The following is a 134,773-nucleotide window of genomic DNA, read 5'->3' on the forward strand; positions in this document are numbered from 1 at the left end:
GCTGACTGCAGAGGAAAATTTGCTCCACATTTGCTTATAATTGCTTTACTACTTAAATGTGAGTTGTATTCCTGTTCATATTTTTAACGCAAAAACTAAGCTAGAGTGTGAGTTTCCCTTCCAAGAACAGGACCACCAAGTCAGTGATCAAATTTTGTCCATGTTAGATTAAATATTAGATACATTGGATCTATTTTAGAATTTTTCTTTTGTCCAGAATGGCAAATATGACTGCTCATTTATTGTATATACTGTACTTTTGTGAATGTATTTGTTACTAAGCTTTTTTATGCTATGGAAAACCAATCGCAGTTGACTCAGAATTCTTGCCCTCTGTTCCTGTTTTCAACATTACAAACAGGAATCTCATTAGGATAGAGAGACTTCCTTCTTTCCGGTAGGTTTAGATTATTGGAAAATATGTTTAAGGTGTAGTGAAAATAGTAAAGGCTGCCAAGAGAAACTCACTTCCACACTCCTTGATTGGCTATAAAGGAATCATGAAGCTGAAATATTCTTATATGTTAGTATTAAGTTTATTTCCTTTGTGACATTGTGACATTATACCACTGTTGCAATTGGTCTGTATAATGATTCCCTATCTGTCCATTGGATGAAACACATAAAGGGTGAACTGCTGTCTTCTATGCACATATATGTTTTTTAAATCTAGTGGTGTTTGTGCCTATTGCATTTTGCTCCAATCAAAAAAGCATTGATTTCATATTAGCTGAGCAAAAGCTCTCAATAACACTTTGATCTCTGTGCCTCTGAATGTTTGGTGAGGTTAATTGACCATCAGCCACTGCCTGGACTTTAACTGGGTCCATCTGCAGCCTATTTTCAGAGATTAGATAACCATTAAAGGAAGAACTTATACTAGAGGTGGGAGCGTTTTCCATTTTAAAAGGTGGTTCTTTAAAAATCTCTCTTACACTTGAACACAGTCTTTTCCCCAATTTATTTATCTGTTCTAAAGCACATAAAAATGTCAGCAAGGTATACAATCACAAAAGAAAGCATGTCCTAGAAACATGTTTGACTTGAACCTGGGGTGATAAATGCAGCCTTAGATTTGCCCATCTTCCCAATTTAGACGAAATGGTAAATTTTGCAAAGGTCTGAATGAATAAAAATGAATAATCTTTACACCCTGAAGGAGATCAAATCAAAGGAAGGTGGGGTACCTGTGTTTCACCGTGATGTTATCTAAAGCACGACAGTTAAGACAGAGGTTCAGCGGTGCTGTCGCATACAAAGAAGAATTCAGAGAAAGAATGACGAATAAGCCCTTGTGTAGAGGGAGAGCTGAGGGGAGCTCCTGTCTCTGGAGGTGAAAGTATACAATCTCCCCTCAGGATGGAGAAGTCCATGGAACGGCCCAATTATATGGATGACAGTTTAATTAAATCACATTTTATTCATATACTGTCAACAAGAATTCATTTTCTTACATCTTTACAGAACACAAAGTCCTTTCCTGTACCTGTTGCGTTGGTAGCGCTACACAGAGATAAGTGCATGTCCAAGCTCCCTGTTCTCATCTCTCTAGCAGGGTGGATATTCTGATTTATGAGATTTAGCTAAGCTGGTGGCCACAGGGGTCTGGAATAATGAGAGCAGTCCAGCATGCTGTGGTGACACAGTATGTGGCACTTGAAAAATCTATGAAAGAGTCTGGATAAAGTGACAACCCGAAGACCCTCTATGTCAGACCACAGTTCCCCAGGCTTGGTATGTTTTCTGCCATTACGGCTCTATAACGTGAGGTGGAGGCAGCTTGAAAAGTAAAGTGTAATTCACATTGTGGCGAGAACAGGTGAGGATTCGCAGACTCAAGAAGTGCTTTAGGAAGAAAAACTGGATGTGAAACAATGCAACAAATGTCACCATTTTACATGGATACACAGTTTGAATTGAGCAGAATTATATGTATTTTTTAAATTATATGTATATTTCCTTATTATATCTGCTTCTAAGAATGAATTCACTGGGCTGCAGAGCAAGATGTGCATCCAAGGTTTCTTCCTGTTAGAGGGGAGTTTTTCCTTGCCACTGTTGCTTGTTGGGGGTCAGGCCCTGGGATTCTGGAAAGTGCCTAGAGACAATTTGGATTGTAACAAACGCTATATTAATAAAGATTGATTGATTGATTGATTGATTGATCCATGTTGGTCTAGATTGTCCAGCTGTGATCTCAACAAATCTTTACTTCCAAGAAACTGATCCAAATGAAAAAGGTCCAGAAATAGATTCATTCAGTCCAGGTTGAAGCAGAGTAACCAGAGTTTCCACAGTTCCAAATTAAACCAGTGCCAGCTACAAGTCATGATTCAATTATAAAAAATTAAGTTAAAAGGTTGTTTTTTGCCTCAGTAAGCTAATTTTAATATTTTGTTTCTGTTATTATCGCTTTAAAGCTTTTTCACAAGAGGTGGGATCACATATTCCAGATCATCGTCCACAGATCAGTATTTTTTTTTGGTTTCCAGGCCTACAACATATGTTCCAGACCTACATACCTACTACAGATGTTATATCTTGACATGATGACAGCAACGTATTTGTACTTCCCTGATGCCTGTGGCACAATTTCAAGTCAGTTCCTCAAAATTATCACATTAAAAAAGGAGCCTTAACAGTCATAATTGAACAATCAACCCTGAGTTAAAAAAAACAAACAAAACACTTCAATGATCACGGCTGCGCGTATTCAGCGTTCACAGAAATAGATTACAGAGGAATACTAAGTCGCGGGGAGTTGCTTTTACCTGAACACAGGCTTTTAATGGGATTCACTCATTCACAAATTGATAGCACATTTGCATGCATATGTTAACAGATGGGCCCGTACAAAGTCTGTGATTACACTGTAGCTGTAAGCTTCAGTACCTTTTTTTCTGTGGCACTTTCAATAGAGCGGTGTTTGATAATTAGTAGGCCTGCTAGCATCTGCTTCCATTGGCTGTGTACTAGCGGTCACGCTGTATTTAAATGTTACAACAGTAGGAATCTTTGAGTTAAAAAAAAAACAAGCAAACAAATATCCAGAATAAACCTTTATAATTAGAATGCTCTTGACATTTACAGAAATAAAGACATATTAATCATGTTCCCATTATACATTTTGCCCTAATTTGTATTCAGACCCATCCCCAGTAGCCACCAGATGGCTATCTGGCTACTTTCACTCACCCTGGGGCCAGTGCAGGTGTTTGTGGTTGGCATTCAACAGTGTTAATGATTGTGCTTGCCAACACGTTCAGGATGGATTCAACAGCCACCCAGTGCTTTGGGGTGCCAGTTTGTTCCATTTTAATTCCATCTCATATACTGTACAGCTGACTATAAACCGCTGGATAGCAAAAGGCAGGAACTCTCTATTTAATGCCTGACAGACACAATGGCTAATTTAAGCCCCTGCAGTGACATTGAGTTGTAAAACACGTTTTCTATACGTTATCTACTTCTCAACTTATTTAAAGCAGGACTATCTATGATTGACAGGCCATCCCCACAGTCTTAGCCCCAAAGGTGCTAATGCATGCATTGAATGATTATGTGTATCATGTGGATTAGTATTCAGGTCCAGATGTGACCGAAAGAGCCACGTGGATCACCTGGCGATCTCAAAATCCTGTTCCTGGTTCCACACTTCATATAAATTGGTTTCTCTGGGAAAACACCCTGTGATTTGACCCTTTGATTTGATCAATACTGGGCGACTCACACAACATTGCTAATGGATCAATTTTAGTCTTGAAAACAGATACTATTTTCACGCGCGATAACATTAATTGTTCCGGTATTGTGAATAACAAGGGAGTGCAGATGCCATCATCTTGTTAGTCCCTTAGGTTTTACTGTGTTTTCCAGATTAGGCAGATAAAGCTTAAATTCATCTTAGTCACCACTTTAGAATTCATATTTTGGTACTTCTGTTATTTGTAAGCCCGTCTTTCTCCTTATCTCCATGGTTGTTGCTGCCTATTTGTCATCCCCTGTGCCTTGTTGTCTTCCTCCTGTATAAACGCTCTGTTCTCCCTGTAGTGTTAGTCAGCCTGGCTGCTGTTGCCTGTGAGCGTATGCCTGTTGCTCTGTCCGTGCTTTAAGTGTATCCCTTCCTGATTCTTGTCGAATGTGCTGGATGTGGACTAATACGTCTCTCTGGCCTATTCTCCTACCCAGGGTTCTTTGTGTTTGAGATTCGACCGTTTTTTGCTTTTGTGTCTCACCTTGTAAAAAAAATAAATCGCAATTTTAGGCTGCCACTGGGGGCTCCGACCATCGCATCCATTGTCGATTGTTAATACTGTGACATCCACAGTGACGCACTACTATTGTTCCTAGTTTCATCTAGAAGCTAGCTAGTCACCGAATCCTAATCAAATAAAGTGACTGTGTGTGTGCGTGTGTGTGTGTACAGGTATTTTTTTTATAACACGTATATTTTAGATGCTCATGTAATGCTTGTAAAAACTAAAAAAAACTGCTATATTAACCATTTGTGGTTCCACAATTATTGCAATGTTGCTCTCAGTGTGCTTGTGTTCTAAAAAACATAAAAGTACAATATAACATACACATATCTAATGAACATTTGCTTATAAAATGCACACAAATCTGCAGGACTACACACAGTGCATACCATTCGATGGATACCTAAACTGGACCAGTCATTGTTATTATGTTTGAAGTGAGTCCAATTAGAATTAATTTTAGTTAAAGGAGTGACATTAATTATTACAGTAATATAAATCTTGCCATTTAAAGGCCAGGATACATTTCCCCCAAACTGTCTTAAACAAAACATAGTATATTATGTGCTAACAGCAAGCACATAAACCTACGAGATACAACAGTGAAAATATGACTATTAACTCTTCAAATAGATTCAAACAGACAAGTATGTTCATCTTAAGTTTATTAAAGCCTGTTCTCACTTTGGTTTGAATGATAAAGTAAATTACTTTTTTTTTTTGTACATGGAAAAACTGACACTTAAGATTTATTTTCAATATATTTAATAACACTAGTTTAATTCACCTCCTGAAGCACTGGCAACTGAATTTGAATAGGGCTATTTTTTATATTTAGCCTTATATCATCGGACAGGAAGGACGATCAAGGCTAGGATGGCTGAACTAATAATCTGTCACTTTCAGCGGTTGTTCAAATTTACTGAATTTAAATTTGTCCTTTCAAAAACACCCTGCGCTTCATGAAGACAAGTGTAGCGACGTTACATAAGAGCACCATCTGCAGTGGAAACGGTTTCGGTACTTTCATTATTGCTTAGGTGAAAGCGCTTTGCCGATTTTCTGACACTCGAGACAGTGTCTGACTCTGAGAGAGAACTTTTCCACACCCAAGGACAAAAAGCCTCAAAAGGATTGGAATTTTTTCTAAATTCCCACGCTTGCCGAAGACCCCTATAGCAACAGCTTCCACGTCAACATAATGGAAATGCCAATTATGTCTTAATGTGCAGATCCTGTTCAGTTTCTGAGTGCAAGCTGGAGCCTATGCCAACATTTCTTTATCAGTCAACTGCGGCAAGCACAACATTCACTTGCACGCATCTGGAGAAAATCCACAAGGACCCAAGGGGAGCGTGGCAACGTGACATAAAAAATAAAGGAAGTCTCTGAGTCAATAAATTCCAAACTCAATGACAATTCAGTGAATAGATTCACAGAGAAGCTTCTTGAGGTATTCCTTTTTGTTCGTTATATTTTGGCATATTTTCTGCGTTATTCACAGCGTTGCAGACGCTGGAGGCAACCCTAACAGCTTATAAAGATGGCCGTGACGCCTCAAGGAGAGTTATGCTCTGTGAAGCTGAGGTCAAAGTGCTTACATGAGAATCACCAAGTACTGCTGCTTCTAAAATCCATTTGTTGTTGAGGAGCACAGATGGTGATTTCCATCAGCTGAGGTGGCCATAGAAGGAGTTTATATATGTCCGTACGTGGGTGAGAGACAAGGGAATGAAAGTGTGAACTATCAGGCTATAATTGTTCTATATGTACCCCCTGCCCTTTACTGATAGTAACATTTCCTCCTCTGATGCCCCCAACCTCCCGCCCCCTGCTGATGCATCGCCCTACTTAGAAAGCCCCGTTGGACTCCTGTCCGATTTCAACATGAATTATCAGCTATCAAATCTCTGACGGTGAGAAGATACATCTGTGTTGCAGCCACACTGAGGGAAAAAAAAAATCTCTTCATCCGTCAAATCACCGTTAGTCATCACTGGATCAAGCGAGCCACCTCTTTGATTAGAAAGAAAATCAATGTGTACACTGTGGAGGCTTTTCTCTGTGGGCTCATGGCATATTCAAAAGGAAATCATCTGACAAACATATACACGGCAGCAAAACAGATCTCCTACTGGATCTATTTTCTTGCTCTCCATCACATAACAGAGATAAAAAAGATCCGCCAGAAAGCAGCGAGCAGATTCACTCTCAAGTACACGCGACTCTCGAGTTTCTTCCCCCTTTGAATAAATATCAGACCCGTGCAACAATTGAAGGAGATAACCAGCCTTGACTTTGAACTTTAAAATGAAAACTGCACAGGAGGCTGAGAGAAAAAGTGCTTGACTGCAGGTGTTGGTCAGGCATGTTTTAAATGGTGTTAGATGATTGGATGATGAGGGGGGGTATGCCTCTGGGAAACATGCTAGGAAGGGATTGAGGAGCATTCAGGTCTGACTCACAGGCACCTCTGCATGACCAGACTTTGACAAGCACCTACAGACTGCTTGCACATGAATATCCAACTGTCAAACACACACACACACACACACCTTTACATTCTCTCATCTCATTCACTCCCACTTGTTTTCTTTTTTTGTGTTGGTTTTTTCTCTCTCTCTCTCTCACTCTGTGTGTGTGTGTGTGTGTGAGAGAGAGAGAGAGAGATGGGAAAAAGAGAGGGCGATGAGATGAGGAGGCGGAGAGATGAGAAGTGAAGGAGGACGTAATGTAGACAGGGAGGGTAGAGAAGAGCAGAAAACGTCACACTTGGATGTACAATTCTGTGGAGCGAGGAGGGACTTTGAGATGTTGGATCAACTAAACTCTGCGCTTGAAGAAATAGATGCATGAAAGTTGGACGGACCCCGGATCAGCATGACCTCTCCTTTTGTCTAAAGATAATTGATTTTACAGAAGAGATAATCGATCACCGGGACTGAAAACTGCTAGAAGTTGGAACAAGTTTACACACAGCATTGGAGACTAAGGGCATGATGGATTTATACAAATATATTTTACTCTTCTTTGCACTTATTCCTCAAGGTAAATAATTGCCTTCAATGTCTTGTGTTTCTTATGTGAAAATAAGAAATTGCAAAAAAATAATCATAGCAGATTACCATTAATTAATAAGGAAGGAAGGGGTTTTAATATTTATAGATCATATTTTAAAATGTCTCTTAATTCTGGAGTAAAAAGGTAATGCCTGAGTCACAGCACACAGAAATGAGTCTCAGACTAAATGAGTGGCTGTAACAATCTATAAATTATGGCTTTTTCTAATGTGTATGAGTATATATTGTATGTTAGCATCATTTTGCAAGAGATGAATTTAAGAACAGATATATATCTATACAGATGTTTACAGACATCTATATACAAACATGTGTTTCTAATGTAATTTTTATATTCTCCAGTTAATCCATCTATTAATTTAAAATTCTAGACACATTTTCTGTCAGAAAATTCAGCAGCTACCAAAAATGAATATAAAAATCACACAAAAGACAACCTTCAGCATATAAAAACACTGGTTCATAAATTCTTCATTGAAGAAGTTGGAAAGAAAAGCCTCTGTTGCTTAGTGACCTGGTAACAATTTTTATGGAGGTGCTGCCTGACTCATTAAAAAAAGGGAAAAAATGACATTTGCTTCTAATGCATTAGTGACCTGTAAGAGTACATTGATCAAACGAGGACAGAACTGGGTCCAGGAGCTCTAACACCCCTGGTTACCTGTGCAGGAAAAATCTATTTTTTGTCTTTTGAATGGAAAAACATCAACAAATGCTGTCATTGGAACTGTTTTTGGCAATAACAAATGGAATAAATTTTAGAAAAGCTTATAGAGAGTAAATAATGGAAGGAGACTTCAAGAATAATGTTTAAAAACCTGTGTAGTAGAGTGCAACAACAACAAAAAAAAAAGTGCAAAATTGAGGGAAAAGTTGGTGACAGTCAACCTGCTTGAAAAGTTCCACTGTAAGCAGAATTTCCTCCATCCTGGCTGCATATTACAGTCTGTTCTTGTGCTATTCATAGTGTCATGTAACACACACTGTGCAGAAGTAAACTCATCCAACAGTAACTGCGTGTGCTTGCAGTCCCCTGCAAACATGACTGCTTCATCTGTCCGGTACATTGTCAAAGTCACCCCCACCCCCAAAACATCACCAGATATCACTCAGTCTTGATAAGTACCGAGCAAATGCAGTCTTTGTATTCACCTTCAACTGGACAAGCTTCTCAAGGTTGCTGGGCATTTGGACATGGCCACCAGATTCAGCCACAAACTGGAAGAAATTCAGAAAAAGCCGTATCCATTTAATAAGTTATTGATCTTGAGCCTTCAAAAAAATTGAGGATACCAGTTTTCAAGCAACTGCAGAGCCCATCTGTTTTGATTGAGTGGCCAGGAAGACCCTTGAGGATGGCCAGCAGCCCACCAATACCTGTGTTCCCGTCATACATGTCAGAGCTGCATATCTCTGAGATGGATGGATGGATGGATGGATGGATGGATGGATGGATGGATGGATGGATGGATGGATGGATGGATGGATGGATGGATGGATGGATGGATGGATGGATAGATAGATAGATAGATAGATAGATAGATAGATAGATAGATAGATAGATAGATAGATAGATAGATAGATAGATAGAGTCTAGAATACAGAAAAGCTTAACTGAGTTACACAAAGCAACAGAAACTGTAGGCGGTAGACAGGATTGCCCGTCTCTCATTAATTGTATCCATACCTCTTTAGGTCATCCTGAACGCTGTGTGCTGACTTCTAAGTGAGTGCGCGCACACACACGCATGTATGTGAGTGTGTGTCCGTGCGTGTGGACATCGGAGAGGCTATGAAACAGTTGGAGAGTTGGGGCATTCAGTCCATTAGTTCATCTGTTTGGAGACAGAATGGATATCCTCAGGTTTAGACCCCCCTGCACTCCCCCATCATCTCCATTTGAGTCACTGAGTCATTGAGATGCTGGATATCTCGTGGAACCATTTTCCTACCTTTCCTACCTTTTCCTTCCCAAATTTATCTTGGATTAAAGACAGTGTGAATATGAATTTAACATGAATATAATGCACTGACTTCATCGTCTCTATAAATAGCGTAAGAAAGAACACATATTCAACGTTGATAATCAATATTTATAAAGGCGTATAAATTACTTTTGTTTTATAGACATGTGTCTTACGTTATTAAATTTACAGTCACTTTGTCTCTTTCAGTTGTTTGCTATTACAATTTCAGCGGTATATTAAAGTAAAATGCCACATGCATTAGTAAGAGAGTAAACACCATTTGGTATGAACAGGGACCATCTAATTATTTGAGATTATCCAGTGTGGGGCACATTTGAAAGAACCAAATATTGAAGTTTTTTTTTCCTGCTAAGCTGTAAAGGAATAGAGCCATTTTTAAACTGAGCATTCTACCGCTTTTAAGTTTACTTTCTATTGTGTGTGTCCTCAGTAATTCCCCATACCTCAATAAACCATGTGTGGGCAGAATTGTTAGAAAGGTGTTAATGTGTTATTTTGTCCAAGACGCACAATATGAGTCTACAAGTGAATTCAGTTTATCTGGATAACCTCTTCTTCCCTTGCAGGCTTTTCCCAAGTAGCACCTCGTGCCCATGCTGAAGAGCGACTGCTTCAGGATCTGTTTGCGCATTACAACAAGCTCTCCCGGCCTGTGGAAAACACTACAGACACGGTGCTAGTGCACTTTGGGCTGTCTATTGCCCAGCTTATTGATGTGGTGAGTTACTAGCTAACAGCCTGAGTTCCTCAGGAGTTGGTAAAGTCTAGCTGAAATTATGCATGAAGACAGTGCAGAATATTTGGATAAACTGTAAATGAACTGTGACTGAGGCAAAACTCGAAAAGCATGAAAAGTGACGTCGCTTTCAGCTGAGGAAAATGTGCTGCTAATGTGATATTCCAGGCTCAGTAGCTAAACTGCCAGTCATATATTCTCAGTGCACATGAATAAATGTTTGGGGTTTTTTTCTTCTCACATGTTAGAACCTATTCATCAACATCTTCATGAATTGCCACCAGCTCGACAGGGACAGCAATTTGAATAAACAGATCATTTATCAGCGGAAATGAAACCACCAGAAACAGACTGAATCCAGATTAACATAGGCTGTCAAATATGTGACAGATATAAGAATAAATATTCATAAATGTCCACCGTACAACGCAAATAGCTGCATGCTTGCATTCCAGATTAATTACTGTTGTTTTTATTGTGTGCATTTTAATAACACCGATTTACAAGTGACACTTGAAAACATGCGGAGACGTCGTTCACGCCTTGAAGGTTGACTTGGATGACAGTTACGTGCCAGCGTACGTGCCACCTGCCTGGCAATGAGAGAGAGTTCAGTGGCTGTGCTTTTCTATGCAGGGCTACAGTGGTCATTTTATGAGGTTTTTTTATATGTCTTCACTTGTTATTGGAACAAAATATTGACAAAATGGAGCTCTGATTTTAAAAAGATAATGAAGCTCTACAAAGCACGGCAGTGTGATGATAAAGTCCAGACTGGTATCTCATCTCTTCTTTCTCTCCTTTGTTGGAACCTACTCAGGATGAAAAGAACCAGATGATGACAACAAATGTCTGGGTGAAACAAGTATGTCACGATAAGTGACAACGTACACACAAACTATACGCTCTGGCACAAACCTACAGTACTTAAAATGATTAATGTTTCCCTACAGGAATGGAATGATTACAAGCTCCGCTGGAACCCAGAGGAATATGAAAATGTCACCTCCATCCGTATTCCCTCAGAAATCATCTGGCGGCCTGACATTGTCCTCTACAACAAGTGAGAATCTGAATCAATATTTTGACTAAGACAAAACTGTGAGGCATCCTGGGAGTTTAAACTGCAGTTTTCAAGGCGAAGATAATGATGTAGCAACTTAGGTTCAGATGGGGATGATTTATTTCCAGCAGATGGCCTGGCTGTGGGGGAAAACCCAGAAGACCCTAACTGCTTGCCAAACATCTTGTCCTATGCCAATGTCATAAAGTAATTTAAGTAAAATAAATGCGAGTAAGGTCAGTCTTATTGGAGATGGATACAAATAAACCTTGGGACAATGAACAATGCAGTACATTAAAAATGTATGCAAAATAAGCATATTATTTAAATTGGGTGTAATATCTTGCCCACACAATAAAAGTAATCAGAGGAAATTTCAGCAGTCATAGTTCTTGAGTTTTTGATGCTACAGTAAATCACACGAGTGTCCATGTGTTGCTGTATATGCTTCTCATCAGTCATCTCCTCTGGGCCTATAGATACACTTAAATTTGGAAATAAGCCAGGGATTCACTGGAGTCTAACAGATGTTCTAGTTCCCGATATGTAATGAAGACGCACTCCAAAGCAGAGTGATTGATAGATAATTGTGGAGATGCTGAAGCTAATTGTAAAAAGGTGGGCAGATGACTGGAAAAGGAAGTGAAGTGTGCTTGTGTGGGTAACAGGAGGGCTGGATGACTTGAGAGGATACAACAAACAAATAATCCAATTACAGAGGAGATTAAAAAAAAAGAGCTGGCCAGTCTACAAAATGGCTGTGGTGTGGTCAACATTAGAGTTTTGTTGTTTGGTTTTGTTGTAATTATAGAGGCGTTTTTGACGGCAGCAATATTCCATCTTCAAATACATGTATACAATAGAATACATGTTATACTTTGAGCAAGTACATGCATGTTGACTCCTTTTCAAAGCCAAACGCCTGGGAGCCATATCTGACCCATGCCGTCCAGCCTGGGGGACGATATCCTGTAATAGACCAACTACTAAAAATTCAAGAATTAACTGCACCAATTGCTATCTACTGGCAATGGGTTCCCTTCCTCTCTGCTCATTAGAAGTTAGTTGAGGACTGACTGAGGGGACTGGCCCCTGATGAAGTCACAGGCCCTTCATCCACTCAATCTTGATTAAAAAAAATATTACCCTACTGAAGGAAGTAGCCAGTGAAAACCAAGTCTGTTGGGACTTCCAAGGAAGGTATGACATAAAGCACCTATTTAGAATATAAAAGTTTCTTTCTTTTATTTTGATGTTCAATTTGATGTCAATTTTGAGTCAATCAATTTTTCCTTCTCTGTGTATCTTCTTCAGCGCCGACGGCGACTTTGCCGTGACTCACCTGACAAAGGCTCAGCTGTTCTACGATGGTCGGATAAAGTGGATGCCCCCGGCCATTTACAAGTCTTCTTGCAGTATAGACGTCACCTTTTTCCCGTTTGACCAGCAAAGCTGCAAAATGAAGTTTGGTTCGTGGACATATGACCGTGCCAAAATCGATCTGATCAGCATGGCAAGCGATGTGGACCAGATGGACTACTGGGAGAGCGGCGAGTGGGTCATTGTCAACGCAGTGGGCAAGTACAATACGAAAAAATATGAGTGCTGCACGGAGATCTATTCGGACATCACGTATTACTTCATCATCCGGAGGCTTCCATTGTTCTACACAATCAACCTCATCATCCCCTGCCTTCTCATCTCCTGCTTGACTGTGCTGGTCTTTTATTTGCCTTCACAATGTGGAGAGAAGATCACCTTATGTATCTCAGTGCTACTGTCTCTGACCGTGTTCCTCCTTCTGATCACGGAGATCATTCCATCAACGTCTCTGGTGATCCCATTGATAGGTGAATACTTGCTGTTCACCATGGTCTTTGTCACCCTCTCCATCATAATTACTGTCTTCGTTTTGAACGTACACCATCGATCGCCACAGACCCACGGCATGCCGCACTGGGTGAGGAGAGTGTTCTTGGACTTTGTACCCAAAGTTCTCTTCATGAAGCGTCCACCAGGCACAGCCAAGCAGCACTGCAAAAAGCTTATCGAGATGATGCACCGTCCTGCCACCGTGTCAGGACCGGGAAATTCGCAACCCTTCTGGACAGGACTGGAGACAGAACTGAGACAGATGGGCCCGGTCCACAGAACAATCCCAAAGGCTCTCACTGATAGTCCAAGCATCCATGTCAGCTCGCCCTCTCCACCCTCTTCCCCTCTCGCAAACTGTAATAAGGACAATCAATCACTGAATGCCAACACCTTCTGCCAGTCCATATCGGGACGGTATTCACTTCTGTCAGAGAAACAACTCCTGCATGGACACAAATCAGCTGCCTCGTCTTCTTCCCAGTTATCGTTACCCCCCACATTGCCACTGGGACTACTTCACAAACGAACCAACAAAGAATCCAACACCATGGCTTCAATTGGACGCTCCCTCAGTGTGGAACACATGTTTGATGACCAAAAGGAGGCGCCTCGCAGGGGCAGGTATCGGCGTCGCTCCCGAAGCTTCCAGTACTGTTGTCTGCATGATGAAGGAGCAGGGCTCACAAGAGCCACGTGGGGGCAGAATAAACATCCTTCTGCAGATCATCTAGTTGAAATAATAATGGCAGAATCGACAAAAGACACAAGCTCACTGCAAGACTTTGAGGTTTCAACAATTTCCCCAGCTATGCAGCGGGCCATAGAAGGAGTCCAGTACATCGCTGACCATCTCAGAGCAGAGGATGCCGACTTTTCGGTGAGTTGAGAACTTGACCATAATGTAAACAACATCATTCATTTGCTATTTTTGAGTATTTTTGTAGTTGCACAATTTTGCATTGCAATTTATCCATACATTTAGAGATGACCGTTATTTCAGATAGAGTTAAATAAACACAAAGCCTGCAGAGTAATCAGAGCTAACATATTCATATCAAGGGTACAGCCCTCATGGTCACACTTCCATTATCAGCATCGGTTAACGGGCAATATTTAATTAAGGGTTTAGCTCATGTAGTTCCTCATATATTTTCTTTTCTTGAAGGATATTTTATTTACCTCTCAGTTACTGTACAGTCATGAAAATAATTACAGTGAGACAAGCAGGCATTTAGGTATGAAAGATAGAAGTTTGTGTTTGCAACCCATTTGTGTTAGTCTGATTAAAAAACAGACCAAAACTAATTTCCTCGCTGGACAAACATTAAATAGTGTGGTCAACTGTCCAATTATTCATGCATACATCTTATGAGGACTCAAATTGGCCTAGGCACTCTACTAATGCTCAATAGAATCCCCATAGATGCTTTTACACACAAGAACCTGCTGCCTCAGCTCTTCAGTATTCAACAGTCTGTGTTGAGCAATTAGGGCAACATGCTGCATTTTTAGCCTATCAAGCTACTCTTAACCTATGTGGTACGTGTTCACATGCTGTACCCCCACTATGGCTTGACTGTGTAAAATTATTACATGACTTCAATATATTGGCAGAGACACCACTAAGAAATAATATGGTGCATTTATACAGTACAGAATCACTTTTAAGAGCTAAATCAAAGGGGATCATGATATACAGGTTCAAAAAATAGATACAAATTCCAAAACCAATGGTGGGAGGTATTGCATCCCTTATTGGAGTCATTTCCAGAACAGCTATACATTCTCTCTCTCAGCCAGGAAAGGCCCCTGTGTGAGGGAATAAAATAGGACCTCTGTAATTTGACCTTTAATTTTTTATAAGAGAGACAAGAAAAAAAATTGACCTTTAAGGAGATCGCTGTTTCGTAATGGAAAAATCAGCCATTGGAGAGGAATCACTCACAGGTGAAAACTGACAGCTGATTAAGAAGATGACGGTGATGGTGTGACTTTTTGAAAAGTCCCCCTGTGTTGTGTCTCCTCTCTTTCAGGTAAAGGAGGACTGGAAGTACGTGGCCATGGTCATTGACAGGATATTCCTCTGGATGTTTGTTTTGGTTTGCATACTGGGATCTGTTGGACTTTTTCTTCCTCCTTGGCTGGCTGGAATGATCTAAAAACTCACCACTAATCATTTTGTCTTAAAAAAGAAAACAGTCAATCCTTGCTCTTGGATCGAGTTTTACGCACGAAAAAACTAATTCTGATTCCAGTGGTAGTAAAAATTCTTTATGAGGGCAAAGGTCAACAGATATCACTCACCCAATTTCATCTGGACAAATATTGCTTCAGTAAAACAGTGAAAGCAGGCTTTAAAGGTTTACTGTTTGACTTCTGAAAATGTCACAAAATAAGATAATTTATGATATTTATTTTTTTATGATTCTTTTATAATTCCAATGATAGTATCAGTGGTATTTTCACACAGCAGATCTTCCTGCTCTCACCAACGCCATTATGAACTTGTTAGCGTTGAGGTTGATTTTTTTTTTAATTCATCTCTTTCAATGGCTGCAGCTTATGTATATGTGCACATACCTCAAGCAAAAGTGGAATGTTTTAGGGTGACCCCTGTTTTTGCTGATGCATGATTTTCATTATTTTCACTAAAGAATACTAGTGATTGATTTGTTCAACTAGAATTCCTAATTAACAATTCCTTTTCTGTGTGTTGGTGAGATTTTTATATTTTAATAGAGCACAACTTAGAAATGACAGCTCCAAAATTCATGCTTTCTCTTGCCATACAGGAAGGGAACCTTTGAATTTGGCTTTGATGTTAGTTCTGATGTTAGTTCTAACAACGAGATGAGTTGCAGCAGCTTCGAAATGTGTCCGCTGAAAGTGAGTGTGCTGAATAAAGGCATGAACAAAGAGCTCCAATAAATCCACAGAAATCAGAGACTCTATTTCACTTTCCCAAGGCCAGACCAGAGTCAAATCTTAATCTGCTGTATCAAAGTGCAGTGAAAAGGTATTTTTCTTGCGAGCTTTGCAATGCTTGAGAGAGGTAAGTCTTGTTAAAATCATTACAAAATAAAAGTAATATAATAGCAGTGGTTCCATATAAATATAGCTGAAGTGAACGTTTTAAAACATTTTTGTTATACTTTGTTGTGTTCAGAAAAAGTAGAAGATGTTTTTTGTTTTTTTTAAGTTGAAAAATAGATATGTGAAAACATATTTTGGGATTTATATAGTCTAAAAGCTAAAAAAATAAAATAAAATCACATTTAATGCCCTTATGCAATACACTCTGTACACTCTGTCAAGATATATTTTGCCTCCTTCCTGTCATGTCATTTGTTTTGACATTTTTCAAGGATTTTATTTTTCTGTGCCTTTATGACTAATAAAACAGTACTGAATAAAAATAGGATGAATGTGTGATGATACAACTTTCACTTTTCTTATCTCATGAGATATACAGTTACACTTTATCAAAGCAGATTCATATTGATCCAAATTGTATCAATATGTATTATTCATCAACTCGCATCTATATCACTCTTTATTCGTCTACCAGTAAGATGCTCTTCCATCTCAGTACAACCTCTGTGATTTATTGACGTTATCCTAAATCACCTTTAATTTTGACCTCCAACAACTGACGATTGTATTTCTCCTGGCTCAGCAACCATTGATCATTATGTAAAACCACAGGCGGGAGAAAATGGCAGGCACAATGACAACACAGCACTTTAAAGAATGGGAAATATGCACTTCTGCCTGCACATGTTCATCCACTGATTCTACAGGAAGCGCACAGTTGTCATTTAAAATGTGCCATCAATGGCGTCGAAATAAATTTCTATTAAAGGAAAATATTTAATTTTGGCCATATTCTTAAGGGTTTTCTTCCACCTGACTGCGAACCTTAGTTAAATATTAGACCTTCACTATGAAAAATGAAAGAGGTAGTATAACAAATATAGAATATTAAACTCCAAAATATAACTTTTGGAGTGTAATAGCGTGAACAATCTGGTCAGTGTTAAGGGACTTACAGTATTACAAAGTTATACCTAAACAGAATGTTGGCATCACTATTATCAAGCGGAAAAGGCAAAAATGTATAACAGTCATATACACAACACATTCATAGCTCTAGAAATATGTGTGTAGTCATCCAGTCTGAAGCTGGGTCTGTCATAAAGCAGCTAAACATTATGCTTGTCCCCTTATGGCAAACAGAATATGACCCATGACCCAAGTGCATTAATTACAGCAATATTATACAAACAATGGGTGTTTTATTTTCCTGTCTTTGGTTATTTTGTTGACTGCTTATGCTAAGTCTAGGTGCGATGTAAAAAAGGTACCTCACAATTAATCTTGAAGCATCCTGTTTTTGGTCTTTTCTATGGCATCCCCCTTTAAAAGGTATCATTAGAAAATTGAGTTGGAAAGACTATCAGACAGTAACATTGTCGTGATCTAATGGACAAGCACAGAAAAATGTGTACCTTTTCATTAAAACTACACCAGAATACATATTATTTGTGGAAAAACACTGCATTCACTTGATAAATAACACATGGCAGGATCAGGTCATGTTCTAATCTATCTGGAATAAACAGGGTCTAAACTATAGGGGACACAATGTCCAGTCAGTACCAGAAATACGGGACAGTGGGGACCTTTACATTCCCTTTCATGATCTGATTTTATTCTACAGCCGATGCCAGTTGTAGCCAAATTACTGCTGAAGAAAGGATCCACTCAAACGATCACAGGCTTAAATGACAAAGGTCACATTGATTCCTGTGTCACTGTGCTTTAACAACTGTCATTCAGCACCTGATCCTATGTTAATCGGATTGTCCAAGATGGCAGTAATACGGCTAAAAGTAAACTCTGCATAGTACTTTTGAAAAGAATCTTTTAATAGCACACGTGCATCGAGTGTGACTGGTATTAAATTTGTTGGTAATTGAATGTTATATTTAATCAAGTCTGACTCTACCCAGGACGCATTTGAATCTGTTCATGGTAGACAAGGACTGTAAATCCTCTCTGCAAATAAAAAAAATCAAAATAAAAACGGGACTTCGAACTTAACAAAGATGTATGAAGGTTTCTAAATATAAGCTATGTCAAAGTGAACATCTGCCCAAACTTAGAAAGCACCACTTCAAACATTTGTAGGCCAACACCTAAAGGCTGGCAGCTGCAGCTAAACAGATTAGCATAAATTTCTGAGTAAAACATCTGTCAAAGTGGCCTTCCAATCAATTTTTCAATCACACCTCTTTAATCACTTAATCCTGCCTCTGATAGGTGCTGATTAGCAGTGAAAACACCCTTAATAGGCCGGTCTGAATCCATATATGAGATAGACAGATGTTTGCAGGGATGTGCAAAGAATACGCATAACAACGTCAAACAACACACACAGACATTAAACAGACACATTAAATCTGCTGCCTGAGCAAGAAATACCTGGAGACCTGCAGCTCATAAATGGGTTGAGGTTTAGAGCACATTGTTGAGGGATTGCACTAAATCAACACACACTGCACAATCTTAAAGTGGTGCCACTTAAGAGATCAGAACGCACCTTCCCTCAGGGTAATGACATCAGGGTTCCGAAGTGTTGCACGTGAGACTGCCACCAGTCCATCAAACTTCCCGGATTGTGCTCATTCCTGTCCCAGCTATCCATCCCGAGAGACTTTCTTAAGTATCTGCGCTTTATCAGCCAGATAAGGATTTTTCTCAGAAAAATAAAGCATCCAGCCCAACAGGACTTGAACCTTTACTTGAGTGCCTGAAGGTCATCACCCAACACTCTCCCCAAAGACAAAATGTACATTTTTAAGAAGACAAGCGCCTTCCCAAATGTATTATTTAAAAGTGAAGTTACAGCCGCGCACAGGCTGATAGCAGCCGAGTAAAATGAGACGCCGTGTCTGCAAAGGTCTCTCAACCCCCGAGGATGTAATTTTAAAATCAGCAGTAAAGTATACTGTGCTAATCTGAGGAGCCTCTGGACTTATAAACTCCTTTGCAGAAAAGTTTTTTAAAGTTTGTGAAGCATTTCTATCCTGGAGTTCAGTTGTGTCTCAGTGTGACAAGGAAGACAAAATGCACACCGAATACACAAAAGAAGCTTTTACTGCTGATAGAGACAAATTCATTTAGACAAAATGCTCATTACAAATGAAACTGTTACACTGTGAAACAGGAACCGCTCCGTCCTTGAAAATAAAATGAGAAGCATAAAAGGTTTTGCTTTTTCCTCCCCGACCAAATGATCATTTGTACATATAAAACAGCAGCAATAGCGCAAAACCATGATGCTGATGCAAAACAATAAAAAATGACTAAAAAAAAACCAAGTGTACAGGTACGCGACAAAAGTTCATGCAAGGGAAGAAAGTTCTTCCTTTATGCTTTAAATTTTAGAGAGAAGCCAGATTAGAACTCGGTCATCTTCTTGTGCGTGTCAGCCTTCTTGTGCTCTCTCTGGAGGGACATCTCCTGGGCTTTCTGTCGGGCCAGCAGTTGATGGGCCGCTGACAGCTTCTCTTCCAGCTGCTTCACTCTGGATGAATCCCTTTGCACACACAAACAGCAAATACATTAGGGGGGGGGGGAAGTAGCGAGAGGCTGGCAGTCCACTTGGCTTTAGCTGCACTTTAGCAGAATAACTTCGGCTGGCTTTCAACTGAGTACAGGTTTAAAAGAAAATGTGTGGGAATGTGTAAAAACTGATGTAATCTGTTCTGTACGCACAGCGCCATGGAACATTCATGCAGGGGAGGAAAAACACAGCACAATGATGCTGAAGAAGACATATCACTGAATTTGACCAGTGATATTGCTTGTTTCAGTGACCGTCACATAATTTTATGACAGAAACAACCCCAATTGCCAAAATCTTAAACACTGAGCAACAGGTAAAATACAGTCACTTGTAAAAGAATGAAACTGCAGCAATCGTGGAGATACATAATAAATGGGAAACATTTGGTTAATATCATTCATTATTGCATCACTCCTTACTATCAGTTACTATTTACTAAATTCTGCGAGCAAGCACACATTTTCTGTAAGTTTGAGTTTGCAGCTTCACATCAGCCACTATTGGCGGGCTTTAAACCACTTTTTTCCCTCTTGAAACATTGTTTAAGTTGTTATCTTGGACACCAAAACACTACAACTGTTACCAACTCACAGTTCTTGATCAGCGTGAATCACGAAATGCTGCAGGAGTTCTCTATATTTTGTTAGTCACTGTTACCTTTGACATTTATAAGCCTTCCAAGACCTCGACGCACATTGCTTTAGTAGTGCTTTAATGGAAACCTGCAGTGGTTGGTGTGGTCTACTTTCATGGGAGAGAAGTCCATTTTCCATATTGATATTAAACATTCAAAACCAAATACAGTAATTCTCACTATCCATCTATCATCACATTTTAATAGATAGATAGATAGATAGATAGATAGATAGATAGATAGATAGATAGATAGATAGATAGATAGATAGATAGATAGATAGATAGATAGATAGATAGATAGATAGATAGATATTTTTGAATTCCTTTGTTCCTCCAAAAAGATAAAACTATACATACACATTCACACCTCAGGCCAATTTACCACTTCAGCCAGTCCTCCTATCTTCCAAATGCATGTCTGAACTGTGGGAGGAAGTCCGCACACATGGATAAAACCCACTCAGACATGGGGAGAACATGCACGCTCCACATAGAAAAGCGCCAGTGACCCCGGGGTTCAAACCTGGAACCCTGTTGCTGTGAGGCGACGGTGCAAAGCACTGCATCGCTGTGCTGCCAACAGATAACATTAAATATTGAGTATACGCAGAGGTCGAGATTTACCTTCCAGTTTGTTTGCTGAGGGACTCAGTCAGTTTCTGGATCTCTCTCTCAGTCTGGGACACTCGCTCAGATGCCTGGAACAGCTTCACATTCAGACTCCTCTTGGTGCTTTTCCCTCCCCTGTAAGCCTCCAGGCTTGTTGCTACAGATGATGCAGCAGCGCCCCCCTCAGGATCAATGCTCTGGCCTCCCAGCTTATTGTTGAGAAAATCAAAGACAGTGCGGCGCTGACCCGGAGCAGCCCGATGTTTCCTGAGTTTTTTTGGGCGCCGCGTCTGTGTGCCGTCTTTGGCTGCCTTACTCTGGGTGCGTCTCTGAGTGAGCTCAGCACACTGATCAAGAGACTTTCCTTTTGGTAACACCACGGCCATTACAGGTTCCACTCGTCCCTCCTGCATTTTTCCCAATCCTGTCAACACAATCAGATGTTGAGATGCAGAGGAATGATTTCATTCTTTTTTGTGTATCAAGAGAGAACAAATTATATTATTGTTTTGGCAGCTCACCTACCTTTTCCATATTCATAGCCCATTTTGAGCATCAGTTTAGACCCAATGCCTCTGGTATGTGTCTCCCAGCCCCCAAAATCTAACGTTACTGTGAATTCTTCAGCAGTGTCCAACACTTTTGACCAAAAGAAAATAAAAAGAAATTAGTTTTTTTTAATAAGAGATAAAGTTAGAACATTATCTGATGGATTTATACACTACACACACCTTTTGCGTAGGCCACATCGGCTCCATCTGCAGACTCATCTGGGTCAGATTCAGAGGAAAGCGGAGCTTGTTCTCTCAGGGGCGGAATAATGCTGTCAGCCTCAACAACAGCCTCTTTGAGGAGTAGCGAGTCAAATTTCAGAGTGTAGAAACCGCTGTCGATATCTGTATCAGAAGAAATATTTCACTCTAGCTATCTTACGCCATTTCATCGACCATCCATCCGACCAGCATTAAAGAAATCCCGGCTCCTCTACCGGAGGCCTACAAGCTTAGGCATTCTGAAAGCTTGAGTATTCAGCCTCTGTCTTTAATTTGCATGTGGCTTTTATCTAAGTTTTTCTCCACCACAGTGTTTGGGAATGTCTCATTTTGACCTTGGGACTTTTGGTTTCAAAAGCAGTGCAGATGTTTGATCGGTTTTGTTACCTTTATCAAGCCTGTTAATGTGGCATATACATGTAAAACACACGATAAACCTCACTCATTTATACCTTTGATTTTGGCTGGGTACCAGATGCCATCCTCATGTCGAGCCAAACAAGATGAGCCTTCTTCCAATTTACTGAGGTCAAACTCAAGGAATTCTCTAAGCTCTGACACATACACCACTTCACCATGGGAAAACCTTTTGAGAATAGCAAACATTCATTGAAGTCTGTAGTCTATACTGCAACTATAGACAGACCAAAGTATATTACCACTATAATTTACACATTACACAAACTAGGAAAATGTTCAATCCTAGCAGGTCACAGAACAAAAAATATTTGATAAAAGGGTGTACCGTTCATGGAGAACCTGAAAATAAGCAGTTCAGAACAACAATAATAAACAGAATTCTGCTTCATTACCTGCAACTGTCCAGAAAGCGACATTTGCCCTCTAGGTAGAAAGGACAGGGTTTCATAGACTTCTGGGTAGGGTAGATATAGAACACTCTCACTTGTGCCTCCTCTCCCTCGGGTGGTTCTGCTCCCACCACCATGGCATTGTGGTATTCCAATGTCCCCCATGCTGTGTGATAGGGCGCTCTTACTTTGGTACCACTCAGTGCATCTTCTTCCTCTTCTTCTTCTTCATCACAATCCTCTACTCCTTCTCCCTCCACCTCATTTCTCTCTCTGTTGTCAGAACCACTACAAGAAGATTCTCCTAGTTCCCCATAAAATGCAGCAAACTCAGCATCCAACCTGTTGTTTGCAGCATTTGTTTCAGCTCCTGATGCTGGGATGTTTGATGGCAGTCCATTACTCTCTTCGAGGCTGGCCAAAAGTTGACTCTTTTTAACAGAAACCAGGCTGGCTTCTGTTAACTCTATCAACTGAAGAAGGTCCTCTTTTAGTTTAAGCAGATCTGACTGGTGGGATGGATCAAGACCGGCTGATATCGCTGTCTCCACCTGCTGCAACTGGGCACCATAAGCTGAGATGGCTGCCTCAAGGGTTTCTTCGTCCATATTTGAACTTGGAACCGTGCAGGTACGGTATATGCAGCATCAAAGCCTTAAAACACTTAAAAAAAGAAAGTATTGTTTAGCTCAAATAGAAACAAAGCTCACCGCATACCTTCTTAATTGTCATTTAATATTAACCTGGCCATATATAGTATTTACAACAAACACATTGTTCTCTTTCAAACACCAGCAGCAACAACATACGTGTATCTTGAAAAGGTTGCAACTTCATAAATAGATTGACAGTGATAAATAGATAATGCTGCGACATTTCAGAAGTAGTTTGGCGAAATGCTAGCCATTTAAGCTAACTTTTAAAAGTCCTTATAATACACATCCTTATAATATTTTGTATTCTACTACATTACCTATGCTCCGGTCTAATATGTTGCAGACACAAAAAACAAAATCCATCTTTGGAAGATGAACGTAAAATTTACAAAAAAGAAAATGTCACACACCGAGATGCTAAAATGAAAACATAAAGGTTACCGGCGAAGCAGTCACGGTGACTGAAGAGTTAAATTGAATATAGGAGTGAAATGTCTTTCAAAATAAAAGCAATATCTGAAAACAAATTATATTTCTTCCATTATTTTCAATCCATTTATATTTTTATGAAAGCATGATAATTTCTATAATAATACAAATTTATTTCTCAATCGTACTATTTATTTTCAGCTTTTATTTTTTAATTAATAATGATTCTCTTTTTTATTCTGAAGACATTTCAAAAGCGGAAGTGTTAGTTTGCTTGCGTTAAAAACAGGCGTCCAAGACGCTGGATTGTGACGTCGGAATGACGACATTGTGTTGTGCATGTGCGATGCTTGGCGTTTGCTGCAAAAAAATCCTGTTTTATAGGTTTTTGAACAAAACCTCAATGGTTATTCTCTGAAGGTAGGTTTACTCTACCTGTTTTAAGCTAGTACAGCAGTGGAGAGTTTCTTTACGACATTAATACACTTTAATCTTTGTCAGTGTAGACACACAGTGTGGCTATCCCAAATGTAGCTGCACTGTACTTCAATTTTATGTCAGCCTGTGTAAACAGATTTATATTGGTGATAAAAACATCGTCCAATTAAAATCATAGCCTGTTCAGCAAAATTATACTGCTTGGCCTGTGACTTTGACATGGTGCACATCTCAGGGGAACTGCCCCCACTTTTGAGGGTTCTGTATCACTAAATATTCTGGTTGGCATAATCAAAAGTATGAAAATAAATACATTTTGGTTTTTACTTCACAGTTAAAGTGGCGCCCTCATGCCTTCACCCATGGCGCAGATCACTGATCCCAAGATTGCATTTGCCTACCTGCGTCCAGCCTGTGTCTTGCTCACTAAAGAGCCCACTGTGACCAACGTGGAGACACTGAGCAACCAGCTGAAAGAAATAAATGATGCCACATTGCAGCAACTTCAACATTATGTCCTCTTCCCTCTTCGCTTTGTCCTTAAAGTACCTGGACCGAAGAAGGAAATACTGGTGCAGACTGTTGCAGAAACAATCTCCTATGTCTTGGAGAACACTTGTATCCAAAGCTGGGAGACCCTTCATGATCTTTTCTCAGAGCTTTCCCTGTGTCTATGTTCACCAGCTGATCCTGGAAAACCAGCTGAAACCTCAGAGGAGCTGAAAATAGCTGTGCTGAGGTGTCTGGACGCACTGTTTCATGCTGCTTATGGTGACATTGTGTTCAGATTGTTTGAACCTGCTATGCTGCCTGGACTAGGAGCTGCCATATCATTACTTCTAGCTCTTGGAGAAAAGGCGAACTCTCGAGATATACAGGCTGCAGCTCTAAAGTGCCTCCAGGCCTTGACTCTACAATGTGACTGTACTCAGGAGCATGTACAGCCATGTGCAGAGGAGAGATTTTCTGTTGGCAGGACGATGGCTTCATTCTTACCAGGAATCACGATGGCTGTAACCAGGATTATTACAGGTGATATGAAACAAGGTCATACAGTCACAGTCAGAGCTATCAAGGTAATAAATCTCAGTTGTTTCAAGACATTCATTTTATATTTGTTGGAGTCTATGTGAAGCTTTAAAATGTGGGTAATATCACTATTGACAATGATGGAATTTTACACAAATTGTATTTATTTAATGTCAATACTGTAAAAATGAGACATAGTAATGCTGTAAATCCTCTCTTTTCCCTACTGTAATTCCTTAGGTCTGGACCAGGACAGTGGGACTAGTTTTGGAAGATGCCCAGTTTCAGGCCAGGGAGGAAAGCACAACCCCATCAACGGAGCTTGGAAGGATCGAGCAGCTGGTGGTCCATCGCACACAAGATTGGGTGAAGGCCACAGTGGGAAAGCTTTCTGTGCTCCTTAAGAAGATAATATCTTGTGCGTCATCACATCAGCACTGGAGGGTTAGGCTAGAGATGGTGGAGCTGGGTGATCATCTCTTGGCCAGGTGTAGCCAGTCACTGGGAGAGTGCGTGGGGCTACTGGTGGAAGCACTGGTAGGAGCAATCAACGATGAGGAACCCAGAGTCAAAAAAAGGTATGAAATGTTCCTGATTTTAGAGAGGGGGAGAAGATTGAATTTAAAAAGTGGACTTGTTTCCTTTCTTGGAGATGTGAGACGGCTCTCAGAGAGGTGTCGGAGAGGAATCAGAGCCTGAGCAGCAGAAGTCAGTCTTTCACTGATGTGTTGTCAGAGAATCTCCACTCTTTGGCTACATCTTTGCCCAGACTAATGAGGACATCTGATGACCAGAAGAAGCTGTTTGTCCTAAATGCATTTCTTGGGTATCTAAAAGTCTTGGGGCCACTAGTCTCTGTGGTCCTAAACTCTGCTGCACATCTTGAGAGAATTTCCAAAGCTTTGATGCAGGTTAGTTCAGGTGTTTCCTGTTGTACTCTTTATTGTACATTGAGATGAGGATAAATAAAGCTGTAAAGTAAAATTCATATGCCCATACATGAAGAATGTTATTGAAAAATTAGCAGAATGCCTCACAAATATTTTTCATCCAGTGTATAATCAAGATCATTCGGATGTAGACTGCATGTAATAAAATCTTTGAAATGAATCTATTTTCCAATATCTTTCTATTCGTTGCAAGGAAGCTTGTTGTCTCTCACTGGTGATGACAAAGGTTCAACCAGCCTTCTCTGTGCTCTTACAGGTCCTGGAGCTGGATGTGATGGATATCCGGATTGTGGAGGAAAGGAATTACACAAATTCCACAGACATGAGCTCAAGCACTCCCGATGAACTCCACATACAGAAGAAGCATTTTCTTTTCTTCACAGATGAGAAGATCTTCTCAGTCCTCATGGAGATTTGCCGAACACTTGGTACTGATGCACTTTTTTACATAGCTCTTTATCTTCATAATAACTCATTTAGTTGAGCTAAAAAAAAGTCTTGAAATTAACGATTTGTCCTTTTAAATTTTACGTCTTACTATTTTAGGTTACTATGGTAACATATACCTTCTGACGGATCACTTTTTGGATCTATACCAACAATCTCAAGTATATAGAAAGCAGGCTGCCATGGTTCTAAATGAGATTATCAGGGGTGCAGGAGGCATTGCCGTGGCAACAGAAGGGCCAGTTAGGGGACACTCCACCACCCAGGAAGATCTTAAAGTGGCAGTAGTGTCTGTCATTGAGGAATATACCAGTCTGAAGAACTGGCACTTGATAACTCTGAGTGAAGAAACGGACAGAGATCGACAAGACCAGCAGGTGAGAGCTGTTTCAACATTGCACCCTTGACAATTTGTGCATTTTTTTTTAAACTTGAGCAATAATTGCACTTTTAGGTTCCAGCCAAAGGTGGTAACTAGCATATTTTGTTCACAGTAAAACAGGAAATGTAGCTAAAATGGCCTAATGATTTCACTTTTGGTCAGAGACAGTTTCCTTCTGATGCCATTACCAACCTAAGCTAACCACTCTCTTATATTTAGCGTACAGAATTCCCCAGGTCATCCTCTTTTCGGAATGATTATCCAACACTGATATCGGCACAAATCGTGTTTTGTTTTGCTATTTTTCTCTGTAGCTGCTCAGTCCATCCAGACTCCTCTCCATATCCAACAATATCAGCAGCCATGCGGACAAATATTCTTCCCAAGTGGTTCCTGCACCTTTCGGTTCCTCGCCGCTATCGTCGTCCACCCCCACGATTCACCAGCTCAACAGTAACATCTGGCAATTGTGCATCCAACTTGAAGGCATGGCCTGTTTTGCTCAGGCCCTGGAGCACAGGTTCCGTCCACTTTTGATGACATCACTATACCCTATACTAGAGAAAGCAGGGGAGGAGACGCTGGTCGTCAGCCAAACTGCCCTTAGCTCTATGATGGTCATCAGTAAAGTGTGCGGCTTCCGCTCCCTGAAGGAGCTGATCAATGAGAACTCGGACTACCTCCTCAATGACATATCGTTGAACCTTCAGAGGCTCAGCCAGCATCCACAGGTAATAATAATACAGCACATGAATGACACCCCAGAAATGCACTGGAAGACAAAAGGAACAGATGTGTTGAAAGGCAAGAGGAAGGAAAAGCACTGCTGTAGCAATGAAGTTTTGGGTTCCTGTTCTGATTCTGACGAGAACCATCAGATAATGGCAAAGATGTGTTGTAGTCATTCGAGTGAGTAAATGCTTTCTACCGACCACTTAATAATTCACCTGATCTTTGTCTTGCTCAGGCTCCACGGGTGTTGACAGTGATGCTGACTCACTCTGACGGCAGCCTGCTGCCGCTGGTCGAGGATATTGTCCAGGACGTACTCATGGCGCTGGATCTGAGCTACGACCACACCGCCGCTCTCTTCTGCTCAGTGCTGCACGCGCTCATGAAGGCGCTGGGTGAGGATGCGAAAGTGATGCATGCGATTTAGGAACAGCAGCTGTTGCCTCTGCTGCAACCTTTACCTGTTATATTTGGAACATTCATAGATAAATTAATAGCAAATCGGCATTACATGGTTATGTGATGTTGGGCGTCATTCATCTTTTTTCTTAGAGAGATGGTTTCCCTCCAGTCGTGCCAGGACCGGTAAATCTGCAACCCCTAAGCCGAGCTCCAGTCACAAGGAAGTCTTTAACATTCGCCAGTTCCTGCTGGATTATCACAAACAGAAAGAGCTGGCAGAGGGTATTGGTATAGAGGAGGATGACGGTGAAGACCTTGGTAATAAAGAATTACCTTTACCTACTGTGGGATTCCCAAATTCTGATAGTTTTAATAACCAGGCTCACTGTGAATGTCACTGTCCCTTCAGACGTCCCTCCTCCTGGGGAGCCCGAGAATGTTGAAGATCTTCTCGAACCTGATGTGAAAGTGGAGCTTCCCCTCCACCTCAGCATCACCAAAGATGTCATGGAGCGCTGCATTCATTTGCTCTCCGCCCCGAGTCTCAGGCTCCGACTCAAGGTGCTGTATCATCTAGTGTTCAGGACAGGAATGGTTTTATTGATATAAATCTTGAAATTCATCACCACAGAATCATGATGTGCAAATGCCATATATTCCTTATGGTATGTGACTTATGTTGCAACCAGAATATTTTCAGAGCTTCATCTTTTTATTTTTGAAAAGCTCTTGAGATAAGTATTTAAAACCCTAGAATCACCTTTGACAGTAATTCTAGCCACCCACCTAAGGACATTCACAAAGTTGTCCCTGAGCTTAGTTCATCTGCACTGTATGTTTCCAGGAGACCTTATTCCTCACAGTCTGAAGGTGCTTTCAAACTCTAGGTGGGTTTCCATCTGCCTTTTACTGAAAAGAGACTTTTGTCTTCTGAAGCACAGATAAAACTTATGGCGCCGTGCTGCAGTGAGGCCTGACCTCTGGAGCTCAGCCGCTGGCCATTAGGTTCTTTGTTCACGTCCCGCACGTGTCCTTGTTCCTGCGATTGATCAGTTTGTCTGAAAAGCCACCTTTGAGAAGATTTCCAATTGTTCCAACTGCTTCTAACTTCAGGGCAGCAGGACCTTTAGTCACCTTCTTCACTGACAGACCAGTCCCTGAACCTTGGGTAGAGTCATCTAGAACTCACTGCTTGGTTTTACTCTAATGTGAGACCTCATATGATAGTTGTGTGTCTTTATCAATCATGTCGGTCAGTTGATATTGCTACAGATGGACTTCAGTTGAGCTCCAGATATGAAAATGGAACACTCACAGAGCTTTATTTCAAGTGTCATAGCAATGCAATATTTTAGTTTGACTACTTATTGTTTTGCAAATGTGGGGAAAAAAGATCCAGTTTCTGTCTAACCACACTGTATATTTAGACATGACAACCATGACAGGAATTCATACTTAAGTGTTGTGCTGGTTGAACTTGTAACGCTGTGGTTGTACTTAAAGCTCTTTGATGCTAACGTGTGGATAGTGACAATGCTAGCATGTAGATTCTCTTTAATATTTGAGACTTCTCAGCCTCTGTCATATTTTTACATAGAATAGTGGAAAACCTTCCACTCAAGAAACTGCATGTAGAAACATTTTAATCAAAAAATTCACATACGCAAATGCACAAAACAAAGGCAGTAATTATTAGCAGTTATTTCATTTCTACTGCCAAAAGGACAATTTGGGCAGTGTGTCAATACTCAGCAACACTGCATTTTGAGGCTGAGGAGAACTATTGCTGCTCTTTGCTTGGGGAGATACTTGATGTTTTTGTTTTAAGGTTTTGGACGTGCTGGAGCTGTGCGTACGTGTGCTAAGTGAAAAGGAAAATGAGTTGCTGCCAATGGCCCATCGCTGCTGGCCCGCCCTGGTACAAAGGCTCACGGCTGATGACCCGTTAGCAGTGCTCCGAGCCTTCAGGGTATGTGATACATTATACACATTATGTGATTCTTTCCTGAATTTGATGGGGAGAAGTGTTCATTTAATGAATTTATTTTAATTTGTTAATTATCCTGTTTTAGTTAAAGGTTTATGAGCTTGGAGGGCTGTTTTTTTTACACACAAATTAGCCCCCTCATATTTTTTCAAAAATAAATATCCAGACGACTTAACCCTAACCCTTTGTTTATGTATCTTTTTATTCGCGTTTTAATTGCTATTTTGCAGTGACTCGCACTGCTGATGCCAAACGGCGCTGCAGTGTTTTGTAGTAGCATGTTCAAAATGTCCCCCAGGGGATAATGTAGCATTTTAAGTTGGCGTTTATGTAACATTTTTATCACGTTTTGGCTTGTTTTTTAATGTACATTCTATTCTGGCAGGTGCTCTGCACGCTGGGTGAAACCTGTGGTGACTTCCTGGGACGAAGGGTCTCCAAAGAGATTCTACCCAAGCTCTGTTCCTCCCTGGAACATCATGCTCCCGTCAGTGCCAAGGCTGGACCCGTTTACACACACACCATGGCCTACAAGCTGCAACTGGCTGTCCTACAGGGACTGGGCTCACTGTGTCAAAGACTGGACCTGGGTAAGTGCCTACAAACACTGACCAGCCACAGGAGGATCCACAGGTTGGGTCTGGGTCGTCGCAAACATACAGGGTAGCAAATGGATAAAAAACAATTTAGGTATGTTAACAATATGGGCTGTACATGAACATATCAAGTGCTAATGAATTAGTAAATGACATCCTTATCTGTTTTGATTTCATTTTGAATACAAAAGAGGCCAATGATTTATTGGAATCAAGCTGATTAACATAGAAATCTCTCAGCATATCAGAAAAATAAAGCTTTTATAGCTCTTAATTTTTTTGCGGCCAGTATTTAAATGTTTTATCTAAAGGTTAAACATACTCGTAATATTACTCACGCAAACACGCACTTCTACAGTTCTTCACAGACGTGTTCAGATTGACCGCTAGATGGCAGCGTCGTACTACAGATAGTTATGGGTGCTACTTCTGCTCCATTTAGTGATGAAGTCATAATCCATTGTTTTATCTTCAGAATTTGATTGTGACTATTTTAAAGGTATTTTGTTTGTTTATGGGGAGTATCACATAAAATATGTCACGACCCACTTGTTCCTTAAGCTCCATTTCATTGCAGTGGTGCAGGCAAAAATCTTAATCATTAATGCTGTTAAATCTTTTTCAGCTATTATCAAATTTGGCATGAGGCCATTTCACTAATCGACTTAATAACTACAATTTTGTGTTGGGGTTGTGTGTTTTCTGCTTGGCTTAGCGTCGTTGTCTTGAAGGAAATTGATCATTCACAGTGATCTGCAGTCGTCAGTGAGTCGTCAATTTATGCAGCATGAATAATTTCCCATATCTCATTATTTTCTAACACAATAACATCCAACCAGTCCAAGAAACAATATTTTAACAGAGCTCAAAGCAGCTTCATATAGTGACTTAGTTCTCAACATGTTTTGGTGTCTTGATGTAAGTGTGCTACGGTAGTTTGAGCAGATTATCGTTGATACAAACCAAGAATAATAACTCATATCCTGCAGTAGGAAGTGATGGTTGCAATCACCGACAACAGGAAACCTAAATGGTAATCAGAATCAAGCCGCGTGTGCAAGAGATGCTTGATGGTGTTGAAGCGGCAGAGCGTGGCTGTAATTCATCAGGGCTTATTATTTTTGCTAGAATTTAATCCGATTTCCACAAATGGTAATGATTTGCTTTAAAATGTAAACAAAAACACAGTATTTAAAAAAAGAATGGTGATTAAACTCTAAACTAATATTTATTTCAAGACCTCTTAGTTTAATTGTTCTTATAGACTTTACGGATCAACGCACAATGTTTTTAGAGAATATTTGATATAAATATTAGTGGCACAGCCTTTTTTCCTTGCTAAAAGACCTTTTTGGACTAATGGTATCTGTTGAAGATCTGCAGTTGTTCCTGCTACTGTGAAAACCTTTTCAATGGTATAATTTCAGAAGTTAGAATTTCATAGAGGGAGCGACTGGAATGCATTTCATTGAGTTTACGATAGAGACAGAACTCTGCATTTCAAAATGCACCTGAACTACATCTTTTAATCAGTTACCTGCCGTGCAACTCTATTTTCTGTCTACAGATGTACCTGAAGCATAATACATCTAATATACATTATACAAGACTCACAGAAAACTGCGGATGAAAGTCAGTCAGCATCTGTGCTTCCATTTGAGATTGAAAGCGAAGGTTGAAATCAAAGTTTCGCAGCCTTCAGGAGTGTCCGCATACTTAATCTTTAGAGTTTCAAATGATAGTAATTATTTCCTCCATCTATGTGCAGTAACTCTGAATCTTTTATTCATACATTCATTTATTTGATAAAAATCTGCAGTCTGAAGCAGCTTTGCAATGTTGAGCTAGTCAACAGTGAGGCATTTGAGTGTCCTTTAGTGGTGCCCCATCCAAATATTTCAATGGCTGGAACACATGCACATGCAAAAGAAAATGTTTTGCATCTTTTTGGTAACTGGTGTTGGTTAATGTGTTTGGATAAATGACTCCAGATGGCAGTCCTTAAAAACATACCAGCACTCGTAGAAATAAGGGACCTGTCTGGAATTAAAGATGGGGATTAGAAAAACAAGTCAAATCAAGTAATACAATATACAGACAATATTGAAATTCCGACAGATTTCTTTTTGTTTACCTGTCAATACATTCCAAATTACTTCTGTTTCTGAATGAAATTGTCAACCAAGCACTGTTTGCATTCGCAACCTTCCAAGAAGAGCTCGGGTGGCCTGTATGGACCTTAAGAAAAGACCTGCTGCTCAGTTGTCTCTGGTCTAATAAAGGACTTGAATGCAACTGTAAATTTGATTTAGTCTTACCTGTACTGTGATGGACTCCCCTCAGCCTCAGGTCACGCTCAGGGCTTGTATTCCTTACAAATCATCTTTCCGGATGATTTGGAATCAGAATGAACCTGCTTATTGTCACCTGGATGGTGAATTAGTAAAACTTTCTTAATTTGACAATACCTTATTTAATGAATGTTGGTCAAAATCTTTGCTTGTGAACATGAACTTTAAAAAAAAATCTGAAGAAATCTGAAATACAAACTGTGAAAAATAAACGTTTCACTGCTTTCACAACTTATATTATTCCCAGTAGTTTTCCCAACTTGACGGTAGTAATTCTAAATAATTTCCTCCTCCATGTTTAGTAAACCTGAATTATTTTTCCTCACTACAGCGAGACTAAACATGTCATTTTAATCAAATATGTACTTTGAGGCAGCTTATTAATGTTACATGAGCAAATTAAAAGCAAACAAAACAAGATCTCGGATGTATAATGGAATTCCATTTTGCTTTCTTCTATGAATGCTATTAAAGATAAAAAGATTTACACGATATGTCTTAGAGCACATTCACAGAATAAAAGTTTCTTAACCATTATGAACCTGCCAGTAAATATATTAATTGAATGTACAAGAATACACACATATTTATAGTTCTTTGTGCACATGAGAATGTATTCATTAATAGATAATTAAACACATAGTCAGGAACTTTTACCTAATTATGTAGGCAGTCATGAAATCACCAGACATCTCCAGGTCATGCTGGATTGCAGGACCTTTGTAGCACAGTTCAAACTTTGCCTCTATATGGTTATAGATCTTTCCATTCTGCAGCCTAGTAGGCTGCTATGGCAACATTAGAATACTGACAGGGCAGGTACACTCTGGCTGAGGGTGACGGACAGAGTAATGCAGTACCGCCACAGCGTACGGCTCTTCGTGTTCTACAATAGCTTTTATTTATTTTTTTTGTTTTGAAGAATTCCGACAGACATGTCATTTCTGTGGTCTACATAAAAAGGATGGAACAGAAGCAGCACTCCAGAGTCCGGTTCTGTCTGCTCAGCAACAGACAATTTCCAGTCTGCTCAACAGTGTCCCATTGAGATCAGTAAGCGCCCCCTCTGTGTGCAGACCATCCTGTCGTTTCATGACAGAACTTAATTGGGGCCAAGTCCAAAATTAAAGATAATACGCTGGATTTCCTCTTGTATCAGCAACTCATGTTTTTAGCTGATAGATCTATTGTTTTATAAAGTGTAACAGCAACGTCTTGTAACTCCCCAGAGACAAAAAAAAATGCAACTACAGCAACATTGTTTTCTCGGTCCAGATGTTTTGCATACGATGCTAATCCGAGGCCTAACTAGCCAAGAAATGTAGCTTTTCTGTCACATTAATGTCTATTCTGTCCTCAAGAGCCCCGTTCACGACTTTCTCGCTACTGCTTACGATTGTCGGTCTCCTTGTCAAAGTGAGGCAGATTTGGCATGGGTGAGAATGTGGAAGAGGAGAGGGAAAAGTCCGCTGCTGCAGCCTTACCCACGTGAATACCGATTTGGGCTCCAGCTTACCTCTGGGATGCCTGCAGCAAGCCAATTACCAATGCTCAGTCAAAGAGAAAGACAAAAACGCAGACTGACTGAAGCAAATAATGCATTGCGGCTCCTCTTCTACCCTGTTTTTCATTTACTTTAAAGCCTAAGAACACCTGACTCTCTGTTCTTGAGTATTTTTCCCATCCCCCCCTGAAGCACCTTGATTCCACAAAGACTACAGGCTAGAGTGCGGCACCAGAAAAGACCCAACAAAAAGAGATAAAAGTGGCTGCTGAATAATCCCATTTAACTCTGAAATGCACACTCCTGCTTTTATTCCTGACGCATGGCGAGCAAGCCCGCTTTAGAATGAGTGTGGGTTGAATTGGCAAATAGAGAGAGCTGTGAGGGAGACGGACCTGTCTTGAAATGAGACTTGAAAGGAGGCCCAGTTTGCAGCTTAGAGAATTGCTAAACGTCTGCTGGGAAAGATGGAGAGAGAGAGAGATGGGAAGAGGAGATTAAATAAGGGAAAGAAGTCAGGCGGGAGGTGGGAGCAGGTGCTGGCAAGGTTATGAAAGATCAAGACAGGTGGTAAAGCCGGAAGACGCAACGTACACAATGTTGCAAGAAGTGAGTGAAAATATGAAAAGGAGAAGAGGACTTTGGCTTCCTGTGATTGAACACACAGATTCTAGACCATCAAGCTCTTTTTTCCCCTTTTATCTGCCCTTTTAATTTAGATTCTGCTTGTGCTTGTAAAATATATCCAAATGCTCCCTGATCTGCCACTGCAGTAAACAGTAATGCTGTAAACAATATTTGTGTGAGGTCACATCAACACCTCATTTTATATAAAGATCCTCTACTTCTCTGTGGGTGCTGTGCGTTTTCCTCTGTCTGCCTTGCACAGGCTGCTCCCTGCATGAGCTCTATTTTTAGCATATGGGGGAAATGCCTCATTTCTGTAAATATCAAATGGTTAGTTAGCGTACAGTCACGATTATGGTTTGGGGTTTTTTGCCAGGTGAGAAAGATCTGGATGTGGTGTGTGACACCTGCCTTCTCTACCTGAGTTGCAGACAACCCATCAGACTCCAAGAAGCCAGCATGAGGTGAGACTGATGTGCTTGAAATATCTTAAGATGTTTTGGAATTGTAAACAGAAAAGTCCCAGATACATGCAACATTCTCACAAAACAACTGCAGCAAACGTGTCCTTGGGCCATGCTAAGCATGCTAAATGCTCTCTCTCCCTTCATTTAAATATACTGAATTATTTAAAGAAAAACAAAACATGGTGTGTAATAATTAAGAGCGGAAGTGATGAAACACTGATAAATGGGTGCAGTCTTCAGACCCCCACATTACATCACCATAGGCCTTCATGCACCCGCCGACCTTTTTAACTTGCGCGGTTATTATGAGCACAACTGCAACAAAACCCCAGGAAAGATCAGTCACACTTCAAAATATGAATCATCAATTATGGATAACAACAGTAACACGTCACTTGGGCCCTCCAGTCAGACGTGACACATGCCGTGTATTAACTTTATTATTAGTTATTATAGAGAACGGCCCCTTTCAGGATCGTATACAGTATTATTGAACTGCGTTATAATGCGTTAGCCTCAACAATATGTTTATTTATATCTTATATTCATCTAAATCTGAAGTTCCCCCTCACAAAATAATCATCTTCTGCTTTTTTCAGTGTTTTCAGGCATTTAATCCAGGTGGACCCAGACAGTGTGTGGTTCACTCTGGCTGAGCTCCACTGCCCGTCCCCCTACGTCCCACCTCACCCCGACCTGCATCCCGTTAAGCTGAGCGGGATGGGTCGCCCGAGAGACGAGTACTCCGACAACGTCCTGAAACTGCTGAGGGAGGAGTTTGACTCCGAGATGGTCGGCGAGTCGGTCGGCTAATGAACTGCCGAGTGACGCGAACGACCCGTCTGTCGATGGATGCTTTGTCACGCCGCTAACTCCAGGCGAGTCAATCGAGAGAATCTGACAATCGTGCCGGAAAGCAGCCAGCGGATGTGATTGCGATAGCGTCGGGGCTGTTCAGAGTTCTGATAAGCATCCAGGTACAAACGGTGCTGTCAGTGCGACGGCTCTTCTGCTGCGAATGGAGAGACGGGGAAACGCTGCAGGCTTTTCTGCTCATTACTCACTGACAGCATTTTCCTCTTTCCCCGTTTTGCTGCCCTATTAAATGTGTTTTGCCTTCTGTTTCATCCACTGTCTTTTTATTCTGCCCGGGAGCATCACAATCATGACCTCAAAGATGGTTTTAATGAATTGACCTGCAGCTTCAAAGGTAGTCGAGGGCTCCATCTTCCATACAGCATCAAACCTTTGATCTGTTGTAATTTTGATCTTTTCTGACACAAAATGAGGATGTTTGTCTCATCCAAGTGTTCAAAAAAACAAATGCAATGATTTGCATTTGGTTTTGTAAATAAAATATGGTTTGTGGTACATCAGCAATGGCTGGAAAACTGGTCTACTCGACATTCTGCTTTATTTTATAGTTTTATGGTCATGGCACACATACCCTGCATTCTAAGCTAAGCTTTACACTCATGACCAAGCGATCCTTTTTTAGCCCCAAGCTGTACACAAAAAAGAGCACACCTTCTTATTATATGGCATATTTTGCTAGTTGTAGTGTGTTATGGTCCAGATACCTTCATTGTTTGTGATAAAGTCCAGCTCTGCTGTACAGGTTTGCTCCATTAAACCAAATTACCCTTGTTACACTTTATTTAAATCTGATGTAGATTATCAGTATATGAATTCTAACAAAGTGAGAATGTCCACAGGTAGCTGTGGCAGCTTTAATGGAAATATTCATCATCGGTTCAAAACAAGTGCACTGATTTGAGGTCAAAAAGAACTTAGCCGACTGCTGAGGTCTGTTCCAGCTCTGAGTGTGTTCAAGGCTACATGAGCAGAATATTTGACAAGACTGTCAGCATCGCTGCTGCATTGTGGGAAAAGTAGTTACTGTCGTCTCTCATGTTCAAAAGATGGATGGTGCAGGCTCTGTTGGTAATATTCACTATTTTTTCTGTTGATTCCCACAAATAGCCTGAAATAATAACAAACCAATACATGTATGTGTTCACAGCTTTTTTTATTTTAAACTCACAGAGCTTCCATATTCCTCCCAAACAAAAAAAACACCACACTTAAAAGAACTCCAGAGTTTGTAACAAAGGCAGAGGGTATTTATACTGTCAAACTGTCAGAAAGAATTTGTCAAAGGGACTATTTATTTCAGAAAATAATTTTATGCAAGAGACACAAATGGTATGGTATTAATTTATTTATTTTCGATAAGCTGTTCTTTTGATCAGAATAAATATTAAGTAGAATAACACTGGACACCACCAAAACACTTTGTTACATCTCACTATATGTCTTGTTAAGGACTTTTATCTCTGCAGGGGTTTGAGAGGGGTTTAAATGATGGAACCCAGTTTTTTCCTGGTATCAACTGGACCTGGACAGCGATGCACCATAATGAACAGATGAGCACTTTAGTTTGGGAAAACACATGTTCACTATTTAGCTGGCCTGGTTTAATGCTGCTGAACAGCGGCACAGTGCCTCTTTATCTTATCCTGAGCTGCGGCTATTTATCCTGCTGCCAATTGCGGCAATGATGCTATTAGTCATGAGCAGCAGTGAAATCACCGAGGGTTCCTTCAGACTTACACACAGCGAAGTCAGACATAACAAACGTGAGGCTTGCTTGATTAAAACTGCAGATTCTGTCTGTTGCTGATATGTAGGACTTTTGGGGGGAAGAAATACAGCTTAAATAACAAATAAATGAATTTACATTGTATGTTTTCCATAACACCCTGCCTAATCGGGGTAGTCAAATTGCTGGCAGCCCCTGATTTATAATAATGTTATAAATCAACAAGTCAGACAGAACATGATGAATGTGCTGTGTGTCAGGTTCAGCAGATGGAGAGTCCCTTTAGCTTTGACCTAAAGTCTGTGTGCCATCCCTTCTGCTTGTTGTATTGGATTAGTCGTGTCTCAAATAGGCAAAATTGTTTTAGGTTCATCCCTTTGTTTTTGAACTTTTAAATTTTAGGAAATGTTTTTGTTATTGTGAGAAAGTTGAAATGCCCCGAGGGTCCCAATGTGTGAGCTCAATAAGAGGATGACGATATTGTCAATGTTGTTTCATATACAATTTATTTCATTTGATAAAGCCATACATTTAGTATGAGACCAAACATTCTAGAAGAAATGTACATTTTCCTTTTTCTACTTTTTTTTTTTTAAATAGTAAATCCCCACAATGATTAATTCCCCCCCCTCCTCAGTCCACATGAACCACCACCAGTCACTATAGTTCCTCAGATGGAAAGTACAGCAGGGCTCCCTCATGGCCTTGAGGCAGGGCCTGTAATTTGAGGGAGCAGCAACAACCATCATTTCCCCACAACATTTTCTTCTCGCGAGCCTCCCTGTGGGCTCCACCCCGCGCGACACCTACATTCATACCACTCAATATCTCCCATCGTGTATTGTCCTTCGCTTTATCAGACAACCAAAGGGAAGAGATTATCGCCCCCACACAGAAGTGGCAAAAATGAAAGAAAGAAGACCGTCAAGGCTTTTCCGATCAACTCCAGAATGCAAGAATGATAAATCACAGCAACACTCAGGTTAGCGGCCCTGTACAGTTTGAGAAACACTGCTTGAGTACTAAGATACATTATGTTAAATCCCTTTCTGAGCAGCTATGAAGAGAATAGGTCATTCATTTGTCTGTACAGCACTTTTGGAAAACAGTAAAGCAAAATAAACCTACTTTGTAATACAAACAAAACGTAAAGAAAAACACTGTCCTTGTGTATTGGTGGCTGAAAAAGGGTTTTCAGAAAATTACTGAACATGCACCCACTTCATTTTATACTATACAGTCATATATATACACGGTGGACTAGAGGCTTGCAGTGGAGGATTGAGGCTTTTTTTAATGACTGATGCGCACTGGGTCAGAGCAAAAGCATGACAGAGCGTTGAGCGCCACTCTCCCAAAATAATCCCACATTCCCAATCGATTCATAGTCAAAGCAGACTCGGAGGCAACACGGCAGTGTTTGTCCTCCTACTCCACTTGGAGCGAACACATCTGCGGTGACACGAGAGGTGAAACAAACGCGATCAAGGGTTTGGCCGTGTTGGGAAAAGCGCGGCAGCGCCACGGGGAAAAGCAGCGACTGAGTGTGGCAGAAGTATCGCACTTATTCACTGCATTTATTCCATTTATTCAAACGGATTGGCACCAAATCTGTCCTTGATGAGTACTAATTACTGGATTCATTTCATGCACCCTCAGAATGAAAAGAAGACTTTTTCTTTTTTTTCTTTTTTGGTGACAGGCCCGGTGACAAATCTTTCCCCCAAGGGTGAATCAAATGAGAGGAGAAGGCAGTGCGAGACGTGTGCGCATGAAAGCATTGTCGTGTCATTTACAGTCTAGAAAGTACAAGAAGAGCATGGGTTGATAGTGAGAAGTCTAATTCTGTGTCAATGCGGAGAACAAAAGCAGCGGATCTGCTCAGATCTACACCCCCCTTCCCACGCCGATCATAAGCAATTGTTTTATAATCTATCTCTCAGTGGCGTTAAGCTGACAGCTACAGCGTGCAGCTTGGCTCGTTGGTGCAATCACTGTGGCTGTAGTTCGTGTCCAACTCCCTCTTCTTCAGCTCCCTGCCGGCCTTGTGCTGCTGGTTGCTGTGGCCATGGTGGGCTGGTGGTGAAGACTGTTTCCCATGCTCCTGGTGGTGCCCGTGAACCCTGTGATGCTCCTGGGCATGCTCCCTGTGACCACCGTCGCCGCTGTCGATGAGCGCCACTCCTCCTTTGGTGTGATCCAGGGCCTCGAAGTTGCTGTTGTGGTCACTGATGTCGCTCTCCGGGGCCACCTGCAAGTAGGCTCTGACGCGGTGGTGGCGGGGACCTTCTCCGTCGCTGAAGTCGATGACGCGGCATTCGTAGGTACCTTCATCGGATGGTTTGACGCGCGAGAGCCGGAGTTTGTGAGAGATGTTGCTACCTACAACCTTCACAACCTGGTAAAGTTAGAAAAACAACATTACAACAGGCAACCTTAATCATTCTAAATAAAGTAGAAGGCTTGTAAATTTTTGGTTTTACCCAGTAGTATCTGGTTAAGGATAATAGCCTTATGAATCAATAGGGAACATATAACCTAAATACTGTATTACTGCAGATGCTCACCCAAATCAACCTGTGATTTACGCTTTATGAGCATTTTGAACACAAACAAATATTAGCCATAATCACAGACCTGCTGTATTTCAGCTGTGAACAGTGTTTCACCAATCAAATATGGCCTTGGGCTGCAGCACTGTGCTGTAGCCAGCAGTGACCCAGCCAAATAGGGAATACGCCGTGGTTAATGATATAATACACAGGCTGCTTGTATAAGGGCTTGTGACTCCTGAGATAACCAGCAGGATGTTCAAGGATGACACTATTGTTAAATCCAACTAGAAAAAAAATGAAGAAGCAGCCTTTTTTAGCATTTATTAAATAAGAAGGAAAAGCTCTGCAACTACCCGTACGATGCTTTCAATTTAATCTTAATAGTTGATTACAGAAGTATTTGTAAAGCAATAGGGGTTTACTGCAGAGCTACAAAGCAAGCTCAAGCCTTTTTTTATGAGGCAGTCAAGCTATTTTTCCCTCAGATAAATGCTGTGGGCGACCTCTAAACTGGCTCCAGATGGAATTGTTGTCAAGATTATACAACCTCAAGCCATAATTAATATTCTATTATTATTTGTCCTGTCGAATTGGGTGAAACATGTCTGCGTACTTTTGTATTTATGATGGCAAAAATGTGCACTTAATAAGGAAAGGAAAGAAAAGGGAAGGGAAGGGATTGGAAAGGTTTTCTTTATCATCATTATACAATTAAACAAATTTCTCCTTTTCTTATTGAAATTAAATGTGAAAGGTTGTCAAAATTATAAGCTTATACACTTATTAAACACACACTCATTGACACTACGCTCCTGTTATCTATTTGTGGGGTATTCTGGTGTATTTGTAACTATTTGTCAAAGTATAAACCCAATCTTGTAAATCAAAGCTCTGCTGAGATGACAAATCCTGGCGCATCAAGAGATGTGAAGCATCTTGACATAATCTGTGACCCCTGTGAGCCTTTCCATGACTGTCAATGTTTAAGCCTCAATGCTACTGAGACTGTAGAACAGATTACAGGTTTTCTCACCTCTAACTTGGTACCAACATTCATCACATAGACGAAGCTCAGAGCCTGCAGAGCCCCTGTCTGTGTACCTCACCTTTAATTTAATTTGATATATTACACATCTGAAACAGTGTTTAACAGTCTGCTTCTCATCCGCTTTATCCCTTTTGGGGTCATGGGGGGGGGGCATGCAATGAGCGAAGGCAGGGTCCACCCCTGGGTGTGTCACCAGTTCATCGCGGGGCCCTACATGAGCATTTGTGGGTTCGGTACCTTTGCTCAAGGACATCATCAAAGGTGAAGGTGTTCTTGCACCATCCCCTAATACCAGAAAACCATTCATGATTTGTTAGCACTGGGGCTTGAACCCACAACCCTCTGCTTCTCAGCCCATTTCCCAACAGACTGAGCTGCTACCGCCCAGACAGTCCACTTACTTCTGCAAATTTTTACAGCTCTAAACACAGCTGCCATCTCCGCCTGCCTCTGCAGTGTTTATTAGTTGAATTTGGTCTAGAGCAAATAAAGTCTGCTGGGGCATTTATAAAAAAAACTGAAAGAGATGCTAGGTGGACCGCGGGCCCCCTCGAGGAACACACTTAATCAGCCAGCAGCGTCAGCTCTGGCTGCTCGCTGGATGGTAATGTGATTCAACAAACTCATCAAGCATGAAGTGAAGGTTTTGATGTGTAGTCTGGAGCGCACCGAGGGAAAATTCCATCCATGTGTGTCATGTAGCACAAGCTCAACATCTGCGCCTCATCCGCAACAATAAATTATATGCAGTCTTTAGGGTTTTGTGCCTCATATTATCACGGGAAACTTACACTTATCTTGGTGGCATCCTTTGGCATCTCTTCCTCTGGAGCCACCTACAAACCACCGCAGAATTAAATTAGCATCCAAAATAATAATTGTATAACAATAACGACAATGAAAATGTTACACATAATACATTACGTGTTACACATAATACATTTTATTTGTGGGTGGCTTTACTAGCACTCATGACACATTGCATAGTCATAGATAAGGAAAATAGGCAATAAAATATTAGGACAGAAAAGAAAAGCCTAAAAATATAACTTTAAAACAGCATATTTTTAAAACAACAATAAAGAAAAGGTGAGTTTTCAGACCGGATTTGAATTAAGCGGGAGTGAGTTGCTGTTTTGGAAGTCCTTTGGTGAGAGTTCTGAAGACAGAATGGCAAGAAGGTTCAAAACCTCACGGTGGACAGGCAGGCGGTGGGTTCAGTGAGTTGATAGGCAGAGGAGGAGCGGAGAGTTTGAGAGGCAGTGTAGATGTGAAGGAGCTGGGAGGCATAGGCAGGTGCACCATTGTGAGGTGAGGAGCAGAATTTTAAAGTTTGTGCTGTATTTCACGGGGAGCCAATAGAGTTGCTGAGGAACCAGAGTGATGCGATGTTATGATGATAAGAAAGGAGTTCCGGTGTTGATATGGGGTGGCAGAGTTTTGAACCTGTAGAGCCTGTAGTGAAGTTTGTGGGAACAACTGTACGTTTTAATGGACATGCGTCACCTAGAAATCAGTCTGCACAATCCTTAAATTGAGCAGTGAACATGGACATTTTTAATGGATTATCCTTTGTCTTTCTTTGTCTTTCTTTTCTCTCCCATATGCAGTGGTTAATATGGGATGTGACCAGGGCTTGAATGCTGATTTATAATGGACGGGTGGACACGATTAATACTATAGAGGCGCATAGCGACCTGTCAAGGATGATACTAATGCTCTTAACATGGTGGGGAGGGGAGAAATATGGCAATGGTTAGGGGTAGGTTGTCAGGTGTGGCTACAGTGCACTTGGAACTAATGAGAAGAACTTCTGTTTTATCACTGTTGAGAAAGTTGGATGAGAACCAGTTTTTTAGTTCTAATAGGCAGTTGCAAAGGGAAGTGGGCAGGTTTTCATCTGTGTAACAATGACATTGGATGCCATGTTTCCTGAAGGTATGACCGAGGGGTAGGAGGCAGTTAATCAATAGTAGTGGGCCAAAACAGAACCCTGGGGAACACCACTAGTAGCTGAAAAGGATCACGATCTGAAGTGCTTGAGTTGGACAAAGTGAGTGCAGCCAATGAGATAGGACCTAAACCAGATGAGGAGGGGTCCGGGGATGCCAGTGGAAGCTAATATGTCAAGGAGGAGATTAAGCGAGATGGTGTCAAAGGCTGCAAAGGATGAGTTTGGGGCCAAAGGTCAGCTGCCATCATTAGATAGATTTTTGATCTTGACCATCACCTTTTCTGTTCATATGAACTTAGACAGTTTTTTTAAAGGACTTCAGCAAGTAATGATAAATTTGAGACTGGGTGGAGATTAGTCACCTGCTTTAAAGGACGGGGAAGGCCAGAGGTAAAGGAGGAATAATGTCAGTTGTTAAAGCAAAAAGGAAAAGGGTAAACAGGCTTTGTCCAAGGCTTAAGCTGTTTGACGGCGTTTAATTATTTCACACTTTTCTGGTGATTGACCTACTTCATTGGTTGTCCAGGGCTGTCTGTCCATCCAGTCCACGTGGTTCCTGATGTACCACCACTGTATCTCCAGTGAATATGAGGGTGTTCCTGCCCCTCTGAAGGAGCAGGCCATCTCCACGTCCTGACCTCTGTGCGCGGTCATATCGTGAGGAACCTCTGTGAACATAGCTGCACACACATTGAATTGCAATTAACATATAAAAGTCTTTAAAGTAAATGAAAAGCCTGTGCACATTCCTCCTTCTGAAATGAATAATTATTGTTTGAAATTTAGACATTTTAGCTGCTCTCAAAGGAAGGGAGAGAATACCTCATATATCACGTACTAATAATATTTACATGGCAATGAATTAATTACTGACAAAAACATTAATTATAATTATAGGGTTTGTTTCAGTAGGGCTCGGATATGCAAATTATGACTGCATATTCAGCAATTATCACTGCATACTGAATGCTAAAATTCTCCCTTGTATTTTTAAATTGCAAAGCTCATTAAAATTGATGGTGCAAATGTTAAACATATAGAGGCTAAAGTAGAGAGAGAGAGAGAGAGAGAGATGTAAACCTTAATTTAAAAAAGGAAATCATTTGAATATAATGCTGTTTCAGGCTGCCTTCAATAAAATAAAATGGGCAAACATGGTCTTCTTTTGAAAGCACCACAATAAAAACTAGCCTGTGAAGTCTATTTCACATATATTTCTCAGTAAATTCCCAGAGATATACAGCATCTCCAGAAACAGTGATTTTCACAGCTTATACATTGAATTATATTTGATTTAGTTAGCTGCTGGGGGACAAATCGGTCCAGATAGGATCCACAAGTAATGCAGGGCTCAAGAAATCCCAAAAGGGACAGAAGTGAGAGCCCAGGGATCTGTCCACCAATGGGGCCACCACTCACAGGAGGAGTCTTTAGGACCTTAGTTGATTGGAATAACTGACTGTGGGACCAAGACCCAGGTCCAGATCAGATACGGACAAAAAAAGCAAGAAATCTTTTTGTCATCTGTGCTACTCAGAAAAAAGAAAATGACAGACACCCTTCATGGCATAAAAGAAACCTGTCTCATCTCTTCGACCTTTAATTGTCTATACAGCTTGTTTGATTCTATGTTCACTGTGGCTCCATACATTAGATTGGGTCTTTCAGACCTCAGACGTCTTCCGCACCTCCATCCATTCTTTAACCGTCTGATCCCTTCTCTGTACCATACATGTTTTGTTCTGCTTTCTTACCTATCAAAGTAGTTTCAGGGGGTTAATTCTTATTTAATATGTGAGTCTAAGGCCAGTGAATGTCCACTATTGTAGGGTTTTGTAAAGCCAGTTTAGGTAGCTATAATCCAGATGGTGTACTCAGCTGGCCTCTGACCAATGCACCATTATTTGTCTGTGTGGGGGTGAGATTGGGTTCACTTGAGCTTGATAATACGAAGGTTTAATTTGTAGAGAACAAGGATATCATCCATCTTTACAATACTGGGGAGTGAGGTTATTAAGCTGCACACATCGAGAAGTAAATGAGGAATTCAGGAAGAATCAGCACTTGTATTAATAGTGCTTGTGAGATTTTATTGATCAAATCATAACTCACTGGACCCTGGGAACTGTTCCCACACTGCAAACTTTAATTAACAAAGGAAAATAACCTATCTCGTAAATCCAGTGTTGAAGCAAGGGCAGTGCAGGAGCAAACAAAGTGTTCTGCATGTAGTTTTGTTGTTGATGTCACAGCTCAGCTGTGTAAAACTTTGAGCTGAATTTAATCTCCCATTTCATGCTGTCTCCGTGCTGCAAAATGACATTGAGACAAAACCCAACAGACCGCATGTCACTTTCGATACACCAGGGAACCACAGATATTCATTTAGGGGGAGGCATAAATATTCTGTACTCATGAACATGCAGTAACAAGGGGAAAGCAGCACTTTATACCTTGCTGCTGACTGGCCTGTAAGCTGTTTGCCTTCTTCTGGTGCTTTATTGTCTTAGTATGAGGATGTTAAGTGCAATCTAACAAGCTAAAATAGACTACACATACGCTAAACATTTATTAAAAAAATAAAAATAAAATTAGTAATTAGCATTTTTCAACATTAAGTTCCACTTTTACCAGACACCAGTGATCTGCTCATCTGGTAAGTTATTCTCTATAATGTATTTGCATGATGTCTGCCTATTGTGTCCTCTCCTCTCCTCTCCTCTCCTCTCCTCTCCTCTCCTCTCCTCTCTCTCCTCTCCTCTCTCCTCTCCTCTCCTCTCCTCCCCTCCTCTCCTCTCCTCCTCTCCTCTCCTCTCCTCTCCTCTCCCTCTCCCTCTCCCTCTTTCTGAGCCTGGTCCTGCTGAAGGTTTCTTCCTGTTAAAGAGATGCATTTCCTTGCCACTGTTTCCTGTTGGGTGTCAGGTAACGTGCCTAAAGACAATTTTGACCTTAACAACACTATATAAATAAACATCAATTTAATTTAATTGATTTACACTTTAAAACAAAAAACAGGGTTGCTCAGGTGTTTTTTTAATAAAATGTGCACATTTCTGTGACACCACAGCACTTCATTGTTATGCTATTATCCCACACAAACTGCGAGTATTTGGAACTTGTTGTGATTTTTTTCCATGCCTCTCTATATTTAACATGCTGCAGTTTTTTTCGCAACCCTGTCAGAATTAGACTGAATGCCACATGATACTCACAGAATACCAAAACCAAAAAAGCCGATTCAATTATTGTAATCTATTGTAATGGTTTCAACTGGACGATAAATATAGAGTCATCTTCATGTTATATGTCAAGTCAACACAATGTGATGCTTAGCAACATTTTATTAGAAATGTGAGTGAACAAACAAATTAATTGATGCTTTTATTTTGACAATTGAAAAAAAAGGTGCTTTCAAATGCTCAAGAAAACTCAAGAATAGAGTTCAGAGGGAGAAATTAAAATGTTGAATAAATCCCTGCTAAACTCACGTTATGAATCACTTATTAAAAACAATAGCAGATAGAATAGTTCTGCTGATTCCACAGTGGCAGTGTTTCCCACTGGGCACATGGGAATTGTCTTTGAAACAGGTAGATCAGATGTGTTTTCCCTGTGGGAAAATCCAGCGCACAGATGAAATTGGCACCCTGGGAATTTGTATTTCATTAACATAATATCTGATCCTTGATGTCACTTCTGTTTATAGATGGAAGAACAATGCTTGTTCTTGTAATTACTGGTCAAAATTCCGATCCCTCATTATTTATGGATCCGTCTGGTTTATTCGTTCGATCACTAGGAGTGAAATTTGGCCGGTAACCAGATTTTTATCAGAGTCCATACATTAAAGGGAACTGAGGTTGCTGTATGGATCTCTCTTGTCTCATAAGTGCAGGGCCTCAAGACAAACATCCCTCTTGTAAATTGATCAAATCTGTTTGTATTTTTCATTTGTGAAACCTGCAACACAGACGGCATCGATTTGCCATTAGGCCGCAGCAGCGGCAGCAGCCGGCAGCGATGCCCACAGCTCCTCTTGTTGATAATATTCAAAGCTGACATACGAAAACTGCTGCCTAACAGATAGAACGCGTAAAGTTGCTCTCAGCGATCATAATCTGTCTACCCCCATTGAGCCACGAAGTGTGCAATTCAAAGTCTGAGCATTTCTGACACGATTCGTCATCATCGCTTAACTAAAATAGACCTCACAATGCAGAGGATCAGCACTAATTCCACACTGCTTGAAATAATAGTCAAAGCTTGTTACTCTTCAACCTATACTTGAAAATTAAAAATGTACTGATTTTTTAAAAATCAATCCATTTTTAAATCCACCTTTTTTGAAACTGGTAAGTCCATTATGACCCAATTTCTATTTGCAATCACGATCTGTGCATGATACTGGGGTGGGGGGGGGCGACTTAGAGCACCCAGAGAGACCAGAGAGGTTGTAGAAATGCAACGCAGAAAGGCCTGTTGTAGCTAGGGATCAAACCGTGACTTTCTTGCTGTGAGATCACAGTGCTAACGACTATTCCAGCCAATAGTTTTGGCTGTAGCCATTCTGAAACACCACCATTACTGCCAAGATAAACAGCGGTTGGCTAGGAGACGATGGCAACCCTTCAGCTGCTTAAAAACTGCATCTGACTCTGGATCAGCCCATTGAATTATTAAATTAATAGGCAGGCCAGTGTTTATGATGGCCTTGTGGGTTTGTGTAAACACCCACATGCTGCAAGTCTAAAGGAGGGAATTAATATGAGTATGTGTATGTGAGAGAGGGACCAAGTGTGTGTGGTGGCAGATAGCTTCGCGCCGCATCGTTTATTTCTTTGAGAAATGCAATGTGGTAATTACAGTTGTGATAAAAGGGAGCAGATGACGCTTCCTTTTGCTGCCCTCCTCCTCTTGCACAAACTCCCACCTCAGTCCATTAAATAGCTTGTTTACACGTATAGAAACCAATTTTGTGTTCCAGAAGCTTATTTAGGACAACAACCGGGGAAAAACGAAAATCAATAACCAACAAACTGACATTTTTTAAGGAATAAAACAGCAATGTCAAAACTACAAGCCTCCACAATTATTTTATATTGAGTGATAACAAACTCAACCACCCCTACGGGGGATTTGTCTTCTCTATAGCCTATTATTTTGTTCGTAGATGGTATATTTCTTCATGATTCACTTTTAATCGTCCCGTTAACCAAACGTCAACAATAACAAGATGGAGAAATGAAAATATTCTGAAAAAAAAAACTCCACTCAGTGTTAGTTGTACCCAGCCAGTGCTATAAAAAAGTGCCAGCTGTTCTCTAAACTTTCTGCCTGCATCCACTGAACAGAGATGTGATTCCAAATAAACGATTATCTCACCGCTTGTACAACAGTAGCTGAACAACTGTTGCCATAAATATGAGATAATTGTAATTTAGAGGACATGCAAGTGTTTTTTTTCTGCATATAACAATCAATATTCATGAAATCACATAAAGAAACTGCAAAACTGCCTTAAATGTCTATTTTTAGCCCATAATCTGTGAGAATAAGCACCCAGATGACAGTTGACAAGTGGAAAATTGGCACATTCTTGCTTCCACTGTCAGTACTCGCTGCAGAATAGATGGTACTGGCAGCTTGTTGTGCTCGCCGGAAGCATCAACCTCTGAATGTCAATGATGCTGGGTGTGAATGATGGCTGCTTGGAAACAGTTGAAGAAGTAGCCAGGGAGTATTGAAGTCAATTCATTAATATAACGCTAATTACGATGATTTATATGCGTGTTTGTTTCTACTCTCTGTGAAGGAGCCTAATCTCTGAAACCACTGACAGTAGTGAGGTTATTTCCTGTGTCTGACCCTCCACTGCTGGACAAACCTACCAACCCTCCATGTATCTCTGTTGTTTGCCGTTTACCCACCTAGCCCATTTTACATAATGTTTGATTAGAACGTCAATTTTAACCCTTTCTGATAATAGCTTTTCTATTAAATAGCCTACATATTGAACAACAGGAAAAATATATAAATATAATGGATAGCGGCACCAATGAGGAGCAAAGACATTCATTTTAATGTGTCAAATGAACCCGGTTAAAAAGCTTCAGCCTTTGTAGAGGAATTTGAAATTTATTTGAAATTCTTAATTCTCCACTCTGCTGAGAGGTTTCTTTCATGATACCTTGCACTTTTTTTTGTTGGTTTATTTTATATCTGTCCATAAAGGTTTAACCTCTTGAATTTGAAAATAGAAAATTAAGAATCTAAAGAATATGTCATTATTGTAATCATAAAGTTAATTTCACAATGAAATTCTGAGGCGAGATCGAGGGACAGTTTTGAGCCAATGCAGATTTGGCCTCTGTGGCCAATATAACCTGTATTCTTTGGATGTTAAATCCATTCATGTTTTAGTTCCTTGTTTCTCTTGCAGAGTCTCGAGGGATAGTTAAATACAAATATTATCTACTATATGGCTACTGTTAGCATAATCAGTGATGGTTGCAGTTGCTGGATTGGAGAAATCTCTTCATGTGCCATATGGATCAGTTCAAACACACTTTGCTTGCACAGAATACACACGCCTCATTGCCAGGGACAGCTGGCCAACACATGACAAGGACAGAAACTAACAAAATCTCACACAGTTAAATTTACTCAGAGCACTGTGCACATGTTGAATGTAATCAGTACTCACTGCTCACCAAAATAAATTCAAATCTGACTTAATAATCATATACCTCTATGGAATATGGCTGATGGCTGTCAATAGAACTGATTGTTCAGATCCATGCATGCATCCAGTTTTTCCAATGGTCTTTAATCAGGTCAGTCTATATATTATCATTTATGGAGATGCATATTTATTCCATATTTGCCTGTGAAGACAATCCCAAAACTCACATGTTTGTGTGTACCGTATCAGGACGGTTGCGTATATGAACATTCCCTCATGTTTTTGGCACGTGCGCACATACGTATGCAGACATGTGTGTGTGGATGTAGACTGATGAGCCTGGTCATTGCATTAAGATCCACTTCCTGTTGTTTTGGCCCAAATCCCAGCTGCTGGTATGGGTCAAACACTGTTTTCCCTCTTAATCAAATGAAAAGGTTAAAAGGACAACACCATTTCCCCAGCCAGAGGGTTCAGCCAGGATTGCAAGGACCTTTTGTCTTCTAATTCAAGACAACAAAGGTGCCACCCCGGCACAAGTCATTATTACAACATTAGCTCCTGTCTGGAATAACAATGATGCCTAACTTCAGTGTTCCTTATTTATTTCCTTTACCACGACATCTCTGTGAGAGAGGTTTACTTTGTCGTTCAGTGAGAATCAAAATCTGAATGATGTTTTACAGAATTACTGTAGATCATTCGATTTCAACCTTTTTCCCTTTTCTTCTAGCATGATGTGGACTTTATTTAAGAGATCCAAGATCTACAAAAATGGATCTTCGCTTCAGCTCCAGTGTATAACGGGATGGGTTCATCTTCCCACCCAGCAAGGGCTCCTTTAAGGACACATCAATCATCTGTGGACCCAGTTGAAACAATAGTAAGTCATTTCAAATGTCCTGTTTTATTCATTGAACACAGCATGATTCAAATGACTTCTAGAATTCAATGCTAAAACACCTCAATACTTAAAACAGTGACTGGCAGGGGAAAAAGGTCTTTTTTGTCACTAGTTAATTAGTTACTTTTCTAATTTGCATTCTTGCCTACGTATTGTTTTCTATTGATTATTATCTGATGTATTTATTTATCTAAAGTAACCTATTGTTAGACTTTTTTCTCTTCATATTTCATTTGAATGCATTCATTTATTCCACTTAAAGCGAGGTAAAAGCCCTGTACAGGACCTCCTGCAGTTGTGTCTCTCACCTTAATTAAAAAAAACTTGCCCTACTGCGCCTGGGAAAATGTCAGGGATAATTTGAATAAACCAAAGCATTGCTTTCTACATTTTAAGTCTCACAGTGGGACTTCCTGACACATGCGACCTCTGTCCCTGCCACATTCTACCCCGTCTCTCTGCTTCTATCAACTCGTTTTCATCCACACTTGTCAGGCAGCTCCTCAGAAATAATTAGCAGACCAACAAGTCTCTCATACGGCCTCATAACAAGCTTGACATCCAAATAATGAGCTCAGTTCTGCAGTAAACAGCTGCCCGCTGAGCGAACCAGCCTGTGCAAGCACACATTACCAGATTGATTCGTCTCTCTGGAAGAGCTTTGTTTTTATTTTATTTCATTGTCTTTCCGTTTGAAGATTCACTAAGGAGAAACCACTAATTTACCATTTTATTAAACAAGGGAGCTGTCATTTGCTCAGCTTATTGCTTATTTATAAGGATGTGATTCATCTTTAACCAAGGGTTTAAACAGTCTTACAAAAAAGAATAACTAAAAGGTGAAAGATTCTGGGGATATGAGATTTTGAGACGGAATCACTTCTTAAGAATAAGAAACACAGCTTCAGGGCCTTTATCCTTATGTGTAGGAATCCTCCTGCTCTCCTGCAGTCTCTCGACAGTTCTCCTGTCGAGGACTTAAAACTGTTTTCCAAGTGGTGAGAATCAGCAGCTTGAGTGACAAATTTGAAAATACCATGAGAAACTCTGTAAATACAGAAGATCCACTCTCATTTTTTGAAGGATTACCCTTTGTCCCGACGTTTCAGCCCTGAAATGCGACTGCAGCTGCACGTAACTCACGCCGTCATCGATCATCGTATATCTGACGCTGTTTGTGCTTCGCTGTAAAAACACCCCATCCAAAATAATACACACAGCCAGTAATATAGTATTCTGTCTGTCTGTCTGTCTGTCATGCAAATAGTATCAGACTTTGGGATCCACTGAAATAGCTTCCCCAACATGGTCTCTGTTGATATATGTATGTATTACCTTCAAGCACATTTCAGTTGAGTTCAACAAGGCTGCTTTGAAACCAAGAAACACCTACCGAAGCGGGTGAAGCTGTGGGAAGAGGTTCACTCGAATGTGAGCAGTCACCTGCAGGAGGCACGCAGGACTCGGCCCATCATTAATGGTACTGAGGTAGGTCTGTGGGATATAGAGTATAAGCAGACTGGTGTGTCTACCGAATGAAAACCTGACCAGAATTTCCTCAAAAAGACGGATATTTAGATCTTCTACTGTCCTGAAATGTAAGGACGACATGTACTTATCAATTTGTCAGAGAAGCATCTTAATAATAGGAGGAGGAGAAGCAGGAGGGGGTTATTCCCTTTAAATGATGCTTTGACCTCAGGTTTGTGGCACCCTGGGATCATCTGTGCTTGCTCACAGTTTAGATGAACAGCATTCATCATACGGCTGCTCTTTCAAACCCTTTCAAAGGAATGATGATGAACTGACTGACAGGCATTAGTTGTCAAGGTGACTGTGCCAGAGCAGCCCGTGCTGATTGTTTGGGCAGATGGTTAAGCCATCACTTTAAAAAAAAAAAGTTGTCCCATTAATCAGCGAAGCAACAAATGGCAATTTACCAATCCAGGTCCCACTGTGACACCCATGTTATTAAGGTGAAAGTAATTAATGCCTCATTATGCGGCTGCAGATGTGACAGTTGCTGCGAGCTTATACTTCCCACATCTGCATTTCCCAGCGGACTCAATTTCCCTCTTTCCAAAATTTCAACGTACCAGCGCGCAGCAATTAAAGCAGCTCGGCAAACATTCAGTGGAGATTTCTTTGGTTTTGTTTTAGCTCTGCTGCTCAGGCTGAGAGACAATGCGATCAATAAAGCCATCTTGGAGGTGAATCAAGAGCAATTCCCTACAGGAGCAGAAAAGTGCTGCGCCAAGTGCAGTGATAAAGCCGCGTCTGTAACACGCAACAGGAAACCGAAACAGCGGCGAAATAATTAACAAACACTCAAAACCGTCCTAACTTAAAGCGACAGCATTTTTGGAGTCTGGAAACAAACTGAAAGAAAAAGGGATGCAGGACAAAAGAAACAGGCCAGCAGAAATCCCAACTATCAGCGTCTTTGGTCCTGTAGCTCTGCCTCCAGCAGCCTGTTCTCTTGGGCACAAACGACAGCAGATATCAGCACTTAGTATCTAATCTGGGAACCCTCCCTAATGCACCCTGGAGTAGCCTCTCCAGCACTGACACGAGCAGACGGATAGGTGTTGACAGCTGCGGAACCTAAAAGCTTGTAGCCAAGCTTTACATCTTAAGGAAGGCTTTCACTGTAGGAGAGGGGGGGCGTGAGGCGGGTGTTGGAAGTTTGAACAAACCCAGAAAAGCTGATTCAGCTGAGCTTGTTTAATATCTTGTTTATCACCCCCCCCCCCCCCCCCCCCCCCCAACCCCGGCGCCTTTCAAGTCTACATTATAAAAACTGTCAGACTAAGCAAGAAGCACATGCCGAATCAAACACGCGACGCCTTTTCAAACAAATAAAAACTATTGTCCAAGATGAGGTGGGTTTTTTTTAATGGCACAATTTCCTTAAGGCTTATATCTACACATGGCATTTATTTAACCTTTTCTTTTCTTTCTTCATGAGGCCTCCTAAAGACATTAAGGCCCTCGTCCTTATATAATACAGCCAAGGAGATTTGTCAATATTGAAATAAAAAATTGTTCCAGTGGAGAGGATGCTAGCAAAGAATTTCTTCCAGAGATATGTATTTTAGCCTAACATGAGGATCTTCGAGATTATATGCATATATATGTGTGTGTGTGTACTGTATATATGGAGTATGTGGGGAGGGGCAGTCATATGGAATTGCATTGCTAGTCAGGATTGTGCACCAGTAATGTGATGTGATGACATTATTAACATTTTCTTTTAACTGCTACGTATTGGTAATTAGAGTCGTGACAGTTCTTGAGTCTGGGGCCGTCATGGATGACGAGCAGAAGAACACCTTATCCCTGGGCACCCACACGTTCAGTAAGACACTCACATCCAAGTCATTTAGAGTCTCCCGTGAACTTAATGGGCATGTTTCTGGACTGTGAGAGGAAACAGGACTAGCTGGAGGAACGCTACAGAGGCTTAATGAGAGCATACAAAGTACACAGAGAAAAGCTCGGGCCTCTCTACAGTCAAAGCAGGAACCTTCTTGCCATGAGGACACTTTTAAATATCAAATGTAGCTAAAAAGCTAGAATTATACTTTGCACCAGTGTTTTAAAATGGTTATTTTCCCTTCCTACAGCATTGTAGCGCTCCAGTCACCGTGACACTCACTTTGGCATTTGAATTAAAAATCCAGTTAGAGGCAGAAAATCTGCAACAGGGAGAAGGAGGAGAAGCAGAAGGAGGAGGAGGCTCATTGATAGACTGAACAGTGGAGACTGAGCCACCCTGAGTGGCTTGAATTTAAAAATAGATTTTAAAGAAACTGCTGCTTTTCACTGACTTTCTCTCCTCTTCGCTGCAGGTTACTGTCATGTAAAAGAGACTTTTTGTAAAGCTAAAAACAACATTAACAACAGTCACACAAAGCTGCAGTGAAATGTAGTTGTTGGTGTAAAGAATTGGGTGTCCTCCCATTGAACCGCGTGGCCCAGAGGACTTGTGCTATATGTTATGATGGAACGATGCTGTTCAGGTTCAAAAACTAAAATCTTGACAAAAACTGCAAAGCTATTGCGCTTTGTCAAAACCCAAAGAACCCACGGACTGGAACACAGCACATTAAGCTTACAGATCAGTTATATGCCTCGAAAGGAAGAAGTCTGGCGGGCGGGGTTTGTTTGTTTTAGAGGTTTCTTGACTGCTTTTTACAACAGAAATCACATTTCATAAAGGAGAGGTGGGTGGAAAAAATGCAGCGTAAGCATCAGCTTTCAGTCTTTTCATCCTCTCTGGCGCCTGTGCCATTAACACATGCAGAAAGGGAAAGTAATAGGGGGAAAGGGAAGTGAAAAAGAGGCAAGCACTCAACTCTTTGTGACTGACGACACACGGGCAGAGACGACTGAAAGGCGTCAAGAGTACAGCCTTCATGAAGCAGAGAGGGGGAAAAAAGAATAACTAGCGGAAAAAATCGTCACCTCTGATCCGTCCTCAGAGCGACACTTTAAGCTCCTGCTGTGATGCCGAAGTGTTGAAGAACACCTCTAAAAACAGAACAAGTGGCATTTCTGTGGCATTGATCAGAGACGACGTGGAGAAAACAGCAACGTGGTTTAGAGTCGAGCAGAGGCAACATACAGTGATTCTTAGAATCCATCTAGTGTCGATGAGCTTAACGTTGCTGAGAATGCATCAGAAGCTTACGTTAGAAACTAAAGAGAATGCCATTTTATCCATGAAATCAAAAGCAGAGGCAAAATGAACTGCAAAAATAAAACTATTAAATAAAAATACATATCCTTCATCCTCCAAAACCATGTTTCTTTAGATCTGCGGGGCACTTGCAATAATCTCAGAGGAACAGTGAAGGAGCTCTTTCTATTGTTCTGTTGGATCACCTAATTGATGCAATAAGGTTTAAACGTAGGAAGGTAAGATAAGCAAGGAGGGCGTTTTCTCTTTGAGAAACCTAAGAGTTCAAACTGAAAAAGATATTGTTCAGAGAGACAGGAAACGCGCTGCTAATTTGGAACACGCTCGGATTTTTAGTGCTATGAAAGAAGTTACTCAGAAAAGGGTCAGTAAGAAATGCCTGGAGATGCCACAAATTGGGAGTGAAGTGCAGCCCCACCTGGACCCAAATTGGCTTAGACTATAGCTTGTCCTGCATTAGATACAGAAAAATGCATTAGACTATATTTCATGCATTGAAACATAAGACTGAGCTTCTGTCACATGATCCACGTAATGAGAAAACACTTTTTGTCGGCTCTTTAATCACTTTGCGATTTATATTAGTGACGCTTTACAGTATGAGAAGTGTTGTCAAGGTCTTCCAAAAGCATCATGTTATAGCAGCTTCATACGAGATCATCAGAAAGGGCTGCGCGTGTTTTCATGTTTAATTCACTGCCCATCGGTATCAAATTGTCTGCCTCTGCAGACCTTTGTAAATACCACACGGTGCCTCAAAGATGGCCAAGAGCCTATTAGTTTGACATGAAAGAATCACTGGCAGACTGCTAAAGGAGAGAAAGAACAGGGCCGTGTGTGTGTGTGTGTGTGTGTGTGTGTGTGTGTGTGTGTGTGACTCCCAAAGCAACACTTACAGCTCCATGTGTGTATGCCAGTTAATTTGGCCTGACTTTAGCTAATTGTGTAACCGACCGGTGGCTGCAGAGGCACACACACACACACACACACGCACGGGGCCACAATGGAACACAAACACACACACAGCACGTCTATATTCATGTCCGCTCACACCAGCGATGTAGAAAAGAGGCTCTCCACAGTGGTGTAATTAGGCCTGGTCACTGCGGACTCGTAATGGATAACCCTGTCTGGAAATGGCTGGGAGCGGCACACGTAATTGAGCCTGCGGTGACTACGCGCCTGAATGCGTGTTTGCTTCACAAAGGAGGGCTATAGAAGACGCTATTTCTTGACACCTGTTTTGTTTCAATTAGCTGCATTATGCACTTAACAAATGGATGCAGCAGGCGCCCGTATATGAGCACCCTGGGGTCCACATTTGACTTAAAGGGGTGCCCAAAATGACAATAGATTCGATTTTGGGGTTCTGTAAGGAAAAAAGACAAATCTCCCCCAAACATTAACATGACGTTAACATCTGTTGAAGTGTTCATCTCCAGAACAGTTTGTTTAAAATTTAAAATAAAAAAAAGCTAAAATGGCTGATCGTAAACAATTCACAAGCATGTGATGGCACCTATGTCCCTTTTTTTGGCACATGAAATAAAGTCCTAAATATGAAATCCTTATGCCAGTTAAAGGACAGTTTGAAGTCTTGGAAGGAATGTTTCCAACCATGTGAATAAGAGCAACATGGTTGAATGTGGATAATAATTGGGCACGTGCACCTATGCAATTCCTGAGTATCTGGGCGTGCTGCTGATGAGACGACAGATGTTCTCCTGAGGGATCTCCTCCCTGACCTGGATTAGGGCATCAGTCAGTTCCTGGACAGTCTATAGTGTGATGTGGTGGCGATAAATCCAAAGATGGATGGGGGGGTCCATCAATACCATCATCCCAGAACTGTTGGCACAGACCAGCCACAACAAAGGGAACCCAGCATCCACTACAGCAGCATGGAGTCACATCCCAGTACCTACCAGCAGCCAGTTCCTCTGGCCAGCATGCCATGGTCGGTGTGGCCCTCCATAGATGTGCCTCCGCCAACAGATCTACTACCAAAGGTAGCGAGCAAAATAACAGCGCAGAGAACAGAGCCTATTTCAGCAGCCGTAACGAACTGGAGCAAATTACAGAATAAATCATCAGTCGTCATTTCACCCCTTCCTTCCAAATGCCTGCTGGCATCTGTTTAAGTCCCCGGGCTTTAACAGAGGTTAATTCCGAGTTTACATATGTGAACGCAAGGTCCAATTCGAATACTGACGTCAACGTTTCCGTGCTAGACTTTAAACTTCCAGCAAATCCTCCCAATGAAAATTCCCCTTCAAAATCCGCCACATGAAAGGCAGAGCAAGACGCGCACATATTAAAGCTTCAAAGTGAATTTGCTCCATATGCTGGAAGTGATACTTTCCGTTATGTGATGGGCTGATTTTCAAAGCACTAACGTGATATCATTGCACATATAGCCGGATAAAAGAGGGCAGAAAAAGGCAGTTGCCATGGTGAGGAATTGGTAGGTACGGCCACGGAAGGTGGGCGTAAAAGAATTAAAGCAATGCATGACACATTACTTTAAAATGGGAGCTCGTGTTAGTTGCAGTCTATACTGTCAGAATTTTGAGTTAGAAAAACTGTTGTTAAAGGGAGATTTTGGTTTGATTCGGGGTTTTTTTTTAATCCACATTAGGATATATTATGATTATTGTTATTATTATTAACTTAACTAGCACCAAAAAATATCCCACTACATTGTCATAAATCTGAAATACTCAAGTTAAATCTTACAAATTAAATCTTTCAAAATAGAGGAAATAACTTAGGTAATTGGAATTACAATATGTACTAAAATAGGTAGAAAAAAAGGTTCCAACAATTTTGTCAAGCACATGAGAACTGTGTTATACAGTATATATGAATAATTACTGCTGCTTGGGATCATTTGTGTTTGTATGATCTGTCAGAATTTCATGATTTGCTATTTTAATATGCATGCCAAAGTGTGCTTAAAAGATAGGCAGGATTATTATCCGCCTCAGCAGAAAGGGAATTACAAATTCACTGCAGTAGTCAGACAAAACATTGCAGCATTAAATGGGATTAGGCAGCAATATGGCAGGGTTCTGCTCTGTTGTTGCTTGATTCCTTAAAAATGTAGCAAATATAGAGCCGGTATTCATTTTTTATGACTGATTTACTATTCTCATTTTTCTTCCCTGCATCCCGTGAGGCCACCAGAGCTGAAACACTGTTACTTAATGTACAGAACCAATGTTATTGTCCTCAGAGTTTAGGAAAAAAACCAAGTCAACCTCAACGAATAATCATCTGTGCTGAGTCTGGATCTTTCCGGCTATCAGGCAACAATATTTGCCTTTAAAACTGCTCCTAGTTTTGAATTGAGTGATAGCTGAAGTGCAGCAGGCCCACCTGTTGGCCCTTCTCGGGGTGATCTCTGAGGTGGTGCGTTGTGCCGTCATGGACCGTGGCCTCTGTGATTACCTGGCACTCTAAAGCTAGCTTTTTCCTCACTTCAGGTCTCGGGTCTCAGTGCCTGGCCCCTGATGGACAACTTGTGTGTGCGTCAGTTGCACGGTGTGAATCTGTGTGTATCTGCACATATGCACATGCGCGTGTGTGTAGCATTGTGCATGCAACTGCATGTGGGAGGATCAGGTCTTCTTGTTTTCTTTGTTGGTTTACCCTCTTGTGCTACTCAACCGTTAGAAATGTGCTCTATAAATAAATTTGTTGTTTAGATAGCAATAAAAACACATTTTTCAGTTACATTCAGGGACGCAGCTGAGAGGGTTTGTCCCAATTTCATCCTTGGTTATTCTTTGGCATTTAATGTTTTGGGGTTGTTTTTTTTAAAAGAGAAATCCTGTGGAAGCACAACTGCGGTGTGTCTCTTAACATTTTAACAAACAGGAGAACTTGTCCTCATATTCCAGTATCAAACACGTCATCAATGTGCATATTTAAATAATATGCACATTGATAACGTGGGGGTCTGCTTGGGTTGGACTCAAATTTGAGTCCTGGATTTAGAGACTGCATTTGGACTCTAATCACTTCAGATTCCAAAACTGAGAGAATCAATCATAACCTACTATTTGAATTAGGTTAAAGGCATTTTATCCTCGATCTCTGTATTTTTGGAGGGTTTATTTAATACTTGTTGCACGGCACTCTTCTTGGGAATAAATGATTCTTCAATACTGTATCTAAAGTCTTAAAAGAGACTCACCAGGTTACTAAACTACAGGACGATCTGCTGGAGGTTGATGAGATCCTTTAGACGGTACCTAACTGATTGTGGATACATCACATTCGACTATCTGCCTGTCCTCCCTGCTCCTATTTTTCTCCCTCTGTGTGACTGCCAACAGTTGCACACTGCCAACTTCCTCCCCGAGAGGTGTGTATGTGTGCATGTGCGTGCGTGTGTGTGCGGGGGTGTGTCTGTTAAAATCTGTGTCCATGTGTGGGGACGTGCCTTTCCACTCTGAAGGCAATGTTGGCAGTAATGTGCCTAATGGAAGATAAGCAGCCCTCTCTCAGACAAGCCTTTACAGCCAAACGTTTCACCCCCCTCGACATTATCACGCTGGGTGCAACAGTAGGGAATACGCTAACCCTCTCCATCACTTTGAACACACACACGCACATACAAGTAACTCACAATGGACAGCCACAAACACACACACACTGCTTGTGATGGGTTCCGATGTGCCCTGGTAATGAGTGCCACTCCTGTACACCTTGGAGAAAGTCAAGCTTTAGATGGCCATGTTCAAAGTCATTCACAGCCATTCCTCCTCTAAACTGTGTCTTCACACACACATACTCCCTCTCTCTCTCACACACACACACACACATAGAGCTTTGGAAAAACAGAGTGATAGACCTGGAGTCCTTGACTGCTAACTGACCCAGGAGCTTGTTTGTGCCTGTTTTGTAGCGGATATTGTGACGGAGGGAGGGAAGGAGAGGATCCAGGGGTTTTCGGTACACAAAACACAGTGAGCAGTGACAGACGGGGGTCAGACGAGGAAGCAAGAATGATGGAGGACACAAAAGGTCCCACAACACATTGTCAAGCAATGACTATAACAGCCAAACATCCATGTTTGGTTGTTATAGTTTCTTTAGGGGTCAGACTGATAAATAGGTTGGATGAATCCCACTGGAATCCCACTCATGGTTGTCCACCAGGATAGCGTCTATATGGACCCTGGCTACAGAGGGTTCTGGAGGTGAAATGTGATGCTCCAGGTCTAATGGATTGTCTATTCATGTGTAGGTACATTAATTAGGCTTCTCATTTATAAGCATGCTGTGCTCCAGATCTGTTGTAAGGGATGGCTCACCTGAGCTATAAACACTGGAGGCACCGATGAATCACGTCACTTCCAGGTACTTTATAAATGCAATGACTATCAATCTAAAGAACTCCAGCCTTAATTAACAAATAAGAGATAAAGTAGAGATTTGTCTATCCAGCTAAAGGTTCTTTAAATGCTTTAATGGCATCTTTTCAGATAAACTTCTTCTAAATTGCTATTTGTTTATTTATAAATCCATCTCTTTTCTCCTGGGGCTTGATGAGCAGTGGGGTGACACCGTGAAGATGTCAGCAGCTCATCTCAGGGAGGGACTTCCTAATATTTCAAATATAGGTTTTGGTGGTTGCATTTCTCTGATTCGCGATTTTAAAGTTTTGTTGTTGTAATGGCAGGTTTTTGATCTTCCATTTGAATTTTCAGCCAAATGTTGGCACGTACAATAATTTAATTGATGTAAAACCTTTTTTTTCTTTGACTTTAATATCTATTCTGTCATATTTTTGCAATTACAAGTTAAAACCATTGAGTGGGAGAACAGAAAAGCTTGGATGACAAAGCAAAGCAAGCGAGAAAATGGTGCTGTTGTGTTGGATTTAGGTTAGTCTTTGGTTATTTCACTTGTTATTTTTTTTGCAACACCTTAGTGGGGGGGGGGGGGGGGGGGGGTGATGACTGTATCAAGAATAGATTTTACCTCTAGAAAATGTTATGGTTCTTCAAAATAAGGGAAAAAAAGAGAAAGAGATTATCCGGTGACCCTCAACACTGAACACTCATGATCAAGTACAGCAGTTGAAATTCAAATGGCTGACAAGCCGAAAACTCATTATTACTAAGTACAATTTGTTCACGGAGGGATGTGGAGACGGAGCCGGGAGACCGGTGCAAGATTGATTTTTAAGTCCTGTGACAACAGAGCTGTGCGTTGTGTGAGGACGGTGCAGCTACAGTAATCATTTCTCACCTCTCTGTAGTTCATCTCCGACTGCCCTCCAGCACTTGTCTTCACAGTTAGACTATATACTGAGGTCAGGACCTAAATACATCACCTCTGCCTACTGCCGAGCGCCAACAAGCTCCAGAACTGTTCTTTCCTCTGTTCCCTCACCCATCATCCCTGTTTGCTCCGACACTTCCCGGCTCACATTTTATGGCTCAGCGTTAACAGCTGGCAAAAATGGACACAGCGTATAAATCACAGTGCCAGAGCTTCGAAACAATAATATCAGAATCATTAGCATTAGCTGACAGATTGAAAATGATTGTTTTTTCTCTCTCTATATATAAAAAATACCTTTTATACATTTTTCATCTGAATGACACCTTCAAAAGGGGATCAAAGTTTAGATCTTCAGATGGAATTTGAGAGGATTTAGAAAGAACTAAAAGAATAAATGTCTATTTTCAGGTTCTCACAATTGAATGACAACTGGTTTGATGGTCACGTGTGGCCAGTTATATCTATATTTCAAGGCAAATAAAGTAGATCAACGTTTGGATTGTGGTCAAGGGTGGGACTGATACTGTAAGTGTGTGTCCACAGAAATACTGTAAAAACGTGTGTGCAAAAGTGTGAAAGTGGAACAAAACAAAGGGACCAATCACAGAGATTTCAATACAAATGATAAATAACATTCAAGGACACAAATGTCAGGTTAAAATTTGTATGGAATCAGCCAAACACAGTTCTAGCTTCAGATTCTTAGGACTAATGAATGAATGAATAAAGCGGAAGGGGTGACCGCTGACACGCGGAGGACAAGTGAACCGTATAGGTCTATTCTCTTATCTAGACTAATGCTGCAAACCCGATTGGATTGCTTCACGAAAAAGTCTCTGAAGGTAAGAAAAACAGAACAATATTCAGTGGCCAAACCAGTCGCCTGGCCTCAACCCCAAAACGACAGCATCCGCTCACCAATTACCTGATGGCAGACAGAAAGGTCCGTTAACTAGCAGCGAGTGAGGGGAGCTGCAGCAGAGGGCTGACAAAGCCTCTCCAGGGATGAGACTCATTTGGTGGTGTCCTTGGACTCCAGACGACACTGACATCTGTTGTCGGCGGCAGTGTTACTTCGCAGCAGTAAGTGCATATGCCTCTGACGCCATGATACAACCATTAAGTTTACTTAAGAACAGAAAGCAGTGCTGAATCAGGGCGTGGGGTCTGTAATTCTGCTCCTGACATGAGTAAATCTCACACCGCAGCTGCTGCAGCCACCATGACGGCTTCTGTATAAACCGAGCGGCAAATGATTCAACTTTTTGGTGCTGCCGACCCGACTTGGTAATGGTTTTTCCACTCATTTGCTTTGTTTGATTCAATGTCAGTCGAGAACTCTACATGTCTTATTTGATCATTATGGAAAAATGTTTGGACACGGGCTGATGCTGCAGTAAGAACAGCGGCCTGTCAGGAATCGGATGGCAGGAGAAATGTTAGCAATGGCGTTTTTGCCTCATTACTATTCATTTTCCTTTGTTACGTTTCCCATCTTGCTGGCCAGACAGCTCATTTACCCGCTGCTGATTAATTGCGGCAATTGATTGGCTGGAATAATCGCTTTGCAGGATAATCATGGCCTAATTAAGAGTTAATTTAATGACCAAAGCAGAGAGTGGACAGATGCACTCGCAAACATTAAAACAACCCAGCAAATTCAAACTGTTTGCCCTTCATTTTAACAAATGGCGGTTAATTTTTCCTCAGCTCTCTCTTCTTTGGCAGCTGTGTGCAGACAGGGGGATAAAAAGTAGGATGATGGTGGCCTACGAGGTCTCAAAAATACCAAATCAACACCATATTCTCAAGAAAGCAGAGCTTTTTGATATAGCCTTTATCGTCACTTATTTTGTGTTAGAATCAGCTGCTAGCTATAAATGCCTTTTTCCAGACAAATAGAAATATCTTTGCACATAAAAATGCTAAAACTGAATTGGAACTTGTCTCATTAACATCCAAAAACTCAAACATCATCAGCTATAAAAGTCATTAAACCTACAATTTATCTGCTGATCGTAGAAGAATTAGTGCTGCATTATTTAGCATTATGTGCTCTGTTCTGAATATAATACTGCTAATTATTGCCCTGTGCTGCTGCTTAAAATTTCAATTAGGACATTTGGTACATATGCTCTTTGCAACTGCCTGCACTCGCCTCGGGACAAAGCAAAGAAATCCTCTGTGCGCACATTTCAACAAAAAAGTGAGAAAAACATAATAATGAGGTTCTATTCACCGCAGTTTAGTAGCCTTTTAGACATGCCTGTTGGTAAAAGGTGAAGGCATGAGACAGGACTGCACAGAGCCGGAGGAGGTCGATGTCCATCGACCAGGAGGAGGGCAAAGATCAAGTGGAACGTTTATCTGTGGCTGGATGCGTTTGGACAACTGAGCCATTTTCAGGACACTACATCAGCAGCAGGTGTGGCTTATTATAGATTATATATGCCTCTCCTTTCATAGCATGCTTCAACGAAGGAAAGTAAGAAAGATTCCTCTGTATTGTAACCATGGATACGATTTCATTTTAAACATTGCAGAGTGCAGCTCCTTGTGTGGGATGGCCAAATAGAAGCCAGCGTATTTGTAATTCGTAACAGCAATTAAAATATCTGCCTATTTAAACCAAGATGAGGGGAGGAAATCTAATTTTCAATACTTCACGTTTCGAACAAAGCCCTTTATGATGACACAACGTGACATCCGACCAGCACTGTGCGTGGCTGTGTGTGTGTGTGTGCGTGTGTGTGTGCGTGTGTGATGAAACAAAGTGTAAACATTTACGGAAGCACTTGATGGAACAGAAGGCGCGTGATTATCAGCATCCTGAACGAAAGAATATTAACTTTCATCTGCCAGCTGACATCACCTGTGCTCCGTCTGGCTGAAGCAGCCAGTGAGGAAGAGGAAGAGGAAGAGGGGGGACGGGGAGCACTGGTGAAGAGCTGCAGCTCTCAGAGAAAACAGGATGCTGCCAAGTCGTGAGGACAGCCTGGAACAATAACGCAGCCACGCCAATTACACCAAAACAGCCGAAACACTTGTTAGAAAAAGGGAGCGCACCATCCTCACTCCGCATAATTGGTGATGAGGACGGAGCAGCCTGTTTAGATGGTTGGTTGCCAGCACGTCGACAAACTAATAAAATAGCGCATCGGAATGTTTTCCTGATGTTTTTGTTGTTTTAAATCGCCCTTGGGTTTGTGACTGCCCTCCGATCACCCATCAGCTCTCAGCACCACATTCATCAGACGTACCGTTCCCAGAGATGTGGTTCCCCATCTCTCCGTGTCCAGTCTGTCTCCCGGAGACACTAAGTTGGATGTAAAGTCCCACATAATGTAAACTCCTTAGCAGCAGCCTGAACGCCCCCATCTCTTTTCTTGTATCTGCTTTTCTTCCCTTCCCGATCGCGTCTTTTTCACATAGAGTGAAGTGCACGTTGGGAAACACTTTTTTTTGTCCCCCTCCTCCTTCCTTGTGGTCCTTTCCTTTCAAATCCAGATGAGTTGTTCCGAGGAGAAGAGAGGAAAGTGGGATCTGAAGACACGACTGAGTTGCTGCAGTTCTCCTCAGTGTGAGCTGACTCAACGAGCCTCCGCTTCTCTTCCGTCGGCTCTACATGCGGCGGAGGGACATCTCTCCCGACAGTGCTGCGGCTCTCAGTGGAAAATGTCAGACGGAAGGAGAGATATTAAAACGTGTATTTTTGGGTTTTTTATAGTATAAATAAATGAATAAATATATCACACACACACACACACACACACACACACACACACACACACATTAATCCAGGCCTTTACTGTAGTACAGTTGTCCTAGTGCCGCTGTCCATTGTGCTGAAAGTCACGAGCATCGGTGTAAGATAATATTTCTAATGAAAAGTAGCACTGTGGTGTGGATTGATGGACTTTAAGAACTAGTTCTTTCATCTTTATTGAGCTCAAGGTCTACCCAAGGCTGTTTGGCATTTAGTCATGCACTTACAGTTTATGTTGGGCTAAATGATAAACAATGTGGCCATTTTATTGCAAAGAAGAGCAGAGAGAAAAACGACTTTTTCCTGTTTTATATGAACGGTGTTGGGGAGATAGTGATCCGTTTTCTTCCCGTGCTGTTGCCATCAGAGGAATGAGACGGAAGCTTCAGTTTACTTGCTGCAAGGGGAACCACACGTCTGCAGTGTGAGCTACAAGTGTGGCCCTGGTGAGGTTTATTCTTATACTAGCACACGAACATGTAAGATTACAATAAGCGTAAGTGTAAGCGCCATATGATAAGACAAAGCATGATATATACAAAAGGAACATATAAGAAAATGGGGGATGGATGGTCAGGTTGTCTCCTGCTATCCTGAGGCGATAGATCATCAGCTAAAGTAGGTCACAGGGTTCTGCTCAGGAGTGATAATAAGTAGTTACAGCATTGTTATATGAACAGTTTGAACCTAACAACAGAATAAATTATTTAGTTTAGAGAGTCTTTCATTTGATGAGTTGATCAGATATTTCATTTAGTTCATTTTCTTTATTTTGGAAGTTTCTGGCTATAACCTTTTCATTTGTAGGTATGAAATATGTGCATCTGGTGGTGAACTTCAACTCTAACCTATGCATATCTTAATGTCACATTGATCAGTCTATAATTACACCATTTAGTAAAGGGCATTCTGCTTGTTTCAGCCCAAAGGTTCCATGGAAAAAATGAATGATCTTGAACGCAAGAAATAATGCCTCAATAGTTGACTAAAACAGATGGAATGAGATATAAAATGAATGAAATACAGTAGTTATTTTGTGTCTGATGGAGGCTGGATGCCAGTTTACCTCAGGTTACAGAAAATGTAACATGTTGCAAGATCCCAGTAAAACAATCACAGGAATAAAAAATGTGCGTGGGCAGTGCAAGTAACAGGAAGGGAATTATACATTTTCCGATTAGCAGTTTCACTCATTTGACATCATGCAGTCACAGCAAATGAGCAACACGTCCATAAGCCAATTCCTCATGTTGCTATAGAAGCCTATAAAATTCATATGCCATCATTTCCTGATGTCACTCAAACATTTTTGTTTGACTGCCATGAATTCAGAATTAGCGAGTGCACGCGGTTGAAGATAACAGCATAGCGACGGCGACGGTCAGCTCTCTGTCCATGCGTTACTGAACATGCCCGCACCAGTTCACTGGACACCTGTCACATGCAGAGATGGGGCTCAGCAGTGGACACGGACTGGGGCCTTAATATGTGTAACCACAGTGAGAGCGCACCATTATCAGCAAATTATATCTGCATTCTTGCAAATCTAGTTTTTCAGGTCCGTAGTGGTGATTGACTGGTCGATCTTCGTTCCTACCCTCACCTATGGTCATGAGCTTTGGGTAATGACCGAAAGAACAAGATCACGGGTACAAGCGGCCGAAATGAGCTTCCTCCGTAGGGTGGCTGGGCTCTCCCTTAGAGATAGGGTGGGAAGCTCTGCCATCCGGGAGGAGCTCGGAGTAGAGTCGCTGCTCCTCTGCGTTGAGAGGAGCCAGATGAGGTGGCTTGGGCATCTAGTCAGGATGCCTCCTGGACGCCTCCCTGGTGAGGTGTTCAGGGCATGTCCCTCCGGTAGGAAACCTCCGGGAAGACCCAGGACATGTTGGAGAGACTATGTCTCTCGACTGGTCTGGGAACGCCTGGGGATCCCCCCGGACGAGCTGGAAGAAGTAGCTGGGGAGAGGGAAGTCTGGGCTTCTCTGCTTAGGCTGCTGCCCCCACGACCCGACCCCAGATAAGCAATGGATGGATGGATGGATGGATGGATGGATGGATGGATGGATGGATGGTTTTTCAGGAAATAAACTTGAAATTGAAAACCTTCTCTTGTCTGCATGATAGGATACTTCTGTTCTTTATTTTTGAAATTAGACATTTGTTCTTTTAAATCCATGTGCAATATTTAATCCTGTGTTTGTACTTTCCTCATCCACCTTTTTTTTAAATTTTACTCTATTATTTAGTTGGGTTTCATTATATTTGCTCAGGTATTGTCCTAAATATACTAAAGCTGAATTAGAAAAGTCACAGAAACCAATAGAGACGACACGTGGTCTATATGTCTGAATTGTAAATTAAACTTAACGTACAACGTCACACATAGATAAGAGTCATCAAAGATGTTGGTGTGCTTTTCATTTGGCATGAAACTCAGTGCGCCATAAATAAAATTGATAGCCACATTTGACAGTGAATAAAAGTGGCAAACACGGAGCCATGTTTGTTATTAAAAACAAGAACTGTGGCTCTTCGCTCCGCTGCTGACACCCGGATGATGTATTTTGCTGAGCTTTATTTTCAGGTCTCAGAGGTCACATAAGCTTGAAGACACACTGCTCACCGTACGCACCAATAAGAAAATACCATCCCCTCTCGGTCTCTACAGGAGCAGGTTTGGACCCAGTCATTCAGAAACTATGATTATTCTTCCCTTTGGCTGTGGAATTGCTGTACAACTCTGTTTAACACGCAGCTGTCATAATTACTGGTGAGAGACCAAAGACATCCCTGCTGTTTTGGCCCATTAAACTACGGAGCGTCGCCACAGCTTCTAAAGGTATTTAGAGGCTGCCAACAGAGGTGACGCCTGTCCTGGAGTCTCATCCTTCCACTGTCCTGACTGCTGCTTTGAGAGTCTGAGAGCTGCGAATGAGTGATTAATGACAGAGACTCAGATCAAATGCTAATAAAGCCTTCATCTTGGACATCTGGAAAGCCGTCTAGACCTCGTTATTGTAGTCAGAGGGTGATATTGCTATTAAAGAGAAACTAAAATTACTTAGTTCATTTAGAATTTTATAGACATTCTGTAGGATTTTACATTAGCAGGTATGTATGTACCTTTATTACTGCAGAAAACAGACTAAATAATAGCTTACAACCCTTTACTAAACATCTTTTACTTATTTTATTAATTTGTCCTAAAAGCCTAAAAGTGAGGAAAGCTATTTTTCACTGATAAGTGAAGGAAGAGAGCTGTGACGATAAAGGGAGAAAAAGGTGATTTATGTATACAGGTCGACCAAAACACACCTGTTGTGTGATATGGTAGACAAGTGTTGTGTCAGAACAACGCCACAAAGCAGACAGAGAGCTGAGAGCTCAGGGACATTGAGCGGTGGGTGGGTGGAGACGAGGCCAAGAAAGAAGCTGCACTCGCTTCCATCTGTGCAACAGTAACCAAGCAGAAGCTCAGACTGTTATCAACAAGCTGTTCCTACCTCACATACTAAACCGTGATATTAATCAAACAAAAGTAAACATGGAATTGGGATTTTATCACCATATGTTTTATTAGAAAAAAAAAAATTACAAGGCAATCTAAAACAAACAAGCCAATGTGGAGAGGGTATTAAAAGGATATCAAGTTCACATCTAAGTAAAGTCTGTCTGTAATTACCCTGCAGTGTTCAACACCGAGGTACAAAAGATAAACTGGAGCTCTGAGAACAAACCGTGTTGGAGTCTACTGTGCATGGATTCATACGCAGCGACCCCAACATGTTTTGATGGGGTTGAATATTTGTGTGTGACTGCGCGACAGAGGAAAACAGCTACTAGAAGTTGTCTACGAGGTCCATGATCCGTTTGCGCTCAGCCTCTTTGTACTCTTCGCTCTTCCCGTCTCCGATACTCTCGATGTACTCTGCAGGAGAACAAAAACCAGGAGATTAGACATAAATGTGATGTGGCTGACTTTTTAGGAACGGTGGTGAAGCCAGCCACGTGCAAGGATTCCTCTTGAACTTGCACTACTGTGTTCATGTGAGCAAAATAATAGTGAGGGAAGGTTTTAATAAACTGCACAAAAGGGGAAAGAAACTCTCAGATCTGTAAGCAATCCTTTCAACACACCTAGAATAGGCGGTATAAGTTTATATTAAGATATCTGGGTGAGAAAAACAAAATATTAAGCAGCGAGCACCTTTCAAACAGTGGAATTATCAAAGTGCCACCACCCCTAACGACGCCACCTGAGAGGTCTCTCTTTGAAACACCGATGAGGGCAACCTTCCTCTAGTGCTCAATGTAATCGGGTCATGTGCACCGAGTGCTGCACGTACTGCACCGTGTGCCACCGAGTCTTTGACTGTTTTCTTCATTTTCTTGCATCTGCCTCCCACACGAGACCTTGGAGACTGTCAGAGTTGGTTTTGAAAGTCTAATGCGTAGCAGAAAGAGAGTTGCAGCTGCCGCAGCCTCTGTGGGCTCCAGGCATTCGCGCCGTCTCTCAGCCGCTCCCTGAGGCTCATATTATATACACAAGCCAGTGTTGCTGAGACAGAAAGATGTGAGACTCGTTGTCTCCACAGAGGGAGAAGAACGAAGCTATCGCTCCTGACAGGTGAGTCGAGATGGACCAAACATTGCTGTCAAGCTCAACAAGGGATTTTTGTCATTTCGGCAGGTAGGGGTGTTTTTGTGTTATTTGATAGAACACAAAGAATGGTGACAGCCACAGAGGCAGGAGGCAAGACCTCTGAGACGTAGGAGAGGGGGAGTGTGTGTTTGAGAGGAAAACTTTCAAAAGTAAAAAGTACCGGTTGAAGTACCGGTTCAAAAGTACAGCATTGTGAAGAAATGACATGGTTCGACAATAGGACCGGCTCTTTAGAAAAACATCGTAAAGATTATCGCAATAAACTGTGATCGACTTTAAGGACTGTAACTGACATGAAAAATTCCAATAATATAACGTTTCCTTCATATCAGTTTCAGTTGTAAAGCAAAATCTGTTTTTTTGTAACACAATTCCCTTTTTTGTGAACACACCTCTTCCGCTGCAGGCTCAGTAACACAATCTGTAGCAGCATGTAAACTGTTCCGAGCGAAGTATCAAAGGATACAGAATATACATATACAGCAGCTCTTTAACTCCTCAAAATCTGTTCTTTGGTATGCTGGCAACCTCCCCTTCCTGTCACCACGGCAACACAATGGAGTACAAGTGAGTACGGAGCATCGCCATTACTCAGGTCAGTGACGAGGACCGATCTGCTGTGAGTACAAGGAGACTCGCTCCCAGGAGCAGCAGCAGCCAAGAACAGGGACACGTAAAAGTGGGAATAACAGAGTGCGTAAAGCTGCAGCAGAGACGCCACGGGTCACTGAAACACTCGCACGTTGGTCTGAAACCAGCCAGATCCAGCTGGCACAAATGCTCCCGTAGGGTCTTCATTTGTTCGCTAATGTATTTTTACAGCACAATTGGTTATGGGGTGTCTCAACATCATGATTAACAAGAACTAAAATCACCGCACCTTCAGAACAAAAACGAAATAAAAATGAACAAACGCATGAGCAAGGACACCTTGAAAAAACATCAGCAGCACTAAATACTGCGCCTCGCTCAGCAATTTGCCGCTGCTTTCTGGGGATCAATGCTTTTTTTTTTCTTTTCTTTTTTTTAAAAAAACAAACCTTTTCAAGGACAGCCTCATTAATGGAGGCGAAAAAAAACTACTTAAGGCGCTAAATGGCCAACAATTATAGCTGTCACTTTTCATGTGAGTGGCATACAAATGTCATCCACATGATTGCCTAAAATCATGCACTATTTTGCACATATACAAATGATTTCTAGTCTCTCTTCCTGCTATGACGGCCGGCCCCACACGTCTCTTGTCCATTTGGAAAAGCTGCTTATCATCTTCCAGTCAAGGTCACACACAGTGAATATATTAATAAAATAATTATATCATACCTAATATAGTAGTAATAGCTTAATATGGCTGCTCATACCTTGACTCTTTATACTTGTGCTCTGGCCAGCGTATCAAGATAACTTCCATTCAGATTCACGTAAAACACATTAGTCCCCCAAAGTTCTATTTTTTGTTCAAACTATCCATGTTGATTTGTCCCACTCCCTTTAAAGTATTGCACCCCAAGGTTCTGGAGCAAAAACCTCCTATTAAACATTAGTGAAATCGATATTCCTTCTGGCAGAATGCTAAACTGTCTTCCTGCTGCTGCCCCTCATTCAGTGAGCTGTGGGTTTTAAGGTCAAGATGACGGAGCTGGGAACACACTCTGCATGTGCTTAACCTTTTTCTGAGGTTTCACTTTGGAAGGATGGGGCACTTGAAACCGGAAAGGTCTCTACAGTGCAGGTTAATGGAACAGCTGAGGACGTGCACAATACATACACACACATTTTTAACAGAATTACTTGTTCCCACACACACACAAACGCACGTATGCAATCTGAAAAATTAATAACGTCGAGATTGCGGAGGGTCAAGTACAGCCAACGTGCAAATGGGAATCCATAAAAGTGATGCATTCAAATATAAACATGCGGGGGCAGATCTGAACACAGTGTAAACATACACTGAATACAAACAAAAAACAAAATATTTTTAAGACATTAAAATAAGGACCTGAAATTGACATTAAAACTGCGACCATGACGAACTCATTTAAAACTACAAATTCTACTTTTCTACATTCATGGTAGCATTTCTTTAAAAAAGTAACTACACTCCAAAACGTAATGTTTTTGATTGATTCGGTTGCATCTCTTGACATTTTAGTCAAAGCTTTGCAATTTGGTGTATTTCGCTGTAAAAATGTAAGTGAATGCCCTCTATGGGAGGAACCCGGTTATTACACCCAAATGTTCGGCCTCCATCTTAGCCCCGCCCCTCCTATAAAATCTGGCAACTGTCGGCTCTGCAATCGGCGGCGAGTAGGTTGAATCAAGAGAATTGCTGTGCTCACGGCTCCAACGGGTATGGCTCTGGACCACCGTGGTCGTGATTGATGCGAGGAGACTCTGGAAGCGACAAGTCCTCAAATGACCGCTCTGTGGTAAAAGTTAGCGATTGGCTACTGGTACTGTCAGAGTGGCTCACCGTCAGCTTGTTAGGTAGCATACGTGTCGATGTCTGTTGGAGAGTAGCTGGGTGTGTCATAAAGAGCTCATAATCCAGCTGTGACACACGTCAGCCAATAACTAAGGGTTACTTACTCAAACTAATACGGCTTTAATTCTTCAATAAGTCACTGTGCCTGAACTCAGTGATAAACATAGCAGATGCCAGATGGTCTCTTATACATCAGCTAACCTTTTAGCATTTAACTAAATTGTATTTGACATGGATTGACGGGAGATCTACGTGAAATATTAAGATCCAAAAGACCCGACAACTATTTTAATGAGCTTTTTGGGGAGAATTTTTGAAACATACAGAAACGGGAGATTAACATTAACAGGTTTCATCATCAGAATCCACAGGCACGTGTTTGTAGACACACTGGAGGGAGTTGAGCGTGAGGACAGACACGCTAAGAAATACAAAAACACAGTGGGAAACCTGCCATGCTGGCACTGCAACGCGTGACCGATGACTCCATCTACACTATTGCATGCCACGGAGAGTCGCTCTGTGCCCAACGGCTTGTCCTTAAGCTGACACTGATACAACAAAGATGAATGTCACACAGGAAAGAAAGCAACATCACTGCCAGCTTTAGCAAAAAGTAACCAGAACACAAATGGCACAAGACATTTTTGAAATGGTGAATTGAAGGACATTTTCATTATGACTGAATTCAGAGTTGTGTAATTCTACAATTTCATCTGTTTGCAAAGATTTAGAATAAAAAGAATACTTAATTTTTTACTCTGCTCAAAAATTCAAAGACGTTTTAAAGTAAAATGGTAATGCTTCATAGCCGGGTTATAGTAAATTACATTTCTTCTTCAATTTCCCTGCTCTTGTGGGTAAACTTGTGACCACAATGAGCATAATTGTGTGACCAGTAGGATTTAGTTTAAATCTGTGTCAGTGTACCAAAATAAACACAGCAGATTTAAATATCAAACAGTGATTATCTCATTTATCCTAATCTATACTAAAGTTGTCAAAAATGAATCCCTGCTACCTTTTTTCCGTGACTTTCTTACCTCTCATTATGTGGCGAACAATTTTGACAGAACCTCCTCTTAGGTTGAGAATCTGATGAACCCTCTGTTGCAGCTAAAAGGAAAGAAAAAAGGAGCAAATTTAAGTTTTAAAGTTAGTCTGATCAAAGGTAGTTCTCATTAAAATGGAACTGCCAGAAGAAAATGTATTTTAGAAATATACGCACATAAATATATAAATAAAGATTGTCAGGACATGATGCATGATGTCACTTCTTTTTATGTTCGAAATAAATGCCAAAAAACCCAGAGCAACCTCTCCCCTCTCCCCAAAGTTTTCGTAGCTGTCCTGAACGTGCATCGAAATTGAAAGTGAATCGGTGCTACGCTAACGTCCCTAAAATGACTGTGCTAACTCGATTGCTCGGTCTGTCCATTTATATTTATATCTTCATGCACATTAACCCCATCCACTCCCTTGGCCATCTTGTCTGTGATTGGCTGGAATGGGGTTGGTAATATTCTGCTGCACTGCCTGTCCCTGCGTTGTCTCCAGAGACGAACATGAGATGCGTTGAAACCATGCAACACAGTGCACCTTTACATACGCTCAGACGCTTAGCACGTGTAGACATGTCGCTATGCCTTCTGAGCACATTTCAGTAAAATATCTATTCATTTCAGCAAGTTTGAGTCATCTTATGATTTCCTCACTAGTCCACATGCGCCGCTGTAAAGCGAAGTGAATCAGCAAAGGAGAAAATGAATTCAATCATGGGATCAATAGTGGTAGCTTAAAGTAGCTTTTAAATTGCAGTGTTCTGAAAATGGATCTGACACATTTCTGCTTCAACCGTATGGGACATCAGAAGAAAAACCTCCTTCGAGTCCTTCGAGACGCCAGAGTCGGTGTGTCTGTAAATGTGTGTACCTGTGATATTCCTGAGTTGTTGATCTCCACCATTATGTAGCAGATCAACTGAAGTACAAAAAGCCCGGCATCCAAACGCCGAAGATAGAACTCATCCTCCATGTCATCATCCAGAATCTCCCCCCGGCGAACCATCTCCTGCACACACGTAGCCAAAGGTAAACACACTTTACTTGCACGCATTTGTAAGTGTGGTGAAAGAAATAAAACATACTGCTGGATAAAAGTGATTCTTTTGTTCCCTGCACACCTAAAACAGATCCTACTGAGAAAATTTGGACGTGTATTCAGCTTTTGCCGCAAATCTATTTATTCAATTGGTCATGCAAATCAATTGCTAAGCTGTAAAACAGAAGCCTCTGTTGCTCACGCACACACACACGCTCACACACACACACACTGTGTGTAGTTATCCATCTTAACAACCCTGTCAGTATACCAATAACACCAGGCTGCCAATATGCAAGCAGCCTACATTAATCATTATTAGAGTTTAGAAGCAGACCTGAAAGGAAGAGGGGAGTGTTAAGGGCAGAGTGCTACATAAATACTACGCGCACATCTGCTGCAGATGCACCGGGGGAAAATAATTTACATATAAATGTATATGTACATTTCAAATGTGTTTACTTAATGGTTATGTTAGTTACAGAAAATGCTAAAAGCATTTTATTAAAGTACTTAGATATTTTCTAATAGACTTGAAATGTATATTTCCGTTTAAAGAAGCAAGGCCCAACATGAGATCTGCTACACTACAAGAGAAAGAGCATCAAGAGAAAGGGCAACATGTTAAGGCCGTGCTAATGAAAACAAATAGCTTGTAGTGTCACGCTAAAGGGTAAAACACATGACATTTACATTCCAATGATTTAATTTGGGAGAAAATTAAAACTTTCAAAAGGCCTTCTCCTTAAAGATCAATTACATTGCAAAAGTCAATTATAGCTTAAGTTCAGCTCATTAACAGGTCCTAATCAATGAGCAGTTATTAAGACTACAGAACAGGAACAATCTGAAGGGGAAAACAAAACTCTTCAGGTCAGTTGAAAATGCAGCCATTTTTGGTGATATTAAGGAAAAACAGGAAAACATTCACTTGTTTATAAATTAATAAATGCTAATTCAGTATATTAAGCTTTGATCAATGTAGGATATGTGTCCATTTTATTTCCCTCATGTAATCCACCAAATTCATTTAGTGCACAGAAAGGATTACAGAAGGTTTGGTAAAGTACCCCTCGAGCTTGGCCTTCTATAAACCGTCCCTAACAATCAGCATTCAATTAAAGATGCAAGGAAACAAAGCTATTTGAATGTAAGCTGCATATATGTCTCCTGTAAGGGGAACATATCTCTGTTTCTAGGACAAACTCATTATTCGGATCCAGTGTGAAAGCTTGTGGCAAAGTTACAATTCATACTAGCACACTTAAGCCAGATAAAAGATAGTAGAATGTATAATTAAATGGCTGAAAGAAATAATTTATAAAAGACCTGAAGAAAGGGGGGAAGTGTAGCAGTGTAATAAATACCCTGTCTCTCTTTTCTCAACAGGAACTTAGCACATTTGCAACCACCGCTGTACAAGTTCTTCAACAGCTAGGGACATTTAGCAAGGTGAAACTAAATCAGTTGTGGTCTACAGAACAGAAAATGGTACATTAGATCTATGTTTTGTGCGCTGGCAGACACGAATAAAAATCCAACTAGAATTAAAACAAGGGAAAGCACAATTCTCTTCCATATGCATCAAATGGCAAATGGGTTTTTTTCCTGCTTCTCTTTGATTGAGAGAAAGCCTGAAAGGCACAAGAGCTACAAGATGAGCCTGGAAATGGTCTCTGTTTGTGTTTAATTGTGCACATTAGGAGTGGATAAACATGGGTTTTAAATCTTCCTCATACCTTTCTGAGGTGAGCCAAATAAAAAAATCTATTAAATAAGTCAACTTCTCATCAAACATGTTTATCATTTATGTAGTTCTTATTATGCTAAGTAAGGTTTAATGAGGGCTAACCAATGGAATAAGGTCAAATGTCTTTTTATTGTCATATGAAATGACCTCTGCTTGTGATTCCTTGGAAAGTTGACAGTAATTCTTCTACTAGCACCATATGCTAGCGCTTATATCCCAGATATTTGGCTTTAAAAAAGAAACTGCGGGCTTCCTTCCTTCTTCATTCATATCAGTGGTATGGCTTAAATTTTGACATATGCATTAAATATTCATTGTCACAGAAGAGGTGGGCATTTGGGATAAAATAAGAAGATTAAACATTTAAGTGGTTTTGGACAGTATGACAATGTTCATTAGAGCAGCACAGTTGTGTTCGCTGGTGAGGTTTGACAGTGGAGCCACTATCTTCTGTATGGCAACTTGGTCCCTCTGGCAAACACCAGACAGAGGAAGTAGAGAAAGAATAACGTGTTGAAGGAAAGGACTCGACAAGTCAATTACTGCAGCCCCGGGGGAGCCTGGCAGCTGAGCAACAGTGCAGACAAAGTAATTTGCAGTGATTTTTAGTCTGACTTTCTTCACTGTACTGTAGTGAGCTTGTGCATGTATGTATGGGGTAGCGATGATTTATGAAAGCCTGGACCTGGAGTTCAACTGTTACTACTGTGCATATTAAAAACCATGTAGGCACATTTTTATCGTATTACCGCAACTTTAATCTGGGAGTGTTGACTGTGTGTGTGTGTCTGTACAAGATTTTGTGTGTGGCTTTGTCTGGTTGTTATTTCGGTGCTTTCTTTTCCACTGGGATGCTTAGATGCAGGATTAAAGGGATTTCTTTGTCAGCACTTTGCAGAAATCCACTGTGACAGTGCTTCTAGGATTTTGTGGAGGTCGCAATGCTCTTTATGCAGCTTAAGCAAATGCTGGAAAGAGGGAAGTAAGATACCCTCATTAAGGACACAGATATACAGGTCGATAATGAAGCAACGTGGAGAAAAGTTTGAGAGTTCGAGAAGACTTCATTCAAGTGGTTTGTCATTAATTAAGTTATCGGCCTAATTTATATCTGCCGGGCTCCCCTGACGTCGCACTCGTCCAGCAATCAGTCTTTCACATTTAATAATTATGCTCGCATCCCCTCATGAAATATCTGTTATTTCCATGTAAAAGGTGAAGGGAAGGGCAATTCTGAAGAAATGGTGACATGTAAAAACATATCGTCAGCAAAGTTACAGCCGCCAATTTCATGTACTCGTTTTTTACAGCGCAAGGTATACACAACCTACCAGGCAGACAGACAGACAAATATGAAGCAGTATGTGCTTAGCTATTAGGAAAGTGCACTGAGGCATTTCACAGTATTGAGGTCGCCTCAACCATGTTTTGCTGAGCTTCATCAATCTTTAAGAGCTTTTTTCAACAAGCTGAGAGCAGGGAGACTGTTTGCAAGGAAAAAGAGGCGATGAGAGAGGGATGGAAGCGGTTTTATTTAAGAAGGATCAGAAGGAATCGGTTCCATGTGAAAGTGAGACAGAATTAGGGACTACAGATAAAGAAAAATGACAAAAAGGGAAAGAAAAGAATGGATCTACCCAAGAAGACAAAGCAAAAAAGTGAGATACACAGAACCAAGACCTATAAAAGAGGGTGGAGATGAGTGACAGTGTGAGGTATGTAAAAGACAGCAAAAAGAGGGATGAAAGAAGGTGTTGCAGAGATGACAATCTAAAAATACCGCAGGATGGTGGAGGCCGCTTTAAGGGAACGAGGGAGAGAATCAGGAGGATTGAGAGAGAGAGAGACATACCAAGGTGGAGGAAAATATGCAGCTTATTAAAGGAAGTGGGCTGGAGATGGAGAGAATGAGCAGTTGCAGCTCTTTCTTTACTATCCTCCTGAGAAATCTTTGAGTAATATGTTGCAGAGGAAAAACATTTTGCTTACCGCCTCTTAAAACAGGCTTAACTAGGGGGAACCAAAAAGCACCGTGGAGAGATTTAAAAAAAATAAAAGGCCATAGCTGGCGGCGTCCGATTCTGCTGAGACCGTGCACAGGACTGCTGTTTATCACCTCATTTGAATAACACGCGATAGTCGGTGGAGGTTAATTCGCACACATGATGTGGATTTTGCTCCAGTACAAAAGAAAGTGCACACACAAACACACACCGTAAGTCAGGTATGGTATGCATAATTAAACAATATGTGTAATATAATAAGTGTTTGACTACAAAGACAAATAGAAATGTCTTTCAGCTTCAATCAGTTTATCCACAAGGATAAAAAAGGGTTGTGTACATTTCTGCAAAATTCTTAATCTTAACTCAACAACTGCAATACTAAGAGCTGAAGATAATGTCTGTCTTTATTACTTCTTTATTAATTTTATTATATTATATTATTAATATATTACTTTTCTATTGTAATAGAAAGACTGTAGATTCTCTGCAAAGAATACCTTATTTTCGCGACCATAAGGCACATAGAAGTCTTAAATTTTCTCCAAATTGGACGGGGTGCCTTATAATGCGGTGCGCCTTATGTGTGCACCAAGTTCCAAAATCTGTAAATGCTTTTCGGCTTTCGCAAAAGCCATTTCGGATTCATTTCAGATACAGAAGCTGATGTACGTGAGTACATTGCTAAATACACGCTAGTATGCATGTTTTAAGATAGCGCACCGGTATGTTTTACAGTGCCCACGCCCTATAATCTGCTGCGCTTTATGTACCGTATTTTCCGGACTATAAATCGCACTTTTTTTCATAGTTTGTCAGGGGGTGCGACCTGTACTCCAGAGCGACTTAAATGAATACATTACAGAATTTCACATGTTCGTTATTTTCACACTGACAACCACAAGAGGGCGCTCTAGGCGTGTGTACCTGAGGAACGAGTTCCTTTAGCGACGCAGAAGAAAAAGAAGCGGTGCTTCGTCTATGGAGTTAGACTTGATTGTTTGGTAAACTTGCTCGGATGTTCTTTATGCTATAGTTATCTGAATAACTGTTAATATGTTACGTTAACAAAGCAGACACGTACTCAGTTCGTTGTGGGTCATGTAGCTGAATATGTTACGTTAGCATACCGTAACCCTATTGCTAATCCATGCTAATTGCCTTTCAAGATGAAATGTATGTTCTTGGTCTCGGATTTTATCAAATAAATTTTCCCCTAAAACGCGACTTATAGTCCAGTGCAACTTATATATCTATTTTTCTTCTTTATTATGCATTTTTTGGCTATTGCGACTTAAACTCCAGAGCGACATATAGTCCAGAAAATACAGTATGTGTTAAATACAGACTGCGCCTTTTAATACGGTGCGCTTTGTGGTTGCGAAAATACAGTAATTGATAACTGGTTTCTTCCGGTTCATTGGAAAAGGAAAGAAAGAAAGAAGAGGCTTAACAGAGATCCTAGCGCACACATGGACACAGTTTGTTATCAGGAGGTTATCACAAAATCAAGCCTTGGCCATTCTGGCGAGGAAGTGAGCAGGTGCCAGCAGGCATACAGTGAGACAGAGAAGAGAAATGGAGAAAATGTCAAACTGTCGGGCCTTTTCTTGGCAAGCTCACTGCGATGTCTGTCTGAGATAAAAACCTTCTGTCATCATTAGAGAGGAAATCAGACAATTATGTTTGCATCAATACATCCCAATCTCTTAGGCAAATACAAGGAATTTAATTGAAACGAGAATTCCCTTTATTACACTGCTACAAAGCTATTTGTTTTATGATATTTTCCATGTCTGACTTATAGTCCAAAGTGACTTACAGTGAAAGACAAACAAGCCACTGTGCAATTGTCCTCTAATTACAAGATTCTCAACTGCCCAGCCAGTTATTTTGCAATTTCCTCTCCTGAGCCTTCCTTATCCTTCCTATTACTATTATTATTATCATTGGTATTGATGATGATGGTGCACTTCATTGAAACAAATCACCTTTCAAAAAGGTGATATGGGGCCAAAGGAAACATTAAATGTGTTTGCTGCACTAACATCATTCATTAACATTACGTCATTAGTTAGTCTAACATGATGGTTGATTTAAGTTTTGAATGGAAGCTTGGAGAGCGTTCCTGTTTCTGTGTGTACAAATTAATGAGTAAAAACTTTTTTGTTGCCAATTATCCCCCCTGGTTCAAAAGCCAAAAGTATTGAGAAGTAAAAATAGCAAGATTCTTTCCGATAAGCTTATGAAGAGAAGGTAGATCAAAATAATTTTAATGATTGTTGGCTGCTGGATGCCTATTTCTCCAATTCCAAACTATAAAATGTCCATCTTTAATAGTTTTCAAGTCAAATAAATGACTTAAGTCCACTGTTGTTCAAAGCTAAAAGCTTTGAACACATCTAGCGGATCATCTGTAGTCTAAGAAGAAACCAAAGATTAGGTTTTGGGACGCTTACGTGTTTCTCTCCTTCGATTCTCTTGTCAGCCAGTTGAACACCTTCCAGGTACTTAAAATACAACTCCATCAGTCGATCAACCTGGAGACAAAAATATGAAAAAGGGTCTGTTTAAAGACAGCAAATGTAAGATTTGTAAGGCCTGACTGAGCATAATGAACACAAATCTAAATAATTTAATCTGCATTTTAACATATAACATGAGAAGGATAGTGACTCTTATATAGTGTAATGACTTCCGTGACTGTCACGAATGAAGAGTTTTGTAGTATGAGACATGTATTATTGACAAGGTGACGACAAGCCTTGTTGAAGTCAATATTGTATTGAGTAGAATAAAAAGTAAATTAAGTTTGTAATTGTGAAAGTTTTTTTTTAAATTATTGCTGCCACATGATATAGTAGTATTAATAATATTGCTATTAGGAATCTCTTACTTACTCCTAGATTTAACAGAATTTAACTTTCTGTATAATTAAACCTTTCTTAGAATTACGCCAAAAACTGATAGACACTCATGTATGTTTTTTTTTAATAAATCAATTTTAAGATCCAAGCAATTACAAACTTAAAAAAAAAATGAATACATGATGAACTTTAGTATAAAACCAGTTCCTGCAATTGAATGGTGATGTGCAAATGTGTAAGGATGACGAAGAAGTAAGCAAAGTAACCCTGCACAAACTAACCTTCTCGCAGTCGTTTTCTGTAAATTTATTGTGGAGCCTGGTTCTCTGTTGGGACTTGAGATTTCTCAGCATGGAGGCCATTATGGAGCAGACGTGTTCTGACAAAAGACAGTAGGGTGGATACATCAAAACACACAGCAAAATGGTCAAACACCTCTTCATTCACATATATAAACTTTCTTTCATTTTGTTAGCCCTTTACAAAATATCTTTAGGACAGATCATAATAATTGGCAGACAGCACCTGGCCAGCTGAGCAAATTTAGAAATCAATTTTAATTTTAGGGCATACGCTGGGATGGGAATAATAGACTTAACTGAGGCATACATAATTGCGGCATAATTACCGGGACATTTCTCACGGTGAAAGAACGTCATCTCTGACAGACCTCGTAGGGATTATGGTCTGCACAGAAAACATTGGTGCAACTAAGACGAATAAGGTGAGTGCTGGATGTTTTTCTGTTACTCATACCCTATATTTAGTCCAAGTCTGATAATGTTCGTGACAATCATGGTTCGGTATTTTTCAAATATTAAATAAAGAACAGACTGCGACCAGAACTTTATGCTGTAAAACCCCAGGTACACGAAAAGTGGGGGCAAATGTAATTGGACTTTATCAACAAGAGGTCAATATTCTCTCTTTTGCAGTTGCTAAGCAACAAGAGCACAGGAATCAAACCCTTTTCTGCTTTTTAAAAAGGGGTTGTGTTTGCTCTCAGCACCCTTTCTGCAATCCTCTAAACCACAGCGTGCTTGTTCACAGGACTTGAAGGCTGACAAATCCATAAAGCGTAAAATCTGTGGCGACTTTGATAAACAAAACAAACATTAACATGTCTATAACGTTTTCCATCAATTAAGACTAAAAGACAACTGTTAGTTCCTACTTCCCGATGAATTAAACCTGTTGAAAGAATTTTTTGGATGTCCTGTAAAACAGCTTCGTGTAATGAAGGAAATAACAGTTCTAGAGAAACTGCTCGTTGCTGTAAATATTGTGTACATTGAGTGAGTGAGTGAGTGAGTGAGTGAGTGAGTGAGTGAGTGAGTGAGTGAGTGAGTGAGTGAGTGAGTGAGCGCCATCTAATCTAGTATTCATTATTTATCCAATCATTATTGGGACCAAACATTGCTTTTCACCTTTTCACCTGAAATTTGAACGTTAATGTTTAGTGTCACTTTTATGAAAAAAGACAGCAATATTTATAGAGTATTGTAAGAGACAAAGAAACATAGGCTTAAATTGGTGCTCTACTTTTCGTTTGTTGGTTTAATGATATGGAGGATACCGTAATTTCCGGACTATAGAGCGCACCTGATTATAAGCCGCATCCAGTAAATTTTAAAGGACTAGCAACTGCTTTTTGTCCAAAAAGGATGTTACATAATCAAATGGTTGCAACTGATAATTGATGTCATCACCTTTCTGATATGCCAGAGACTACAGCTGTCTGTGGAATGGGCTCTACATGCAGTTTAAAACAGCCACTGCTCTGTTGAGATTTTTGCTAAATATGAAATAGCTTTGTGGGAACAATGTATGTAATACATGTACATGTTACTTATTTTCCCTCTACCAGTCATTTAGGCGAAGTCTCATATTTGACCCAGGTGGATCAAAGGTACTAAGTTAATGTGCAAAAAGATTCATTTTTTGAGTGACCCGTTTTCAGATCGGTGCTACTTCACTAGAAGACAGATTTAGGCTTGGTCCACAGGGATAGTCTGGCTGTGCCCCGGGGAGCATAATCAGACTGCATGCACCACAAGTTAGTTTATCAAGGTTTGCTGAGACACCTCTGACTGCGTGGAGAGATGGATGATTCTGTAGTTTAAGTGGCCCTGAAAAAAGCATCAATCCAAAACTATGGGTGGGTGGATGTTAAATAACACGAGGACCTCCATAATCAAAACAACTCCTGAACTAAAAAATAAAGCAATCAATATCATGCGATATGGCAGCTGACTGACCGCTATCAAGGGCCAGCAGCTGGGTTGGGAATGCAATTACGTGAAAAAATTAGGAGGATCTAACACGTATCACGTTCTTTTTATCTCAAGACTGGTGACACTGGTCCACCCAGAGGCTGAAAAAGAGCTGTCCAGTGCACTGATGACTACACAGACCTGGACATTGGAGAAAACAAACATTTGCTCTATTAAAGTGCACGACTCCACACGGGACATCCACTTCCTCTGGAGAGGACTCAGCTCTTCACCTGCACCTTAAGGACAAAGGTCACTCATTAAAAGACAGCACCTTAAAAGGTTTAGTCAAAGAAAACTGGTGTTTGAAAGAGGGGTAAAAGAAGCCATCTTTGTCACGCTATAGAGCAACCATCCTTAAATAGATGGAAGGTTACAACTAGAATCCTCCTAATCACAACCCTGTAGTGCGTGCTCTCCCCAAACAGGTAAACAGCCATTCAAACCTGGGTGCAAACACTCCACTTTCACATTGGGCGTGCAACCTTAAAGACTCACCTGATAGAAACCTTGTGATTGTAATGCCTATGAGTCTTAAACTGGCGACCTTTAGCGACAGCTTGTCATATAAAAAACTTGCCAATGAAAACCAGTCAGCCCTCTGCTCTAACAGAATTGCGGGGCTTCTGTTGGTTGAATAAGCAAAACGTCTTCCAGTTTCCAGCTTCACAGATGGAAGTTGTATTTCCTGTTTTCCCTCCGATTTTAATTAGAACTCACTGCTCCACAGTTTTAAAAACTTTTCATGTAACCCTAAAAATCCTCAAGTAAATTCTAAATACAGAATAAGTTTGCAGAGCTGGGAAAACAATCGCCCACACCAGAAGAGAGACCAAATGTGGAAATGTTAATTAGACACATCTTTATGGAGGGGTCTAACAGTAACTCTCTCCCTCTGAAATGCACTATTAATAGGATTACACAGCATGACTCAGATTACAATCAAACTTGTTTCACGTAAGATGTTGCTGATCTCTATCAGCACCAAAGGCACTCTGTGCTAAGAGAAGGATGATCGAATGAGAGCTGTGCTTTTCACTGAAATATATCGTCTGCATTTCATCATTAAACCCGATAGATGAGGATTCCCTTGTTACAGGCACATATCTAATCGTATATACTTGGCTGCACAGCCAGACTTTCTAAATCCATTTATTCATATCAGAAGACAGATACTAATGATAAATTAATAGGTTGATAAAATTCTATAATTTATCTTTATAATGAAACTGCCTCTAGAAAGCCTTCCAATATGATTAAGCTAGGCTTTTTCCATCTTCCCCTTCTCTGTATACTTTGAACAGAACTTCAGAGCCAGACACAGTGGGGCTGGCTGCTGCTCTCATGCTTTAATCACTATCTATTTGAATACATTCATTTGAAAACACAGGTCATGTTAAGGCCATTCTCCATGCTTGAAGGTATTTGTGTGGCCCTCAAATGTGTACCAACAACAAAGGCCTCATTGCTGCTATGCATGTTCTCTCCAATAAATAAAACTTACTTTCACATACACACAAACAAATGCACTTATATAGACTTGGATCAAACAACTCTGCCTCACCGTGCAAATTAGTTGTTTACTTCTGTTGCCTCTCAGGCTCACTCGCATCATTAACTTCCTAAATATAACAACCAGCTGCCACCAATTTCAATCATATGATTTCATTTTCACTGGTAATGACAGAGTATACAAACCAATAAACCGAGACCCTAAAAACAACTTAGCAAACGGCAGGACATGACCAGAACATTCCTGAGTAGTAAAACTCAAACTGATTTGTTATTCAGATTTCCCTTGATTTTAATTCTTTTCCCTATCCCCCATCTTTCCCCTCTCTAATTAGTCCATTCTGAATACCCCAGCAATTGCAGATTGGAACTCCGTGATTCCCAGAATGGATTTCTCAGGGATACATCTTGCTGAGTTTTACAAAGGACAGCCTTGCAGTCACAGTATGAGGGAGAGCATTAAAAACAGAATGACACAGGTTTCTACTTCCTAATTACTTTTGTTTGACATGGATGATTGTTAATTAATCTACAGTGTCATTGTGTTATTCTGGAGAACCACTTGATTCACACCATTTTCAATTAGCAGTTCTAAAGGAGAGCATACTCAATATGCCTCTTGATGACAGACATATCATTTTGCCTGTAGCTGTTGGGAAAACCAGTGAAGAAGGGTTGGAGAATTTATAGCGGCTGAAATTAATGGGAAAAAAAACCAATGCAAGCAAAATCTGTCCAAAATTAAAAGCCTAACGTTTTGCATTTTTGCTGGTTCAAACAGACTTAAACAAGTTTAGAATGCAGATGAAGCTGACAAAATATACATTCAATTACATTTTTACTATAAGGTATTAATATAATGTGTATGTTGGGTTTAAAACCAAATTGCCTGAATGTTTATGAAAATAATAAGCGTGCAGTAAACATCCAGGGTGTAACATCAAGGACCAAAGAACGATATGGTAGTCTGCCCCCCTTCCTGGTTCCCCCTTGTGAACCGATAGGGGATGCTGAGGACCAAAACTTTTTTCTCCATGGCCATATCCATAAGTAAATCCAGTTCAGAGATTTGTTGTAAGCCCATTAGGAGTTATAGTGAGGAAAAGGGGATTTGAAGGGGATTTGATTCACTCCAGATTTTGCAAGTTTTCCTAAAGAATGGAGAGGTCTGTAATTTTAATTTTAAATGCCCAGTTCAACTGTGGAAGATAGAATAATAGAATAGAACTTGTTAGTATAAATTTCACTGGCTGTGGAAGAAGGATGAGTACAATCCCAAGAATTCCATCCCAACTGCGAAGCATGGGGTGGAAACATCTCGCTTGGGTTTTTTTTTTTCTGCAACAGTCCGAGCAACCGCACCGTGTTGACTAGAGGATGGAAAGGGCCATGCATTGCGAGATTTTGGGCCACAACCTCCTCCTCTCAGTAAGAGCACTGAAGATGGGTCATGGCTGGTTCTTCCATATCATTATGGAAGAATGGGCCAAAATCGCTGTTACGGTGCACGCAAACCTGCTCAAGAGCTACTGTTCTATTGTCCCAAATACTTACTTCCTACAATAAAATGCAAATTAATGATTTAAGAATCATACAATTTGAGTTTCTGGATGTTTTTTTTTATTCCGTCTCTCACACTTGAATGAAAACGGAAATCAGACACCTCTCCATTTTTTGTGAGGAAAACTTGCAATATCTGTAGTGTAACAAATTATTATTTTTCCCACTGTAAGCACTAAAATTATGAACAGACTATAGCTCACAATATTAAGTGTGTGTTCCAGTCGGGTTTTTTCCCCCCATTCTAGGAAACTGTAAAAACATGGATGAGCAATACTATATATTGTAACACTATATACAAGTAAAAATATTCTGTAAAACTATTGAATATTTTACAGTACCCAAGAACATTATTCATTAAGTAACTGCAGCAGCAAAGAATGAAGGCTTAGCAAATAGCTGCAGAGTTAAAAGGGCAGGAACATGATGTGGATTTCAAGACACAATACCACTCTAAACATCACAGGAATATATCGCTTCCAGGGTATACATCCACATCTGTCTTTCAAGCGTGTGACAGAGACAGGGCCTCTGACACACAGGGGGGTTAAGTGTTAGGATGGGTTATCTAGCACACTCCTCCCCTTCTGCTTGATGATGTCAAAGGTTAATTCATCTGTTCCCTAGTTGAGTTAGGACACAAAGGCAGGCAATTTGTTCCTCTCCGAAGGGCTTAAAAGCTGCAGCAGATGAAACTAACTTAATTAATATAGACAGTGAGAGTGGGAGGGGTTCCACATTCAGGGTGTACAGTTGGTAATGAAGTGAAGAGCAGAGAACTGCACAAGCTATCTTGGGTTCTTGTCTGAGTCGCCTCCAGCTTTTACCAAAGAGAGAAGAAAGGTTCAAGAGAGCAGACGGGAAAATCAATGACAACTGGATGGATAGCGTAAACTGACAGCAGCAAACGATTATGTCCACCTGTAGGAAACAGGTAACAGCAAATCCCAACAAACCAGACCCAAATACATCCAAGACTTTTCCCCAGTCCCCCTGAAAATGTCTTCTTAGGTACTGACCTTCATGTTCCTTCTCTGAAGTCCCGGTCTTTTTCATCTTTTTGGGAGTTTTCATAAAGAGTGGAAAGATAGTTCGTAAACCCAGGATGTCCACAAACTTATGACAGTTGTCTGCCCCCTCTGACCCGATCATTGCATGGTCCAGGACCTTCAGAGCACTGGTGCGGGATATTTTTTTTTCTCTGTGACAACAATTTTAAAAGGTCAAAAATTGTAATCATTATTATTTCTTATTATCATTGGTATTGTTAATGTTATTCATCATTAGTTATTATTCTTAAATGACATTAGGCATTTACGTGTATTTTATTTTTTATTTAAGATTTGTCCATTTTTTTCATATGTATCTTATGGGTGGTGTCTGGAAGTTTGATTCTATTATATATTATGTTCAGCATTCTACATAAAAATGTGAGTGTTTTTTTTCATACTTGCAGCCTGGCATATGTTTAAACATTGGTTCATATGCATTTTTTGTTTTGCTAGGCCAAATACTCATGCCAGTTGTGTATATAATGCACAACTAAAGTATATTTCAAGCTAATAAAAATTATATTGGTTTCTTTTTCCAGTCTGATTGCATTTTGTTTTTGTAAATCAAGGTCAATCCCAATTATTCAACATCAAGCACTCATTCATTTTATATTTTAAAGCTTTCAGTGCCATTTTGGAGCATCCCACCCAACCAGGATGAAAAGACTGAAATACAGCCACATCTCACGCTGGTTGGCAGTCATCCAGAGACAGACAGAGCCATACAGACACACTGCTAGAGTGTTGATGAAGAGAGGGCAGGGAATGTGTGGTAAAAAAAATGTTTATGGTAAAAATCCAGTATTTTTTCCCTCTTCCATATATTGCAAGAGTGATGTTACAAAAACTAAATGCAAATGTAAGGCTTTGGGTGTTAAAGGAAGAAGTTTTACCCACCAATATATCAAAGGTTTATATCTTTAGCCTAAATGTCATCAAAAGTGCCATACAAAAACTAAAAATCACATTTTGCTCATACTTTCCACAGCATCATCAACATAGTGCAGGTTAAACATTTGGGTTCCATCTCAAAGCCTCTCAGGATACACAAGTGTCTACCACAACGTTACTTCTCTCATTCCTACCAATAACAGTTGACAAGTGCTTTTCTTAGAGGAGGGGCACATATTCCTGACAGTTGAGTCTGCTTGTCCAGAGCATCGAACATTATAGATTGCAGGGAAAGCTGGGAATTGTACTTCCATTGTACTTTCTGAAGGAAACTGGGCAATTTAGATAGCTGACAGCTGACTTAAATCAACAATGGTGTTGTGAACTAAGCTGTAATTAAACCCAAAACAATGATGTGCCATGTGAGCTGAAGAAGAATGAATTTGAAGCAACATGGTAATCCCAATGGATTTAGGTTTTGCCTCCAAAAAGATCAAAAGAGACACATGTAAAGGGAATCTTTTACATCAGAAATTATTCTGAAAGTATTTTTCATTAGATTGCTGGATAGTATCTAACCTCATAAATTTACAAATTGTAAGATTAAAATGCATCTCTGGTGTCTAATCAAGATCTGATTGCTCACTGATTGTGCTTAAATTAAAGCTACATCGGTCTCCTGTATTATTGGGCTAAAGAGCTGTCCAAGAGCAACCCAATCAATTGATTTGACAAAATGCATTTCAGTACAGTCTAAAGTGCGGAAGAAAAGAATATTTAATACTTTTCCGCTTTAATGATATAACTCTTTCTATATGGAGACGCGCAGAAACACCCATTTGGGCCATTTTTGTTAGCATTTAAGAATTCTAGTTCATTTTTATTGTATGTCCTGTGACATAGCTCGTCTTAGCCACTCGCTGATGTTTCTTAGGGATTCATTGTTTATTTAAATAGCTTAAAGAGCTGTGCTACTAGTAGTATTGTGATTATAAAATCAGCTGTGGAGCTACAAATGAGGATTCATCACACCATGAAAGGATTCAGAAAAAATATTTTCCAAAATAATGTAAGAAGAACCCTGAACAACAAAATTGATATCAACCTTGAGGTAAAATCAGTTAGTAAAATGCAGTTGTGAAGCAAGCCTGTGCACCTTTGCCTTCACTCCTTGTATCATTAGAAGAACACAAGAGAAAGAACCATGAAAGTGAGTTAAGGGAAACTGGGAGAAGCTGCATTATAAAAGGTTTTAAAGCACACTAGCAGTTCTTTTGTGTTGATTTAGCATTACTTGAAATACACATCAAATTTGAATGTGCGTCCATCCAATGAAATCTTGACAACTTGTGGCATGTTCCAGTCTCACCTGAGCATAAGATTCATGAGCTGAAGCCCTTCCCCTCGGAGGAATCGCTCCCGATTGGCTGACAGCATCAGGCAGGAGCACAGAGCATCGAAAAGGTTCTCCATCATTTCCTGTTCCTCGGCTGTGGACGGGTTGTGACGTTTAAATACCTGAGAAGGGAGGCAGAGGGAAAGTGTGCTTAGAACGGGGAGGAAACTAGGTCAGCTGTATTCATGCTGGATAAAAGGGAAATTCATTAACAGACAGCAAATGCTTTAATAAGATGTTTGCTGGAATAGGTGATGAAAAAGATAAAAATGTTTGAAAAGAGTTAACAGTTTCAAAACAAAAAAGAGTAGGAAGATACAAATAGCCAATAAAATGCTTCAATAGTCATTGAAATGTGATAGAAATTTTAATCTGAGGCTACAGACCAAACATTATCACAACGAGTTTGAAATGATGGCATTTACTACAACTGATTTAAAATATGAAGCAGGATGATGTGAACGTTAAAATATAAAAACAGAAATCTTACTGATAATTGTTGTAGTAACACATCAATACCATCCATCTCACCCAACAATTCTCTGGTATCTGCAGGAAGAACAAGACCGTAAAATATGAGTACAGTAACCGCATATGAAGCAGATTAAATTGAGTTTGAACTAGTAAGGATAAGTGACTGACAATGATTTATAAAACAAAAGCTATAACAGTTCTTTAAAATAAATAAAGCCATTTGGTTTTTTTTATTTTTAACGGCTTAAAAGTTACCACGGTTGCACATTATGGTGCTTGGTGAATTTAGTATGAGGAAAGAAGAAAACAAAAAAATATTGAGGAAAAAAACAACAAAATTGTACAGCGGTAAGGGGAAAATAATTCCAAGACCTAGGATAACATTTTTTAATGTACCCTTGATAACAAGAATATATAAATGATAGATATCTGAATTTATTTCCAAGTCTTGTACTTAAATTAAAACTGTAAAAACTATCTAAGTGTTAAATGTTGGGAAAGCGCTTAAAGTCAAGTGTCTATGCCTCAACTGCAGCCCCATTATCTTATTTACCAAATATTGTAGTGGACCAAAATGATTAAAACTACTACTACAACTAACTACAAATGTGCAGTATAATTGCGCTATCTTCTTCTATCACTATCTCTGTGCAAAATTTTACAGACTTAACAGTATTTACAGACTTTAAACTACAAAACACATTAGTGACAAACTTACTGTCATTGTTTTGAAGTAAGATAGCAAGGATTTCACTGCAATACAACTTGTTGGCATCAAATGGCATCTTTGCCTTAGGGAAGATACAACAGAGCAAAGTAACAAGAATTTAAAAAGTGAATGCAATATCATTTGTTTTCACAAAAACACAAAGAAAATCAGTAGATAACAGCATATTAAAATCCTCAATGTGAAAGTTTTGAATTTTATTTAAAAAAATATGCTAATTTGAGGTTTCTCAAGATTTTTAGTTACCTTGAGTTACCATCACATCCTGTAATTACCTTGATTCTCTTGAGCAGCCACTGCATGAGCCCCTGCTGAGCTGCCTCGGTGCACAGACCAGGTCTGAACTCTGCCATATTTTCTATAATTGCTGAGAAATGGAAAAAAAACAATGAAGCTGAAGACACACTAGACACAAAATACACATTTGGGGACATTTGTGTTGAAATGTTCAAAGTGATTTACTGATCTGGGGTCAGGCCCTGGGATTCCGGAAAGCGCCTTGAAACAATTTTGATTGTAAAAGACACTATATAAATAAAGATTGATTGATTGATTGATCAAGGATTTCTATGCATTTTGTTTTACATAATCAGACAAATTTTAGATGAGCAACAATGAGACCAATACGGCCACTTTTCAAGCTAAACTACATCCATCGTTAAAGATGCCACATGATATCTCCATCACAGCAGATTGTCTCAGAAGGGGACAACAATAATTGTATGGTGCTGCTGAAAGGAAAGCCTATGGGACAAAAGAAGGGAAAATAGAGAGGAGGAGGTGGAGGAAAGGCAAGGAGGCACAGGAGTTGCAATTTTTGGCAATTTTAAAATAAAAGGTAATGAAGATAAATTCATGACAGCATATATAACATACAGTTTAATAGAGAACAACAAATACAAACGCAACATCCAGACAAAAAAAGACCACAGATGGAAACTAAAAATGAAATACAAAATGTGATGGAGAGGATGGGTGCCGAGGGAGAGAGAGAGAGAGGAAGGGCTTTTATCAGTGATTCAAACAGAGCAGACAGAGAGCATCCTGGAGGACAGCATGCTCAGAGCAGAGAGCAGCCAAAGCAGACAAAAGGCTTATTCAAGCTTGGAGAGTTCCCTTGATAACAGACATTCACACACAAGCACACACATAGACAAACTCAGATGGCTGATGCATAAATGCTGCTCTCACTATATGACCGACACTTACAGACACAGAGCCAAATACACACATAAACCACTCTCCAGACACTTAGCCTTAACCTGGCAACAAGAAGGAAATCATCTCAAATAACACACTGAACACAAACACACAAACAAAAATAAATTGGATTCATGTGGGGTTTGTAGAGAGTGCATGACTTTGACAGTCTGCCTAATCTTTGACCATGTTTCTTACTTTATAAAGCTATTAAAACGTATTGAGTCACTTATTAAAAACATTCACATAATTAATTGCTCATTTTCATGCTTTGGGGTGGCGGCAGCTCAGTCTCTAGTGGACTGGCCTGAATAACAGAGGGTTGTTGGTTGAAGAACCAGCGTGAACAAAACATGGAAGATGTTCTGGTAGCAGGGGGAAGAGCAAGGACGTCTAGGTACCCGCTTGAGCAAGGTAGCGAATGGTCCTGCAGTGACCTAAGGACTTGTCCAGAGGTGTACCCTTCCTTCGCCCATATGCAGCACCACCTCATGACCCAAAAAGGGATACAGCAGTCAAAAAGAGAAAATTTGATGTTTTATTACATTTAAAAAACTACTTATCTTAGTCAATGACAATTAAGAGACTATGAAAAAGTAGGAAAAATATACTAACATATATTGCTTAATAAAACTGAAAATCCCCATTTTATATCATCTTTTATAAATAAATTAAAAACAATACAATAAACTAAGATTGCTTTCATAAATGGAGGTTTTAATAGTATATTTTCATCAATTAAAAGAGTTTGTTAATTTTCTGTGACCACCCTTTTCCTTCAAAACAGCATTTATTCTTAGATCTTCTGTGTATGTAGGTCTCCATAAATCTTTGTCTGTTTGTATAATCCCAAAAGAATTCAATGACGTAGAGCCCCCTAGCTGCGGGGGACACGCCATCATTTCTAGGACTTCCTGCTCATCTTTACATTGAAGGAAGTTCCTAATGAAACCGACTAGGAATGTTGGGAGTCACCGTCACCAAAAATGCATCCTTGGCAACATAGCACGATAAGAATTATATGCTTGTATTTCTCAGCATTGTGCCAAATCTCCGACTCTATTCGCAGAAAAGCATCCTCAAACCCTGCAGGTTTGATTATGGCTCAATGTTGCCTGGAGATACTCAAAATTGTACCACTATCCAGACTGTTGGAAAACAAATAGCCATCTGCTACAGCCAAATATACCAAATTTTGACTCATTGTTTTAGAGCAGCAATTGCCATTTTTTGCACCACCCTTTCAGAGGCCACTTCTCTGGACAGTAAACAGGTGTACCTGGGTCCCACTGGTTTCTCCCAGTTCTGATCTGGCGATGCAGCTACACGTCTTTCATTTAAAGGGAAATAAGCTTGATGCATTTCTCATTAGCTGCACCCAGTTGACTACAACATCTCAGCATTGTTTAATGCTGCCTTTTGTGCTTCTTCAATGTGCTCTTCAGCATACCTTTCTTCACCTTTAAAGCCCAGTCTGCTTTGAAATCATTGTTTGGGGGGCACTTACTGATGCTGTAGCCTGCATCTTGTTGTGCTCAGTCTGGTCAGATAGCCATGCACAAATGAACGCTGACATGCTCTTCCACAACCTCACCTTGGTCACAGAATTTGGCTGCTCCTCCTTTTTCTATCTAGATGTGAAGTCAATCATTAGGAGTCGTTTGGTATAAATAGTTGCTCATGTGCTCGACTATGATCCACAAAATCCCTGATTTTCTGCAAGTGTATGTATAAGAAGTGATGCTGGTTTAAACCGTAGGAACACAAAATATTAAATTGATTTTTTTTTCTTTCATTGGCTCACCTGTACATTGATAAAAATGAAAAATGGCCATTGTTTTCAAAACATTAGTTTACAGCATATTTTCACATGTGCCTAAAACATTTGCACAGTACTGTTTATTCCCATATGCAAGTTGAACTTAGTCATTACTGCTGTTGGAACAATTATTCTTGATGTCCCTTTTATTGCCATAAAATAGTCATTTTCCTTAAAAATTAATTTCTTTAACTATTTGCATATTGTTCATTTTCATAATCACATAAACTCTTCTATTAGAAATAAACTTTTTGTTGGTCAAAGTTTCACTCTTAACATCATCAACTATTCCCCCACATCTATGGGTTATTTTGATTTTACAATACTTGCTTCTTTGTCCCAAATGTACATGCAAGACCCGCTGTTTGCAGCAGATGCCGAAATGAGATATTATCCATCTCCTCTTTATAGATGCATCAGTAGATGAAACACCAGCACAGACCCACGCACACACACCCACACTCACAACTCATGACAAACCCAAGATCTCAAACCTCCCAGTCTAAGGTTCATTAACCTTCCAGTCATTATATTGTTGCCTTTCTCTCCAGACACGCATAAAACATCATATTGGCTATGTAGATCATATTTTTAATAAAAATATGTTCAGTAGAACCAAAAACTAGTCTCTGCAAAGCCTGCAGAATGCAGTGAAATCTGTTCCAGCTAGTCTTCCCTTATGTTTTAAATATAAATGAGTGAGTATGCGTGATAAAAATCCTAACAAGGTGAATTTTTTATGTTGTTATTCACAGTGTGTTTCTGTGCCACAGTAAGGATATTCTTCAGCAACTCTGCTTAGGCTTTTTATCATCATATTTATAGAAGTGAGAAAAGTGTTGTTTTCCATTGTCTTTTAGTTTTTCTTAACCACAGTTGGATAAATGATGTAATAACTGTGTCCATGTTGTTATTCTTCCACCAGAGTCGAATAACCAATGTGATAAAAGCAAATATATTAAAAGGGGTTAACATCCAAAACACGAAGATAGGGTGTTATTCCTTTGTTCCCCCAAGTATTCGAGTTGTCATATTTAGTTCGCTGGAAAAAAGGTGGCATCGATTGCTTGAGATTACATCAGCTGCTTGTAATATGCAGCAGCATTTCAGTATAGTTAGGACTACTTCTTCATCTCACACTTTAATCTATAAAAGGTAATGTTGCTGTCTCTCACTTAGGTGTAATATTATCATATTACATGTAACTGAATTCTTATTACAGTATGAGTTTATCTTTAGTTCGTAATACTGGGCTATGTGGAAAATAATAAATGTCAAAAACTCTGGTTTGCATCTGCAGGTTATTGTCTTTCTGCTAACAGCTTCTTCTCAAATAAGCAAAGTGTCAGAAATCTATTCCATATAAAATGTATAGTTGTTCATTAGTAAACTTATAACGAGATCATGCTGTCCTTCCCAGTAATTTCCTGCAATGTTTCAGCAATAAACACATGATGGGAAACTATTTCCTGTGGAAAATAACAATTTGATATCAAAGCGGATATAGCTGAGAAAAGCCGTAGTGAGAAATTATTTTGAAAGCAATCTGCCAAAAATAACCTTTTATTATTTGCAGGCGGACATATTCTACGATATAGATGTTCACAAATCTCTCCAACAGACTGTAGGAATGAAATTTTCAGTTCATTTGCATGCACTTGACGCATTCATTCAAAATTCAGCAACTAGAACCAGAAAGCAAAATTTTCTGTTTTTTGGTACCATTTAGATCAAATATTAGTGAAATGATTTAGCATTGTAGTAAACTATACAGCGGTATAGATGTAATGTCACATTCTTTCATGTGACCGACCACAGAAGCACTGAGTTACCAACTTGTGGTGTCATCACCTATACCGGTAATTGCTTCCATTTCAAACTAATGACACTTGTTTATAATGGGACATAAACTAACGATTTATTTTTTTCTTTGACTGGACTCATTATTGCAGCAACAGACTATAAGAAATCCATTTAATTGGGATTTATCTGAATGCACATGCTATTATTGAACAGTCATGCTCACAATGATGAGACACTAGATTAAATTCCAATTCAGTGATGCACATTTGAAATGTGCATTAATACAAGTATTATATGGTTTGTAATATAACGGTTTTTTACATGTAAAATCATGCAGATTTCGATTTTTTTTTTTTAAAGTGTTAAATGTTAAAATATTAAACTGCTCCCTCAGAAGCACAAATATATCTTGAGCCAGTATAAAGATCTGCTTCATTAAAGATAACAATAGGATGGTCGCTACATCCTGACTAGCTGCCTGCTTGAGCATGATACTTCAAATGTTTAAGCACAAATTGTTTCTTATAGACTTGCAGACCAGATTATTAAACAACTTCTTTCATGCAGACTCTTGATTCCACGCCTTCCCTTTTAAAGAGGTCCACAATATTTTCTGTTGTGGCAAACATCAGTTGCAGGATGATGAAATGATCTGTAGCCATTGTAACACCAATTATCTAGCAGACTCCCTGTATCTATATTTGACAAGTCATAAAGATTGAATTCTACCTCAACAAAGGCAATAATTCAAAGAAACCACCTTCCTTCACAAGTTAGTAGCAGCATCTTTCTTCAGTCATGCTTGGTGTGATTTTATATTACTACTAAAATGCAAAAAAGTAAAGAGGTGTTTCATTTGCTGTGAATAATTGGTAAAGATTTTTTTACACAATGAATGCGTGGATATATAGCAGCATCGAAGCCTCACAACTCATTTAATGACAAACAAATAATGTTACACCCTTATCTAAACTATAAAAATACTCAATATTATATAATAAATAATATTAAGGTCATATTTTGAAGAATGTTTGCTCAAGACATACAAACAGCTCTAAATATATTTACTGTATATCAAGACACTGTGGTAGCATATAACAAGTTAAAGAGAACAAACTGTGGTCCTTACCCAGTGTATTATGGACACCATCGCCTTCCTCCTTAACGGTTTCATCCAGCCGCTCCATATTTTGCACCAGCAAGGCCACCACCTGACCCTCCAACTATAGTATGTAAGATGAATATCAAATTAGACTTTAGAGAGAAGCTCATACATGCGTCTCAAACAGGAAAGAGAAGAGAAATTGTGTTTTTTGTGGGGTAGAAACAGTTTGGATTTTTTTTTTTCTTATTTTGAATATCCTCTTGTATTTTCAGATAAAAGAAACATGTGCCCTCATAAACAAAACCTATACAAGCTGGTGTCTGACTGTAAACAGAGCAATACAGATGGGAAAAAGCACAGGGAAAAGTGACAAAGCGTTACGAACTAACAAAGATGACTGTGAACCATTTCTATTCACTTTATCAAGGACAGTTGGACTGGTAACAAGTACAAAGGAGCCAGACACAATAAACCGAGAAAAAAAAGCAATGAAGTTTAAGCAGATTGCATTTATGTCATGTATATACCCTCCCAGTTTATCACAAACATGTAAAATACACTGCAGCTATCTTATTTTATAAATCAGTCTATGCAAGTATGCATGTATGTATTAAATTAGCTGTAAATTGGAAGAATCTGAAGGCAAGTGTGAGAGATGTATACTTTGGTTTAGTAAATTTGAAAAACACTGCCATCAAATATAAAATGGCATCAAGCACATCCAAGAAAACACATTGATCAAAGAACTGACATGGTGATCGCCGTAACAAAATAAGGAAAAAACTGAAGCAGAGACAGAAAATTAATCAGAATATGCGGGATAAAATGTCATAACCATATTTATTTCCATTTGCCAAATTCTTATTCTTATTATCTCTTGAATATAAATGTATCCCATTAAATTGCAAAATACATGTACTTGACACACAGTAAAAGTAGCTCTCAGCAAAATCGCTGTAATATTGATTCACATAGGACAAAAATCTTCAGGATTGTTTTTTGGGTGATACATAGAGTTAATGTTATAAATAAGAGCTCATGAAAAGGTTGCAATACATACGCTGATACCATAAATGATGCATGACAAAATGCTTGACCACCACCTGATGTACTCACCAGAGCATCTATAAGAACCTCGGCACCCTCCTCACTCTCATGGAGTGTGTCAATATCTGTCAGCTCCTGCAGCAGGTCCACCACAGCTATGGCAACATGTTTTTCAAGTTAAGGGTGAATAAGCATCAAAGTATGTTGATCGGTTACACAACATTAGGGCAATAAATGGACATATGTAAAACCAATGTAGCAACCATCTGCTCAGCCTCTTAAAAAATGCATTTTGTAAAATTAGCAACACATTTGACCTTGTTTGACTTGTCTACCATTTCATCCAACTCATACTTACGGGTGCCATCATACTGTACAAAGTAAGAGAAATACAATTTTGGTTTTATAGCTGACAAAAACAGTATTTTAAATGAAAGGATATCAGTGTTTTCATGACTGAGAAGACCAAGCAATGACTGGACAGCATGAAGCTCCACCAGCAGATGGTAGAGTTCAGGAATTGTGGCAATTACATGCATTTCTTGAATAATGTCATTTAGATCCAACTCAGACTCCATGAACCTGGTAAAATGAGCAGGAAGGTTTAATTAGAGCTTCTCTGAATTGGTCTGTCATATCAACATGCACAAGAATTCAGTGACTACTCACTGCTGTACAAACTGTTTTTGTGACAGTGAGGCTAATACGAAATGTTCTTTGCATTCATTTGCATTATATTTTGCTTATTAAAGATTAACCACATAAAGAGAAAATACTGGAAACAGTCTTACTTTTCTGGACTGTCTGGAAACTTTATTCTCAGTTCCTGATTTTTGTACGACCTTTTCTCAAAGGTCAGAATCATTTTCTTCACCGAACTCTCATCCACTGGTTCTGCCTGTTTGATTAGCAGGTAAAGAAAACAAAAGGAAATCAGAAGCTTTTCATAAGTCTGATGTAAAATAATAAATAATAAATAAAACAATAATACAATGACACCGACAGCAAAACAGCTATAGATATGCTGCAATCAGATAGTATAAGGATGTCATTTGCAGCTTTATTTTGAGTTAAATCCTGACAAACTTTGAAGTTCATGACAGTATCGGTATATTATGCTTGTCCCATATTGGAAGCGTATAGCACTTGCTTGCTATAAATATTTTCTTTTCTGGTGATGCAGTTAATGTAGGTTTTTTTTTAAACAATGGACCTTAATCCATTTACACCGTTACCTTGTCCATTATGTAAATATGATTATAACCAAGAAGAAATTAGCATGGCTTCTGTTATGGTGCTTCCCCAAAGCTTTCAAAAAACATAGCTTTATTTTACATTATAACATATCTTTTAGGGGGGGGAAAAAACAAACAAAATATAAATTAAATTTTAGCATTGTTTTTCAATTTTCGCTCTTAGAAACGCACAAATATTTAACAAAAGTAGCAGGTTCAAATGCAAACCTAAAAAGTCCAGACAATGCCAGAACAACCTACATGTTTAAGATAGACAATCAATTTTTCATATACATCCTACAGTTTAATTGTAATTAGTAATAAAATTCTGTCAATACATCAAAATGTAGGCCTACATCACTGCTGAGATACTAACATCAATGAGCAACCGCTGCACACATGACAGACTGTTGCAAGACCCTTATTATTATCAGTGAACGCTAGCTATTTAATAACATCTATGGCAATACTAAATAGTAATAAGTTTAGAATGTGGTTCTTTTCATGTGTAAAAAAAAAAAAAGAATTCAACCATAAAAAATGTAAGATACCTCAAAACAATGCAAAATATAAATGAACGACTGTTTTGAACGGACAAAACTAGTTGAAATATTGAAAATATGTTCACCCACCTCTGGTTCCTCTTCATCCCGGTCCAATAGCTTTTCCAGGATAATCTTTTTTTCTTCATTCATCTCCTCATTTTCCCTCATTTCACCTCCAATTTCAATTGCCAATGATGCTGCCTCCCGGTATCTTGCACCGTGTCCTTTTTGATGCTTTCCTCCTCTCGATTCTTCGTCCCCTAAGGCTGCTCCTTTCTCCTCGGCCCTGGGACGCTTTGCTCCTCTGTCAGGCTTAAATATTAAAGCACATGGGTAAATGTGTTAGACATACATGTTTCTTTAATGTCCTAATGAAATCATCAACAAACATGTTTGGGTTTAGCTAAATCCTAAATTCACATGTCCAAAAACGTTGACCTCAGCGACTTTGCTTGGGTTGCAATTCCCTTACATAAGACTTTACAAAACTTTTAGTAGAGATTAGTTCTGTATGAAGATTCTTTAATCCAGTGGCAACCTGCTGAAATGCTAACTGCGACAGTCATTTATGGATAAAAATAATCTACATTCCAATAAGTCAGCTGGCATTTGACGAGGTCTACGAGGAAGATGACACATCTGGCAAACGAACGCAATAAGAAAATAGCTTTGAAAACAAAGTAAAACTTTACATATTTGCAACGTTGTCTTATAGCAGCAAGCTAGCTATATCCTTCGCCTGTATCCGAAAGAGAGTTGCGTTCGGGTTTCTTAACAACGGTAAGCAGGATAAAATGTTTACCTGATATTTAAGAAGCTCTCCAACATCCATCTCTTCAAATCTTTCAAAGCCTGAACGCAAAGGTACTTAAACTTTCGATAGTAATATGACACAACAACGGCTAACAGTTAACAACAAGCTTCCCGGCATACACACATGCTTGCCGTAAAGCGATTTCACTGTCGTAGCGAGATATTGTCGGAAACACTATTGTGAATGTCCATATCTTTTCATAAGACATACTGGATTTGGTATAGACATCATTTTTCAAAGAAAGAAATGTATAGTTTATATCAACGGGATAATGTATTATTTAATCTAATTAAAACAAATTAACAACCACCCAGGCTGGGTGAGCACGTACACACACACTTGATGAAAGAGGGGGACGTAGAAAATCGAGACAAATATAAATAATTAGAAATAATTTCAAGTAGCATAATGAAAATGCTACTGATTGAGAATTTTTCAGGTGTTTTGTTTATTTAGCATTGTGTTGTTTCATGTCTTTCCAGTTTAGCATTAAACATTTCCAAAATTGCTATTTGCATTGACCCCTTGATCTACAGCATATATTGTCAAATATTTTATTTCTGTAGCTTGCTTGCAATCCAAGTTTACACCCATTTAATATGACTGCCTGCTCATCAATTCCAAATAAAGAATTCCAGTTCATTATGGTACAATTATTTTTCTTCATTTTCATACCTTATACAACACAGACTTATATGCCAAGCTGTCTTATTGTTCAAGTGAGGCAGAAAATCACATTTTTAATGCGAATTAACAGGAAACATAGGAATTATACATGGTGTAGAAGGTTCCGTTGCCACTCTAGTGTCTGGTCAGTGATCTGTGACAGTAGAGCAATAGAGCCATTTAAAAGGAAGGTCTTTGCAAAGCAGTCAAGCTTGTCGTTCCTGCAGAAATGAGGAAGACGTCAATGATCAAAGGAAAGAAACAGGGTGAAATGAAAAGAAGCAAGATAGGTAGAAAGAGAAATTTATATGTAAATCCCACAGCTACACGGAGAGGAAGCGTCACTTGATTGGATTTTTTTTTTATGAAGTTGACAACTGTACTCAAGAATTTTACCCATATCAAGTGATATTGTAGAATTTTATTATATTATATAATAGTAGACAATAAGAATGAGCATTAAATACTTATTAAATCCTAATTCATCTTTCTACAGATTTTATACTGATTAGGTTCATATTGTAAAATATATCAGTTTAAACTATTTGCTGCAGGAGACCATGGGAAATGTCTTTTAATATTCATATTAGCAGGTTTTGTCTCAATAAAAACTATTATTGTGTCTTTTTGCAGGAGCATTTGGATTTTTACAGATCCATTTTAAAAAAAATTGTGTATTAATGGGCACCTTGAAATACTTGCCTCAACCAACTTACCTTTATCCACTGTCGTCAGAATCCTGTGAAATGGCTATAGGATTTGTGGCTGGAAAGGCACTAACCCTTAAGCAATTTCTAAACATATGAATCCGCCATTTGCACATTGATCCGCACTCTCAATAAAAGTTCAAAGCTCATCAGTACCAACACAAGTACCAAGTATTGTGCAAAAAAAGATTTAGTCACAATTAGTGAGGTGAGATGAGGTGAGGCAATCTACTGCCATTCATCTCATCCCTTTCCTGTATGTAAGCAGGAATATGCAAATGCAGCTTTTGTGATTGTAAAATTAAATTATCTTGATGATGCAGGAAAAAAAATTGCTTGCAGACGAATGATGAAATAGTGTTGTGAGAAAAACTGTGTTTTCTATTTTGCATCCATTTTCTCAAAATGACAATACACCCCCTTGCCAATTTCAGGACGTAAAGTTAATAGTGCAAGGTGGGTTGGACCAACCTGGGCATTGGTATGTGGCAGGTATGGAGGTCCAGACAGAAAAATTCTGCTTGGGGCTCTCTACTGAATGGATTAAGCTATTCTAACATGTGTGCCAGGTCCAAGGAATGGTGAGTGGACAGGCTAACAAGTTCTACCCTCCTGTTGGTCTAGGGCAGTGGTTCATTACTTTGTTGGAGGTACTGAACCCCACCAGTTTCATATGCGCATTCACCAAACCCTTCTTTATTGAAAAATAAAATGTGAGGTTTTTTTCAAATTCAAGACATAGTTACGTTTTACTGGTGCATTAAATGAACCGTGCACTAACCACAATGTGTTCAAAAAACAAAACCAGCAGCACTTGATTTTTACACAAAAGCAAAAATACTTACTGCAAATCACTGTGACGTCTGCTGTTACCTTTGAGAGACCAGTTCAGAAATGCGTGGCTTCACCTAGGCAAGTGACACTCTCAGATCATTTTTGCAAAGTCTGTTAATTTTCTCTGTTTTTATGTTCAGCATCCTCGAAAAGGTTGCTCGAGATAAAGATATGTTGAAACAAATGGTATAAAAATCTCCAGGGCTTTCTTTGCAATAACAGGGTACATTATGAAATCATATGAGTGGTGTGTGCCTTGACCTCCGTCGAACCCCTGAGACTGAACTTGCCGAACCCCTGGGGTTCGATCGAACCACTGGTCTAGAGGTTTCGGATATTGAAGAAATTCAACTTTTCACTCAAGGGTCTGTTCTGACCAGGTTTCTACAAATCTCATTTCACATGGTGAGCTGCAAGTGGTGTGGCCCATCTTGTGTACACAGTACTTTACAATGACCAACTTACTCTTGGAGGGCCTGCCCAGTGCCTGCAGACAGATTATCACGCATACAGTTCCCTGTGACTGCGTCCAAGGTGCCGCGCAGTGCTTTCCAGTGGTGCCTGCGCCTAACTCATAGTACAGACACAGAGATGCTCTGTCTGTCCCAGTCATCCTCCCTTTGCCTGGCAGATATGTCTTCCGGGTCCTGTTGAACTGTTGTTCTTCTTAGAAACACATTTCTCTCAACTCTTGCACATGGCAAGGGAGGTGAGCTCCTCCACCCCCCTCAGCCTGCAAGGGATGGATGGATGGATGGATGGATGGATGGATGGATGGATGGATGGATGGATGGATGGATGGAAAGGGGGTTCTTTCCTTTTCTTCAACGACCTTCGGGAATTTCTAGACCTCCATGTTCTCCCTGGTTGATCCTCTAATGGCAAATGCTCTTCTCAAAGATTGAGCCTAGTTAGCTCATCTAGCAATGCAGAGATGGTATAGTGAAATGGAAAATAGCTCATTAAATCAATTTTGCTTTCTTTGAAATCACTCGAATTGAAAACTGTGGAAATTCTACAGCTAATACATGCAAACCAGCAGTGACCTCTGGAGACATGTGCATTTATCAGTCCCAAACCCCACGCAGGTGCTGTCCACTCTTGAGCCTGCATTGGTGACTCAAGATAACCTTGAGACAATCTCTGGCTGTCTGGGGGCAGTGATGTCTCATTCAGGCGAATACTACTAGACACCTCTGAGGCCCTGTAATGGGAATGATTACACACTGTAACTTTTAATGAGGATCCATTGGAGTACAAGTCTGGTGAAAGCAACCTCGGTAATTCCAGCACCAGTAGTGTATCTAGTCTGAGTTGTGGTCACGAATAAGAGGGACAGCTGGGGCATTCGTACTCTGCCTCCTGAGGTGAATTTCTTTGACCGGTGCAAGATGGATGATAGCCAATGCCCAGAATCTTTTGATTAATGAAGAACTAATATTGGAGGCTCAACGACTTTCAAATATGCTCATGAACAATTCCAAGTGTGGCTCATGGAGTGTTATTTCCTTGACTACCCACAGCACAGGTCCCTGGAAACAATCATTTTATTGACAAAAGCAATTTCAAAGGTGACACAATGGTTCACACTGTCAACTCAAATCATGTAGGTTCCAGTTTCATGCTCCGTGTTAGAGTTTTCATGTTCTCCTGATGTCAAAAGACATGTGGCAAGCCTCATTTTTAGCAAGTCTGCACTGAGTCATGATGGGAGTGGATTAATATTTTGTCACGAGGTAAAATGTTGGACCAACCTGACTTTTAGAGTCAGATGTATGAATCCAACATTACATTTACACAGACAGTGTACTTGCTCTGCACCCTCTGTTACACTCATTATCAATAAAATTTGCTGTGCAAAAATCACTGCGCTATACACGTTACAAAATCCTCAACTGAGGAGCGTTAGTTGCCATTGTTGTGAAAATACTTCACAATGGTGTCTCTTGTGGATCTTATAGTTCATTAGAACCTGTGGTGTTGCTGCAGATTTAAAGGAATTACCTAGGTGGTGTCATCAGATGTAGGCTAATTGGGCTTGTTGATGTCTGACTGTGTAGGTTGTTGAAGATGAGTGCATTAATGTTGCTACTTTATTTCTAATATTATTTCTCTCAACCATGAAGTGTTTGAGTTCTGGGTGAGTTTATTTTCAGTTTAATGTCAATTTAATAAAAGAGGAGTTTTTCCATCTTCACTGAAGATGTTGAGATATTTCAGAAGTAAGGAGGAGATTCAAGCAATTCATTTTGTTGAGGACAAAAGGAAGGACATGCAGTAAAGCAACCAATGTCCTCTCATCAAACAATTGTTTGTGAGGGCCATCACAACCATTCTGTTCCATTTGAGCAGATATTCTGGTTTGCCGGACTTATAAAGACATCATCTGACAGCCTTGCTTAAAATGTAAATTGTGCTGAAAAGCATAATTTAGCAACGTTTTTGTAATTATACACCCCATAAATATTGAAATGTATAATATACTTTACCAATTGTGAATTACTTTTCATGTTTAAACTATGTCTTGATTAGCTGCTTTGATGATTAGTTGATAAAGATCATCAGTCCGGTGGACCCAGTATTTATACATATATATATACCCAGGAATCACAATTCCAAACCCAGTTGGATGCATCTTGAGTGTTGATTTGATCAAAATTTAATGCAGAAATGGACATTCATGTTCCTCATAGATGATTGAAATGGTAGACCCTGATTTGTTTTGCTTGATAAATGGTTACTAAAATGCTGATAGAAGCTAAATAAAGAAATGCTGAATAGAAACAGGTTCTTTTGATAAGTGTGGGCGGTGATAGCTCAGTCAGTTGGGAACTGAGCTGAGAAGCCGAGGGTTCTCAGTTTGCGTCCCAGTGCAGACAAAGCATGAAAGGTGTTCTGGTAGAAGAGGAGGTGCCAGAAAATCTTTGGAGCACTGCTGAGGTACTCTTGAGCAAGTTACCGGACCCACAAATGCTAAAGGGCAACTCATCCAGGGGTGGACCCTGCCTTCTCCCACTGTGTACCCTCCTCATGACCCCAAAAGGGAAAAAGCGGTTAAGAAGATGAGACCAGCCTTTGTTAAGTAGGCTAAAAGATGCTACCAAGGGTGGTTTTGTTTACACTTAGGCCCAGGTTCAGTAATGTAGAACGTTTCCTTGTGCACGCTCTATCCCATAGGCTTGGGTATTTGGTATTTTATTTGGATCACATTTTGATGTATTTTTGCCCATCCCTGACTACAGGCACTGTTGAAACTCATTTTAGAAGGCTTTTTCAGTCTCAACACACAATTGTTGAGGTTAACTCATTAACAAAACAAATGTCATTTGTTTGTTAATTTAAGAAGTTAATACATGGAAAGAATTTGGTACAACTTTGGAGAAAGTGGCAGTGAGGAAAGGATAGGAGGTATAGCTGGAGGTCGCAGATGAGAAAATGTTGAGATTCTTTCTAATTGACACAGAGAAATATGAAAATGAGGGAGTGCATGTTTGAGGTATAGCCAGAAAGGCCATGCATAGATATAGAAAGACTTGATTGTTTAGACATTTCAATTTAGTAAAAAAGGACCTGAAGGTAGTTGCTGGGAGGCAGGATGATGAACAGGATAGGGTTAGATGGAGAAAGTTGAATCACTGTGGCGACCCTTGAAAAAGAAAAGCCTAAATAAAAATCCTTCAGATGCAGCTGTCAGACCAGTGGAAATGTTTAATCCATCATTACCGCCTTTTCTTCTGGTTTATCTACCATTGTGATCGCTGGGTGATTAGCCATCCGCAGTTTGTCAGTCTGAATCTTGAAATTGGGAAATGAACCTGCAGCTTTTCCGCCACCACAGGGGTGTCTTCATTTTTGGTCTTAGCACAGACCCCTGTTGATGCCATGCAGCCACAGACATTCCATGGAGTTTGTAGGTACGGAGTTGTTTGGCCCTTTATTTGACTGTCTGGGTATCATGTGGCCATGTGCTTAGTATCAGACCTTTCTTTTTCCAGCCATAGGAGGATAAGTTTTGTTGATATCAACCATAGATGGTCTGTGATATTGGTGGTTCTGTGATGAGGGGAGACATAGGCCACAAAGGCAGACTCCTGAAGCTTGGTATTTGATCTTGAGCAGGGTTTCAGGACAAGCATACTCTGCGCAGTTATTAGACTATAACTTTAAAATTTTTGGATCTGTTTCCAGCAATAGGAAGTGGGTTCACCTCAAAAAAGACAATTTGTTAAGAGAGCTGGAGAATCTTCCTTTGCATTTTTGTTTACCACCACACCACTTATATACTATACTAATCTTATATACTATACTAACTATAATAATCCAAAAGCTTAAAATGCATTGTTTTGGGCTGCTTTTTAGTTTGTTTGTTTTTTCAAACAGATTTTGCGGAATAAACAGCAAAGAACTATACAGTTGCTTTTCTACACTGCAACTGTTCTATTGTTAGAAAAGTCTGTATTTGTAATAGGTAAAATCAACAATTAATCAAAAGTCAGTTGTAGATGTAGATGCTCTATTAATCACACTGGCAAATTTGTGTGAGCTAGCATACAATTATATAACACCCTGACTGATATGAAACAGGCAGCACAGGTGTTTCACCACAACAGGATGACAGGACACAGCTGGCTACCTGGAGACTCTTTGAATTTCTTCCATTTCTGCTAACTGTTTTTCCAAACAAGGCAGCCCAAAGATTTCCTTCTCCATTAATCACTCAGCTCTGCAAATGCCTATGTTGCATGCATCATTGAATCGCAAGTCATGTTTAGACTGCTGAAAAATATTTAAAACTTACGCTGATAGAAAATAACAACTTTCAACAAATATTGTACCAGATGGTGGCACTGCTACAAAGAAACAACTTTGACTCAATGAGCCAGGCAAACAATTAATCAAAGATATTGTTACAATAAGTGATCAATGGACATCATTGACAAAATATTGTTTTGATATCAGCAAAAAAATGGAAACATGCCACTGATCTCATCCAGCTTTGTCTCCAAAGCCAATAAAAACAGAAATTCAGTTACCAAAGCTTTTTCCCTAGCATTCAAGGAGTTCTAGGAGCTTTGCACGTTGGTGTGATATGGATTTGGGACACCAATTATCTTCATTATGGACAACAGTAGTGTGGGGGGCGACACTCTATATAATAATATAATATATAAATAATTTGGAGAATCCCCAGAAATATGCCCTTTAAAAAAATGACTTTAGCAAACATTGATCATGTTTGATTGATGTCATATTGTTTATCATCAAAATTTATGATTCCTGAAGGCATATGTATGAGTTCCATATCATTGCCTGGGGTTCAAACCTGACAAAAAATGTTATAGAGACAATGAGAACATTAAACAGCACAGAATGAGACGAATATATGAAAGATCCGTATGGGGAGGACAGAACTTTGTATGGCGAGAGAGAAGAGCTGACGAGAAAAGATAGTGAGAGGAGGAGCAGACAAACTCTTTTTATCTCCATTATAAAGATATAAAGAAGATGGCTTTGGTGTGCTGTGGCAGTGGCCCAGGTCCTTTGCTGATAGAGGGTAACAGCTTGCACACACCCCCACATTTACACATACTTGGGGTGGGGGTGGAAACAGAATATGTGATACAAAAAAGCCTAATGAAACTGATACTGACAAGAGTGCTTTATGTGGATTAGTAGCCCTTTAGCAACATGAAAGTTAATTAAATTATTTCCCCTGCTGTGCCTTGTGTTAATCTAAAAAGCCATTATAAGCCTAGTATGAGTCCTGCAAAAAGTTATCTGGGATAATACTATTCTGTCGTGTAACGAAAACCTGAGGTTTGGAGACATGATAAGATATTTTTACCAAGGGTTTCAGAATAAGATATACTGTCCACTGTCTATAAGTGATTTTGGCTGACCAACAAATTAATATACATATACTGGTGACTTTATTAGGTACAACTTTTCAATTGCTTGTTGACACAATAACTAATCAGTCAAACACATGGTCACAACTCAAATCACTGAGACTTGTACACATGGTCAAGACACCTTCTGAAGTTCAAACTGATCATCCAAATGGAGGAGAAAGGTGATTTAAGTGATTTCAACGGCAAGTTCCAACGGCAAGAGGCGGTCCAACCTTTACAAAAACATTAAACAAAGTTACTTGGTAGCATAATTACATTTACAAAAAATCAGTGCATATAGATTGTATAGTAACCAATTACTATCTTTCTCATGCGATGATTTGGCATACCTTCTAATATTTTTGTAACAGTTTCAACTTCTTAGACCACAATATCAATTTTAAAATGCAACAATCAGGAAAAAAATTCTTTGCAGCAACCTTTAATGCTCAGTCTACATTCATGAGATAGTTTAAAATAGATTAGATAAGAATTAAGCACTTAGAGAGAACAACCATCCGTCAAGCAGGTAAATTTCCTACGTATTGGGAGTTACAACCAAAAGCAATACTCCATTTACCTTGATCTACGCATCAACACCAGCAAGACAAAGGAGGTGGTGATCGACTTCAGTAGGAAGGCTTCTCACATTGCACCCGTCAACATCCAGGGTTTGGACATTGAGATCGTGGAGGAGTACAAATACCTGGGTGTTCATCTCAACAATAAACTGGATTGGACTCATAACACAGACGCCCTTTACAAGAAGGGCCGAAGTCGTCTTCATCTGTTGAGGAGACTGAGGTCCTTTGGAGTGTGCAGGTCACTGCTGAGGACTTTTTATGACTCTTTGGTGGCATCGGTGATCTTCTACGCTGTGGTCTGCTGGAGCTGTGGAAGCTCAGAGAGACTCAACAAACAAAACAAAGGGCTGACTCACTCCTGGACTGTTCTCTGGACTCCATTGACGAGGTGGGTGAGAGGAGGATGTTGGCCAAGCTGACATCAATTATGGACACCACCTCTCACCCCCTACACAAGACTGTGGGGGCCTTAAGCAGCTCCTTCAGCAGCAGACTGTTACACCCACGGTGTAAAAGGGAACGTTACCGCAGGTCATTCATCCCAACTGCCGTCAGATTGTTCAACATGCACAACACTTAATTGTAGCACCAATAACCCAGGGTTGGCATATTTGCACTAACTAATCATCCTACCTCTGGAATGTCTTATTTGCACATCTTATTTGCACCTTCATTTTTCTTCACACTGTCCGACACTCCTGTACATAATTTTTAATTTCTGTATATACGGTACTGTACAATGTACATAGCAATGTACATAATATAAGAGTCTTTTTATTTTTATTTTTTTCTTTTAGTACTTTTCTGTATTGTACACCACGGGCTACCGCTGTAACGTGTAATTTCCCCGATGTGGGATCAATAAAGTTTTTTATCCTTATCCTTAATAACTTCATTGAGTGTGTCTGCCTCTGTATATTTCCTGTCTTTTTTCGAGGGGTGGCCTGGGTGAAATGATTACTGACTGAGGTGGCACATTATAGAGTATGATTTTGATTACAGAATCAAGGCATTAGAGAGAAATGTCTGTTAAGATTCTCAATCATCCAGGTCATAGTTATCCAAATAAGATCTCTGCGTCAACTGGACCTGTTAGGGTTTTCTTTGAATACATTTCGCCTTCTCTCAGAAGACTTCTTCAGTTCTAAACTTGCTGAGGGCAGAGCTTGAAAATATAGCCCTTGTGGTGAGTCACAAGGTCTCATGAAACAGTGTGTACTTTTGGAATGTTGGCAGAAAGAGTGGAGGACTGCTTTGCATGTGGGTGATTGGAAGTGCCTTAGCCCACCACCACTGTTTAAGGATGGATTTTCCAATTTAACATGGCCTGCTTTACTTTGAATGTAGGTGTACTACTGAGTCCTGTCCTGAAGAGGTGGCATGTCTGTGTTGAGCCATTCGTGTATGGAAGGGCTGTTTGGTTTCACCAATGTACAGTTCCTTGCATTCCTCCTGGCACTGTACAGCATAGACTCGCCACCATGTGACCCAGCAGACAAAGGGGAAGCACCCAAACTGAAATTAGGTGAACAACCCCACCAAAATCCCTGCCAACGACTCTCAGTTTACCACCAAGATCGTTTGCATGGTAATGGTCCACATGGGCTATATTTTCAAACTCTACCCTCAGCGAGTTTAGAACTGAAGAAACCTTCTGGAGAGAAGGTGAAATGTGTTCAAGAAAAACCCTAACAAGTCCAGCTGATGCCGTGATCTTATTTGGATAATTAGAGAGAAATCTGAGTTATCTTCCTTTAATGGAAGTTGTTGAACTGAAATATAACTACACAAGTTAACCAGTACCTGTGGTATAGTATAAATACAGTCGATAGGCAGTAGTAATACAAGGTTGCATAATATAATAGGTTGGTTTGATCTTTGGAAGGGGAAAGGTCAAAGCCCCTCCAGAATGCGGAACATCCCATTTAATAAGCTGTTCCTTTTTTCATTAAAATCCGTTCATAACTTTTTGAGTTATTTTGCTAACAAATGTTGGCTGTCACAAAACCACCTTGGATGTAATAAGAGATTTTAAGGGTCCTTGTGAAGGTGCTTGAATTACATTACCATTGGCAGTTTGAAAATAAAGAATTAGATTTATACATAGAACCCAAGTAGAACTTAATCAGGTACTCCTGTGATCATATTTGTAATTGTGATCTAAAGATAATAACCTAATGTGATTTCAGTGTTTCAAATCTTTATGACAATGATCAAACCCGACAATATTTAAGTCCTCAGCAGCTTCTGTCCATTTACATGTATTGTGCGGTTCATTCAGACAAGGTTTATGTCATCAAATGTGCTTGGATGTGGGAAAAATATACACAGACAACTCTTACAATCAAACCAAAATTACATTGATCCAACCCTTTAGATCTATTGATACTGTTGCTACTAACATCCCTCCTTACCCAGGACCAGCTGCAAAAAATGATGAAAGGTATGGATGACTGAAATAAATCTGGTCTTTTCAATGCTTCTTTTCTGTTGTGTGTTTTTTCTCAGATAAAGGGAGCAGATTGTGTCATCTGTCAGAACATCCTATAGTGTATTTCTTACCTCTTTCACAGCTGCTGTCACAGACTAAAATTATCTTAGAGGACAGATATTGATGCTGGTTGACTTTGTCTGGCTGAGGTTTGACAGTGAGGTGGATTCTTTGGCAGTGTAGCATCTATCCTTATCAGTTCCAGTATCTCCTCCTTCGATGTCAACTAAATCTCTGACTCAATACACTGCAGCTTAATGTTATGATCTGTTGTTTAATGTCAGAGCATCTTCTCTATTAACAGATGGATCAGGTGTCCAGATGTCTTCCTTTCAAATGGATTGATAATCTCACTTCTCACTTAAGGATCTTCACTTCTGTCTCTCTGCCCTGGATTTTGTGTTGGATTGTTGGTTCCCCTCCGGCTTCTCTGCTGCTCACTCCAGCCTATTGAAATGATGCCATGGCCTTGATGTTACTCCCCATCCTCACCACCTCTCAATGACAAGAAAATGAAATTGCTGATTCGGAGTGTCAGACAGTCCATTCAGGACTTGACAGTGCCGTCTTTTCTCAGATATTTAGCAAATACATTTTGGACTCATGCTCACCTCCACTAAAGTTGCCAACCTGGTGTTTTTCATCAGGAAAGACACATTTGTTAATGCAATACTTGTTGTCCATTAATGTTAAGGAGTAATTCACTTTCCATCATGTCTATATACAAACATTTAGAAACTTACTGTGTTTGTTTATTGATTTTAATGGTTTTTTATGTACATCAAGATGTACTAGAAACTAGCATATTAGACAACTGTCATTTATCACTGCATACACACTGCATATGTATGACTTGAACCCCAAATAAAGAACAATAAAGTTCCAATTTCTTGTCAAAAAATGGGATATGTCTGTTTGAACAACAAGTAAGATGAGATCTTTAGTGTCACTACCAAAGGACGGCTAGGACACGATCTGCATTAGGCGAGGAAAAAAGAAATCCAATTTTGCTGCGTGTACCACAATTGCATTTTAATGCCAAGCATGCTGAATCATGTCAAGAGGCAATCTGTGTGCGAGATGCATGCTAAAATGGCTTTAAGAGAAACAATTCCAGTCTATACATCAGAGAAGTTTAGATGCTGTAACCAGCATATTTACTGTTTCTATTGTCGGACTCTGTGTCTGGGCTGACGTTTGAAGCATTTGCTTCCTGCAGTTTCTTGTCTCCTTTTCCACATGACAGTACAGATTGTTTAAAGTCAAAGACCGTGTCGATGCTGCTTCACTGCAGATGCAGTGGTGTTGGTCTTTGCATTTAATTCATTCGGTCTAGCTGCCTGTCTGCGTAATTCTTACCAACGGAACTGCACCGTGGTGAGCTGCAGGTGGCCGGCCTCTCTCTGTATGAGCCTGATCCCCACCACCGATGTAGTCAAATGGTGACTGAGAATCACAAACCAGATCAGAATACTAAAGAGGCCGAAGCGTGTCTTTATGTGGCAGAGAGATAAGAGAATGTGTGTGGGTCTGTGCTCTGAGATTACTGCAGTGTAAAACTTACAAGCTTGGCAAAGACTCATATTTCTTAATTCAGGATATTCTATTGGTGCTGGTCACTTCTCATTAATTATACTAGTTTCCCTTTAAAAGTCAATGCCCCCAAAACAGTTCACACTATGCTAGGAAAGGAAAAGAAACTATCAATAAGACAAGCACAACAGGCAAAATGTTTTGCAAATCTTTTTTATTATTGTACATTTAAAAAAATACATGATGGTCATATTCTTTTTCTCTTTTCCTCTGTGGGGGTTTGAAGAAAGAAAATTTGTACGTAACAGAGATGAAAGGCCAATGCTGACCAGAGTGGCTAGCCTTGGCAGGCTCTGTGGAGTTTCAAGGATGTCTTATAGTCATGCAAATGAACATGAACTCTATCAACTCACTGAGCCATATCTCCTGGGCTGGGTGTGCCTGGTTTGGTCTGTGATGCTGTCTGAACTCTTTAAAATTAAAATTTGCTGTTGCAAAGTTTAATGAAGTGTGTTACTTCTGAAAAGATCTTTGTCCATAGAAATCCAGCATATTGGTTACCACGGAGACATTTTCTAGTCTCGAAAATGAATAAAGTCGCAGTAAAATAGTAAAAAAAAAAGAAAATCAATTCATTGTAATTTAAATTTAAGATAAGTATTTATGTTTTGTTTTCCAACATATTTATATTATTAATTTTTAAAAAAAAGGTGTTGATATTGTCCAGGCTTGGCTGTGTGTGGCCCATGGTCTTAAATGACTTTGACACGCTGGATAAACATTTTGATTGGGAAAATGCAATTATATGCTGAAAACACAACTATTTCTCCTGCATTGTCTCCCATTCCATGTTCTCTTTGTTGCATTTCCTGTGTTCTACCATCTTTCCACTGCAGTCTTCCCTCATCTTCAGGGTAATCATTTAACCTTAGCCTTATCTTGAGATCACATTGATTTTCTTCTCTGGTGTTATTGGTATTAAAACACCAACGTGAGGAGACTACAGGCCAGAGTCAGTGTCAGTTCTGACTGCAGAGGAGGCGGAGTGTTTCCTTTCCCTTTCCTCTATGTTCCTGTGACATTATCTGAATTCTGGCACATGTTTACTCACAGATTAAGCATGAATTTGACAATTCGTCACTGCTCTTCCCTGTTGATGAAGTAAGCAGATTAGCAATAGAAAAGTTAATGAGTTTTTTTTTCAAAATGTCCATCTAGTGGTTTAGAGTTGGATTAAATTGACTCACTCTGATTAAAATTAATTGACCTGTGAAATGAGTGTGTCCCTCAACAGTTCAGAATAGATTGATATCGCAGTGGGTCAAGAGGGAGGAAGACAGCCTTGGAAAAAAAAGGAAATTAACTGGATGAAGAGACTGAAGAGCTGTATCATACTTACTGTTGGCATGTGCATGATGTGTCATTAAATTCTAATCGAACTGTAAATTCGTAACAGTGCATTTGTAATTTCTGTGAAAATGTATATCATTGTGAATGTTCCGTTTTTAGAATGCAATGTGAAGTTTCACTAAAACTGAAAGAATTTATATATTAAAAACATTGCAGCGTAAGTGAGAATATATATCTTGTTGGTTGTAACAAATTCCAAGCTTGTAAATTATAATTTCTTGATTAAGTAGTTAATTTATTAATTTGTAGACTATTTGTTGTAAAATTACCGTACATATACATAGACCCTGCCGAGAAATCAAGGGAGTACATTTTAAACCTAAAACAAGCTTTAAGACTTTATGATAAGATAAGAAGTCCCAACACTGTTTAAATCAATGACACCAGCAGCATTTGTTCAGAATGATGATTTGGCCCTCATGCATGATGGTGGATCAATGTGTGAGGTGACTCAGGCTAATTATCATGTTAGAGGAAATGGGTTTTATCGGGTGTGGGATGTGTATTTGAGGCCTCGTGATTCTCCACGGTGAAAATACATCATTATTCAGAATTAGAACCAGGAGGAATGTTGTCAGTGACACACTGTCTAACACTGAAAGTTGTGGCACATTTCTGTATAGAAGAGCCATCCATTTTCTTTTTACTGCATCTTTCTCTAGATCAGGCTCACTGTGTTGCTGCTGCCGCTCATCTCAACAAAAGTGGAACAAGGGCAGATGCAGCCTCTCACCTGACACCATTTACTCACGCTCTCCACCTCGTTGAGTTACCACCTAGCTGCATGTGGTTTTTAGGGTCTGTGGGTCCCACTGAAAACACACACCTTATACAAACCTGTAGCTGCCTTAATGTCTTATTAATACTCCAACACCTTGATATTAATAAGGTACAACTCATTTTCAAAGTATTTTCTTAGACTGCAGATTACAGTTTATAGTTTTGGTTTCAAAAATAAAATGACATTTCAATTGACTGATCGAACAGATTTGACATTTAGACAAACACACACGTTTAGATGTTAACCGAAGAGTGACACTTTAGGTAATCAGGAAAGGGGAGCGCCACCGTAATCATTCAAAAGTATGAGAATACTCAAGGCCACAGAGCCAGGCTGGTTGAAAAAGATATAAAAATTAATTTTTCTCACATTAGGTGAAGCAATGTCCCACAAAGATAACAGGGACCCTGATTTTATAGTAGCAACAGTCCAATGAGTAGGCATTACAACCACACACATTAAGGGAAAGTGATGGATAGTTGATTTTATTGTGTATTTATTGGGGGGAAAAGATGTGTTCCCTGAAAATCTCACACTGACACAGCACAGCATTGGCTGAGGACTCACACACATTAAGCTACCAGAGTAAAGTGTCCTTCAGCAAAGCACGGACAATAAGTGTGGAAGCCCGTTCATCTTGTTTACTGATATCTTGTAATTAATTTATTTGCATTACGTGTGTCCATTTTCTTTTCTATCTGTCCTCCAACCTCTCTGCAATCAGCAGTTTTTCCTTTACACTGCTGCTTGGTTGAGATCAGATCCTGGGTTTCTTTAAAGCACCTGAGATAGTATTGAGTGTAACAGATGCTAATTAAATAAAGATGAGTTTAAGTTTTTCCCTGTGACCCAAAAAGGGATAACGTGGTAAAGATGAAGATGAGAGGACTTGATTTGATAGACTGCAATATTATCTCAGGTCAAATTATTTGAATCACCATCTTAATCCACATCTTAACCCACTCATTATGTATGTTTATGTGTATTTTCCCATCAATTGCTTATTTCATGTTATGAGAGCAGAGTTAAGGACTATAACTGACAAGATGGCTCCCCCCAAATCCCAGACACACCTTTCACTTGGTATTCTTCACCATTCCTTGTCCCTTTTCTCCCAGGCCTGACTGATGGTGTATTGAGGTGAAGCAGATGGACAGAGGTTGAGGGATTGGCCCTGCCAGCCTCTGACATTGGCCCCTATTCAAGCCAGGTAAATGATCGATGTTAAATCTAATTTTAAACACCTGCAGCTTCACTTCAGCAAACAGGTGGAAAATGGAGGCAAGCATCTGGCAACACAGCTGGGGCATCCTGATAAGAGATTTTAAGTCTACCCGCAGCTGCCACGTGCATGTGTATTTGTGTATTGCTACTTGTCTTTAAATAGCTTACTTAACGTGGGGATCATCTGTCTTGCACTTAAGAAGTGGATTTCGAGGGTGTTATTTTAAAGTTCATGATGAGAAAATGAAGATAATGATAATACGCAGAATCCACCAACAATTTTGTGACTGCAGATCACCACTACACCATGTTTCCCCCTCTTTTATAATATGAAACTGTAATGAAGGTAAACATCCTTTACAATTACTGCATTCTTTATGCAGATTAAATATAATACTGGAATAATTATACATGTCTTTAGAATAAAAAACAATGATAATTAGTATGAACAGAAATAACTGGTATTTTCATTTCACAATAAACAAGAATAAATTATAATTAAATGTTTAAATATTATTTGAAATACCATTATCGCTAAATATTTTGTGACAGTCAGTGGAAAGTAATTGGACCAAGCATCAATCTGTAGTTCAATGTCAACATCAATTAGGTAGTGTAAATTCCTATACTGTGTTATGGAATGAGCATCGATATAATCAAATATTAACAGACACATTGTCCTTTGGCTGCTTACCACTTTACCAAATCAGTCATCCTTAATATGACAAAATTGTAGTTTCTACAACAATTAAAAGTCAGTTAGTCAAGAAGGCCGACTGAACGTGGTCATGGGTTTTTATATATCTAACCCCAACCCTAACCCCATATATATATATAAAAGACTATAACCGACAAGGTGGCTCCCCCCAAATCCCAGACACACTTTTCACTCGGTATTCATATATATATATATATATATATATATATATGTATGTGTGTGTGTGTGTAAATCTCTCTCTCTCTCTCTCTCTCTCTCTCTCTCTCTCTCTCTCTCTCTCTCTCTCCAGAGAGGCAGAATAAAATTTTATATATATATTATAAAAGTGAACCCATAACACTGTTAATTGTTCCCTCTAAAAGTACTAAACACAGAAGTCAAAGCAGCAGGTTTTTCTCTTCAGCAACAGCAACAGTGCTGCAGCTAAGTTCAGCTTGATGATGATTTATGGCTCGCTGGGTGAGCTGATTAAATCACTGAACAGTATGCCAGGTAGCATTACCATGGCTATCACCACTCTTTGGCTGTCGCATGGCAACCCCTGCATTCCTATCTGCCTGCCTGTCGTTTAAAAGGCTCAACTGCCTCGAACATTTTCTTTCTTGCTCTCGTTGCTTCTCACTTTTACACGATCGCTGTCTTACAGACCGGTCTCAGAGCCCAAATGAATCTAATTAATTTCTCTGAGTATAAAAATTACAAAGCCTGGTCTTTAAATTGCATATACCGGTAATTATTTTGCGCAACCCACAACAGGGAAGCAGTAAAATATGAATGATATGTAATGAAGTCGTTCATCCTGCATGCAGGTCTCCATGTATCCATACAGGCTACTATGGAAGTACTTTTGGGGATGATATTATGTTCATAATGATGAAGGTAACCTGTGTTCTATACTGACCTATGCATTGTCTAGTATCAAAGTTAATCCTGAGATGTTGCTTCTTTGATGTTTAAAACAAGGATTAATATAGCTGCTGTAACTGTTCTGTCAAGTTAACACCTAATATACTGATTAAATGGCCTCCCAGCAGCCCCAGAAGTTGATGGCCTGTAAATTGTTGATCAGTGGCTTGGCAGAAGCAGGGTAAATTGATTCCAGGAGAATCCTCCAGGAGCAGCGCTATCTCTACAAAGGCCAAATATACAGCCATGCATCTGAATGAGATGGGGGCAGGAAGACCAAGGGAAAGTTGAAAAAGGGAGAATAAAAAAGATGAGTGAAAATGTCAGTGGTTCTCTGCCCATGTGTCAAAATGGAGAAATGCACAGGAGACATCATGAAAGTAGATAGAAAGAATAGCAGAGATGTGTGTGTGAGAGAGAGAGGGGAAGCTGAACATGTACTCTTTAAATACATCTTCCATCTTTTGATAAAAACATTTTGATCAAAAAGTGAATAAGAAAATTGAATACAGTTGATTGTTGTTGTTTTTTTTAGCACAAAGTAAAGTTATGCTGAGAACTAGCAAATGGAAATTCCTGATCTGGGGATATACATGTATCTCTTGGGAGTAATAAAAATAAACAGAAAGACAAGCGCCGAAATTGCTATTCAGCTTTAAAATGAATAACATGATGTATTGTTGGTCACTAGGGATTCTAATTTGATCATTTCTCATTTCTTTTTGGCCCTTTATACTTGATGCAAAGGGTTATATATATTTTTCCTCCCCTAATTCTTTATAAATGCTCTAAGTGTGTCTTTAATACTAACATTGTGATCGATCAAAAACACGAGCTATACAAGACAGAATTAGAAATACAGACAGTTATATGGCAATTCATCTTAAAAAATAAATTAACAAAGAAAGAAAAGAATGTAGCTGAATTTGAAGCTGATGATCCCAGGATGTCCAACAGGGAATTGGGAAAATTGGGGAAATGATCAGCTGAGCCAGGGTCAAGGAGCGGGTGGAGGCGACAGAGGAACAAGCATTTTACAGGGGCATTGAGCGCGGAAATGTCCTGAGCTTCCACAACAGAGGCATAAGCCCCCACGCTGGCGTCACAGACATTCCTCTGGGCTAAAGCGAATCCGGCCAATCTGGGATGATGAAGGAACCAAGCCTGGCTTTAGCAGTTGAGACCCTGGTGGGGTGCTGACCAAAGTGGGTGCAGCAGTGTCATACTGTCTCCAGACCCCTGGAAACACTCTCGGTCTTGTCACTGATTGTCTATTACCAAAGCCTCAAACCCGATAAATTGTCAGAAAAACTGAGTTAAAACAAATCAGCCGGAGCGTCATCGTTCCAGCCTCACTCATCTGCTAGTGTGCAGAAACTGATAGCATGATCAGAAAGGCAGCTCGTGCCCTGCCTGAGACTGCCAAGCACACGTTCTGCCTTACGGCCTGTGGTCACCTGTCCACAGACACTGGTGAAAGCAGCAAAAAGAGCAGCCACAGAGTCACAGCTTGACAGGTGCCTCGCCTATTCGGCCGTAGCCCATTGTCGAGCACTGCCAGAGAGAAATGACCATAAACGCCACTCTGGAGCATTCTGTTGCAAAGGGGGAAGGTTGCAATCCAAAAGTTAAAGAAAAAAGTCAAAATAGGAGGGTCATGTCCGGGAGAACTACATACTGCACCTCTCAATTGGAGGGGTAGGCAGGTTATGGAGCTGAGTACCCACAGTGCCTCGCTGGTTCAAAAGTACCTTTGATTTTTGCTATTCCACAATACAATTTGGGATGATTCAACACAATTTAGGAGCATCACTTCCACATTTGTAAACAGAAGATTACCCTTTATAGTTAGCAGAAACACTGTAAAGAAACACTGCACCAACACATCTGAGGAGGTTAAGCCTTATACTGCTGGGCCATAACACTAAAGAAGTTCAGATTGGAATCACTCAGCAGAAAAAGCATGGAAAAGTAATCGGCCTCCCTGAAACGACAGTATGTAGCAACTCATTTAGTTACGGTTCTGCCTCACACAAATACACACAAAGGCACCGATTAAGTGTGATTCGATACAGATAAAACGGGTCGTATTTCCAAGAGAACCTACTCATCTCAACATGACACTGTGCAATGTGGAGGCTTTTCCATTAGGGTAACAGGCCTGAGTAGGTACTTTTGTTTGTACAAATAAGGACGGACCGACAGACGGACGGACCGACAGACAGACACCAATTAAAACATCTGGACATCTGGGACTTTGCTCATTACCTTGTGAAGTTCTCTTTGAAAACAAAGACAAAATTCATCAAACAAAAGTTCGGAGCGTTATTTCTATCCCTCCAGTGTAATTCATCACATTTAGTGAAGCTGTCACAACATAAGTGGATTGCCAGTAATTGTGGGTGGCCCACCTCTAAGCAGAACTGACTAAAGGAGCTCATCGGGGGGAAGCTTGTGAAACAGAGGGTAGCGATCTCTTTATCCCTGGGCATTGCAGGTGGAGATCAGTCTTTCTCTAAACTAGTTTTTTTTCCCCTGTCTGCTGTTATTTTATTATTTTTTTAGCTCTCTATATAAGAGTTTCAGATCTCAGATCTTCCCTGGAAACATAAATTTGTTTGTTTAAGTTGCTGAACGATAAAGACAAGTCCCTCTAATTGTGTCATTCCCACACAAACCCGACTGAAAAACAGGTGTTTACATGCGATCAGTACTAAACCAATATATATTTGAAGTGGAAAAGAAAGCAAGATCACATTTAGGGATGCCCCCGTTTTATGCAGATTTCTGTCATTTTCTGGGATGAAGAAATCATCCATGGACAAACTGACATAATGAAACAGAGCAAGATTCAGTGAAACCTGAAGCCAAATTATTTCACTCTCGACAGCAAAGAATTCATTATATGCAGTTGAGTTTGTTCTCCTGACATATTTAGCTTTTGCTTCATTAGGTTTTGTCTCCAATAACCAAATAGTCTTCATCTCCAGAAACTCTTGGTTTACTTGCTAATTATTTATTATGGTGGTTATTATCAATATGTCGTGCGAGGTACTATCTTTTGGAGCAGTTGAATGGACATGACTGTAGACCATAAATCTTTACAGATTTTATCCTGCCACTTCTGTCGGTAGTCACATTATCAATAAACAGCAACCAGTTTTATTGGCAGCCACACGTCAACACTGCCCCACAATGTTTGACAAATGACGTGACTTTGATTGTGAGTTGTTGTTTCCCTTTCCATACTCTCTCTCTCTCTCTCTCTCTCTACACACACACATATTTTAGGTGAGATAGATGAACCTAAGTCTTGTGTCAGATGAATAGTTGCCCTGCAGAAAACCATAGGCATTTACAGAGGGCCCAAATCTCCCATCACTCTCATCCTAATGGAGAAAAGAGCGATGACACCGCTTTCCACCATCAACCACAAACTACATTTAAGAATGCTCACCCTCCGAAAGGGGCACTGTGTTATTAAGAACCAAAACCAGCTGTCAGGACAGCACTCAAGCCCTCTGTTTTTCCCCGAGGAAAGAAAAAGGAAAGGAACAAATGTTTCCACAATCTCTTCGGCCATTGTTTACGCGGTCCACTACATAGTTAAGTATGTGTTGCAATACGCTCTTATCTAAACAAAGAAAAAAAGGTAAATGTGAAATTTAATCACACACAACTTTTAAATAAATAAATAATTTCATTCTGCATTACATTTAACGTCGGCATGTGCTCACAAAAATGGCACTGAGTTGACTCAAAATGGTATGATTTATGTGCTTTTTTTAAAAAAAAAGAGAAGACAATGCTTCTAATGTGAATTGAAAAGCAGTGGAGGAGAAAACTGTTTTATCACTCTGTATGTAATGGTGTCAGCAGAGGGGGCGAGAGACTAGTGTGTATGTATGTGTGTGTGTGTGTGTGCGTGTGTGTGCGCACGCGCGTTCGTGCGTGGGTAAATCATTACCTCAGTTAAGAGGGAGCCTTGAGCTGATGACAGCGCTCCTGTGATATTGAGCAGTACTTCACACCTACATTATCATCTCATAGAACGTCTAAGTGCAGAGTGAATATAATGTGTCAGAAAAAGGAGTCTAATGTCTTTTTCACCATCCATTTTCTTGGTGGTTGCTGTTTTTTTGTGCGAAGGATAAATTTGTACATCCTCCTGTTTCTTTCAAAAGAAAATCAGTCAGGATGATGAAATAAAGACGGACACAAGAAGGAATCCAAAACCCCCAATTGATAGTTGCATTGTGTTGGATCACAATACCTCATATGTGTCACTGCCGATCCGCATGTTCTTTGAATGAAGACCTCAAGAAGAAAAATACCAATTTCAAAATGTATTTAGCAATAGAACCAATTCAAGATACAAATATTACAGAGCCCTGGGCCAGTTCATAACCCTACAATAACAGAGTCCATTGCCAGGGCATGAAGTCTGACAACCTAACTATCCCTTGACCCAGTCTTTTATAGAAACACTGATGCAAATTATCGATGCTAATTCAGTCCAATCCAGTCCTTCTGCTTGGATGACCTCGTCTTCTTCTTCCAGCCCCATTGGATGCTGGTACAGTCCTTGTTCTCCATTGTTTCCCAGGTCAAAGTTCACCTTCTTCCTGTAAATAAACTCATCAACATCACTATGCTGTCCAGTTTGACTGTCTCCCCTGATTACAACATAGATAGATAGACAGATAGATAGATAGATAGATAGATAGATAGATAGATAGATAGATAGATAGATAGATAGATAGATGTTTGTTAACCTTTTCTTCTGACTCACAAGAAAAAAGTATATAGTTATAGTTTTTTTTATTATATATATATATATATATATATATATATATATATATATATATATATAATATATATATACAGTATATTATAAAGTTATAGTTTCTGTCTCCTGTTTCTTCTAAGTTTTTGTTGCTAATGCTGATCACTGTCACCAAGCTGACTGTTAGCCAAACAATTATTAATTTGTAATTATTTAACATTGCTGATTACAGATTGGTCACAACTGACCAACCCATTGGCAGGAAAGGCCTCAATCTACCGTAATTAATTTGGGAATTGTAAGTCACAAATCTAAGTATAACTACAAAACAAAGAATGAGAACATAACACTGAGTAATGTTTTACATTTCAATCATTGTGTTTTACTGCGGTCTCAGTCATTCAACCTCACTCTCAGAACCTAAAGCTCAACCATATAGAGTATTCTTTTCTGTCCTATCTTTATTCTAATTCCTTTGGTCTATTTTTCCTCTGTCGTGACTTTTGCTGTGACATTTTTGTCCTTATGTTCGTGCAAAGCAGGTATGTCTTTCTAATGCTTGTCATCAATATTTTCAGCTTTTTCATTGCAGCAGCTTTAATGTCTTTGCTGTTTAACACTTAAAACTGAATCCGAATATCTAACATAATAAAATATATCATTTAAAAGCAAACCTCTGGCACCAGCGGGTTTTTTTGCTAGTAGATAAAATAGATAACAAATGTCCCTGATTTTTGTTCTCTCCATTGTCAATTTTAATGCCGACAGCAGACACAAATATTTGAGCTCTTTTAACAAATCAATCACCAAAATAGAAAAGCTTTTTTCAAATAGCAGCTCTTAGGAGAGGTTTGAGGTGGATGCTCAGTCCATACTTTTAATCTCTATCTGCTTAGATGAGGAAGAAAATCAGTGGTTCAAACATCGAGTGACAAAAACCAGACATTATGTATTTCTTTTGCTGGTGTATCCATAGCAACCTGGTTTCCTCTAAAGTGTGTAATGTGAATTGTACAGTGGAGGAAGGACTGCATATATGCCCTCCCTTATCAGCTGTATGCCTTATATGAACTGCATATATGGTTTGCCATGTTTGATTGGTCAGACATGATTGAACAGGGATTTTTATAGCGATACAAACATATAAGGAACATTTAGTTATGGGACTTTGGAAAATCTGGTGTGCCTGTCCTAAAGGCCTCACTTTAAAATGATCAACTATAAACAAACAGCATGTTTTAAGATTTGGTTTAAATGATTTGAAAAATCTCAGTCAAACTGGGGATCTGGAGTTGCAACACTCAAGGACAATTTGCATTGATCAAAACTGTCATGTTTTTCTTTTCTTTCTTTTCATTACTATTGTTTAAATAAGCTTAATGGAGTTTAAGCTAATATCTGCTTCCAATCTGCTAGCTGGAAAAACTCATAATCATAATTGTCATCACATTAGAATATAGAATTCATGCCAGCAGAAGCCACTGAAATTACACCCGATAAACACAGTCTTTTCCATTTCATGAAAAGTTATAAAACAGCAGGAAACTCACATCTTTTAAATATGGGAATTACATTCCTAGAGGGAAAATTTCTGTAGGTGGGGAAAAAATCAACAGGCAGGGGATAATTCCATCATGAATAAAAATAAATATAAAAAAGGAGTTTCAACCTTGGACAAATGCCAACCTCATCAGAGGGGGCAAATTTATTTTAGAGTCAGAAATGCAGTGGCTTTAATTTCACGCTGCGTACATTTTGTTATGAGTGAGATGGTGGAGAAGTCTGAGAAGAGGAGGAGGAGGGAGAAAATATGAAGTTTAATTTTCTGCCAAAAGTCACAATACCAAGAAGAATTAAAGCTGATTCACTGGTCAAACAATAAAGCCAACGTGTCGGAAAATGGTTTCTTTCGATGTTATGCAAATGCACAGGGTAATAATTCATTTTAATTATGGGTGCATTTAATATATATAATGACTAGCTGCACTGCATAGACAGCCATTTAAACATGAGGAAAAAAACCTCTGGATTGCCCTCTGGTGGTTGACTCATGAATTCATACTGATGCAGTATAAGTAGAATAAAAGTAATCTGATTACATATTTTTCATCTTTTTTCTTGTAAGACGCCAAATTACATTACACATAGGGCTGTAGGGGCTGGTTCTTCATCACTGCATTCAGTAAACGAGCCATTTAAAACCAATGGTCCCACAAAACTGTAGTCAATTTATCAGAAGTCAGAAGGCTTCTCCTGCTGGAGGTTAGGGTTAGAGCAGGTTAGGGTTAGGGTTAGAGCAGGTTAGGGTTAGGGTCAGGGGTTAGGGCCAGGGGTTAGGGTTAGAGCAGGTTAGGGTTAGGGTCAGGGGTTAGGGTTATGGTTAGAGTTAGGGTCAGGGGTTAGGGCCAGGGGTTAGGGTTAGAGCAGGTTAGGGTTAGGGTCAGGGTTGAGGTTAGGGTCAGGGGTTAGGGCCAGGGGTTAGGGTTAGGGTCAGGGGTTAGGGTTAGAGCAGGTTAGACAAGGTTAAAATGGATTTGTGGATAAAATAGTTTTGCAAATAAAAGATCCAAATAAGTTTTTAAATAAATAAATGATGGAGGTAATGAACAACTATATGCATAAAAATGAAAAGATTTTGTAAGAAAAGGAGTTTATAAGTAGCTAAAAAGTAGATAATAGATAAATAAACAAATAGAATCTGTACATAAATCAAGAGTTTGGTAGGCAAAAGGGATTATGAGAATTTTTTTTTTCGGTAAATTAAAATTGAGGTGAGGAGAGGAAATTGGTGTGTTTAAAATAAATAAATAAGTGCTGTAAAAACGGAACACGCAGTCAATAATCTATAAAAAGGGGCAAAAAAAATCCCAAAGCAATCTACAAAATCATGCACTTACCCATAAAAATGCTGTCCCCTCAGTCCGTTCTCTGATTAAAGGCAGGATGAAGGGGGTAATGGTTCTATTGGTCATGATTTAGACCTTTTGGCATGACTGTGTCCAGTTTCCCAATCAAGAGTTTCTCTTTTCTCTTCCTTTGTCCACCTGCCCAACAATTGTTGTTCCCCAGGCCTGACATGATGAGGCGGCTGGTGAAGTGTGACTGGAAATGCTGGTCCGGGGGGGCATTGCTAAGTCGACCTTCCGTTATATTATAAAGGTGTTGTGTAACACGGACGTGTATTGAATTTTTGTTTTTTCCTACACAATGGGGCCAGAGTGTGTGTGTGCTGGTATAAATTACGTTGCTGGTGAGGATGGATGTAGGGCCTAAGGTGGCGAACACTGTGCCAGTTTATAAGTTATGGATGGATTTCCTGTTTTTGTAATGTTGACTGGGTGTGTGAGTTGGGATCTGAAACTATGGTCTGGAATTTTAGTAGGGTTAGGGTCAAGGGTGCGTTGGGGTTAGAAATTGGGTTGGGGATGGGATACGGTCTGAAACCCGGGGTAGGAAGTTTAGTGGTAAGGTGGGTTGGTGAGTGGGAGTGAGAGAGGCCAACATGTTATTTGAGCAAAGAAAATGTTTGAAACAGTCTCTGTGGTCAAGGCTGTGAAATAGCCTGTTGGTGGCAATGTGGAAGTCTGGTCTAGTTTAGTGCAGATATAGATGATTTGGGATCAGATTATTCCTTTGAATGTGTGTTTTGGGTGATAGCTGGATTTATGGACTAAGGCATTCGTGTCTGTGGATTTATAGTAGACATTTGCCTTCTGCACGTCTGATTTGAAGAGATGAAGAAAACAAAACATTAAGCCAAATACTCATTTTAGAAGCCAAGTGAAGACAGTTTTGGAAAGTGAGGAGATTTCCTCACAACCTAAAAGGCCTGTTTGAGGGATAAGACATAGTTTCAAGGTTGAGGTTAGAATTGAGAATTGATTGTGAATTGGGTTGAGGTTAGGTTTAGGGTGTGGAGTAGGGAAATGTATTATCTCTTTGAAAGCCCTTACAAATGGAAAAGAACAGGGAAGTGTGCGTGTGTCTGTGTCGCAGGCTAACATCCTTGCTACTTTTACAACCTGACTGAAATCCCCCGTGTGCCATCAGCAGGCACAGAATCCTCTCATTGTCTTTGCCTCCGTCTGTATTCAGTAGTCCTTCTGTCTGCTTAACTGTACCTGCCAAGAGCGGCTTCTATTTACGGGGCTGAGACATTGCAACACAGGGCTTATGATACAAAATACAAGATTATTCAACACTGCATTCTATACAATGGCACAAGCCCAGGTATTCATTGTAGATTTTCAAAATGAGATATCTGGTATTAATGATAAAAAGAAATAGCAGTGATCCTCTTTATTTACAGGGTTATAATAAGAAAGGCAAAATGTTGCATTCATATATTTATTGGTCACAAAAAGAAATTTCCCTGTCAATGTAATGGAATGAAACACTGAAATAAGAACAGGCAAACAAGAATTGTTCAGGCTTCTTTGATCAGGTCACTTTAGCTTTTGCTCAGAAGGGGATTCGAGTTTTGTTTATAGCCACTTTGTGTTTTTGGTTTTAATATCTATTTAATTTTGTGTGCGGGGGGGATTTTTCAATCTATTTAAAATCTCCTTTCAAAAATTCAACATTCAAAAGTGTGAATGCAGCTTACTGTATGAGCAAACAGATGGGTGTATTGTCCCCATAGTGTGCATCTATCCTCCCCACATGCTCATTTTAGAATGTAAGATACGGTGCAAGCTGTGGGATGACATGATGACAATGATGGATGACTTTATAAAGCAAGTGTAGCATGAAGAAACATGTTCTACATGCACAAGTGAGAAAGCAATTACAGCAAAGATAATTTGCAGATGTACGCAAATGCCAGCTCTCTCCATTCTGCCAATTTCATCCAGCATCGTCCCGCTTTTACTTTTTAAATTGTTAACATCAGACTGCCGCATTGTCATTAATTCCACAGGCTTGAGACTGACTGAAATCCAGGTAGCTTTTGGCCAGTATTGTCAATAATTCCAAAACAATAACACACAAATTAAAACCTCATTCAGTGTGAGTCACTAAAGTTTAGTTCAGGCTCTGCATGGAGTTGTACCTTATCCAGTTCATGTTTTTGCAATATGAGGAGAAATATTCATGCGTCTGTAACAGAATAACACCGACAACAATAATTCATGTTGAAATACTGGGGTCACAAACCCAGTTGGCTTCAAATTTGCTAAAATGATTTATATAATGTTGGGGGCAACAGGAAAGCTGGAAAACCTGGGAGGGAATTGACAGACAAAACCTCAGCTGGACAGATCTATGCACTCTGCAACACCTCTAACTCCTAGCAATCTTGTCAGGCTGTAAGATCATGCTCTCCCAGGAATGCCGTAGATGACTTTAAGAAAGCTGGCTGAGATGCTGAAGGGGCGCTGACAGGGCAGGAAAAGGTCACCCCCAACAGAGCAGCAGAGGCCCGGGTGAGATCACATTGACGTCTCTTCTCCATGACATAGTGGTGTGGTCCACCAAGGCAAAATCCCTGGTCCTCATCGAGCTCATAACAGCAAAGGAGGAGTGGGTAGAGGCTGCCCTTGAACACAGGGAGGCCAGTTACTCAGACCTGGGTGTTGAGTGGTGGCTGGAAAACCACCATTTATCCCGTGGTGTTTGGCTGCTGAGGCTACAGCGGGGCTGCGAACCATAAGCCTCCTGAGGGACGCAGGAGTAACTGCAAAGAGTCTAACGAAGAATACCACAAACAGCAGAAGATGAGCTTTTGGCTTTAGTGGAGGAGGAAAGATAAGTACTGGGGTTAGACCAACTAATCTGAGGGGGGTAATAACTATCAGCTGTAGCGGCGACAGAGAGGTGTCCCTGTCACTGCTCTGCCACCAGGAGATGCTCCTGGATTAAAGAAGCCATACGCTGATGAAGAGTGTTTCCTGGTTGATGACCCTGACCGTCCAGAGGACGCAGCAATGCCCAGCAGGGGATTCCATCTTTCTCTACATTTCCTTTCAAAAACAATGTGATTTGTTGTTTGAAATTGTTCCAATTGTTAGAAATCCATGTGATTAAATTAACATTGACAGGAAATTTAAGAGCACTGTTGTAAGTATTTTTACTGGATTGAATATTATTCATTCAAAGAAAGCTTTAACACTTGTTTTACACATCTTTGGTCGAAAGGCATGTTAAGGACACGCTGAAGGTGTGAGCAGAAAGTTATCAGTAGCAGCAGCATTAGGAGGAGTAGCAGCAGTAGGTGTAGCAGCAGCAGCAGTAGTAGCAGGAGTAGTAGCAGGAGTAGCAGCAATATCAGCGGCAGCAGCAGTAGCAGCAGCAGCAGTATCAGCAGTATCAGTAGTATCAGCAGCAGCAGGAGTAGCAGCAGTAGTAGTAGCAGCAGCAGCAGTAGCAGCAGCAGCAGTATCAGCAGTATTAGTAGTATCAGCAGCAGCAGCAGTAGCAGCAGCAGCAGCAGCAGTAGCAGCAGCAGCAGTAGTATCAGCAGCAGCAGTAGCAGCAGTATTAGTAGTATCAGCAGCAGCAGTAGCAGCAGCAGCAGTAGCAGCAGTATCAGTAGTATCAGCGGCAGCAGGAGTAGCAGCAGTAGTAGTAGCAGCAGCAGCAGCAGTATCAGCAGCAGCAGCAGGAGTAGCAGCAGCAGGAGTAGTATCAGCAGCAGCAGTAGTAGTAGTAGTAGTAGTAGTAGTAGTAATAACATCAGTAGTAGATTATTTTAAAGAATAGGGGCGTGTCTTCCCCAACAGCAACAGTTCTGTCATGATTTGGTGGACTTTGCCATTTGTTCCATCTATTCCCTGTGCACCTTTGGAAGCAGGACAGCCTCCAGTATTCTTGGGTGTGATGCCACAGGATTTGGACACCTGGATTCGGTGATATTCTATATATAACCTCTCTGCAGGTCCTCTCACATTCTAGCAAATTGAATGTGGACCAAGGGTGGACGGACATTCATTTGCTGTGCATGTTTAGGTTCATTGTCCTGCTGGAAGGGGAACCTTCATCCCAGTCTGGTTTCTGAGCAGACGCACTTGCTCCATTCAGCTTTCCCTTGACCCTGACCAGTTTCCAGTCATGTTGGTGTTTTTGTTTTTCCTCACAGGCTGACAGCCCTTTAGATGCTTTTTTTGCAAACTTCAAATGTGTGTGTCTTTAACAGAGAAGAGGCTTGCAGGTCACAGTTGAGCTTCCAGAACTTTCTTTCATGCACACTCAGGATCTCTGAAGCTCTCCTTCAGCAGATCTCTTCCACGACCTTTTTCCTGATTGCCCAGTTTGACGGGATGGCCAGCTGAGCTATAGAAGTTTTCTATTATTGTGACTCGTGCTGCTTTGCTCCAGCACTACAGTGGCGATTATTCACTCTCCAACCCATTTTTCTCGTTGCTGAGGTTCCTCTCAGTCCGGTCATATTAATCCACCAGCACTTATTGGCTGATCTAATCATGTCTCCAGAAGCCAAAATGACTGGCTGGGTCATTAGACTATGACAAGCAGTCTATTAGCAAATTGCTGAATCCAAACCAACTTCCCATCTTGATTTGTATTGATACAGTTAGTTTTTCTTTTTACTGCTCTAAATGTGGCACTATAAGGCACATATTGCACCAAAAATATGGCTAAAAAAACCCAGCATAATTCTGATGCACTGTCAAAAAGAAGGTTAAATACAGTTAGTCAAGCCAAGCATTTCATTTAGAAAATCAAGCAAATAATTAGAAACCCAGTGCGTGAACAATCCAGTTGGATAGTATTTGTGAGCGACTAACTACTTGTAAAATCAGAGCAATTGTAAACCATTAGTGAAAAACAGTGACAAAGTAACAAGTTTACAGGTTTTAGTCTTATTTTACAAATTCCATTTCCAAAGATTTTTTTTTCGTCCTTTGGTCAGGGGAGTTTTCCCTTGCCACTGTGGTTTGTCTGGGGTCAGGCCCTGGGATTCTGGAAAGCGCCTTGAAACAATTTTGATTGTAAAAGACGCTATATAAATAAAGATTGATTTGATTTGATTTTGATCCAAATTTATCCGACTGAGTATTATACATGAACAAATGAAGCAACCTGCAATGTGTGAAATCAAAGCAAACTATTGTCTTAGTCTGAAAATATCACAAGTGTTCCATGGTTCCACGCTTTACATTAGAGAGAACACGTCTGATCTTTGGGTTCGTTTCCATTTGGATCTCCCACATGCGCCAACACCAAATGTTCATCCAAGTGAATTTTACTGAACGGGAACTCATCTGTTCTGAGCTAATGAGGCAGTGCTGCATGGTTGTGCCTAATCTTGGTGGAACCCATACAGAACCAAAACACGGATCAGCACCATGCTGGGTTTGAGGTGCAAAATGCTACAACATTTCAAAATATTCAATCTGCTCAGGTCTTTTAATGTAAATGTACTGGATGAGCCAAACCTGAGCAGCACATTTAGTCTCTGATGTGCTGAATGGCTCGCACAAATCCAGATTTGGGGCATGCTTGCAATCATGCGGTCTCCCAGCAGAGACAGACGGATCAATGGCGGAAGACGAGCAAGTCAATCAGCAATTTCAGCCAAACAAATAGCCTGGCTGACCGATGCACCTGCTGCTATTGTGTGCTCCATCACAGAGCAACATTACCCAACGTTGCTAATGAGCTATTACAGCAGTGACCTTGAGGACAAACTCATTACCAGGTGACAATAGACAGCGGACAGAAGCTAGATTCATTATCATAATTATCAGCACTGCCTTTATTGCAGCTCACAGGGCTTTGCTGGTCAGGCTGTTTATGTACATGTCTATGTGTGTGTGAATGTGTGTGAATGTGTTAGGGGGGTCAGTTTAGATTCTGGACCACTATGTAAAGTCCTTTTTCCCAGCTATATAAACAATGTAACACAATACTTGGGCTATTTTTTCAAACTCCAGTGAATTATAAACACCGTGTCAGTCTGCTCACACCAGTTCGACGGTGCACGGCCACTCCAGGGCTTCTGCAGCTGCTCCATCTGTTTAGTGGTATTCGTCACATCCCTCTAGCTGCTTATCAATCTGCCCTCTTTTCTCACTTTTGCAACATTATGAATACATTTTTAAAAAATATTTTGGATCGTCTTATGTTATTATTTTAAAATTGTAACACAAGGAACAAGAATAATGACATTTACTTTGTGGAATAGCCAGTGTTGAAGAATATGTAAATTACTCAATGACATTTTACTGGAGGTTCCCCCATTTGGAATGAAATTCATTATTTGCATGATGCTCAATCCTTTCTTTCAAAATATTTTTCTTATTTTGTGCATATAGACAATTTAATTCAATCTGAGAAAGAATTTAAACTGTATACTGAATATTCAACAGATGTAGGGGCTTATTCTATTTGCTATAAGTTCTAACTAGATAAGATTTGTTTAATATTTTGACTATGGGAGCTCCAAAAATCAGATTTGGCTTATTTGCATGCGTATAAACTGCTGCCGAGCATAGCAAAACTGGAAGTAAACCAAATAATCGGTGCTCAGTCTATTTCACAAAAAAACAGTCACATAAGTAACAAATATAACTCCAGCCTTCCAAAATAAAAGTTATTTTACAGAAACTATATCACCACATTGACAGGGATGGTCAATGATATATTAATGTTATCTCTTACAAGCATACAGACACAAAAATGATGTCTATTAGCTCATTTTAACCAAGCAAGTTGGTTCGGTTCGAGCTACAGTGCCTCCACCATTGCTAATCTAGTAGCTGTTATGAACCCTGCTGTCATTGAACTGATGGGGCTTACCTGTGCTGCATTATGATGCTGAACAAATTATCTCTGGGTTTGTGATGGTTATAATATCCACCAATAAAGTCGTTATTGTGAAAACAAGATATGCTGTATTACAGCACAGCAATTATAGAAAGATGGAATGTGAAGAAATAAAAGAGGAAAAAAGTGATCAAGATTATGGAGGGAAATGCTAATAAACAATAGCTGGTAGGAGGAAATAAGAATCACTCAAGTCTAGAAGAGGAAGGATGAGGTGGAGAAAATGGAGGGATGGAAGATGGGAAGACAAAGGAGGTGAAGGAGGTATGATGGCAACATAAAAAAGGAAGAATGGCGAAGGAGTAATGGGGGAAAGTTACGCTAAGATGCCATCAAAACTGAAAAGGATGGCTGAAACGAACGAGGGGTGAAGAGAGAGAGGCCGTGACGGGGAGCCATTAATAATTTATGATAGCCTCAGCTTTTCAAAGCAGCCCAGCAGTCCCGCTCCCTGCTTTCCCCTGACGTTTAATTTGTCTGAAAATCAGATAGCGTGGAGTCTGATTATCGTCTCCGTCTGCCAACGCCTCTGCCTCAATCTCCCTGACACCAAGGTGAGATCACAAGCTGCTCAGTACACATGTCAGCCTGCAATCCTTCAGGTGAAGAACAATTCTTGCCTGTAAGCTGCTTCCTCTCAGGAGCAAAATGCATCTGAATAAATTTACCAAAAGGGAAATGCGCGTATTCAGATTTGTTATCATCCATATTTTTGATTTTCAAAGCCTGAACACTGTAAAACTTAGGTGTCCTTTTCTTGTCTGGAACATCTTGTGCTTGTGTGTCTCATTTAAAACCCAAACCTCTAATTGTTACCATTTTAAAAAGCATTCTCTGTCTTAAATTAGGCAGAGATACGCAACACTCAGAATTATATCCTCATTTGCTTTATTAAAACTTTCTAAAATGTTTAGACAGTGAAAACTAAAAGATTAAGATGATATCAATTTTATTTACAAAAGATTGGTGTCATTAAAAACACATTAAGCCGTTGAGTGTCTGTGGAGAATGCAGCATTGTACAGGGAAAGCTTATGTTTAAAAGTGTATAATGTCTGAACAGATGTGTTCACCACGGTTGATTTTTTTATTACGCTTTCTGGAAGAATCGGTGTTTTGTGAACAACAAAAGCATTTCAGTAAAACTAAAAAGTTTCGATCTGAACAGTT

General features: G+C 40.0%; 6 protein-coding genes and 1 long non-coding RNA gene across 9 annotated transcripts in view; 3 read left to right on the forward strand and 4 right to left on the reverse strand.

Moving 5' to 3' along the window:
• The first annotated feature begins 6,969 nt into the window (after positions 1 to 6,969).
• LOC130530349 (neuronal acetylcholine receptor subunit alpha-2-like) lies at positions 6,970 to 16,417 on the forward strand. Its single transcript, XM_057041420.1, has 6 exons — positions 6,970 to 7,307; positions 9,894 to 10,045; positions 10,884 to 10,928; positions 11,017 to 11,126; positions 12,441 to 13,878; positions 15,035 to 16,417. Exons 1-6 carry the CDS (start codon positions 7,256 to 7,258, stop codon positions 15,158 to 15,160), a joined length of 1,923 nt encoding a protein of 640 aa, XP_056897400.1. The 5' UTR covers positions 6,970 to 7,255; the 3' UTR covers positions 15,161 to 16,417.
• Positions 16,418 to 19,142: 2,725 nt separating this feature from the next.
• Positions 19,143 to 23,590, reverse strand: zgpat (zinc finger, CCCH-type with G patch domain). Of its 2 annotated transcripts, none has more exons than XM_057040183.1 (7): positions 23,433 to 23,590; positions 22,463 to 23,122; positions 22,103 to 22,236; positions 21,609 to 21,773; positions 21,403 to 21,516; positions 20,893 to 21,301; positions 19,143 to 19,602 (listed from the first exon to the last, which is right to left on the reverse strand). In XM_057040183.1, exons 2-7 carry the CDS (start codon positions 23,065 to 23,067, stop codon positions 19,464 to 19,466), a joined length of 1,566 nt encoding a protein of 521 aa, XP_056896163.1. In that variant the 5' UTR covers positions 23,068 to 23,122; positions 23,433 to 23,590; the 3' UTR covers positions 19,143 to 19,463. The 2 variants fall into 2 exon arrangements, with proteins under 2 accessions (XP_056896163.1, XP_056896164.1); XM_057040184.1 differs by having other exon boundaries at positions 23,526 to 23,574.
• Positions 23,591 to 23,814: 224 nt separating this feature from the next.
• Positions 23,815 to 36,578, forward strand: tti1 (TELO2 interacting protein 1). Its single transcript, XM_057040182.1, has 14 exons — positions 23,815 to 23,964; positions 24,317 to 25,058; positions 25,252 to 25,589; positions 25,664 to 25,922; positions 26,218 to 26,389; positions 26,508 to 26,785; positions 27,105 to 27,521; positions 27,758 to 27,917; positions 28,075 to 28,242; positions 28,334 to 28,485; positions 29,753 to 29,893; positions 30,297 to 30,501; positions 35,366 to 35,453; positions 36,056 to 36,578. The coding sequence occupies exons 2-14, from the start codon at positions 24,333 to 24,335 to the stop codon at positions 36,267 to 36,269; spliced, it is 3,318 nt and encodes a 1,105-aa protein (XP_056896162.1). The 5' UTR covers positions 23,815 to 23,964; positions 24,317 to 24,332; the 3' UTR covers positions 36,270 to 36,578.
• A 1,967-nt stretch (positions 36,579 to 38,545) lies between these two features.
• Positions 38,546 to 65,811, reverse strand: LOC130529705 (V-set and transmembrane domain-containing protein 2-like protein). The gene is made up of 4 exons (XM_057040185.1): positions 65,461 to 65,811; positions 44,126 to 44,295; positions 42,453 to 42,497; positions 38,546 to 40,456 (listed from the first exon to the last, which is right to left on the reverse strand). Exons 1-4 carry the CDS (start codon positions 65,576 to 65,578, stop codon positions 40,019 to 40,021), a joined length of 771 nt encoding a protein of 256 aa, XP_056896165.1. The 5' UTR covers positions 65,579 to 65,811; the 3' UTR covers positions 38,546 to 40,018.
• A 2,232-nt stretch (positions 65,812 to 68,043) lies between these two features.
• On the forward strand, positions 68,044 to 68,963 carry LOC130529973 (uncharacterized). Its single transcript, XR_008951688.1, has 2 exons — positions 68,044 to 68,640; positions 68,722 to 68,963. It is a non-coding gene; the product is annotated as an uncharacterized LOC130529973 (long non-coding RNA).
• Positions 68,964 to 69,516: 553 nt separating this feature from the next.
• ctnnbl1 (catenin, beta like 1) lies at positions 69,517 to 101,453 on the reverse strand. The gene is made up of 16 exons (XM_057040731.1): positions 101,279 to 101,453; positions 100,564 to 100,788; positions 99,488 to 99,594; positions 99,137 to 99,278; positions 98,766 to 98,861; positions 97,674 to 97,767; positions 91,998 to 92,089; positions 91,714 to 91,786; positions 91,012 to 91,070; positions 90,495 to 90,643; positions 88,202 to 88,383; positions 82,119 to 82,216; positions 81,430 to 81,510; positions 75,050 to 75,187; positions 74,161 to 74,233; positions 69,517 to 69,894 (listed from the first exon to the last, which is right to left on the reverse strand). Exons 1-16 carry the CDS (start codon positions 101,306 to 101,308, stop codon positions 69,806 to 69,808), a joined length of 1,728 nt encoding a protein of 575 aa, XP_056896711.1. The 5' UTR covers positions 101,309 to 101,453; the 3' UTR covers positions 69,517 to 69,805.
• A 33,083-nt stretch (positions 101,454 to 134,536) lies between these two features.
• Positions 134,537 to 134,773, reverse strand: part of LOC130529971 (protein-glutamine gamma-glutamyltransferase 5-like) — an 8,603-nt gene continuing 8,366 nt past the window's right edge. For both annotated transcript variants that reach the window (XM_057040729.1, XM_057040728.1), the window contains exon 16: positions 134,537 to 134,773. This exon is cut by the window's right edge and continues 901 nt beyond it. The gene's annotated coding sequence lies outside the window, so the exon portion shown is untranslated.

Source organism: Takifugu flavidus, chromosome 8 (genome assembly GCF_003711565.1).
Source record: "Takifugu flavidus isolate HTHZ2018 chromosome 8, ASM371156v2, whole genome shotgun sequence".
Taxonomy (NCBI): domain Eukaryota; kingdom Metazoa; phylum Chordata; class Actinopteri; order Tetraodontiformes; family Tetraodontidae; genus Takifugu; species Takifugu flavidus.

What these genes read in the sequence shown, in the direction of transcription:
- LOC130530349 (XM_057041420.1), top strand. Translation starts at nt 7,256, where the DNA reads ATGATGGATTTATACAAATATATTTTACTCTTCTTTGCACTTATTCCT. An exon ending in CTTTGCACTTATTCCTCAAG is followed by an intron (nt 7,308 to 9,893) that starts GTAAATAATTGC and finishes CTTCCCTTGCAG; the next exon opens with GCTTTTCCCAAGTAGCACCT. An exon ending in CAGAGGATGCCGACTTTTCG is followed by an intron (nt 13,879 to 15,034) that starts GTGAGTTGAGAA and finishes CCTCTCTTTCAG; the next exon opens with GTAAAGGAGGACTGGAAGTA.
- zgpat (XM_057040183.1), bottom strand. Translation starts at nt 23,067, where the DNA reads ATGGACGAAGAAACCCTTGAGGCAGCCATCTCAGCTTATGGTGCCCAG. An exon ending in CGCTTTCTGGACAGTTGCAG is followed by an intron (nt 22,237 to 22,462) that starts GTAATGAAGCAG and finishes TATTCTCAAAAG; the next exon opens with GTTTTCCCATGGTGAAGTGG. An exon ending in GGGCTATGAATATGGAAAAG is followed by an intron (nt 21,302 to 21,402) that starts GTAGGTGAGCTG and finishes TTGTGTTGACAG; the next exon opens with GATTGGGAAAAATGCAGGAG.
- tti1 (XM_057040182.1), top strand. Translation starts at nt 24,333, where the DNA reads ATGCCTTCACCCATGGCGCAGATCACTGATCCCAAGATTGCATTTGCC. An exon ending in GGAGATTTGCCGAACACTTG is followed by an intron (nt 26,390 to 26,507) that starts GTACTGATGCAC and finishes TTACTATTTTAG; the next exon opens with GTTACTATGGTAACATATAC. An exon ending in GGATGACGGTGAAGACCTTG is followed by an intron (nt 28,243 to 28,333) that starts GTAATAAAGAAT and finishes CTGTCCCTTCAG; the next exon opens with ACGTCCCTCCTCCTGGGGAG.
- LOC130529705 (XM_057040185.1), bottom strand. Translation starts at nt 65,578, where the DNA reads ATGGGGGCGTTCAGGCTGCTGCTAAGGAGTTTACATTATGTGGGACTT. An exon ending in GAACCACATCTCTGGGAACG is followed by an intron (nt 44,296 to 65,460) that starts GTACGTCTGATG and finishes ATGTGTGTGCAG; the next exon opens with CTATGTTCACAGAGGTTCCT. An exon ending in AGGATGCCACCAAGATAAGT is followed by an intron (nt 40,457 to 42,452) that starts GTAAGTTTCCCG and finishes TAACTTTACCAG; the next exon opens with GTTGTGAAGGTTGTAGGTAG.
- ctnnbl1 (XM_057040731.1), bottom strand. Translation starts at nt 101,308, where the DNA reads ATGGATGTTGGAGAGCTTCTTAAATATCAG. An exon ending in TGGTGTCCATAATACACTGG is followed by an intron (nt 92,090 to 97,673) that starts GTAAGGACCACA and finishes TCCATTTCTCAG; the next exon opens with CAATTATAGAAAATATGGCA. An exon ending in GAATCGAAGGAGAGAAACAC is followed by an intron (nt 75,188 to 81,429) that starts GTAAGCGTCCCA and finishes ACGTGTGTGCAG; the next exon opens with GAGATGGTTCGCCGGGGGGA.